Raw genomic sequence first — 116,415 nt, forward strand, 5'->3', positions numbered from 1 at the left:
ACTGAATGTGTCCTTACCTATGTGAGTCCCGCAAATGTCTGAACACACTAGAACAGAGATAGAAGAACAGCATTATCATCCTTATTATTTTCCCATCATGTTTGATGTTGGGTAGACTCATTCTCCATGATGTACAATGCTCAATCATGGTGCAAGTTCGCCAACTCTGGATCTAGAAAGGGCTCCTCATTCAGATTTCTGCAGAACTTTGGAAGTACCAGATAGCACTAACTCTATAAATGGTCAAACGTGGGCCTCCCTGGTGGTTCAAGGGGTTAAGTCTCAGCACTATCATGCTATCTGCAGCCATTGTAGCATGAGTACCATCCCCAGCCAGGGAGCTGATCCGCACGGCCCAGCAGACCTCTCCTGTCTGGCCTGCTGCTCTCCTCGGCAGTGTATTTCAGTAGATCTGTCTGTTTTGCTTCCCACTCTGTCTCCAGTGAATCCTCTAACTGTTCACCCGCACCTCTGGCCTACACCCCAGTTCTTGTATGCATAAATAAATAAAAATAAATCTTAAAAAAAATAAAACAAATGGTCAGACATTATGCGCATATATGTGTGATTCTGAGTGTTTGTGTATATTTGCACTTTTGATGAGTTCTATTTTTTTCTGATATGACCTCTAAATGGATCTTATATACTATGATATAATGTGGTAAAAGATATAGGATGTGAGTTCAAAATGATAACAAAACTAATAATACCACTAGTGATTACTATTTATTGAGTGCCAATTATGTGACTGGAGCAGTTCTAAGCTCTTGAAATCTAATCTTCATTACAATATTTTTGTAATGAAGTACTATGACTGAGGGGTTACACAGGGACCCCAAGCCGTTAAAGAGAAAAGCCCATTTTGCAAGTTCTAAGAGTTCAACCATCTGTACACACAAAATCAAAGAAAGTAGACTCTTAGCATGAAAGATATTTAATTGGTGGAGAGAGAGATGCGAGCAAGGGATTTAAAAATAAGATTTCCAACCAAACTCAGAAAATTACCCATCCTTTCAAGGGCAAACAAGCCTGCCCAAATAGGCTCAGCCCAAAGCCCAAATGCAGTTGAGATCCAAAAGTTTGCTGCAGAATTCCAGCAGGTAACCACCCAAAAAAGGGTTAGGTAGGTTCCAGAAAGCTGGGACAGGAGAGACCTGAAATATAAAATGTACCATTTGATCTACCACAAGACTGCCATTATCTCTGCCAAGGAACAGGAGCACCATCTCCATGTCTCCATCCATGTGACCCAAATGTCCCCTCTATACATATCCCCTCTTCTCCTTTGTTCCACCTCCCTTTATGTATCCACCTTGCTCCTTCCCATCTTGCTGCCCCCATTGAGGAAGTGTGGTTCCTGGCATGCTGGGACTTGTAGTCCAAGGCAGTTGCATGTAAATGAGAGCAGGGAAAATGGCACCCACTCTCTGTGTTGCAATGCTCCCTCCCCTTTCACGAAGATGCACTGTGTAACAGTGCTCTCATTCATAACATTTTGCAGACAAGAAACTAATAAATGGGGAAATTAAGTAATTTTCAAAGGTGATACAACTCAATCATTGAGATGAAATTTAAACCCACTATGTCAGTCTACAGATTTCTTGTTGTTAAGCTATAGTGCCTTGGACATTGAGTCTTTCTCTGCTGCATAATAATAGTGTGAATCTTTGTTAATCCTTGGACATATTTTTCTCCACTTGAAATTACAATTATTTTGTCAGACTTGTGAGAGGATTTGGTGATATGATTTTTGAATTTTTTTGGAAAATGCAAGATGATGTCAATTTATATACGTTGACAGAATAATTATTCAATTGAGTGTTTCTCAGTTCTATGTATTGGTCAGAAATTGCTGAATAAATACAAGTGTTTACTAGCAGTTGAACCAATAATAGCTAGAACTAAGGAAACTAAGTAAGTGGATATTACTAATTACTAATTAGGTATTTAGTGGGTGTTAAGTGGGTTAATAATCAAATAGGCAAATGCAGAAAACTTCATCTTATCACAAATTTTGAAAATAAATGATAAAATGAGTAAAATCTTAACCCTATTGAAAAGAGAAAGAATGTCCATAGAAAGCAAGTCAGAAATGTTTATGTATGTCTGAAAGATAGAAATCTGACAGGATGAAATTGAAGAAGGAACTTTGGTGAAAAACTAGTCACCAGATAAGATGGAGGATATGGGCAAAATTAGTTCTTAAGACTCTTCTAAGTCACAATTAATGAAAATAAAGAGGAAAATGGAGCCAGGACAATTATTAGGATGACAGCTTAGAGATGGAATGTAAAGCAGTCGAACAGGTTGGTCCTGCTTCCACAACTCCTATGCAAACACAAACACACACACACACACACACACCACAGACACATGAGTGTGCGCATGCGCACATGAACACTCACACATGCACTCACAAGTTTCAAACTCACACACTCACATACACACACATGCACACACACAAACATTCACACACTCTCACATACACACTCACACACTGACACACAGTCACAGACATTCATTCAGCAGTGCACATTTCAACATCTGCCTTCAGTCTGGAGAAGTTAGTATGAATAACTGGGTCACAGAGGCAATACAGTATTCCAGGTGGTCAATGACACCCAAGAGGATCGTGAAAGTCCTTACAGGAATGACTGTAAGATTCTGTACTAGTGGATTCCAAACCATCTTTACTCCAGCATTGGAGGACTCAGCAGTAAATATTAAACTTCTCACAATCAGGGAAAGAGGATTTCTCTTTCTGTCCAAGCCACACTAATAAAACACAAGGGGGAAGGATTTCATTAGAGAGAGCACCAAATATTAACAGAATAGCAATAAGAAAAAAATTAGGGCCTCCCTGGTGGTGCAAGGGGTTAAGATACAACGTATGAAGCTGTCCGCAGCCCCTGCAGCACGAGTTCAATCCCTGGACAGGGAGCAACCCACATGGTGCAGCAGACCTCTCCTGACTCGCCCGCTGCTCCCCTGAGCAGTGTGTTTTGGTCAATTCTCCTGTTTTGTTCCCCACTCTGTCTCTGGTGAATCTTCTCACCCCCCACACCTCTGGCCTGTACCCCAGTTCTTGTATGCATAAATAAATAAATCTAAAAGAAAAAGGAGAGAGGGGCCTCCCCAGTGGCGCAGCGGTTGAGCGCTGGGTTGCGAAGCTGCCCGCGGCCTCTGTGGCGCCGTCTGTGGCGCCGGTTTGATCCCCGGCTGCTCCCCGGCTACCAGAGGAGGGTCCCACATGGCGCGCAGACCTCTCCTGCCGCCCGCTGTTTCCCTCAGCAGTGTACTTCAGTCCTGCCTGCTCTGCTCCCCGCTCTGGCTCTGGTGAATTCTCTCACCCTCCCGTGCTTCTGACTGTACCCAGTGCATGTATAAACAAAACAAACAAACAAATAAATAAATAAATAAAACATGCCTCTAAAAAAAAAAAAAAATCAGTAAAGTCTAGGCAAACTTTGAAAAAAAAAAAAAAGAAAAAGGAGAGATAAACACGAAGCAAGCACTCAAGTTCACTAATGAAAACCTGGAGACTAATAGAAACCATGCCCTCTTCCCCACACATATGCTTCTGGAAGTCAAAAAGGCAAGTCTCTCATTGTCAGAGTGAACTGTAACAAACAAACAATTAAAAAAAAAAAAAAACTCCTCTCCTGGGAAAAGAGAACAAATTGATTATAGGTTTCAACCTTAGAAATGAGGGGCGGAGGTAGGGAAAATAATCTCTGCTGAGAATCCTAACCACAAACCCGCCTTCAAACGTGTTTGCAACATCTAATCCTCAAAACCTCGGCCTGAGTATTCGGCTTATAAAGCTACTGTCAGTTGCCTCTCTTAAAAAACAAAGTCCAGGGCCTGCCCTGCTGGCACAGGCAGTTGAGCGGCCTCGCTGTGAAGCTGTCCTCAGCCTCTGCAGCACCAGTTCGATCCCAGCCGGCTGGCGAGGGTCCCACATGGTGTGGCAGACCTCTCCTGTCTCACCTGCTGCTCCCCTCAGCACTGTATTTCATTGGTCTGCCTGTTCGTTCCCTGCTCTGTCTTTGGTGAATCCTCTCACCCTCCTGCGCATCTGGCCTGTACCCCTGTTCTTGTATAAATAAATAAATAAATCTTAAAAAAAAAGTCCAACTCCGTAAATTTAAAGATCTAATTAGCTTTATTAAAGAATTCATGAACACATCCCATCTAGCAAGTACAAAGGCACTGTAAGAAGTAGAACAAAATTAAAGTTTTCATAGTCAAAAAGGTGTGTCAAGGTCTTTAGCAAAAAAAAAAAAAAGATTATTTCAAGCCAAGTTACCTCCCCTCACAGGAAGGCAAGAGGGGGGTTCTCATCAAGCACAATATACCAGAGTGCTGATTAGGAAACTTCAGATGACTTTGCTTAAACTTTACTGTAAGAGGCTGAAAGTACACTTAGGGGAAGTATTGAGACTTGGTGGGATTTGACTTGAAGGATTTCATTTTGGCCCTGACATTTCTTCTTTCCACTTCTAAAATGCAAAACAGAAAATCCAGAGAAGAATTCCCCAAAATATCCATAGGTAAATTGCTTGGAACTAGAAATTATGAGAAAAACACACACACACACACACACACACGCACGCACTCAAATGAGGAAACAGGCTGTAAACATCAAAGTCAATGAAAAAAGGACAATAATTTGTAACTAATTAAATAAATCATGGTGTTTTCTGTTTCCTTGGAAAGATGCTATAGGGTAAGTGGATTGCTCAGGCTTTGGCACGGCTGGCCTCTGTGGCTATCACCTGCAGCCTTGAATGCAGGAGGCGCTTGGGAGGGTGGGCTTGGGGCATACATGCCTGATGGTGGACACTGGAGTATGGTGTGGGCATGTGTAAGTGTGTGCACCTGAGCAGGGAGGCTGAGACTATAAGAGCGGGGTCCCTCAGTGACAAAAATGGCTACTGCTGAGTGGCTGTGAGAGGCTGAGTGAGGAGTGATGGCTCCGAAAGGAAGAGACCATGAGACAATGCCAGAGAGAGCCTGAAGAGAAAGGGTAAAGATTCACCAGGGGCTGGGAGGCCTTCGAGCCTCCAGGCCTCCCAGGCCTCTGTCTTCCCACCCTCCACCTGGTTGCCAGCACTGCAGATACAAACATGATAGCAAAGGGAAATGAAAGTAGGAATGTCCCCAATGGGTCAAGAAATAAGTATTAATCATGTGTGTGTTAGCAATTCAAGTGGTCAAGACAATTAAGACATAGCCTCTGCTTTCAGAGGGATCACAGTCTAGTTATGAAATAACATGGATGTCGCAACAACTTACATCAGTGCTGTGAACCCCCAAATAGGTATATGAAACACTATGGCCTCAAAGTCTCAGAAGAAGTAGGTGGAACTTGGATTGATTCTGGAAGAAAGGATTTGCATACCATCAGATAGATGGAAGGACATTTCAGGAAGCAGAAATACACAAAGGTGGACATTCACAGAGGAGCGTCAGCAAGTAGGGACAGACTTTTTATCCTCCAATACTTCCACCAAACAATAATGACAAGGAAGTTGCTTAAAAAGAAGAAAATAGGGCCTCCCTGGTGGCGCAGCGGGTTAAGCACAGCACTGTGAAGCTGTCCACACGCTGCCTCTGCAGTGCCGTTTTGATTCCCGGCGGGCCAGGGAGATTCCCACATGGCACAGCAGACCTCTCCTGTCTTGCCCGCTGCTCCCCTCAGCAGTGTGTTTCAGTCAGTCTGCCTGTTCTGTTCCCCACTCTGTCTCTGGTGAATCCTCTTTACTCTCCACATCTCTGGCCTGTACCCCAGGCCAGACTATAAATTTATTTATATTTATTTAAATAAATAAATAAAACTTTTAAAACAAAAAAGAAGCATAACTTTAGATATTTAAAAAAAAAGAAGAAAATAGACACTAAACTAGAAAAGAGCAGGACTGTTATAGGGTATGATGAGGGGTGCCCCAGAACGCCCAAACCTGCCCCTTCTAAATAGGTTCTGCCATCTGCTATATCAAGACAAAAAACATGCTTTAGTGGGGGCCTCCCTGGTAGCACAAGAGATTAAGTCACAGCGTTATGAAATTTTTGGCAGCCACTACAGCATGAATTGGATCCCTGGCCAGGGAGCTAACCCACATGGCTCAGCAGGCCTCTCTTGTCTCACTCACTGCTCCCCTCAGCAGTGTATTTCAGTAGATTTGCCTGTTCTGTTCCCCACTATATCTCTGGTGAATCCTCTCGCCCCTCCCCTACACCCCAGCTCTTGTATGCATGAATACAAAAATCTTAAAAAAAAAAAATACTTTAGTGCATGAGACCTTTAATGGACAGTGACTTTCATACAATTCTTGTGCAATACAGAAAGGGGGAAGAATAAGGTTTCCAAATCAAGCACCCAAAATTTACCCATCAAATCCCCAGCCAAGCAGGATTGACCCAAAGCAGGCCACTGAGACCCAAAAGCCTGCCATAATCTAAGGCACCTCGTGGCGGGGACCTGTAGGAACAGGACAGAAGAGCCCAGACGAGTCTGGGACAGAAAGAACAAAATCAAAATCAAGGTAAAAGCTTTCCTTGTTAACCTCCCCACGTGTCTCTCACCCACATCTGTTTCAACCAGTCCAGGCAAGCACAGTTTCTTCACGTGTCTCTCTGCTCCATGTGCCTCCTCCAGGTCTGCCTCTTGCTCTCCATCCTGCTTCCTTCCTTCCTCAGCCTCCTCTGCAGCTTCCTCTCCTCCCTGCCCAGCAACACACTTCCTTGGCTTGGGCCAAGAACCCGGAACCTCCCATTTTCCCTCAGACCACCCTCTTACAGGACCACGTGTTACATTCTTTCCATATAACGACTGAGGCAAACTGATCAGCCAACCATTGCATAAAAAATAAATAATGAAAAACAATAACCATCTGCTAATTATAAATACAAGCATCAGTTATCCAATTGTGTAAGTGGGAGTATGTTGAATTGAAAGTTAAGAGACCTAAAATTCTCTTTCTAGATTTACTACTGGCCAGGCTTGCAGTTCACGGTATTTGGGATTCAGTTTTTATGTTTGAAAACTGGGGAAGAGGGAGGATTAGGGAGGACGCAGATTAATGAATGAGCTCATTCATGCAGGAAGCTGAGTGTGCTCATCCCGCCAATGCTCGATAGAGGGCGCTCGCGAGGGCAATTGAGAATCTCTACTGAGGCTGCCTGACTCCTTTACCCCTCAAATTTCTCTGACTTTCAATTACCCAAGAAATCCACAGGGTGGCAATAAGACTGAAAGTAAATTCAGAGTGGAATTCTACGAAAACAGGCTTCTTCCTGCCTTGGTGAGGTCACCGCGGACCAGAGAAACTGGAAGAACAAAGGCCTTATACAGGCAGGGAAGGTAACGCCTCCTTGGCCAGAGCCAGCTAGGATCTGGACTCTGCCGTCCTCGCCTACATCCTCATCCTCGTTTTACAGAGGAAACTGGAAAGAGAGGAAGTAAATTATCTAAGATCACAGAGATTGTAAGTGATCCAGCCAGAATTCAGACTTCAGTGTCTTGATGAAAACTCGGAAGAAAACACATTTGATTAACGCAGTGACCTTCCCTCCTGACCACTCTCCCTGTTGATATGCTGCTGCTATTGTTTTTGTAACTGAAGAAAAGCCTACAAGATTTGATTCATTTTGGGGGGCCTCCCTTGATGGTGCAGGGGGTTGAGTGCAGCGCTGTGAAGCTGTCCACAGCCTCTGACAGCAAGGGTTTGATTGCAGGCCGGTCAGGGAGATACCCACATGGCACAGCAGACCTCTCCTGTCTCACCCGCTGCTTCCCTCAGCAGTGTATTTCGTCAGTCTGCCTGTTCTGTTCCCCACTCTGTCTCTGGTGGATCCTCTCACCCTCCCACGCATCTGAATCTGGCCTGTCCCCTGGTTTTGTATGCATGAATAAATAAATCTTTTTTTTTTTTAAATCTGATTCATTTTTTTAGCACATCATTTCACCAGACACAAGTAGTGGTTTGATCACTACAGCAATTCCAAAGCCACACTTTTCTTTCCCTGCCACTTAAACGGGAACAAGACCATTTCCTCATGGACTATAATCTTAATCAAGGCATTTTGGATTAGAAATAACAGAATTTTATTCAAACGGGACCAAACAGGGAGGAAAGAGTCACCCCCTCCCCTCCATGGAATAGAAGTACATTTCAAAGAATGCAAAGACAAGACATTCCTTTAGGTGATACAGAAAATTAGAATCAAGAACCAGGAAACCATTAGGAATCATGGCAGTTGCTCATAGTTAGTCTCTCTCTCCACATTCTCTGTCCATGATTTTCTGGGCTTGTCTGGACTGTGAGCTCTTTCTAATATATTACTTGCTCTATTTCCCCAGCACCCATAACTCTGGAATTCACACATCCTCGCTCCTGGGGTAAGCAGAGACTGGCTTACATATTTGAATTTACATTCCTAACCTCTGAGAGAAAGACTCCAACATGGTCTGACCTTGGCTACAGAGTAACTTAGCACAAATAAAGGTGATGGTTATCAAAGAAGGGCATTCTAAGCAAGGCACACACCCCAAAAATGTATGTTGCTGCTGACCAAATATCTTTCTGGAAAAGTAGAATGTCAGGATGAAATTCTAAAACAACTTCTAAACCACATCTCCATCTATGCCACTAGTGATAACTCGAAAACCATAATTTGGGGCATAGTCCTTGATTTTCAGAATAAGTCAGGCCGAGATCAAAAAATTTGAATGTATACTTGTAGTTGCTACCCCTTGGCCTATATATGTTATTACAATGAATTGAAAAATATAAATGTGCCTTGATGGCAGATCAAGTAGGAGTACACTTAAAATCACAAAAGATTATTTTTGACATATACAGAAAGACTTCTGACTAAAATTGGAGTCACTGGAACAGATTGTCATTTTCTTTTTCTTTTTTTTTTTTTTTAAGATTTATTTATTTATTTATACAAGCACTGGGTACAGTCAGAAGCACGGGAGGGTGAGAGAATTCACCAGAACCAGAGCAGGGAGCAGAGCAGGCAGAAGGACCGAAGTACACTGCTGAGGGGAGCAGCGGGCGGCAGGAGAGGTCTGGGCACCATGTGGGACCCTCCTCCGGTGGCCGGGGAGCAGCCAGGATTCGAACCAGTGCTGCAGAGGCTGTGGGCAACTTTGCAACCCAGCGCTCAACCGCTGTGCCACCAGGGAGGCCCACAGATTGTCATTTTCAACAAACACTTCTTTCCTGGAAAATGGTCCTTAAATAATAAAGCAGATCTCACAAGAATGTTTAATGTCCTGGTTAGAATCAGGTCAGTGAATTTTTTTTTTAATGTGATAGTCTTAATTACCAACATTTATTATTCCATTTGGCAAAAGAGAAAAGTTATCAATACATTACAAATGTGAGCTACTATCAAAAACTAAATTGCCTCTGCTTATACGCTACATCAGAGATTTTGAAACTATGGTGCAATTGTATATTTAGGTGGAGTTTCTGATTCAGATTAATTAATTGTTCTCATCATTTGCATTTCTAACAAGTTCCCAGGTGACACTGATGCTGCTGATCTGGATACTATCGTACAGTAGGGGAGTTTTCATGTAAATAACTCAAATATCTTCTCACAAGTGACAGCCTTCTGTCTACAGGTCAGAGAGGAGGAAAGAGACTTCGAGGAAAGAGATGCCAGTGTTCCTGATGGTGCACCAGGGCACTGGGAGAGAGGGAGAGTGATGTAAAGGATCTGAGAAAGCACCACTGAGTCATTACATTTTTTCTTCCTCTTACCGTTGAGGTGAGCATGGGGAGCAACCTGAGCTAACCAGAGCAGTAGGGAAGCACCTTTCCGAGCTATTTGAGAGCCTACCTTTAGGTAGCTGTTCTGAAAGTATGTTTGGTTATTCATTTAATATTGTGATTGTTCCAGGGATTATGAACCCAAATAAATAATAACAGTAATTCACATCTTCACTGTCATAATGTCCACATAGAGTATTACATAAAGTTCTTTAAAAAAAAAAAAAAGATTTTTGGGCCTCCCTGGTGGTGAAGGGGTTAAAGACACAGCACTATCAAGCTATAGGCAGCCATTGCAACATGAGTTCTATCCCTGGCCAGGGAGTCAACCCACACATGGCACAGCAGAACTCTGCTGTCTCATCTGCTGCTCCCCTCAGTAGTGTATTTCAGTGGAAATGCACTTATACAACTGGGGTGCAGGCCAGGGTGTGGGGGGTGAAAAGATTCACCAGAGAAAGAAGTGGGGAGCAGAACAGGCAGATCTACTTAAATACACTGCTGAGGGGAGCAGAGGGCGAGAAAGGAGAGGTCTGCTGCGCCATATGGATCAGCTCCCTGGCTGGGGATCGAACTGGTGCTGCAGTGGCTGCGGATAGCTTCATAGTGCTGAGACTTAACTTCTTACACCACTAGGGAGGCCCCCAACAACAACTTTGATCACATTTCCCCCTCTGGCACACAGATGCAATCTAATACTGTGCTTAGTTGTTTATGCCTGTTGAGCCTATTTTAATCTGGACTATTTTCACAGCTTTTATTTCTCTTGTATAGCATTGGCATTTTTGAAGAATATAGGGGTCACTCTTTGTAATATTCCATTACTCATTTGGGGTTTGTCTCACAGTTCCTCACTATTCCATTCAAATGATGCTTTCCTGGCTAGGACACTACCAAGGTGATGCTGTGTCCTGCCCGGAATGGCTCATCCAGAGATGTACCAGCCAGGCGCCCTCATGGGCACTGTTAACCCTGGTTACGCCATCAAGGTGTTATTCATTTTCTCCCCTGTATCATCACTGTTTTTTTCTCTTCCAACTAGCAAATAATTGGGGGTGGGGGGCGATACTTAAATCCATGAAGATGTCTTGTCCCAGTGGACTGTAGTGGACTGAGACTCTCTTGGTGGTGGGTGTGGTGTGGTGACAACACCTGAAGGGGGAGATCCTATATTTCTAGAATACAATCAGTGGTGTTAACCAGCGTTACCCCAATTAGAAAAAAAAAGAAAACGTCTCATTTCTCACCCCATCCCCATGTAGTAACCACTGACGATTAGATTAGATTACCTGATCTAATCTGTGCCATGATGGATGCAAAGTGCTGATTCACAACTCAGGCAGAAGCACAGCAACCCCTACTCACCCCTCGGCATCTGGTGTTGAGGAGCCCTCCCTTCTCTCCATTTATTTTCATCAGTATGACTCATAAAGTCCTATATTTTCAAGGCCCTGTAATTCATCATTGTACTTAATTATGTAAACCAAACTCTTTAAGAGTGGTTATCTCCTGTGAGGGGGATTAGAGAGTTTAAAGGGGACGTTTTGTCTTTTATTGGTTATTGTTTACACTTTTCAACACACAAAAAAAAGTAAGTTGTAAGAGACAAAATTTCCCTAAGATACTCTGGAGGCAGCACAGCCTGGCCTTAGCCAGAGGGACATTTTTATTGCTCTGTTTCTTATTAAAAGAAGTATAAGAACTACCTGAAACTAACAGAAAAAGAGGCACATATTTGGAATTTCAATTCTGGTATTAATAATGAATTTGCATTGATGACTCATGAGCTATAATCTTGTGGCTGGGTATTCAAATTAACTAGTTAGAATTAGTTCTGCAGTGAGCTGCTTAAAAAGTGGTAGAGGCTAAATCAACTTTAACCAAGACATCTCAAACTATTACAGAACTTGCTGTGGCTTCAAGAAGGTATGGAGGAAGCAATGATGCAATACATGAATGTTCATAAACTCAGATATTGAAGAATTGTCTTAAAATAATTATTTTCCAGGCCTTCCTGGTGGTGCAGGAGTTAAAGTCTCAGCACTATGAAGCTATTCGCAGCCTCCACAGCACAGGTTCGATCCCTGGCCAGGGAGCTACCCATATGGTACAGCAGACCTCTCCTGTCTCTCCTGCTGCTCCCTTCAACAGTGTATTTCATTGAAATTTTTATAGGAATAGCATTGAATCTGTAAACTGTTTTGGGTAGGATGGCCATTTTAATAATGTTAATTCTTCCAATCCATGAGCAGGGAATGTCTTTCCATTTTTTTGTGTCTTCTTCTATTTCTTTTAACAGTGTTTTATAGTTTTCTTTGTATAGGTCCTTTACCTCTTTTGTTAGGTTTATTCCCAAGTATTTGATTTTTTTTGTTTCAATAATAAAAGGAATGGGTTTTTTTGATTTCTTCTTCAGATTTATTGTTTGTGTATAGGAAGGCTACTGATTTTTGCGTGTTGATTTTGTATCCTGCCACTCTACTAAACTGATTGATTAGTTTAATTAGTTTTTCTGTGGAGTTTTTGGGGTTCTCTATATCACATCTGCAAATAGTGATAGTTTAACTTCTTCCTTCCCTATTTGGATTCCTTGGATGTCTTTCTCTTGTCTTATTGCTCTGGCTAGGACTTCCAGTATTATATTGAAAAGCAGTGGTGAGAGTGGACATCCTCGTCTTGTTCCAGATCTTAAGGAAATGCTTTCAGCTTTTCACCATTGAGAATGATACTGACTATGGGCTTGTCATATATGGCCTTTATGATGTGGAGGTATGTTCCTTGTATCCCAAGAATTTCAAGGGCCTTTATCATAAATGGGTGTTGTACTTTGTCGAAAGCTCTTTCAGCATCTATTGATATTATCATATGGTTTTTATATTTCTTTTTGTTGATGTGTTTGATTACATTGATTGATTTTCAGATATTGAACCATCCTTGTGTCCCTGGAATAAATCCTACTTGGTCGTGGTGAATTATTACAATATATGGATACATCGTTGGATTCTGATAGCTAAAATTTTATTGAGGAATTTTGCATCTGTGTTCATTAGAGAGATTGGCCTGTAGTTTCCTTTTTTGTGTGTTGTCCTTGTTCAGTTTTGGTATTAGTATAATGCTGCCTTCATAGAACGTGTTTGGTATTATCCCTTCCTTTTCAATTTTTTGAAAGAGTTTGTGAAGGATAGGCACTAATTCATTTCTGAATGTTTGGTAGAATTCATTGGTAAGTCCATCTGGTCCTGAGCTTTTGTTTTGGGGGAGGTTTTTGATTACCATTTCAATTTCGCTTCAGCAGTGTATTTCAGTAAACCTGCCTGATATGCTCCCCACTCTGCCTCTGATGAATCCTCTCACCCCAAGCATCTCTGGCCTGCACCCCAACTCTTGTAGGCATAAATAAATACAACTTTTTTAAGAAAAGGGAAAAAAAGAAAAAGATTGTTCAGATTCTGTGTTAAGTCTCAGATAACTGGAGTCTCAGATAATGAAGCAGTTGTGTGGATTGTTGAAAGACCTATTGGGTCATGTTAAAATTTTTAAAAGTTTATTTGGGCAAGAATTAATTTGAATCAAGCAGTGCCAAACAGAAGAGGTTAGGAGGACTCCTCCCACAAGTCCATGCTGAAATAAGTATCCCAGAGATCCCAAGGCTGTCTCCTTTGTAACAGTCTTTAACCTTCCTGTGAATAGAGCCCACCTTCCCGTATGGTCTGGCAACACTTATGTTTCCCTACCATATTCTCTGGCTGTAAGTCCCTTCTCACTCTCCTTCAGGTTAACCTCCTCAGACATTCCATTCAATGTCTCCTATTTCCTCAGCTCAAGATGAAGCTTACTTAAGATAGAACTGTCTTTTCTCTTGGATAGAAATTGTATCTCTGGAGCCTCTCTGGTGGCTCAAGGGGTTAAGATGCAACCTATGAAGCAATCTGCAGCCACTGCAGCACGAGTTCAATCCCCGGTGAGGGAGCTACCCACATGGCACAGCAGACCTCTCCTGTCTTGTCTGCTGCTCCCCTTAGCAGTGCATTTCAGTCGGTCTGACTGTTCTGTTCCCCACTCTGTCTCTGGTGTATCCTCTCAACCCCCCCCCACACACACACCTCTGGTCTGTAACCCCAGTTCTTGTATGCATAAATAAATCTTTTTTTAAAAATCCTATCTCCTAAAAACACTGGCAGTTACTAGTAATCATTGTCAACACAAATAAACAATCTTCTCCTAACCCTATCATCTGTCACACCAATGGCACCATGGCATGTCCAGGCTTTGTTATGGGGGAGACTCGGGTGTAGGCCGGAGAGTAGGAATTCACCAGAGACAGTGGAGAACAGAACAGGTGGACTTATGGAAACACGCTGCTTAAGCAAAGAAGCAGGCAAGACAGGCAGGCCCTGTTGCACAGAGTGTGAGGGTCCCGAGGCTCTATTTGTATTCCAGGCATCCTTGATGGGTTAGGGTGACCAGTCTTGAGTGTGTCCTGACTGGACACAGAGGATAATCACAGAGGATAATCAGCTTTTTGGATCATCAGCTTAATGTCCAGGGTCCCTTGGCTGTCCCATCCACTCCCTTTATCCATTCAAGTCTCCCAAACTTGTCTGCAGGGCAAGGAGTGGGGGCTTAGTTTTTAAATTTAGAAATGATACCATGATAGATTTGGAGGATAATTCTCACCTTGTGTTTGGGAATCTGCCAAGACTCCTTTATCTTTAAGAAGTGATTTTTTTTTTTTCCCCAAAGATTTATTTATTGGGCCTCCCCGGTGGCGCAGCGGTTGAGCACTGGATTGCAAAGCTGCCCGCAGCCTCTGCAGCACTGGTTCGAATCCCGGCTGCTGCTCCCCGGCCACCAGAGGAGGGTCCCGCATGGCGCGCAGACCTTTCCTGCCGCCCGCTGCTCCCCACAGCAGTGTACTTCGTCAGTCTGCCTGCTCTGCTCTCCGCTCTGGCTCTGGTGAATTCTCTCACCCTCCCGCGCTTCTGACTGTACCCAGTGCTTGTATAAATAAACAAATCTTTAAAAAAAAAACAAAACAGGCATAACTCTACTTAAAAAAAAAAATTATTTATACAAGAACCGGGGTAGAGGCCAGATGTGCGGGAGGATGAGAGGATTCACTAGAGACAAAGTGGGGAACAAAACAGGCAGACTGAGGAAATACACTGCTGAGGGGAGCAGTGGGCGCGTCAGGAGAGGTCCGCCTGGCCCTGTGGGACCCTCACCTACCAGAAGGGTTCCAGCCGGCACTGCCGAGGCTGCAACAGCTTCACAGCACGGCGCTCAACCGCCTGCGCCACTATGGGAGGCCCAAAGTGATTAATTTTTTTTTAAAGATTTATTTATTTATTTATTTATTTATACAAGCACTGGGTACAGAAGCGAGGGAAGGTGAGAGAATTCACCAGAGCCAGAGCGGAGAGCAGAATAGGCAGAAGGACCGAAGTACACTGCTGAGGGGAGCAGCGGGCGGGGCAGGAGAGGTCTGCGCGCCATGTGGGACCCTCGCCTGGTGGCCGGGGATCAAACCAGCGCTGCAGAGGCTGCGGGCAGCTTCGCAACCCAGTGTTCAACCGCTGAGCCACCAGGAAGGCCCCAAAGTGATTAAATATTTAACAGTTCATTCTGAAATGAAGCTCTTATTGCCATGCCCCCTTTAAAAAATCTTCTTGAAGCAATTTTTGAGTAGTAGTGAATGCTTCCTTCCTTCCTCAGTCTCCTCTGCAGCTTCTTCTCTCTGCTCAGCTCCACCCTCCCTTAGGTGGGGCAGAAAGCCTGGAACCTCCCTCTTTCCTGGGGACCACCCTATTACAGATTTTCTCTGCTTTCCTTCATCATACTTCAGGACAATGGTGTAGAATTGTGCAGCAATTTTCAATCTCTGTCTCACGAAAATCCCCTGGACACAAATAGCTAAGGATTTCTGAGTACATACACCTGATTTTGGACCAGAGCCATAACTAGGTTTGTTATAGGGCAGCCCCGATACAAAACGGGGTGCCTGACTGTGGGTCCTCACCCGCACGCTTAAAAGGACTTATCAATGCTCTACTGCAGGCACACACGAAAGGTTAATAAAAGGTTTATTTACAAGGGAAGGGAAAATGAGGAAATGTACAGCTCAGGGAGAAAAGTGGGAGACAAAGTTTTAAATGTGTCCTACCTGATCCACTGATCTGGAATCCCAGATGGCGCTCTGAGAGCTGGCCGCGAGCCAGGAGCTGTGAAGCCAGGAGGCGAGGGAGAGACAGAGACCCCAAGGCCCACTTAACTCCACCCTCAGGTCCCAGCCACCTTCCCTTTGGTGATGACAGGATTTGTCTTTCCCAATGTCTTGATGGCTTTGGTCTGGAGTGGGGGTGGAGTCCACAAAGCCTGCATGGAATTAGCTCAGGACATCCTTTCCCCTAACAGGTTGATCAATTATCCTGTTTGCCTGGAACTGAGGCATTCAGTGCTACAAATCTCAGAATGATTTGGCTTCAGTGCTCTGTTATGGCCTACACAAAGAATTTTTGGCAATCTAAGGTACGAAAATGGCACATATAAGGACTATGAGTCTACACATGTAGGTGTGGGGGAGAAAGCTACATGATGAGTCAAAGTCCTGACAGGGAAAAAAAAAAAGATGGTATGATAGAAGATAACTAATTGATGAGGATTTTTTTTTCTTAAAGATTTATTTATTTATGCATACAAGAACCGAGGTGCAGGCCAGAGGTATGGGGGGTGAGAGGATTCACCAGAGGCAGAGTGGGGAACAGAACAGGCAGACTGACTGAAATACACTGCTGAGGGGAGTAGTGGGTGAGGCAGGAGAGGTCTGCTGTGCCAGCATGAGTGGCACGCTGCAGTGGTTGTGGATAGTTTCATAGATTGCATATTAACCCCTTGCGCCACCAGGGAGGCCCTAATTGATGAGGATTTAATCAAAGAAACTGAATCTTCTAGGAATAGCACAGTTTCTTCCTACCCTGCTGGCTAACAAAAGTGAGGAAACTTCTAAAGATCTTAGGTTCAAGGGGCCTCCCTGGTTGTGCAAGGGCTTAAGACTCAATCTATGAAGCTATCCACAGCCACTGCAGCACGAGTTTGATCCCTGGCCAGGGAGCTACTCACATGGCTCAGCAGACCTCTCCTGACTCACCCGCTGCTCCCCTAGGCAGTGTATTTCAGTCAGTCTGCCTGTTCTGTTCCCCACTCTGTCTCTGGTGAATCTTCTCACCCCCGCACCTCTGGTCTGTACCCCAGTTCTTGTATGCATAATTAAGATAAATCTTTAAAAAAAAAAATCTTAGATTTGTAAGCAGGAGAAAGAGTGGTTGCAGGACCCAACTCAGAACAAGATTAAGCCAAGGGTGACCAGGCAGCATCTACTACCATCATGGGAACAAAGCCAACCCAAAGAGAGACATGCCTACAAATAAACATCCCAATCCATTCTTCTCTCTTACTCTAACCTCTTGCCTTCCTCTGGCTGCACACATCTGGAAGTCAGCAAAAAGGTCATCCAGAAAGGTCAGTCCCTGGGGCACAGAACGGGGAGGAGAAAGGTGGAGAGTGGATCTAAGGGGCAAACAAAATGTTTAGCCAGGCTCCAGGGAGGTGAATCGGCAGGGATGGAACAGCCACGATGTGGCTGTTCAGGAGCCCAGCAGGAGCCCAGCAGGCCATGGCAGTGCCTTGCCTGCAGAATGAGGTGCATCCAGCACTACAGCAAGATCTTCAGGCTTTCGACAAGCCTAGGAATTTGATTCTCTGTGACTCTCGTGAGTTCAGGGAGATCAAGACAAGAACTCAAAAAAAAAAAAAAAAATCAAACTCAAAACAAAAGTGGTGGCCTGGTGCTACTTTGAGGGGAGAATCTGGCTCAGTGACATTGGCATTGGTGTTGTCCACTTGTTGGAACTGTTGGGGGTCTAGATACCAGCAGGGCTTCAGGCAGCTGAATTCTCCCTATTGTTGCACACCCCCAGGCTCCTATAGGACTTGCAGGGCCAGTCCGTGGAGTTGGTGGGCCACCCCAATGGTGATGACCCTGTAAGGAAGGCATACAAGTCCTCCCCAACCAATGGGCCAAAGGGCACCCTCTAGATATGATGGGCCCAACTCTAGGAATGAGGCCTCTCCTGGGTTGCCCAATGGGAATACATCCTGGATGAAAAATTCTGATAGAAATGCCCCCTCAGGATATGCAGCTCCATCCCCTGGGGATGAGAGGCCTTCCTTGACCCTCAGCCACATGGTTAAGGAATTAGCTCCAGAGAAGTGTGGGCCCCATTCCCCAGGGCCACCCCCAGGGCCACATCGCAATAGACCTGTTTGTTTTGCCTTTCTGCAGAGTCTCACCAGGTGGTCTGGTTTTCCTTACAGGGCCCCCTTCCTGGGAACTGCACCCACCCAAGCCCTAGACCCGTCTTTCTCTCCTCAGCTCCCTGTCTCTTTCCTGTAAGGCTGTACATAGCCCTTTTATTTCCTTGTGGCCTGCAAAACTAGTTTATAATAGAATTTTAAGAGAATATCTAAAAATTTTTTTTTCTTAGTCTACATTACTTTCCTTAGCTGAAAAGTAATCTAATTTGGGAAACTCAGGCTACCAAAGTCATAATCAATTTGGTCACTAACGGGACCGTACCTTCCCTCCCTTCCCGGCCCCACATACCTAAGACCTTATTACTTAGAGCAGACTTTCTTCTGCCTTATTTACCTTCCTGCTGCTGCTGCTAAGATTAACATTGTCCAAGCTTGCAAGCAAGGTCAAGTCCAGGGATCCTGGGGTGTCTTTACCAGAGCAGAGAACATCAAGGAACAGGATATCACTCAAAGGTGCCCAACATGCAAACAGTATGCATTATGAAGCCCTTCCAAGGGGCAGGAGGGCATCACCCATTATCCTTTCCTTAGGTTTGAAAGCTTCTTGCTTTGGCTTCTGCTTATCTCCTTTCCAAGACAATAACTGTCTTCTCCCCTTCCCCTGGAAGCACCCTACCTTATTATCTTCAGTTGGGTTTGGATATTCACAAGTTGAAAGCGATCTTCTTGAGTTAGTTTCTGCCTTCAGTCTTACAGATTACTATCTGCACAAGTCTTTTTTTTTTTTCAATATTTATTTATTTATGCATACAAGAGTTGGGGTACAGGCCAGAGGTGTGGGGGGGGGGTGTGCATGAAAGGATTCACTAGAGACAGAGCAGAGAACAGAACAGGCAGATCTACCGAAGTACACTGCTGAGGGGAGCAGTGGGAGAGGCAGGAGAGGTCTGCTGCGCCATGTGGGTTGCTCCCTGGCCAGGATCGAACTTGTGCTGCAGAGGGTGTGGACAGCTTCACTTGCTGCATCTTAACCCCCTGCACCACTAAGGAGGCTCCTAGCTGCACAAATCTTAACTTTGTTTTTGGAATAAGGGGGAATAAAACCCCGCAGAAACAAGTTCAGAATTTTCTGATTCTTTTACTGCTATGTAAATAACATGTAACTTAATTTACATAAATCAAATTGGAAATTCAGATGGCGTTGATATACTATAGCAGAAGGGGAAATTGAGATTAATCCTAGAATTTAAGGCAGGAATGAGGGGAAAAAATACCCAAAAAAGAAAATCAGTGTATAAAAAGACAAAAAAACAATCATAGCTTAGTTACTTATCTCACTCTGCATATGTCCCTTTCTCCTCTCTTTGCTTCCATGTGTCAGTCCTGGAGTTTGACAGATAGGAGAGAAGCAGTAGGATGAAGGTGATGGAAACTTAGAGCAGAAAAATTTAGGATGGAAGGTCTCACAAGGACAGACATGGGGGGGGAGGGGGGGTAAAGACAATTAATAAATCTTAGTTAGGGCCTCCCTGGTGGTGTAAGGGGTTGAGCACAGCACTGTGAAGCCTCTGCACCATGAGTTTGATCCCTGGCTGGCCAGGGAGCTACCCACATGAGGCAACAGACCTCTGCTGTCTCACCCATTGCTCTCCTCAGCAGTGTATTTCAGTCATTCTGCCTGTTCTGTTTCCCACTCTGTCTCTGGTGAATCCTCTCACCCTCCCACATCTCTGGTCTGTACCCCAGTTCTTGTATGCATAAATAAATAAATAAATATTTAAAAAAATAAAAATAAAAACTAAAACAGCTATGGGAGTTTCCAGGAGTCTAAGGTGGAATCAGAAAAGATTATCAGCAAAAGGCAGGGGCCAAGATGATCTTTGATCTTAGAATATCAACCCGATCTGACCCCAAGGCAATAATTTCCACAATAATTCCATCAAAGGACAATATAAAAGAACACCCTAACCCTGGCAAAATGCAGTTCTTGTGCTTTAAGAATGCCTGCCTGTGTCTATGCAGGCATCTTTCCTTCCTTGTTCACGTTTCCTCAATCAACCTGCCATGTGCTGATGAGTGGTAACCTCTGCTCTCAGAAGGACCCAGAACCCCACTTGTTACAGGGCAGCCCTGATATAAAATGGGCTGCCTGACTGTGGGTCCTCACCCAACCCCATCATCTGAACTGCATCATATAGTGATAATCATAATCATATAGTGGTAGTGCTTCATCAACAATTTTCAAACAAATTTAACCTTTCTGAATAAATGTTATTTTACTTTCTCTACACATAAAGGTGGGAGGAAACATCAGTGCAGTGTTGAAGATGATTCTGACTTTAGATGTTGAAAGACCTGTGTGAATCTCTGTTCTAGGATCTCTTAGCTCCTTGACATGTCATACAACCACTCGAGTTTGGGTTTCCTCCTCTGGAAAATTAGGATTACAATACTGACCTTGCAGAACTGGTGTCCGGATTAGAAATGATAAATAGGAAGTCCCTGTTTAGTGACTGGGTTGTGACAGTACGAAATAAATGCTGCTTCTGTAACAGGGTAATCCCTAGGGAAAGGGGAGTTTCCAGGTTCCCTGCCCCCACCCCAAGGAAGGGTGGAGCTGAGCAGGAAGGAGAAGCTAGAAAAGACTGGGAGAAAGGGGAGCAAGAAGACCTAGAGGCGCTAAGGAGCAAAGAGACATGTGAAGAAGCTGTGCTTGCACTGGGCCTTGGACTTGTACCAGGGACTTGGGGGGACATGGAGGGAGACACTTGAAACAGATGTGGGTGAGAGAGACCTGTGGGGAGGCTGACGATGGCAGCCTTTAATTATCTTAATTTTGAGTTTGCTCTTTTCCTTTCAGACTTGCCTGACCCCTTCCACCCCTTTTCTATGGGTCCCCATCAGAAAGTGCCTTAGATTTATACCAAGATTTTGACCTTCAGCAGTCCTGCTTTGGGATGACCCTGTTTGGCTGGGCATTTACCCAGGAGGGGATAGGTAACTTTGGGTGCTTGATTTGGAAACTACGTTCTTTTCCATCTCTTCTCTCTGTCATACACTAATTGTAGTAAAGTTCCTTTCCATTGAAGGTCTCATGTACTAGGGTATGTTTTGTCTTGATGCAGTGCATGGTAGAACCCATTTAGCAGGCAGGTTTGGGAGCTCCTGGGGTGCCCCTCCCCCTAACAGATTTGGCAAGACATGAGCCCCTGTTTAGTGCCTGGATTGTGACAGATATCACAAAAATGATGCCTCCTATTAGTACTCTAGCAATTGTACCACCCTCACTACCAGAGAAAGCAACAAATGAAAGATCTGAGAATTAGATCGACCCAAAAGGAACTGGATTAGAATTAAGGACAAATGAAATCTTAAGAACGGCAAATGGAAGGATCAACTGAAGAAAATAAAAATCTCTACCCTGGGAGATCTTTTGTCTCCTCTAATTTTGCTTTGAGATGGGGAGGGGAGTGATTATAAAATCTACTCTCAGAATGAGTGCCCATTTGGAGGGAAAAACATCAGTAATTCCAATCCAATATTTTCTTGACAATTTTCTGCTTCAAACAATACTGTGGGATAGTTCTCTAGGTATGTAGAGTTTAAGACTTTTAATCATAAAAGAGGTCAGAAAAGTGCCAACTGCTCTTGAGGGACCAGAATATATTGAGATCAGAAACAAGGACTAAGGTATGTCCAATTTTACCTGTTGAGCACCCACAGCACATTTTATTTCCTAAGCTATAAAGATGAGTGAAGTGATAGAGTGAAGTGTGTATCACCCTTGGGACCTGACTCTGTCCTCTCCAATCTGGGTAAGAAAATACCAATTCAGGGGCCTCCCAGGTGGCACAAGGGGTTAAGACACAACCTATGAAGATGTCCGCAGCCACTGCAGCACTAGTTCGATCCCCCAACAGGGAGCTACCCAATGGCGCAGCAGACCTCTCTTGACTCGCCCGTTGCTCCCCTCGGCAGTGTGTTTCTGTAGGTCTGTCTGTTCTGTTCCCCACTCTATCTCTGGTGAATCCTCTCACCCTCCCACACATCTGGCCTGTACCCCAGTTCTTGTATGCATAAATAAATAAATCTTTAAAAAAAATGAAAATACCAATTCAGCACATCCCTAAAGTATTTCCACAGAAATCTTTTTTTTTTTTTTAAAGATTTATTTATTTATGGGGAGGCCCACCATGACAGTTGATCTTGATGCTGAGCTTTATTGGAGGAAGAGAGCAACAGAATGCTCTGGGGAGACCTCAAGGGTGAATGTCTCTTCTTCTGTAACTTCTACCTGATGACCTGGGGTACAGGTCCTACTGTACCGTAGAGGAGGGGAAGTTTCTCTCAGCTTGAGATAGGGACAGGTGAGGCAGGAGTCAGACAAAGGCTGAACCACCAAACATTTGGCTTGTGTTCTCATGCAGGGAGAGAGAAGCCTGCACCTCCAGAAAGCCCCTTGTCTCATGGTTTCTACTTCATTTCATTCTAGTTATAGATTATGAACCTTGACTCTGAATAGAAACTTATGAAATGGAGATACAGGAAAATGGGATTAGCCAGAGTCGAACAGAATAATATATGTCATTATAGTAACATAATTCTTCACATTGTCCATCATGTAATCGTTGTGTTTTTAGCTTGGTGGGTTTTCTATACAATGGCAAAAAGAAAAAAAGAAAAAAGGTATCACCACCTAGCAATACCAAAAAAAAGAAAACCCCCTGAAAATGGACATAACCATTTCTGTTAATTCTTGTGATCTTGTTTATAAAAATTAGTCTATGTGAGCTTACATTTTCCATGTTGATATTTTATAACTTTTAATGTTTTCATTTCTGTGTGAGAGCTTGCTGTGGGGCTGCCTCATGTGGTATAGCTTTAATCTCTAAACGTTCTGCTTTCATCTTTAGAAAAACTCATAAAATTGGCCCATCTTTACCAATGGACTACTTTTATTTATTACTCCTTTTTACCTTAAATGTTATAAAAAACAAGAGAAGTCAGAGAAGAAAAAACTAGCTTCATAATCAAGATGTTGCTAATCACTAATTTGTGTAAACAGGAATACAAATAAAAAGAAAATTATTTTGCTAAAACTATTTTTAAGAACTTATTTTATGCCTCAAGGCATAGGTAGACATATTTTTTTAAGTTTTTTTTTTTTAATAGAGGCATGTTTTATTTATTTATTTGTTTGTTTGTTTTGTTTATACATGCACTGGGTACAGTCAGCAGCGCGGGAGGGTGAGCGAATTCACCAGAGCCAGAGCAGGGAGCAGAGCAGGCAGAAGGACCGAAGTACACTGCTGAGGGGAGCAGCGGGCAGCAGGAGAGGTCTGGGCGCCATGTGGGACCCTCCTCCGGTGGCCGGGGAGAAGCCGGGGTTCGAACCGGTGCCGCGGAGGTCGCGGGCAGCTTTGCAACCCAACGCTAAACCGCTGCGCCACCGTGGAGGCCCAAGGCATAGGTAGACATATTTCTGAAGATTTACAGTAAGCTGATCTGTAATTATAAACTGTAATAAAATCAAATCTAGTTAAGGACAGGTATCCTATAATACTTATTTTTGCTCAAACTCCGCTCCCCAACATCTTTTCCTTATTAAAAGATCAAGACCAATCATGATGGATGCAAGGAATTCAGGTAAAAGCACAATAAAAGAAAAAAAAATGGAAATAGTGCTCAGGGCAGTAAGATTTCTAGATATCTAAACACTCAGAAGAGGTAGATATTATTCTCTTTTGTTTATATTAAGTTAATAATATATTATTAACATATACATACAAAACAAATACAAATACATGCTCAGATCTACACTAGTAGATATTACTATTTTATGGTAACTTCATGAATATATGTTATATATTTTTTTTTCTTCAATATTGTGATCTTGACATATAGAAGTCAAAATTCTGATGGCACCTGGCTTATCTTCCTAACCTTATCAAAATTTTCTCATTCTCGATGTCTACTCCAAAGTTCCTATGTTGAAGGATTATCAAAATCTAATTAAAGAGGTAGCTCAAAAAAAGTGAATATTAAATTGGCCATTGGACTGAGCAGTCAAGGGTGCTAACAGAGATCAAGGAGAAGAATTCATACTAAAGAGGAGAAAAAAATTTGAAGAGCCAAAACTGAAGAAGAGATATAATGAATGCTTTTTTTTTTTCTTCTTTGACTTTTTTTCCCCTCTGAGAATGTATTTCCCAGAATTTTCATGTGAACCCTCTTCCCCCGCCCCAAATATTCAAGACAGGAATCTAGAATCCCACAATTTTCAATTCCTAAACAAGTGAGGACATATAGGTAAGTAATGAAAAAGATGAAAATGAACAGAGAAAGTGAGTTAAAACAGGAAACAAGAGGAGTCATCTGTGGATCAGTGTACAAAGAGACAGAAGAAAGCCTTCTCAGGAAGAAGAAAATATATTTTATTCCTTATTTCAGAGACTTGGTTCCAAACTGCTATAAAATAAAATAATTGCATACAGCTGTTTGGTTTCCTCTCCAGGGGTTCTAATGGGAAAGATATGAACATCTTTTTGTGGCCAGGAAGCCCTGCTCAGTGAGTCTCTCTCTGAAATGAATTTAGAGTGTTTATAAATTTCTCTGCATGTTTCTACATATTACCAAAAACTGATTATTATGTATTTAGTCAAAGGGGAAAGTTGGAACACCAGTACACCCAAAGCCAGGGCATGGGAATTTTTTTTCCAACTAGAATTACATGTTGGAAGGACCACTGGATTAAATGAGTATAAGGGGACTTGGGGTTTTGTTCTAGTTTTGCCATTAAATAGAAAAATTAGATTGAAAATGTTGGTTACGCTCTCTAATTCTCATTTGGAAAATGAGTGGGGTTGACATGGATAATTTCTAAAATTTTTCCAGTTCTTATTTATCATACCATCTTTTCAAATTTTTCAACCAAAGTGTTCCAACTTGCTCATCTAGAGATATTAAGAATGTGGCTCAGTAGTTCAGGGGAAAAAAAAACTAGAAACAAAAGAAGCATAAAAAGTCTTTCAGAAGTGGTAGTTTTTACATAAAATGAATGTATGCTGAAAAATCAGGGTTTTTTTTTTTTAAACTGCTTCTTTCACATCTCCGTAATTGCTTCTCCCCTTTCAATAATTTCAGATCCAGAGGGGCAGAATCTTTATCTATCCTAAATTTAGTTTCCAACAGAACTGGACTAAGTCACAATGCAAACAATCCCTCACACTATTTTTTTTTTTTTAGAAGAACTGGGGTGTAGGCCAGAGGCATAGGGTGTGAGAGGATTCACCAGAGACAATGTGGGAAGCAGAACAGGCAGATCTACTGAAAACACACTGCTGAGGGGAGCAGAAAGTAAGACAGAAGAGGTTTGATGAGCCATGTGGGTTAGCTCCCCATGTGAACTGGGGGTTGAACTCATGCTGCAGTGGCTGGTGATAGCTTGATAGTGCTGAGACTTTAACCCCTGTGCCACCAGGGAGGCCCAACCCATCACCCTATTCTTAATGAAAAGCAGTGAACCCACCGTATATTTTCACATTAGTATGGCAATATATATAAATATAAAAAGTTAAAGAAGACAGTGGATGTTGACTAAGGCAATGTTGTCAAAGGGTGCATCATGTAAATGTACTTACATGCCCCAGAACTTCTCAGTGACACCAAAAAACATTTATTCAGAATGAAGGTCTTTGATTCATGTAAATTCTTAGGTATTACATATCATGAGGAAGCTCAAGCAAGCCTATAGGCAGCATTATATTGATGGGTCACCGCAGATGGATATATGGTCCAGATTTCAGGGCCAAAATTTTTTTTCACAACGGGAGGGCTTGAATCAATTTTGTGGACTGCTGACTTACCAAGATGGTGGTTGAAGCAGGTAGGGATGGCTGTGGCAATTTCTTAAAAAGTAAGACAGCAATAAAGTTTGCGTCATCAAATACACACACACACACACACACGCACATATATATATTTTTTTCCACTTCTGGAGGATGATTCAAGCAAAATTTCCAGTTTTCTAGAAGACATGTACAACTCAATATGGTTGTTGCCAGTCATATTAGACACTTTATCCTAAGTCTAACTTGAGATGTGCTACAAGGTAAAATAAAATACATACCAGAATTTGAAGACATTACCAAAAGAAAAAAAAATGTAATATATATATCATGAATACTTTTTATATTGACTAAATGTTGAAGGTATATGTGGGTTAAGTAAAATGTATTCAGATGTATTATATCTCTTTCATTTTACTTTTTTTTGTTGTGGCTGCTGGAAAATTCAAAAATACACATATTTTTGGCTTATATTTTAGTTCATATTTGGGGCTTGAATTACATTCCAGTTGAACAGTGCTGGTTTAACCTATAAGCTCATTGAATTCAGGAGTCGTTACGGTCTGGATTCGCATGATATATTTGCACCTGATGGGAATAAGCAAAAATAAGTTTGTTGAATGCATTACTATTGAATGTCAAACAGCCTCACAATCAGGGTGTCTTCTCCCTTGAACACTGCTATAGAATGTTTGCTCTCTTATTTCTCTGTGTTTTACTCTAAACTGACCCCATCCCTTCTGTACTGTTTTAGCATGAGACTGTTGTGCATAAACCCTTCATTGATTTCCAGTTTCAGATCTGTTAATACATCAGTTTTTACCCTTTGGGTCTAGTTCCTCAATTGGTTTATACTCATCTTTTCAGTCAATTCATTGCATTATCTTCATTAGGATAGTCTCAGCACCATCCTCAGCCTTTTCAAGGGCAGGGACTACATTTCCCAGAATCTCCTTTGCTGTCTGTTTTCAGGATGGAATTGTCAAGAAGAGGCACTAGCCCAAGATTTAGAAAGTAGAGCAATTCTGTTTTCCAGAGTCAGTTACACGAAGCTGCAAGGATAGAAGGAAGTTCAAAGCTGCATTCAGATAAACTTGAAAAACAGCCATGTCTGTGTTGCTGATCATAGCAGCTGGTCTAGGTGCATACCCACTGAAGTCTATGAAGTTCAACTTCAGGATGCTTTTTCTTGCATGGACCCTTTTTTCCCTAAGACACCAGAGTGGCTTTAGTGATTTTGTGTCATAACATTTTTTCCTAAATTTTATAAGCTTGAAGGCTCACAAAACCTGGTACTAGTCCTGACTGGTCAAGAGCTACCCAGAGATCCTGTAACAGCTGTGGGAACCAACATTTGGAACTGGAGTCTGAGATCCTCAGTGGAGCCTTTGTGACCTTCTCTCCCTCAGACCTTCCTACAGTTGTAGAATCTCTAACTGCCTTCATGCAAGGAACACAGTGGCTTTTGTTTTCATGACCAAACCCGTCATTACTTAAAAATGATTGCTGTCAACAATTAGACTATGATTCTTTTTCTTTCTTTGTTCCACTTAACCTCAAATTTAAGAAATGACACCTTTTTTTACAATAGAAATAACAGTGAAAAAAATGAAAAAATTATTTCACATCACATGAAAAGTGCCACTTCGATCAACACTGGATACTCATAACATAGCACATCATCAGGCACATAGTATGTGCTTAGTCAATTTGTGCTAGTGAGTGTGTGCATGAATTAACGAGCAAGTGAAGGAGGCATCTGAGAGCATCTGTATCCAGGTTGCGCTTCAGTTATGATAATTGAAACGACATAGATCACGTTTGTTTTAAGTCTCTCCACTTATTTAGCATACTATCAAGAATTCCCAGCTGCTCACTGCTTTTTTTGGGTGAAATAGATGAGTGGTTTTGGGATCCATTCCAACACAAATTCTAGGCAATCCCAGGATGCATTTGTAATTATTCTAGGGTCTTCCAGAGGTTGGAGACCACTCCTGTTAGTTATGAGTTATTTTCCAGGGGTGAATATATATGGACTTGAATGTTAAATAGGAGTTTGGAGAGTTCAAGCTCTCATTTTTTTCCCTTGCAATCCAATTCTGCATGGTAAATAGCAATGACAATCATTTTGTGTGATAAGAAAGTTAATCACTACTCCTCACCATAGTAAATCATGCTTATAATTTAATTTAGTTAAAACTGTAATCTTTAAAATATCAAGAAATCATTTAATCATGCTTAGAATTAGGTCAGCATTTTAAGCATCTATCTACAGAAAGATAGATATATAAACAGTTTATATGCTCCATGTTGAAAACTAATATGAATCTAATATTCAGGAGTTTATAATTTTATAAATGAATTACATGGAAAAGTAAAAAAAAATCCACATTATGTTATTTTTCTAAGAACTTAATTTTTTAACTTTTATTTTTAATGCATGGAGTAAGAAATTAAATCAGGATAGTTTCCTAATTGTTGACAATGAATATATTAAATAACTGAGTTCAGAATTTTTGGTCTTTTGGTTTGTTTCCATTTTGCATGCATTCACTATTCTAGCTCTATTGATATGGTGCTGAGAAGTGGGGACACAATGATGAATTACACTTGATAGCTACCCTCCTGATGTGGGGCAGCCTGCCCAGAACATGGGAACAAGGGGAGAAAAAAGAGGAAAATAGTTTGGGGGAACTGGGAATGAAAAAAGAAACTTTATTGGGACCAGATACTGGAGTTAATAAGTAGGCTGATCTCATCGACTTTCCACACCCCCTTTGAGAAACTTTCATAAAGAAGAGAACCAGCTCAGGAACATTGCTTATCTAGCCCAACTCCCTTAACGACGATCAGCCAGTCTATACCCAAGTCTGTCTGGATCCTAGAGGTAAAGAACACTAAATAGTCTTCTATTCCACATGGTTCCTGGAATACACAGTCCCTCTGGCCATGTGTTTAGCATAATCCAGTCCATCCTCTGCAGGTCATGTGGGATCTCCTCAAACTGAGATTTATTGGGTGATCTGTTGCTCTATACCTTTCATCCCCGAGGCTAAGAGGACTCAGTTGCTTAAGCTCTCACCAGCTGGCAGAGGCAACTGGAGCAGAAGTTAGCATGGGAACTATCTAGTAAGGAGAGATCCTAAATACATATCCATGGCTCTTGGGGGTTGCCATTAAACTGCTGTAAACTCTGAGCCTTTCAATTCTCTGACTTTCGGACTTCAGCTTCCACACCCGTGGGTTACAGATGAAATCACCCCGAAAATATCCTTCAGGAGTCAGTTGCCAACTAACCTTAAGATTTCCTTATTTCAGTTCCCCACTGCCTTATCAGAAGCAGCTCCTGGTGCCTGCTAAGTGCTGCACGGCCCCCAGCAGGATTTCCAAACAAGTGTTCGGGAGAGTGGAGCGCAGGGCGACTGGCCCGCCGGTCCTCCCCACCTCCCCAAAGAGTGGTTCCAGGTGTTCAGGTGTGGAGAAGGAGCCGAGGCCCCGTGCTGCGCTCCGCCACGGGGCAGCAGCTCCCGCCCTTCTGCAAACGCGCCCTCTCGCCCACCTCCGCCCGGCGGGGCTCGGCTTTGTCCCGCAGCGCGGCCGGCGCGCGGGTCCGCGGATGGGCGCCTTGGAAAGGGCACCGGGCGCCTTTAAATGCTAATGAGCCGATGCCCAAGTCGGGAGCCAACTTTCCCCACCCTCTTCCCTCGCCCTTCCCTCCCGGGCCGGTGCGCCGCCTAGAAAAACTTGTGCGGGGCCATTTTTGGGGCAGTAAGATCCAGCGAGGAGCCCCCGAGCCAGCGCGCAGCCCGAGAGCTCGAGCGCCCGGGCCGCGAGACCCCACCCCGGCCTGCGCCGCCTGCGCCGCGCGATCCGCACCGGCCACCCCGAGAGCGAGCCCCGGCGCCGCGACCACCAGCCGCGCTAACCGCCGACCAACCGCCACCGAGGTGCCCGAGGGAGAGCGGAGCAGGCGGCATGAGCGAGGCGGGCGAGGCCACCAGCACCACCAGCACCACCACCCTCCCGCAGGCTCCCGCGGAGGCGGCCGCCGCAGCCCCCCAGGACCCCGCGCCCAAGAGCCCAGCGGGCGGCGGCGCGCCCCAGGCCGCGGCCCCCGCGCCCCCCGCCCTGGCGGCCGGAAACCCGGGGGGGGACGCGGCCCCTGCCGCCCCGGGCACCGCGGCCCCCGCCTCTTCGGCCCCCGCCGGCGGCGAAGACGCGGAGAAAAAAGTTCTCGGTGAGTCAATCCCGGGGGGGTCGGGGCGCCGGCGAGCGGGGCCCAGCACGTGCGCGCCCCTCGCTTTGCATTCCCCACGGGAGCGGGGGCGCGGAGCACCCCTGTCCCGGGGACTTGGGGGTTCCCAGCGCCGCCGGGTGCGCTCCGCGGGTCCTGCGGGCACTGCCAGGTGAGCGCGAGGTGCCCGGCGCTTCTCGCCCGGTGCGCGTCCCTCCCGGGCCCGGGCCAGCGTGTTGGGGTCCTGACTTCGGCCCCCGAGGCCGGCAGGGTCGCGCCTCCAGTCGTGGGGAGGGTGCCACGGTGCAAAGAGGAGGAGAGCGGCGGGGGGCTGGGGGACAGGACTGTGCTTGGGTGGAGGTGGATGGAGCCGAGGCGCAGACACGTGGGCCGGGCTTGGGAGTCCCGGCTTAGGATCTGGGCGAGCGAAGGACCCGCTTCGGGGGCGAGCCGGGCGCTGGAAGGCGACGGAGGGGAGAGTGGAAAGGCTTCTTGCCGGGGAGGCTCAGGTGTCTGTCCCCGACGCCCTTCCCACAGGGGCGCGGGAAATGCGCCATCGCGGTTGGCCACATGCTGGCAGGGAGGTGTTGCAATCCTCTCCGGGAAACTTGGGTCTTGGTCCCACGTCGCCCTCCCTGGCGGTGCCCACGGCGGCGGAGACTCTCTCGGTGTCTGCCAATCGCTGCCCGTTTTCTTCTTCCTGGACGGCGGGAACGCACTTGGCAGCAGCAGCTGAAAAAAAAAAACTGTTTGGGAAGTGTGGGTCTGACGTTTGTTCAAAACTTGTGTACCTTACTGGGTACTGGGAAGTTACAAAAGGAAACAGGATGATGAGACATTCGGGTTTGGGGGCTCCCGGGGCGGTTGTTGGTGGTGTCACACATTTCGGCATTCGCTGCTGAAGTTACACCCGTGTGAGGCCTTCCGCGGGCGCGCACAGCCAGTGGGTGGTGAGTAATCGCACCACGGGGCGCGTGTGTATCGCCTTTACTCTCTTTTTCTCCTCAATCAGAAAGTTAAAAATGGGGGAGACGTCATTGTTTTGGGTGCGGTGTGTTTAACTTCTGTCTGTGCCTCGCTTGCCCAGTTTTCGAGGAAGAAAAATTTGAGGGAATAACTGGAAGCTCGTATGACAGACTCAGTATTCTCCCCTTCGCGAGGCCTGTTTTTTTCCAGGATTTTTAGTCAGTTACTGCTGAACTACATGCCAAATGCAACTTGTGGAGCTTAAGAAATTAAATACCCCCTAGTTTGCTGAACTGGAGGCTGCCAAAGTTTAGTTAGTACTTTATTGTGGTAATGTTTCCAACAGGTGTTTCCCGAAAATTCCATGCAAAATGTCGGAGAGAGACAATCTTGGGTCATCCAAAGTTGCTTTAAGATACATTCTTAATGAGACCTTATTTTTATCTTTTTCAGTTTTTCACTGATCCTTTGTACCCATCTGGATCTTAACTAAACTTCAGAATTTTGAACTTAAAGGAAACAGATAAAGTCAATTTCCACAACCACTGACTGCTGTCAAGCCTCTACCACATCTCTGATGATGGGTCTTAATGTCTTCCGTCTTTCACTCCTAACTCCAACCCTCAAAATGAAGGGCAGCTTCTGCATGACATTTCCACACGGCTCTCCTCTGTCCAATGTGTTCTGCCATCTCCTTTCCTTTGCCAAGCAAACACATGGGTTCCTCACATGTGCCAGGCTCAGTGCTGACTGAAATGGAATTCTGTTTTTGGATTCTTCCATTCTAGCTTTTACAAATGGTCTTTTAACTTCAGTGTATAGCCATAAGCCGGGGGAAATAGTTGTACCTGAGTGAATCAAAACTTCACTTGCAGTGAGCACTGTGGTAGCCTTGGGTATGGTCTTCCTCCACCCCTCCCTCTGCCTTTGTGCATGTGAAGTGAGTTTATGATAATAAAGTGAGAAGTGTAAAGGAATGTGTTTGGCCTTACAAAGTCAATGGAAATATATTTGGAATTTTAGAAAATTAAAAAAAAAACCTCCACTGGGAAGTTATTATTATAACCTTCAGCCTGGATTAAAGTTAGACTTGAGAATCACTCTTTTACCTTTTGTTCCCAATAAAACTAGTGTTGCCTTTCTATTCAAGATGATTCCGTTGACATTGCGTCATATTAACTATGTGAAAATGAGTTGAAAACAGTTCCTGCCTTTATATTTTCTTAGGTCATTAATTTTAGGGCAAGTGAGAGGAGGTACAAAAACCTATGATTTGACATAATGTGTTTAAAAGCATATAATTTATCAAAAGTGAGCCTGTTCTGTGTAAATTTGGATCTTAAACATAATTTTTTCACCTTTGCTCTACTGTCTTAAACTGTGGATTCCAATGGGTGAATCTCTTCAGTGGAGAGATCTTCCTTACTTGGAATTAGAGCTGGAAATTATTCTGTTGGTGGTGGGCTGAATGACTTTGGAAGACATAAAGTGGTGTTTTTTTTTTTTAACAAAAAGTTAAAATACTTACCCTGAAGTATATCAGTCTAGCAAAACTCAGAACTAACTCTGCCCACAACAAAGCAAGTCCTCATTACTATTTTAGTCTTGAATCTAAAAGCCAAATCCTTATTGTTTATCCTTAGAAATTAAAAACTTTGTATCTCACTGAGAGGCAGCATGGCTTAATGTTAATTGTTACTTTCATTCGCTACTAAACTTTTTTTTAGGTACTCTATTGTCAGATTTCCTGTTACACTGAGTCTTGATAATTGCTTTATGCATTTCCTGAATTCAGACATAAGCATTTCCTAGAGGAGCTGAATTTGGCATTCACAATTGAATCAAAGGAGTCATCTTAAATCATACTTGATGGCTGACATCAATTTGAATCTAAAAGTGCGAGTTAGGTGACCATTCTCTTAGCTTAAAGTCCTCCTGGACATCTTGTTGAAATCTGGTGTTAAATGGAAATGGTTCTACTCATGATGGGAAGTGGTAACAATAATCAAGGAAAGGGGGGTTTATAGAAAATACCTTTGGTTTCCACTGACCGCAGTGAATAGGGTAAACAATGCAGCTGAACCCCAAATTTGGCACTGGTGTGAAAAGGTCTGTTCCTTGAGGGTGAGGGGGCTTAGGGTGATAGGTGCGGAACTAGATGCAGATAGTATCAGTTCTGTCCAAACTCTTGACCCCTCTGCTGGGTCCCCCATCTGGCAAATGCAGATAAGTTGTTTTGTTTTCTTTCAAAGCTAAGCTGCAAGGACCTATGAGGGTTTGCCTAATATTTCAGTGTTAAAATGATGGTAGGATCACTGGGACTTAATTTTTCTTCTGTCCACATTCTCTTTGATCACAGCCCCTCTTTTGCACTTGCACAGGTTTTTTTTCTGTGTTAACACTTTAATCTTAAAGAGCATTTTTTTTGGTTTGTTTTCCTTAAGCCATGCTTCTTAATGGAATTATTGCAGAATTGTATAGACTTATCAGCACTCCTTACGACTTTACTGAAAAGGTTAACAGGGAAGATTTAGTCTTTGGAGAAGGGTTTTCCTACGGTGTCTTGACTTGCTCCGCTTTCTTTTACTAATAGATTTTGGAATTAAGCTTTTAATGGTTTCCTCAGGTATGTTTAGGTTTTATATAATGCTATCAAGACCTGAGTGATGCCAACGTTATCTCTTTGTAGGTCAGATACTAATTTATCTGCTTAATCCTATTTTAGCCACCAAAGTCCTTGGCACTGTCAAATGGTTCAACGTCAGAAATGGATATGGATTTATAAATCGGTATGTGTGTCTGCGTCTCTCTACCTGTCTGAAATATGTGTTCATATTGTCGCACCAGCAGTTTTATATCCTTTGCTGTACTTTGTTATAGCTTATTTAAGTGTTAACCGTCCTACTCACTGTGAGTATGCTCATTTCTAAGAGATTGGCCATTAACTAATCATTAAAATCCATTTCCAGAATATTGGTAAATAACTTGTTTATAAATTCTAGTTATTAATGGGGAAAAACAGAGGGGGGAGGTCTTAGGAAGGGCCTTAGGATGGTTGAATCCATACCCATAACTTCACTGATGGAGGAGTGTAGTCTTTGACCTGTGAAACAACTTTTCTAAGGTCACACAAGCAGTGAGTAAGGAAGCTGGATCTGCTTGGGTCTGGTCCAAGTCCAGTGTAGTAACCGTCCTGTTTTCTTTAAACATTGGTAACTAATAACCATATAGGAATGAGAACTCATCTGCAAGCTGTTGCGAGCTGGATGATGTTTTTACATGATATCATCATTTTCTTTGCTCTCTCCTCCCACTCTTAAAAAACATTGCTTCCTTGTCTGCTTGGGGGGTGGGGGGTGGGAGCAGGCGAAGAGTTAGGGCAGGGTGGTGGAGGGGGGGTACTGTTTTAGGTTTCAGTGTAAGGAGAGCCTCGTTCACAGCTGTGCTCTGTCCTTCTAACTGTCTTGCTTTGCTTTTGCTGGGAGGGAAATCTGGGGCTCGGTTACATACCACGTGGTTGAGAGAGAGCTGAGAGGAAAGGAATGTCCCTGTATGTCAAATCTGTCCACTTGGATGTAAGCACTGTGATCATGTGCAGGGAGGTGGGAGTGGGTGTCTTGCAGGTTTAGAAGTTTGATTCTCAGCATCTGCCGGGGGTTTGGAGGATAAACAAAAACGCATGTTGTCTTGTGAGGTCTTGGGATCTGAACTCATTCATGAAACATCTGCTGTTTGAAGTTTTCCCCTATACTTAGTCCCTTTAATTGTGAACTTTTTGTCTCCAAACAGAAATGACACCAAAGAAGATGTATTTGTACATCAGGTAAGAGGTATAGTAAATGGTACATTTGTTGTGTGAGGAGAAGGGTGTCCAGTCTTCCTTTCCAAAAAATGAAGTCCTGTGAATTACTATCTCAAGACTTTCTGTGCTTTTGTGTTGGCAAGGGAACTCAATTCCACATTCTAAGGTGGACCAATAGACTCTTGTTATCCCATCATATTAACTGTTTTGAAATTATTTTATTCTTGTAGTTGAATGGAGTCAGTCATTCAGTTGGACCACTTTTAATTGGTAATGTCTTTGAAGCCTTAGCAAAAAATAAAACATTTGTTTCCACATTAGCATCCTTTTCTTTTCATCTAGACTTTGGGGCTCCTCCTTCGTGTTTGGCTGGGACTGTCTTGTTTTTGCCTGGCTGCGTGTTGGTTCAGCTCCTGTACCAGGGCAGCTCTCACTTGAACTAAGCAGGTGAATGGGGGTTTGTGTCTCCAAGGCAGGAGAAAACTCAATCCCCTTGATAGTCCTCAGACTGCTCCTCTGGGGCCTGGTTAGCCCATGTCCAGGGCAAAAGAACCACGTTCCTTCAGATGTGAAGGAAGTTCAGGAAATGGGTGAGACACCGAGAGAGCACGGTGTCCCTGCTAGAGGTCCCTTAGTTTTTTCCTTGACATTAGTAGCCTAGGATCTTGCTTATTGTATTATGATGTGTCCTGGACTTGCCTTTCAAAATAGGCCAAGAGGAGGAAAGGTACCTAAATGTTCTTTTGGCATGTTTAGTTTTCACTGAATTGTCTCAAATGCATGTGGAGTTCTTAAGTGCAAAACAACCAAGGAAGTGAAGTGGCAGCTGCTAATCCCAGCACGTTTACCTCTGGGCTCCACCAAGCATCTGGTTTTCTGTTTCTTTCTGTTTAGATTTGTTGTGTGCTGGGGGGTGGCGGGTGGAGACCGGGATAGCTGAGCATGAGCTCCCTAGTTGTGGTTTGGATCGTTTCTATTTCTGCTTGACTGGATGTAGTTCAGCTTTGTGCCTAGGTAACTTGACGAGATTTTTGGTTCAGAGACAATGACTTTTAAGGTCACAACACACTGAAAGGAAATATTGTTTATAAAACCTGGAGGATAATCGACCTTTTGGGGGTAGGAATGCTTAGGTTCGACGACGACTGAAGTAAAGGACTTCGGCAGTTTCTGTGCTGGTGGCGGCTTCGTAGCCTGTGAGAATATGACCTGATTCCAGCCCTCATGAGGTCGTGGTGAGTCACCTCGATGTGTTGAGGCCTGCCCAGTTTAACAGGAAAAAGGGAACGAGCCGGCCCAGGAGGGGCTGTTTTTGGAATGGCTGACTGTTCAGACTGCGTGCGCACAGATCCTGTCCTGAGCTGCCTTTTTTCCCTCTGTGGGTGAGGTCTCAGCCCTATTGGCTCACTCATTTTTGTGTTTTTTTTTTCCCTCCCTCCTACTCAGAGTAAGGGAAGGGCTGGATTACACATGCTTAATCGCTTTATAAAATAAGGTTGACCTAGTTCCACAGAAACTCAGAGCCCCTTTAACTGTTTAGAGAGACTGGCTCGAAGAAATGGGGATTCACTGCAGGAATTTCTCTCTTCCCCTGATTGAAAAAGGAGGTCTGTTAGTAAGCAGAGACTTGGGTGCAGACACTTCATGCGGAGGGGATCTTCATTAACCCTTTAATGTACTCTCTGTCCGTGGCTGTCGGAGCAAGTTGATGGGGATGGTGTGATGGCAAAGCTATTCATTCCATGAGTGTAGATTTAGTTCAGGGATGTGGGTGCCCCCTGCCTGCTCACCACCCCTCACCCCCTTCCCTTGGGTTGTATTTTGGTGATCTCAGCCTCATGCTTCCTCATCCACAAAATTGGGTGTGGGGATGTGGTGGAGAGACCAGATTATCAGTGACAGATTCCTCAGATATTTTGTATATTCTATGAGAACCATTTCTCTTCTTGGTATTTTTTTTATTTCCTTTTTCTAATATTCCTCATCTTTCCCTTTGCACAGTTTGAAATGCCACTGGAGGGGAGCAGTTTGTCTTATTGACAGAAACATCTCGCCTAATTTGTGTGCTTGTATATGTGTAAGGTAGTAGGAAGGCATTGCCCCCGGGGTCCCCTGGAGGACAGTGAAGGGTTTCAGGGACCTACTACATCCAGTATGGTGACTGAGGTGGGCAGACTGTAACAGAAGGGCATGGTAGCTCCACTTTCTGCTTAATGTAGCTCCCAAAATAAATTTTGAAGGTTAGCATGAATCCAGACTGTCATGTGTAATGTAGATTTATAGTGTTTTTCTGTTGGTTTTTGCAGATCCAGGTTAGTAGGAGAATGATACCTTTGAAAAGTAACAGTGAGTCAACAGTTTCTTGAGTATTCCCAGGAACCACGAGAGCAATGACACATGTGGCCAATGTTGACATTTTCTTCATTTAGAATTTTCTGTTCTCTTGATAGACTGCCATCAAGAAGAATAACCCACGGAAATATCTGCGCAGCGTAGGAGATGGAGAAACTGTAGAGTTTGATGTGGTTGAAGGAGAGAAGGTGAGAAAAACAATGACTGGGTACTAGAGTGTGTGGGCACGGAGTTTCCTCACAGTAAATGGTCTCTTAGCGCCTGATGAGTTAACATTACCTCAGATTGTTTTGCAGACCAGAAGAGACTTTAAGTAGAACTGTCTTTTGGTTATTCAATGTTATTACGAACATTCTTGGATATGAATGTATGAAAGGACATTTTAGTCCCTCGTTAAATAAACAATGGATACTAATAATAGAAGGAAAAAACAATTTCTCAAGATTTAAAGTGACTTTATTTTGGTACCAAATGTATATTCAAATGTAGATTAAAATTTGACTGCTTTATGGCATTAAAAGTTGGTAAGAGCTGCTTTGGAGAAAAAGTTCTTTTTAAAGAATATAACTTCTTAGGCTGTGATTTGTAAGCATTTATGCATAAATAATATACCACAGAGTGTTTTTATCTCAGCAAAAGAAGATTCACATTGAGTATAATCATTGTGTTATATCTCTTTGGCTTGAGTTTTGGAAAGCTGAAAGCATCTTAAGATTGGAGCGTTAACTATGTTAAGATGAATTCAACCCAGTGAGCTAATGGGTCATCTGCAGAATTTTTTTATGCTGTTACATATTTAATTCCAATATCACTGGTGTCCTTTATGCTCTGTTTTTAACAAATAGATGTGTTTACATATAAGCAATAAAATGATATAGAATATGATTAAAAACATTTTAAAACCATATATGCTAAGTTGCCATGGCAGCTAATTGTGGCAGCTGAATCATAAACTAACTGAATAAATGACTGGTTAACTCCATGCGTGTGCTCTGGCACGTGCATATGCACCATCCCGTGCTCTATATTCTTAGCAGTGCTCAAACTGTTCTGTTTTGACAGAAAAACAATTTATTTCATTTAATATACGTGAGTACTTTGCCAAGATGATCCCTAGGACATTTTGTGCAAATCTTGGCATTTCAAATCATCACCAGCAAATGCTGACTTCTACCGATTTCTAATGTGCCATCCCATCTGAAAATTGCAATTTTCCAGGTTAATTTTCCCTGTCTGTTTTCAGAACTTCAGGGTTTGAAATAGAGTATGAAGCATACTCTTCATACTCATACATGTTCACCTGTGATTGGCTTCAACCTGTCATTCATCTTTCTGTGCTGGCACTGTGACCTCTAAGAAAATCGGCATTTGGTTGGCAAGGAAGAGTGGGCATAGCTTGGGCAGAGGCAATAAACAGTGCTCCTTTGTTTGAATTTCCTATATTTTTGAAGCACTGTGCCCAAGGATAATAGGAAGGTGGTAACTATTACTAAGTCAAGGGCCCTTCCTTCCTGTTGCTGCCAATGTGGGTGAAGTGTAGCTCTCCCTCTGTCTGTCAGCAGCGGACAGAGCCATCAGCAGCGAGCCATCAGCAGCGGACAGAGCCCTCGGAGCCCAAGGAGAGGGATTCTCTTGGTACCTCTTAAAGTAACAGGTTCCAGCAATTTCTAGGAAGATAATATATTATTTCCATACTTTTCCATTGAGGAATGTTCTTCCCAGTCTAGCATTGCTAGCATTATATTTTCTAATTTTTTTTTTAAGAGGTGTATACTCCTCGTGAATATAACCAACCAAGAAGGCAAAGTTTAGCTGGCATGAGCAAACAAGCCTGAGCCGTTTAAATCAGGACATAAACTCCTCCCTCACCTTAACTAAAACTGGGTGTATTTTTGAGGTTACAGCTGAAATTGTTAGTACATCCTACCAGCTTTAGCCACTGATTGTTTTGGGAGGATTGTGTGGCTTGCCATAAATTCTGAGGCCATCTCTCTGCTGCCTTCCTCAGGGTGCGGAAGCAGCCAATGTGACCGGCCCGGATGGGGTTCCCGTGGAAGGGAGCCGCTACGCTGCTGATCGGCGCCGTTACAGACGTGGCTACTATGGCAGACGCCGTGGGCCTCCCCGTAATGTATGTCGCCTCTTCCTAATGAGTGATTGAAAAGGTTTGCACATCGAAAATTAAGTGTACATAGTGGGAGCAGATAATGGTGCATCTTCTCCCGGAGACACACAGTGATTTGGGGGAGGGCCGGGTGGGGACCTTTCCCTACTGAGAATTCAGCCATAGCCATAGGTCTTATTGAAACTGGCCATTCAGATGTTGTATCAATTTGTAGCTGTTTGGCTGCAAGTAGGAAACATTTAGTTATCTTGTAACCAGGCTTAATTAAGGTAGGCAGTGCCAGGGGTTCAGAAAGCCTCTTGGTTGGGTCTTGTATTCATTCTCCTGTGATTGGCTTCAACCTGTCATTCATCTTTCTGTGCCGGCACTGTGACCTCTAAGAAAAATCAGCATTTGGTTGGCAAGGAAGGATGGGCATAGCTTGGGCATAAGCAATAAGCAGTGCTGCCCACCAGCATTAAATAATCGGCCTCCATTGAATAGCCATTTAGCACACCTTTTTTCCCATGATGCGAAGGTAAAGAAGCAGTAAGTAGTTCTCCATATTTTTAGTTCTTTAGATTGGTAGCAGTCCAGGGGAAAGGGTTTACAACCACCTCTGGTTGGAGCTTCTTTGGTTCAATTTGGAGTATTCGAGACACCCAAGAGAATCCCATTCATTGGTGGTGGTGAAGATTTGGTTAATTTTTCTGCTGTTTCTAGAATGAGTAGCTGAGATCTATAATACCATAGAGAATAAAACCCAAGATGAGCACAGGATTGGTGTCTATGTATGTCATCCAAGGAAAACTTTTGAAAAGCCTTAACAGAATGCAGTATCTGCAGGTTGAGAAAGAAATACCTTTCTGCTTTGGTATTTGTATCCTGCTTACATAAATGCTCTTTTTCCTTTTCATCAGCTTCATCCCCTGCCCTAATTGATTTTTAACAGATTCCTAATGACATCTTGTTTTGCTATTTCTATATTTTTCTTACCCATGTTTGTTTATCCTGTTGATTTTTTTTTTGTATTGTTCAAAGTTGTTTTTTATTTGAAATGTACCACTCAGATATGATTTTTCACATTCTAAAATGTGTCAGTGTAGCTATACTTACCAGTGCAAATAATGATAATTGTGTTTTTACTCTAATAACTCCTCCCAATTTGGGTTCAATAGCTCAAGTTGAGGTTATTTTAATCCCGCATATTAATCCACAAGTAAAAGTGAAGGACACCATTAGTGAAAAGATTTTCTTGAAAGACTTTTTCTCCTCAATTGGAAATTCAGAAGGCACAGACATGTGGAAGATGTCTAGACATAAAATCATCAAAATTCTGATGGTAAACATATGTGAAGGTTTTCTGTTGTGATGTCTTCAAGTCCTGACAGCTTATTGAGTAGCTCTCAAGAGCATGTCTGGCCGTGGCGGAGCCATTTTGCTTACTCTATGAAAGACTTGACTGTATAAAACTCAAAAAGATACAAACAACCCTAAAAAGAAAAACAGCTTATGTGGTCTCACACTTAATGTTTTGGTGAACATTTTCTATGCTAATATGTCTTCACATAATCGAGGATCATAGCTAATAAAGGTTTTATGAAGTGTTAGCATAATTTTGTTTTTTTTTCTGAAATTAGACTAGTTGAGGCTTAGCATTTTTCTCTTTGGGAATTTAGTCGCCCCTGTGGACATACTCCAGGGGTTCTAAATTTTATATGCCCTCACCCTCAAAAGAAATGGTCTTGTTTTGTTTTAATATGTTCACTTTTAAAAATTATATTTATTTCCCTTCAGAGACTACCTTTGGTGCTTGTACATTCCCCGCCCCACCCCTTAAAGTAAGATTAGAAATAAAAAATTCTTTGAGGGATGTTTGGCTGTTTATTTATATTTTTACATAAAAATTGTTATTGTGGGATAGAGTATAAATACAGGAAAAATTGTGAAACTTACTATTATAAGTTTAACTTATAAACTTATAAAAATTGTGAAACTTATTGAAACTTATTAAGCCCTATTCTTAAACTTATGGAGAAAATCAGGATATACATGAGTGGGCTCAAACCTTTTGGGTTTTGGACATATTTACATGCTCCAATGTTATTGCAATCCCAGAGTTTTTGTTTATGTGCATTTATATGTATTCATATTTATCATATTAGAAATTAAAACAGCATTTGATTTAAAACAAGCTCACTCCATGTAAATAACATTATTTATGAAAACCGTGTTTTTTAAAATTGAGTGAGAAGAGTGGTGTTGCTTTAGATTTTTGCAAATCTCTGATGGCTGGCTCCACAGAAGACAGCTGGATTCTCACATCTCCTGCAGTTTGCTGGCAGAACACATGTCATTCTAACTTTTGGGAGCCCCCCCCAACTCCTGAGAGAGACAGATGGGGAAAGGCAGATAGCATCTAAGTAGTGTTATGAAGATGGTTTGACATGGGTTACCCCCAGGAAGGGTTTCAGAAACCCACCCGTGCTTTGAAAACTGCTGCAGGAAGTAGAATTGCTTTAAGACAACTGTCGGTGACACCACAGAATATGTTTTGTGACTTTGCCCTGACTGCCACCCCCCGCCCCCAATAAATGCTGGAAGAGATATATTTAGCAGAGCTAAATATTATAAACCTGGTCGATGTTCTTTGGGTGGTTGGTGAATTAATATTCCTCAATTTAATTAGATGGCTATAAATGCATTATATATTGCTCTTGCTTTCTGCTTCTTGGTATTTTATCTGCACAGATCTAAACTTTAATTGTAATGTAGTTTATCCCCGGTCATCACGCGATAACCTGGGCTAAATGCATTTTGTCTATAGAATTGAAGGGATTGTTTCTTCGGGGGAAGATTTTTTTCTCTTGGTGATATTCATTCTAATGGTATTCTCTGGCCCTTTCCTCGCTGAAACTCCTTCTGAATCTCTGTTTCTTTGCTTCGCTAGTACGCTGGGGAGGAGGAGGAGGAAGGGAGCGGCAGCAGCGAGGGGTTCGAGCCCCCCGCCGCCGACAGGCAGCTCCCCGGGGCCCGGAGCCAGCCGCGCCGCCCCCCGTACCGCCCTCAGTACCGGCCGCGGCGGTTCCCGCCCTACCACGTGGGACAGACCTTTGACCGCCGCTCGCGGGTCTTTCCCCATCCCAGCAGAATGCAGGTAACACGCACCTGGGACTTCTCTTGAGCGATCCTCACCCCTCATCCTTCCTCTGCCTCCTCTTCCTCCTCCTCCAGCCCCAGCCGCCGGGAGTAAGACTCGCTTGTGGCTTGTGGCTTCCTGACAGCCTCGCGGGCGCGCGGCCGAGGGGGCCCTGGAACGGGGCCTGGTGCCAGGGGGCAGTGCCTAGTCTCCTAGTCTCCGCAGATCGCAGTGCCTAGTCTCCGCAGAGCAGTTTCTAGTCTCCTAGTCTCTGCAGAGCGCAGTGCCTAGTCCCCGCAGAGCGCAGTGCAGAGCGCAGTGCAGAGCGCAGTGCAGAGCGCAGTGCAGAGCGCAGTGCAGAGCGCAGTGCAGAGCGCAGTGCCTAGTCTCCTAGTCTCTGCAGAGTGCAGTGCCTAGTCTCCACAGAGCAGTTTCTATCTAGTCTCCTAGTCTCTGCAGAGCGCAGTGCCTAGTCTCCTAGTCTCCACAGAGCACAGCTTCTAGACTGGGGAAGAACGAGAGAGGTGGAGTGGGAGACAGGGCAAGTGTGAGCACTTGGACTGCGAAGCCAGGTGGGCCTGGTTTGGAATCTGTCCTCTGCTCCGCTATGCAGTTATCTGTGAGCTTTTGAGAAAACCAGTTCAGCCAGCATGATTGGCTGCCCATTAAATTGGGAAATACTGTGCCCCCACCATGCAGTAGTGATGATGAAATCAAAAGCAGAGACTTTGGTGAGGTGGCTCTGGAGGGAGAACCTCGCTCCTTCAGATGAGAGGCTGTGCTTGAGAAGGCCCAGCCGAGTGAGGGCGGCCACGGGGTTACTGCCGGCTTCTCCTTTTTCACGGCAACATAGTGACACAACTATTGTTGTCGTGCCCACTTGGCAGTTCCCAGGAGGCTTGGAGAGCTCGGGTTAGGAGATCACTTTTGTTAACGTAAACGACGACGTCTTCCTCTGAGTGTCCTTGGTTTCTGTTTTTCCACTAAGTGTTTTGACTGAACATTATGTTCAGCCTGTTCCCTGCTCCCCTCCTCCGACCCCATCACGCATGACTGTTCTTTCTGCGTTGCTCCTTGTTTTCGCCTTCCCCTTTCAACAGCTGTCCCTGACAAATGTGCTAAAAATAACAAGTAGCCGCGCATATGTGGAGAGGTCGGGCCACGAGGCCTAGTGGGTTTCTTTAGGACAGCATCTGGGCTTCTAGGAAGCGAGGGCAGGGAGAGGCAGGCGGTGCATGGCGTGTTCAGAGCGTTAGTGGTGCTGAGAGGTTGGAACTACTTTTTGTACAGATGTGCTTGTTCTAATAACTGCGTTCAGTGGTGTTTTTTTTTTTTGTTAAAAAGATTTATTTATTTATGCATACAAGAGCTGGGGTACAGCCCGGAGATGCCGGGGGGTGAGAGCATTCACCAGAGACAGAGTGGGGAACAGAACAGGCAGACTGACTGAAAAACACTGCTGAAGGGAGCAGCAGGCGAGTCAGGAGAGGTCTGCTGTGCCATGTGCTGTGCCATATCCCTGGCTGGCCGGGGATAGAACTCATGCTGCAGAGGCTGTGGATTGCTCCGTAGTGCAGTGCTTAACCCCTTGCGCCACCAGGGAGGCCCTGTGTTCAGTTGTTTTTAACTCGACTTCATGTCTTACCCGTTCCGTATCTGAAATAAAAGCTGTCTTAGATTCCTTCATCGGTTTCCCTGAGAGTCTTTCCAATACAGCCCTTGTTTAGATGTGCAGTTACTAAGAGCCCTGATTAATATGATCATCAGCAGCAAATGAAAACGGTTTTCTGAAGAACTAGGTCACTCCAAGTTTGTCAGTATAGTGATTTAAAGGTATAAACAGATGCCTGGGGGGAAAAATTACTGAAGTGAAGAAGAAATATCCATGCCATTATTTTCTATTATATACAAAATTAGGAAATTATTGGACAGCAGTAGAAAAGGACCCTGTATATGCCAATGGTATCTCCCTGTCCAAGGACGTAGTGTAGTGTGATACATCAGTGACCAGACCACTGCCATTTTTTGAAGATAATAATTTCATGTAATTGAAAATTCAGTCAAATTGGTTCCTGAATTAATACCAACTCTTTGTAGCCTTTGAGAAAAGAAATATTGGATGGAGGAAAGAGTGACATTGTTTGGCGTCTACGAAGCACAGATGTTTGAAATCAGTTCATCTTCAGTCTTCCTTACAGCTTCCTAAAGTTGGCAATGGTTTCCATATGTGCTGTTACAAATAAAGAGATTTGAGTGTTTATAAGAATTAGAAGAAAGTTACATGGGCACAAAGTGACAGAGCTTGATTTCACTTCACTCTGTCTGCCCACACTCTTCCCATTCTGCCGTTCTAGAAAAAGCTCTCATCATTTATACATGTTAATTGAACTGCTGTTTTGTGAATCAGTGTTTGTGAGGCAGAAGCAGCTTAGTTTGTGGAGAACCAAAGAGAAGTTCTGGCTGGGATGGTGTCAGTGAAGAGAAGGGGGTAGAACCTGGGGTTAGCGTGAACAGGCCTTTTTTGATGAAACATTTACAGAGGTCATACTGTTTGTGGGGTCTGGCCCACAGAAGGCCGCCGGAGAAGGCAGCAGACTAGCTGCCGTGATTTCCCTGTGGCGAGGCGAAGCAGCACAGGCTACAGGAGGCTGCGCTGGGGTCAGAGAGGAAGTGTTTTAAGCATAGTAGTGGTTGTATTTAATGATGGACTGGATGTGTGGTGTGAACAGTGAAGGATATTTTTGTGGGTTTTGATTGCAATCTAGGAAGACTAAAGAAAGACCAGGTTTGAAGGGAGAGATGGAAATCAGTGGGAGGTCCTTTCCATGTGAAATTATACCTGGAGAGGTCCAGTAGGCAGGAAAAGAAAGTACAGCCCAGAGGTAGAAGGGGCTGGAGGGAGGAAGGTGTGGTTCAAGATCAGGTGGTTCGCAGAGTCTTGGGAGATGTCGTTGAGAAGAGACCTAAATGGGGCTCACAGGTGCGTGTCCTTTAGGTGCTGGGATGGGACTGGAATGGCAAAGGTTGAAGGGAGCTTGAAGGGGGAGATACAGGGCTCAGGACACACACACACACACACACACACACGCGTGTGGACTGTGTAAAACGCACATCACAAAAATCCACATGGTATTTAACAGCTTGGGGTAGGGTGTACTGCTCCTCGGAATGAGCTGGGGGCTCATCTTTGGTGAGAGATTAGGAAGGTGAGAGTCCAGCAAAGGACAGTAACAGGCAGGGAGAATGTGTTTCAGGAAGTGCCGTGGTAACAGCTGTTGATTAATAGAGGAAGTTGGACTGAGGATTGATGATTGGGTTTGGTAACTTAGTGTCTAGTGGTGTGGTGGGGACAGACCTCTAACTAGAGTGAATTCAAGAGAAAGCTGAGCTACGTGTGAGGAAGAGGAGCCATCTGTTCTCTTTGAGGCGGTTTCTGTGGTGGTGCTGGTGGTTTTCCTTTGGTAATTCTCTGTAAAGGAGCTTGAAGAAATAGAGCAGTAGCTGGAGGAGTATGGGATGAGGGCAAGCTGTGATTTGATTTTGGTTTTGCACTGAGAATGTTGTCTGCTGGTCTCCCTCATCCTTCCTTCACCAACCACTTACTCCCAAGGCCACAGATGGACAGATTGATGTATCCATGTCGTCGATAGACCACATTTATATACATGCAACTTTCAGTGTGTGTGTGTGTGTGTGTGTGTATACGTGCTTGTGTTCTTTAGTTCTTTTCACTTAAGGGGCCTGAATCACTGACCCCTTAATAGCATCGAGCATACATGGTCCTCAAGGTTTCATTTTTTAATCCATTCTCCAATAAAAAGATGCTCCTTTGGAGAAATGAAGGATTGTAGATCTGGGCCCAGAGAGAGTACAATATGAGCTTGGAACATCTTGTTGTGCCAGAGAGCAAGGAAGTACTCAAAGAATGTTGGAGGCTGGTCAGAAGCACATGAGCCAGCTGGAAAGGGTTCCCATTGGTCAGTAATGATAGTAACAGATTATAACTCATTGAATAAAATAGAACGCCGTGAGTCTATAGAGATATAAATAAATAAATGTATTGGGAAGTTGGTGAGGATTGGAATCTTTACAGACTCTGAAAGTGCCTTTTAACAATTAGTCACGCAGGGGGAAAGGGCAAACTCAGTGGAGACACCTTGGCAAGTAGCGCCTCAGCCACTTCTCTGAGTGGCCTTGTCAGTGATGGCACAGATGGGAATAGGAGTGTCTGAGCTCATGGCACCCAGAAGAATGCAGCTGCAGTTTGGGGCTCCCCAGCCACAGATGTATACACTGAAAAAAACCAAGCAAGCCAAATGGAGGGGCTGTTTTACAAAACAACTGGCTTGTAATCTTTAAAAAGTGCCAAGATTACCAAAGGCAAACAATGACCAAAGAAGACCTGACGTGGTCTCTTTGCGGTCAAGGAAAATTGCTAAAATCTGAGCAGGGGTCCGAGGATGAGGCTCTATATTCCAATTTCTCCGCAAGTTTGTGATTTTTTTAAACTGAAAAATGATGGGTGCTATTTCAGCATGTTTGTATGATTGGAATGCAGTGATGGAAAGGAAAAAATGTGCAGAGGAGAGGAGAGAGTTAAGTGCTCTGGGAGGTGACAGACGGGAGGTGAGTGTGGACCAAATAATGCAAGGACAGGTAGGTTGGCGGATTTGACAGTGAAAGAATAAGCAGACCATTTTCTACTTGCTTCTCTTCCCTTAGTGAAATATGGAGGAGGAAGGGACATTAGCTTTGAGGGCCAAGTGTGAGATGTGACTGTAGTGCCAAGAATCCAGAGATTGGTGGTGGTGTTTTGTTAGTTTTCAGCTGTTCTTTCTTCTCCTGGTGGTGATTCTACAAAAAGTTGATTTTATTCCCCAGCTTAAAATAAATTTATCATGAAGGAAGTAAATTTAATTTTTAAAAAATGTTATGCTGGAATAAATAACACAAGCAACTAACAGGAAAAATGAGAAAGTGTGGAATCAGGTGAGGATGCCATTAAGGTTTAGATGCAGCACACGGTAGAGTGAGGTGCGGGAGAGCTTTATGGAATATGAAAAGCATCGCCGGTGTTGAAGGTATACCGAGGAGGCCTGAGTTGGAAAAGATTGAAAAGATTCATGGCTCAGAGGTAGTATTTCACTCCTTTTCCTTTTATAAGGTGGATTTTCTTGCAAGGGCTGAGTGGAGCACTTCAGAATGTTAAAATTAATATTTTAGGTGCTCTGGGATAAAGCATAAGACTGCTCTAGTGGGAATGAGTTTCTCTTTCCTTTCTGTCATTCACAAAGCTCTATCAGGAGGTGGTTCACTATTACACCTGAGAGTCCCCACCTTTGTAATCAAGTATTTTCTTTTTTTACTTAAAAAAAATCGGGAATGCAGCTGTGTTCTTTGTCTCTCCTGTCCTGGAGTATGATACTCACTCTTGGGCTCATGGCCCTCTTCTAGGCTGGTGAGATTGGAGAGATGAAGGATGGAGCCCCAGAGGGAGCACAGCTTCAGGGGCCGGTCCACAGGAACCCGACTTACCGCCCAAGGTACCGCAGGTGGGTACAGGAGGACTTGGGAGCCATGAGGAGGAGGACTTGGGAGCCATGGCGGAGGGAGGCAGAGGCTGGGGTGGTGGGTCTGTGCTGTGGATTTATTGTGTAGCTAGAAGTGACTGCTTTGATGGCATGCCTGAATTGGGGGGGCCTGGCAGTGTAAGTTTTCAGGTGGCAGTATGCATATTTTCCCCTTAATAATTCCAATTTTTATTTAACCCCTGTACCAAAGCATTTTTTATATTTGCTTAATAAATACATTAACACGTATTTTTTTAATTATATTTGATGTCTAATTCAGTGGCAGTTTTACAAAGGGAGAGGGAATTGAGTGTTAGAGTATGTAAATGAGAGGGTCTAGGATAAGGGATTAAAGCAGGCTACCGAAAAATTGTCTGTGTTAAATTCCCACTCTGAGTTAGTAGTTGTATCTTCTTTCTTTCTTTTTTTTTTTTAAAGATTTATTTATTCATACAAGAACCGGGGTACAGGTCAGCGGCACGGGAGGGTGAGAGAATTCACCAGAGACAGAGCGGGGAGCAGAACAGGCAGATGGAACGAAGACACTGCTGAGGGGAGCAGGAGAGGTCTGCCGCGCCATGTGGGTAGCTCCCTGGCCGGCTGGGAATCGAACCCGCACTGCAGAGGCTGCGGACAGCTTCACAGGGCTGCGCTCAACCCACTGCACCACCGGGGAAGCCCCAGTAGCTGTATCTTCTAAGGCAAGGTTCTGGGCTCTGTAAAACATGGTCATCAGGTCAGTAAGATGAACAGTAAGGAATATTCTACAATTGTCGGTAGGGTTAAATGCATAGATGCATCCAAGATGCTTTATCTCTGAATTAGGCTAGATTCCCTAAGATGCTTTTTAAACCTTTTATAAGCCCTCCTGTTCCTTTGCCTTAGCTTGGAGGAAAGTGGAAAAGTTGAACATCATTCCTAGGTGATGCTTATACCACCTTGAAACCTGGTGTGTGGGTTTATTGAAAGGAGAGTGAATGTATTATTTTGGGGAAGGATTTGTCTCACTTGTCCTTTTTCTCACAAGATTAATTCCAGTTTTAGACATAATCATGCTAATGATTAGTTATTAAGGACTTTCTCTTTTTTTTTTTTTTTTAAAAAAAGATTTATTTATGCACACAAGAATAGTAGGGGTATAGGCCAGAGGTGCAGGGGGTGGGGGTGAGAGGATTCGCCAGAGAGAGAGCGGGGAGCAGAACAGGCAGATTGACCAAAATATACTGCTGAGGGGAGCAGCGGGTGAGACAGGAGAGGTCTGCTGTGCCATGTGGGTTAGCTCCCTGCTGGGGGTTGAACTCATGTCACAGTGGCTGGAGATAGCTTGATAGTGCTGTGTCTTTAACTCCTGTGCCACCAGGGAGGCCCACTAAGGACTTTCAGGATGAGAGGCTTTATAGAGATGGCCTAATGGAAACAAAGGAGGGAATAGTAGATGTGAACCCCAGCTCTTTGAGATCCTGCTGTGTGTGATCCTGGGAAGAAGCTACAGTTGACCTCTTGACCTATAGAAGCAGCAAGACCCAACCAAATACTTAGCCTCTCTAAATTGCTTGGTTTTCTAACTATAGTATATGTAACAGAATTAGCACCAAAATTAAATATTCAACATGAAAACTTAGCGCTGGCATGTAATAAGTGTAATGTTAGTTTTTTTGCCCTGTTTAGTCCCCTGCCCCCACTGAACTTGGTACAATGAGAGCGGAGGCTCTGCCCAACACTTTTCTTGTTGAATTTTCCCATCTGTGGGGCCTAGCAAAGTGCCTGGTAGGAACATAGTATGTGGTCAATGTTTGTTCACTGCAAATAGGGAGTCAGGTGAATGGTGAAAATAGAGGAAAAATAGGTTTTTGCACCAAACCTTTGTTCCATTTGCTGCATAATTTTAGCAGTTAGTAGTGATTACTGGACTTTTTTAATCTTTAAAAAAATAACTCTGTTCTGGAGGACCCCCGTCCCGCAGCACTTGTTCTTTTGTTTTGTGTTCTCTGCTTCAGGGGACCTCCTCGCCCACGGCCCGCCCCAGCTGTTGGAGAGGCAGAAGATAAAGAGAATCAACAAGCGGCCAATGGTCCAAACCAGCCATCTGCTCGCCGTGGATACCGGCGCCCCTACAACTATCGGCGCCGCCCCCGTCCTCTTAATGCTCTTACGCACGATGGCAAAGAGGTAAAGCAGCTGGCCAGGGTAGGGTCGCCGGTCACCCTTCATCAGGTCTGGCTGAGTAGTCTTAAGAGTGCTTTTGTCATCTCATGACTGACACTGCCACTTATATGCATTTTACATTGTGACATTTTATATGTAACAACATTGTGCTTGAGATATCTGCGTGTGTGGCGTAGAGAGCTGCACATGGTAAATAATGTTCTTTCCCTTGTTTAGTCTCTGTTTCCATGTAATTCTGTTTACGGAGGGCAGAGATCAGAACACTTTATTTTCTCATCCTCAGTGCCTGTCTTAAGCGCCTAGTAAAAACGTTCCATGTGTTCAATATATATGTATATGTAACTAGAGTAGTTTTTACTTCTCTTTTGCCTTTGATAACTAACATTTCTTTTGAGGCAGTGCTATAAGCAGTGTGAGAGCCAAGGGCTTTATACATATATGAATATTATAAATATTATAATATCTATTATTTTTATAATATATAATATATATTATTCTTATAATATATAATATCTAAATATTATATTTAGATATTATATATATATATAAAATATGGAGAGAACGAGAGACTGCCTTGCATGTAACATGCAAATCGGCTCGTTGGCATGCTCTGAAAAAAGTATCCATACTAATTGGGAAATCAGAACTAACACTTTTAGGGCTCTCCCAATAAATACAGAGAGGAAGGTGCCTCTAATGAAGCCTGTGTGGTATAGCTTCTGTTCTGGAGAGTGGGGGCCATTTGGAAGCCATTCTTCTGTAGTATTAATTTTGATTTGTACCTAAGAGTAGTTAAAATTTTGCAGAGATTTACCTTCACAGGCAAGACGATCCCAGATTGTGAGACCATTTCAGTCTTGACCTTTCCACTGTCATTGGAATTGATTATTTGTGGTTTGTGGTTCTGTTTTGTGTTTTAGACCAAGGCAGGTGAAGCACCATCTGAGAACCCTGCTCCAGCCACCGAGCAGAGCAGTGCTGAGTAACACCAGGCTCCCAGGCACCTTCACCATCAGCAGGTGAGAGCTCAGCCTGTAGCTGATGTTTTCTTTCCTGTGTCACTGATTCTCAACAATGGCACAAATCAATCTAAACTAGTTCTGTGAGTCATCCGTCATGACCTCATCACCGTTGGGATTCTGCAGTAGGAACTGTTTTGGTGGTTAAATGTCTCTGAGATTGATCTTTTGCAAGGCTTTGGGACCATAAACATTCAGAGTTCAGGATAGTGAAATTTTTTTTCTAGACAATTTCTAAACATAGAGACCTCTTCACACCACTTACTGAAATTTTTATTTTTGCGACACCTAGTGGCCAATCTGATCACTTGCTTCACAAAGGCCTTTTGGTGGCTGGAGATGGATCTGCAGAATAAACTGGAGTGGTTTTTACTCCTCTTTTCCCTTAGATAACGAACATTATTTCTTTGGCGGCAGTACAGTATGATGTGTGAGAGCCAAGGGGCTTGTGTATCCAGTGCAGGCTCTGCTGCTCATTTTCTGGGTGATCTTGAGCAATGGGATACTGACTGGACACCTCCCCCCACCACCCCCAGGCTGTTGCAAAGATATAGTGAGATAACATATGGTGCCTCAATAGGGCAAAGAGCGCCCAGTCACAAAGCAAGCTTGTCTTCATCGTTTCCTACTTCTGTGACTTGTTAAAGAACCTAGAGATTTTATTAATGTAAAAGCAGAGCTAGAAAGACTGAATAAATTATGGAGCCAGTCTTACTTTATAAGCCATATTTGGTTTCATTCTGGGTTTTCACCTAATACCTGCTTAACTTAAATTTTTTTTTTTAATTTCTTATTGCTGCCTTTTTCATTAAATAAGGAATTGGGTTTGTTTGTTTGTTTGGTTTTTTTTTGACTTGTTAAGATTGCATACATGTTTGAGATTATTGTAAGTTCCTACTTTTAATATGCCATCTGCTTTTATATAAAGAGGTTTGGGGTTTAAATTAGCCTCTCATTAGACAGACATTTGTTAGCTGAGAGTAGTCTAATTTATCTTGATGCTGCAAGGACCATTTATCATAGAAATAAATTCCTAGGCCTCTCTGGTAGCCTAGGGGTTAAGTCTCAGCACTGTCATCTCTAAGGTCTGAGTTCGATCCCCGGCCAGGGAGCTTAACCCACATGGCGCAGCAGACCTCTCCTGTCTCTCCTGCTGCTCCCCCAGCAGTGTATTTCAGTAGATCTGCCTGTTCTAGTCCCACCTCCACCCCCCTCACCTGCTCTGTCTCTGGTGAATCCTCTTACACCCCACACTTCTGGCCTGCATATATCCCAGTTCTTCCATGCAATACATAAAGAAATTCCTTATTCAGACTTGCTTGCATTAACTAACAAAATGATTTGGCCAAAACCTTTTCTTCAGTAACATTATTTCTAAGTATTTTTCCTGAGAAAATAATTCAAAATATAGGAAAACAGTTCCTCCTATTTACAGCCTGTCAAACATTGGGGATAGGAGAAAGCCATATACTTGTGGTTTGCCCATATTAGGGGATGTTGGGCCGCCTGCCCCTCAGATGAGCATGAAGAATTATTAACGCACTAGGGTTGTTTATTTGAAAGGACTTCACGATGGTATTTTTTTTGCAAAATTTTCACTATTATGTACCAACATTTCTAGTTTTTTAAAAATTTATTTTCAAAGATTTCATTAAATTATAGTTTACAAATCTATGGAAGATAATAGAAATTTTGTTTAGACCTTGAGCCAAATACTGTTTTTTGAATTATACCAAAACCTGAAGTTTTCTCTTTATTCTTTGACTTTTGATCATTTTGTCACTTTTCTGAGGTTGAGCTTTAAATTTTTCCAGGTGACCTAAAGAATGAATGACCATTCAAAAAATAAAGCAAAAAGCAGACCACGACCTTACCAACACCAAAGAAACATTCAAGCAATAAAGTGGAAGACTAATCAAGAAGTGGACATTAGAAATGAGTACTATTCTTTCTGAAACAAACAACTACAAAAGAAGAATGTCAGCCAATGTTCCAGCAAGCTGCGATCACAGGAATGCCTGCACAGGATACAGAGAGCACCCTCCCCAGTTTCAGCAACCACTAGGTTTATATTTTTTTCCTGGTTTTTACTGTTTTGGTAATATGAATTGAAAGATGAAATATTAATACCACAGGGGGAAGACCCCAACCAAAGAAATCTGAAATATATAGTAAATGCTTTTTTTCTTTTTTTGTTCATTTTGGATGCTGGTGCTAAACTTCCAAGTGTCGTGATTTAAAAAGAAATTTTATGCCCTTATTTATTTCTAGGATGAGGGGAGGATACCATTTTGCTTTCTTAGGTGATTCTCATTGGAAATGTGCAGCATGAACTTCCTCAGAAATAAATTTTTACCCTTGAAAGGAAAAGGAAAAAACCAGAGTTTGCATCTGTTGTGTCTCTCTCTCCCCCACTTCATTCAGTTGACATAATAGTAAACTCAACACCTAATGAAAGAGGAGAAGGGGAGCCATTTTGTAAATGGAGGCGTGTGAGTTCAGGAGTGTGGAAAGTGAGATTCCTTTGCGAATGAGCAGGTCCATCTGTGAGCTGAGCCATAGGTGTGCTTGTTTGGTGCTCTGAGACCCCCTGGAGGTGACTGACAGTTTGGGCTAACAGCGTTCTGTATTTATTTGTTTGTTTATTTATTTATTTATTAGAAAGATTCATTTATTTATTAGTACAAGCACTGGGTACAGTCAGAAGTGCGGGAGGGTGAGAGAATTCACCAGAGCCAGAGTGGGGAGCAGAACAGGCAGGCAGACGAAGTACACTGCTAACAGCGCCCTTTAGATGAGGAAGGAGCTCATAGTTCTAACATCCTTGAACTTCCAACCGTCTGAAACATCTCTTCCCGCAGGAAGCAGACAGTGCCCCCTAGCAGAGAAACACTATAATGTGTGTCAGTGCTGTGTTATTTCTTGGATCCACTTTACCTTTCAAATCAGTTATTCCTTAAATCAGGTACCTGTGAATTTAGGACTGTGCCAAGAACTCTTCTAATGGCTAAGAGGGGACCAGCCAACCTGGTCTTTATGTGCTCATATTTTAATGAGTATATAGAGAATAAATTGTAAATAAACATGAAATTTAATGTCAGGTGGTGATGAATGCTAAAAAAGAATAAAATATAGTAAAAGGAAATAAGTTGACATAATTGCAGGAGGTTTGCTTATTTTAAGTGGGGGGTTGGTTTATTCCTCCTGTGTAAGAAGAAGGTGGATATAAATGGAGTCTTGAGGTGGGAGATCAACACCATTTGACTCTCTGTAGGAAAGAATATTCCAGGTGTAGGGAGCAGATACAAAGACCCTGAGGGAAGAAGCTGACCTGACCTGTTTAAGAAATGGCAAATATAAAGAAATGGATGACTCAGTAGCCTTGTATTACCCTATAAGTTAAAAACAAAAAGGACATTGATAATATGCATAATGTGAAGATATTTAAAGGTATAAACATTTTATGAAAAAAGCCTCCCATTCCAGTCCAGATTCCCTCATAGCAACCAGTTAGTATTTAAGAAATACATCTAGGTATTTTATGTGTGTTGATTGGCAAGCTTGTGTAATTTGTGGAGGTGGGGGGGCGGGACTCTAGAATGTTACTCTAACAAAGGTAACAGCCACTGGCTGCAGCTGTTTGTAGGATTCTGTAAGAGACTGCCCAGAGGGAGTCTTTTCTTTCTACTCTTATTTTGAAGCAAATTTATTATGGAGGATTTCAAACATACTTTTAAAAATATGTCATACATTTTGGCACTGGGTTTTTTTCCCCCGATATCTTTACTGTTTTTCCATTACCAGTGTGTGTGTGTAGTTCTGTCATCCTTTGTACTGACCACATAACATCCTCAAATACAACCATTCCTAACTGTGCTGGTCATCAATGACTGGATTTTGGGGGGTTTTCCAAATTGCAGCTAAAAACATTTTATTTTATAAAATTCCAACACTTCAAAATACCATCATCTGTTTTATGTTGTTCCTAGTATTACAGCTACTTTATTTTTAGAAGGAAGAAAAATAACAATGACTGAAAAAACCTTAACTTTGGTGGCAGGTATAGATACACCCCTAAAACACACTGGCTGAAGGTTTAGGAGAAATATAAACTGGATGTGATGTGATGTGATGTGATGTGATGTGATTGTGATGTGGTGTGATGTGATGTGATGTGATGTGATGTGATGTGATGTGATGTGATGTGATGTGATTGGCCTGTGTAAGTTCCTTCACACCAGGGAATGCAGGATGCGTGATTTGTCTTGTTAAGGCACATAGGCTACCCGGATGAGAGCAACAGATTAATTAGAAGACTGTCATTCTGTGATCAAACGTTAGCTGTGATTGGTATTCATCTGAAACCCAGGAGTTTTGCATATTTGAGGCAACAGAACTTAAAGAGAAAATAACCTTGCACAACTAAAGTATTTGAGTGCCCGTTAAGAGCCAAGAGTGACACTGAGTGCTTCTCATATCACACAATCTCGGAGAGGATTGGAGGGCCCCACGCTGAGAGCAAAGACGCAATTCTTAAAGTATTATTGCTCTAGCTGGAGTGGAAAAATGTATGAAAACTATCACATTGAGATTTTGAAGTAATAAGATCCTATAGCTGATAGATTGAAGCTTCTGGGAACCTGCACTTGGTTTCAATTGAAAAGCGAAAAAATAAACATCTTGATTTCAGAGAAGTAATTCAGTATATTAAGGTAGAAATGCGTTGTTGAATAGGACAAATCTAGAAAGGAAACAAGTGTGGATACAAATCTCTGAGGAGTAGGTGATCTTGTTAGTGGCAGGGTGAGAATTCCTCAGATACTGCATCTTCTGTACATGATACATACGTGATGCTCTGACATACAGATTCAGGGAGTGTACTATTGTCACATAAAGAGTGACATAATTCGAGTTAAAAATACAAGCCAGTCTTTGTATTTCCCTCCCAATCTACACATACCATTATTAGTGAGCTAATGTCACCTAAGTACCAAAGATTATACTCTATTATTTTTTACCTTTACTGAAAAATAGGTTGCTTCTCTTTTACTGATATGGAGAACCGTGACTGGGAAATGAATATACCAGCATCCTCGGGCTAATGGATGCTAGCTGCTGTAACAAGCAATCTTAAATATCAGTGGCTTAATGTGTTTGGTTGGCTGACCCCCTGGGACAGTGGCTACTTTGGAATAAAGTCTCCTTCTGTGCTGTCTCTGTCATCTGTAGCATATGGCTTCTGCTTGATGTGCTGCCACCCAGTCAGTACACTGGGAAGTGTACTGGCCCCAGCAAGGGCCAGTTACATGATTGTAGAGTTAAATGGGAGGAGAAAGGAGTTTAATTGCCCCTGGAGAGAAGAAACGGTGGGGAAGCAGAAGCTACCACTGTCTGCCACTACTCCAAACATCACTCTAAGGAGGTGAAGCTGGGCATCTACCCTGGTCTATCACATCTATGCTTTTCTCTTTACACCACTGTAGTGCAGGACAAGAGGAAGGACCCACAAAAAGACCACCTGACACTCTGTAGGGGTGTAGTCATGAAACCAGGACATAGCCCCTAGCTTTGCTCATTTATAAATCTTCCTATTAGTTCACCAAGGGTTGTTTAACCCTATATTTACAAATATGATTTGTTAGAAATGACATTTTAATAATCTGAACTTAAAAAAACTTTACTGGATTTATTGATCTTTTTCTCCCGATTTTAGGATGACTTGCAATGATATATATCACAAAACATTAAAATAAGCAAAAAATTGCCAAGTAAATGAGGTACCGGGCAAATAAGGCTGGAGTCAATGTGTCAGCCATGAATTTCTGCTAGAGTGGCCAATTTGGTTCTAAAATGGAAGTGTAAATTGCTATAAGGCACAATGTGTCTCTAAGAAGAATCAAGCCATTTGCTTCAAAAACATGGACAACACACCTCATACTTAGACCAAAAGGAAACATAACCCGTGGATGATTGATTCATCCATTCATCTGCTTCCCAAATATTTATTGAGTGACCATTATGGGCTAGATTGTTTTAAGTTCTGGGTATACATCTGTAAACAAAATAAGATCCTGTCCTTATGTGGTTAGGGAAGAGAGATATAAATAAATAACTTTTTAGTATGTCTGTGGTGGGTAAGTGGGGGTGATAGATGCACCAAGATAAGTGAGTGGAGGGGTCAGGAAAGCCTGCACTGATAAGATGGATATTTGAGCCAAGAATGGAGAGAAGTGAGGGGGCTAGCTCTGCAGAAATCTGGAGTGTTCCAAGAGCAGTAAATGGCAAGGGCACTGGTCTGGGAATATGTTTAGAGTTTTTGAGACATTAAGGCCCCAGGACACTGTGGTCAGAGTTACTGGGACTCCTGCATAACCTAATAACACAGTCAAATCATCTGATCAAGGCATATTTTCCCTGGGTGATGTTGAATACTCTTGATAAATTTCACTGTTTATTTTTATTGGATGCTGTTCAGACCATTGCGTTGCTGCAATATAACATAAAGGGATCCTTAGCCAGATTTGGATTTCCTAATCTCAGTGCATTTCTTAACCACTTGAGAGAGAGAATAAATGTGCATTATGTGTATATATAGATATGTATAATATAATACATGTATGTATTCTTTCTCTGCAGATATATATATATATATATATACACACACAGAGAGATAATAAGTGTAGATACATCTGTATATCTACTTGAATTTTACTACCAATTTTTAGATACTTGGGTATAAACGTCATAAATAAAGCACTTTAACTGGAAAGAAATGATCTTGGTTCATGTCTTGACCCTGCAGTTCTTTTTTCTCTGTAACCATGGATAACCTACTGAATCTCAATTTCCCTACAGTACAGTAAAAAAATATATGTACCTCAAAATATCTGTCTCTTGGCCTCATAAATAGGCTATAGGGATTAAACAAGATGATGAATCTGAAGGTATTTTGAGACTTCATTTTAAGAGCATCTAACTTTTTTGGATCTTTCCATATTTGACAAACAGGTGCCAGGCACTTTGCTAGGATCTGCTACCATCATAAAATGGTAGACTTCTGCTCTCCATGAGGATGTAGCCTAAGAGAAGAGATAGACAAACTTTTATGAATGAAAACCATTCTGGGTGTTGAAAAGAGAGATTGGGGTTTGAAGTGAAAGTCAGGAAACACTTCTCAGAGGTGGGCTGAACTCTAAAGAACCAGGAGGAATTATTAGGTACACTTAGGAGGGGAAGGGCATTACTGGCATAGGGACTTTACAGATGCAACAAAGCTTATGAAGCTTTAGGATACGAAATTATTATCTTTTTTTTTTTTAGTGTGAGAAATTGTCCTGTGAACCCAAGCTAATAATCACATGAGTCCTTAAAAACAAATGTTTCCAGCTGTTGGGAAGAAAAAGAGAGAGAGGGAGAGAGAAAGGGAGGTCAATGGAAGAGGGGGCAAAGAAACAAGTATATGAAGCTGTCTGCAGCTACTGTAGCAGGAGTTCGATTCCTGGCCAGGGAGCTACCCACATGGTGCAGCAGACCTCTCCTGACTCACCCGCTGCTCCCCTCACCAGTGTATTTTAGTCAGTCTGCCTGTTCTGTTCCCACTCTGTCTCTGGTGAATCCTCTCACCCCACACCTCTGGCCTGTGCCCCAGTTCTTGTATACATAAATAAATAAATTTTTTAAAAAAGAAAAACTAGTAGAGAAGGACTAGACTGATCACTGCTGTCTTCAAAGCTTGAGAAAGACGCACATGAACCAAGGAATGTGGGAGATCTCTAGAAGCTGGAAAGGGTAAGGAAGCAGAGTCTTCTGAAAGCCTCTGAAAAAGCACAAACCCTGTGAATACCTTGATTGTAGCCAGAGAGACCTGGGCTGAACAGCTGACCTACAGAACTGTAAAATACACTCATATTGTTTAAACCATGAAGTAGGTGGTAATTTGTTATATCAGCGGCAGAAAAACCAAGACACAGTGGAAAAAGGAATAATTTAAGCATGGAAAGTCAAATACCCATAATCAACTTTCCCGAGGAACTAAGAACCTGGGTAAGCGTGAGGTCACACCTACAATAACAGCAAAAGTTCTTTGTTCTGCCTTTAGTTGGTTGCATAACCTCTGGTTTGTCTGCCTTTTCCTTAATTGTTTCTGGAAGTCCACAAGCAGTAGAATGCCTGATCTTCTCACCAGCGCAATGTGGAGTTCACCATTTTCCTTCTCTGGCTTAGATTCCCTCTGCTGATGTCCACTGTTTGCTCTGAGCTGGAGAAGGCCTTTTTAGGAGCCAGGCATTGCCTCAGTGAACAGGCATTGCCTCAGTACTTTCAGCTTCCTTCAAAATCCCTGCATCCCTGTATTGGGGCAATCCGGGGAGACCTTTGGGGCCCAAGCTGATGGTCCCCTAGGGTGAAGTTAAGCTACATTTTCCAATAAAATTGGAAAAATCCATCTGCCTTGAATTTGTGTTAATTTCTTTTGAAACATTTCCACAAAACAATGTCACCCATGGGGTGTGCGTTTGTGTGTATGTGTGTGTGTATGTATGTATGTATGTGCGTGTGAAAATACTGTGCCAGCTTGTAGAATAAGGAAAAAGTATCAGGCTTTTCTGCCCTCCCCCCATTAGGATAGATGAGGGAACCCTGTGGTCCTGAATGCATGCCTGATGGCGGGCACCTGAAGTGGGCATACCTGAGAGACTGAGTTTATAAGGGCGGCATCATGGGGACGTCAGCAGAAGCCAAGAACGAATGGAAGCCGAGAGAAGAAGAGAAGCAGAGAGAACGCCAGAGAGAGCCCAGATAGAGTGAGGAATTGCTGGGGGCTGAGAGGACTGCCAGCCTCCCGGCCCCCCAGCACCCCTGCCTGCCATAAGGCTGGTAAATCTAAATAAAAGACCTGCAAAAGCCACTGAGGACTGACTCCTCCTTTACCTGGTCTGCTGGATCAGAAAACCTGCACTGTGTCCATTCCTGACCCTTACACAGCTGTTCACACAATCTCCTTTCTTAGGACTCAGTTATGAGTCATGAGGTTTCAGCTGAAGGACTGAAACACTCTGCTGAACACTAAGCTATTTTTGTGATTATGCAACACGTTTGAAATTGAGCCTAAATGGTTAAACTGCTTTCAGATCCTAAGAGCATGAACGGAAAAAAAAAAAAAAAAAAAGATCAACTTGCTCTTTGAGGCTGGTCTTCACAGATGCAGTTTATCTGACAGCCTGAGCTAAGCAAATGTGACTAACCTTGAGCTGAGCTCCAAGGCTGACTAGAGCCAGGAGCAGGTGCTGCAAGAGGTCACCTAGAGGCAGGACCCACCAGCAGAATCCAAAATGCCACTTATCTGAAGAAAAGTCTCTTCACACCTTATGCATGAACTACCCTGTGTGTAGCCAATGAACTTCAACCAAACTCACATTTCTTTGCCCCTAACCTGCTTTTTAGTTGATAAAATTTAACTCCTTTGTTCTCATCCCTGTTCCCCAACCTATATACCTCATTTCCTCCCTTAATTGGGGCAGCAGATATAAATATTTATCTGACCTGCTGTAGTACCCTTTCCCTGCTTCAAACACTTGGCGTTTTCCTGATTGATATCTGCGGGCACGCTGAGCACATGAACCCTCCAATTTCTGGCAACACCTTCAAGCTCTGACTTTCCTTTTCCCTATAAGGAAAGCTTCCCCAGGGGCTTCTCCATGCCTCATGGATATAGATCCCAGGTGTGTTCGCTCTGCTGGATTTCAAACTGGGAACCCACCTCACCATTAAGGGTCACACAGAGAGCACTTCGAACACCTTGAAAAGGGGCCTGTACAGGAGTCTGGTAAAGGCTCGTGTGGAATAGACCGCAGAATGAGGAGCTGTCCAGTGTCTGTTTCAGTGTGACTTCCTAGCGGTTCAGTACTTGTCAAAGGCCAAACTGATCACAGGTACTCAAAAAATGCATGTTCCTGAATGAAGAGTGAGACAGCAGTGGCTGGCAGGGATGCTGGAACTGAAGCGATGATGAAAAGGAGTCAGAGGGCCAGGAATTTGAGACAGAAATAACACTTGAAATTATAAAGCATTGAAAGCTTGGAGAGAAAAGCTCTGGCTTATATCTCTGGCCACCTAATTCATGAATATTTGTATGTGCCCAGTCACACATATATATCTCCCCCCATATCTCCAGTTTAACTAGAACTCTCCATCTAGTATGTACTTAGGTGTTTCTGTATCTGAGCATTGCTATGTACAGGGTTTTCTCTTAGAAAAGTTTTAAAACTTATTATTTGTTAGAATTGCTTCTTAAAATTGGAGAGTAAATTTACACCTTTTACCTTTGCTATAGTTTTTTTTTTTTCAATCCTTAGGTTGTGGAGATTATAATTTCTATCACTATCATGACTCCTTGACAATAATTTAGATTTTTAAATGAAATTCTGTGTCTCAGAATGTCTATCTAGCAATATGCCAGGGTGCTTCAGGAATTACAAAAATAAGTAAGCCACAGTCTCTGCTATCAAGGAGATTAGGTGTTTGGGGAAGTGGGGAAGGAGTTTGTATAATAGGAAACTCAGAGTGGGAAGAGCAATTGACTGATGAGACATCATTTTTTTTAAAGATTTATTTATTTATACAAGAACTGGGTACAGGCCAGAAGCATGGAAGGGTGAGAGAATCCACCAGAGAACAGAATAGGCAGAGAGACCGAAGACACTGCTAAGGGGAGCAGCGGGTGAGACAGGAGAGGTCTGCCGCACCATGTGGGTATCTCTGCGGCCTGCAGGGATTGAACCCGAGCTGCAGAGGTTGCGGACAGCTTCACAGCACTGTGCTCAACCCGCTGCACCACTGGGGAGGCCTGAGACTTCATTCTTTTAAAAAAACAAAACAATATAGGGTAAAATTCCTATAACATTTAAAATAGTTACCATGATCATTTTAAAGATTTACAGTTCAGCGCTGTTCAGTTCAATTCTTCCTATTTGAAATATTACAAAGGAAATACAATTTTCAATAGAGGAGATTCTAGAGAACTAAAGTACTCCTATTTTGAAATACTCCACATTCCACTGTGCCAAATTCTTTCTGTTTTAATGGCTTCTGCTTGGTCTGCCACAAAGTGCTGACCAAATTGGTCACCTATTCAGGTCACCGATGACCTGTCTTTCCTTAATAGAACATAATAGAACTCGTGGTAGATTGTAAATTCTACGTGGGCAGGTGACATAACCCTTGTTCACTGCTGTGTGTCCCCCTGGAGGAGAGCCCAGCACCTAATGGGCATGTTAAAAGCGTATGCTAATAACTGCTTGGCTTCTCTTGGTCTGTTTATTTCCATGCGCGCCTTCTTAGTTCCCTGTTGTCATCGTTGTGGTCACTACTAGGGTGCACACTCGGCAGAGACCGGGAGTGCCAGTGTCCCTGGAGGGGACCGATGGAACCCACCATTTTGAGCCCCGCGGAAAGCAGCCGCTGTGGGGTCGGACGTGGGGTGGCGCTGTCTCCCTTTATTAGGATGTCCGTTTTCACACGGACAGGGACAGGCCTTTTCTGTCTACCTGGCCATTAAGCCATCACCGGAGAAGCGAAGGAAGAGGTGGCTCAGAAGCAAGTTCAGCTGCTGCAGTTTCAGCCGAGGATTCCTTCTGGCTGGTGTGTGGCGACCCCCGGAAACCTCAGCGCCCGCAGACTCCCCTTTGCGGGGAGCCCGCCCAAACTCCATCCTTTGCAAGCAGCCACGCCCCACTATGGGAAGGAGGGACTGAAAAACATTTCCTTGAGGCTGGCACACCTTACCCTACGCGAACTAACCTTTCTTTTGCCCTGGCTGGGCCAGTTCCAGCTGAAACCAGAGAGCTCAGCAGAGGGACACGGTAGTGCACGGGGTTTGCGGGCGTGCAGGGTGGGAGGGGTGGCAGTGATAAAAGGTGGGGGAGAAGGCAGGGGTTTGGGATGAGAGAAAGGGAGGAGGCCGGGAGTGGGCCGTTTGCGAGCAACAGTTTGTATTTGATATGAGCAAACAATCGCCAGGTGAATTGATCTGTATTTCTTTGGCTCGGGCATCTGGTGAGGCTTGGCTTCTGTTCCTATGGTAAGAGATCAAACCTGTCTCAGCGGTCTTGGCTGAGAGAACAGCAGCCAGAAACCCAGGGGTGAGGGACGATGTGTTTCCTAGGGGAGGGGGTGCTGGAACCGGGAGAGAGAAGGAAGCTGGGAGCAGGGATTTCTTGTCCCAGGGCGACATGTGGGCTCCTGCTGTCAGTGTCAGCTTCCTCATCTATAAAGCATAAATAAGAATGTAATTACCGCACACCAAGTGATATTTAAATGAGACACCTGTAATGCATGCTTAAAAACTGTAGAGTGTGATAAGCTGCTCCTTATTAATGGAAATTCTGTCTTTCTTAATCTGTCTTCTTTCATTCTGTGTCTCTTTCTTTTCTCACTCTCAATCCCTCACCCTAGTCCCCATTATGTCTCTTTTATTTCTGTGATTGTGGCCTCACCCTGATGGGAATCTTCTCATCTGAGGTTGGCAGACATTTCAGACCATCTCGCATTTAGCCCTCATGACCGAGAGGGCCTCGGCAGGTGTGCAGAGACAGGTGCTGAGCCTTATTGTAACGTGCCCTATGAGCAGCTTTGTGCTATCACATGGGCTCTCTCCTTGGTACACCGCCATCTCAGCCAGCTCCGGGTCATCCGGGTCTTCATGAGACACAAGGAAGTACTTGCGTTAGTGAAAGTGATGTCTTTGTCCTGTAGTGCCCTCACCACTGTGTTGGTATGCAAGGGCTGCCATCACAAAGAACCACAGGCTGGGTGGCTTCTACAACAAAAGGTGATGATCTCACAGTTCTGGAGCCTGGAAGTTCAAAACTGAGGTGTGGGTAGGTTTCTTCTGAGATTTGTGAGGGGAGGCTGTGTCCCAGCCTCCTTCTTTGGCTTGTGGGTGGCTCCCTTAGTCTTCATGGATGTCCTCTCTCACCTGCGTCTTCCTTCAGATTGCCCCTGTATAAGGATACTGGAAATATGGGCTCACTATTTACCCTAACGATCTTGTATGACTTTGATTACCTCTGTAAAGACCCACTTTCCTAATAAGGTCTTATTCTGAGGTACTAGAATATCAACATAAGGGTTTTGAACTTCAACATCTGGGTGTAGTATATGAAATTCAGGTGGCACAATTCAGCCCTTGCAATTAGTTGGTCTCTGCACTCGGAGTTGGTCGAGTGTCACATCTGTTTCAACTGTCTGCGGAAACTCTGCTTTCCCTCTGTCCAGTCCCTCACAATCATGTGCTTCAGACTTTTACCCCGAGTTATAGTTACGTGATTCTGCAGCTCGGTTTTGTTTTGACCTGAGATTGTTCATTTCCTATTGTTGTAACAAATCACCACAAACTTGGCTTAAGACAACACAAATGTTTAGCTCACAGTTCTAGAGGTCAGAAGTCCAAAATGGGTGGGCGGTTCTCTGTGCCTTCCAGAAACTCAAGAGGAAAATCATTTCTTTGCCCTTTCCAGTTTACAGAAATGGCTACATTTCTTGGCGCATGATTTTCTTCCTCCAGTTTCAGAACTACACTGAGTCTCTCACATCCCCTATGCCTTCCTCTTCTGCATTTCAGGATCCCTGTGATTACATTGGATTATTGGATAATCCAGGATAATCCCCCTATTTTCAGTCAGTTGATTAACTCCATCTGCTATTAATTTTGTCATTATTTAAAAACTAACATATTCATAGTTCTGGAGATTTGGATGTGGATATCTGTGGGGCCATTATCTGCCTGCCAGAGCCCTGACTGGGTTTTTTTTTTATTGGGTTTGTTATTCTGTTGCTACTCTGAGGGGCTGTTGTGTCACTTGTTATGTGTACCAAAAGAATCTTTTTTATAGAAAAAAGCATCTTGCCTAATTCTAGAACTAAAAGTGTCTCCCCACTGAGCAGAAACCTGGGTACCATGGTATTTCTGTTAAAAACAACTACCCACCGGACTGCAGATGCCGTGGTGGTGATTGCACTAGGATAACAACACCCGAAAGGTGGGGAATCCCCAATACAAACAATGATCTAAACCAACATTACCTTAATAAAAATATTAAAATAAAGACCAACATTCCTCCTCCTTCCCTGGCCTGTAATTTTAGCATGCTAGTTTAACCCTTTATATCCAATTAATTTTTTATAGGTTATCTTTCTATACAATTTTTTTTTTTTAAGATTTATTTATTTAGTTATACAAGCACTGGGTACAGTCAGAAGCCTGGGAAGGTGAGAGAATTCACCAGAGCCTGACGAAATACACTGCTGAGGGGAGCAGCGGGCGGCAGGAGAGCTCTGTGTGCCATGTGGGACCCTCGCTGGTGGCCAGGGATAGCTGCGGGCAGCTTGGCAACCCAGCGCTCAACCCCTGCGCCACCGGAGGCCCTATCTTTCTATACAGTTTCTTGGACACAGTTTCTTTCTTTCTTTCTTTTTTTTAAAATTAATTATTTATTTATTTATACAAGCACTGGGTACAGTCAGAAGCGCAGGAGGGTGAGAGAACTCACCAGAGTCAGAGCTGGGAGCAGAGCAGGCAGACTGATGAAGTACACTGCTGAGGGGAGCAGCAGGCGGCAGGAAAGGTCTGAGAGCCATGTGGGACCCTCGCCAGTAGGCTGGGGATCGAACTAGCGCCGCAGAGGCTGCGGGGCAGCTTCGCAACCTAGCGCTCAACCGCTGTGTCACCGGGGAGGCCCTCTTTGACACAGTTTCTAACTGGGGAAAATGAAAGTGGAAGGGAATGAATGTCCATGAAGAAAAAGCAGAGAGTTGCACAGACCTCAGTGTAAAGTGGGGAGTCTTTTCCTGCGATCAGAGATCTTGTCCGGGATCCCTTTTAAGCTCTGGTATTCTTGTAAGTGAGAAACAAGGTACTTATATCAGTGTTTTACCATTTTCCTTTTATAGAACATGTAAGGGGAGCCTTCCAAGTTTAAAAACATGTTCCTTTTATTTCTGAACTTCTCTGACTGGTAATGAGGTTAGAGTTGAATTGGGGTAACAATCACCTGTGAAGAAGGGAAGGAAAATGAAGATAGCCTGGAAGCCTTCCTGTCCATCCCATGGCTTTTCCAGAACTTACTCTGACCTACTCAGCTCACATGACCTTCTCCAAAAATTTTCCCTCCACTGAATTGGACCTATACCTTCCAGCCATATCATATTGTGAAGATCACTTTCCGGTGTGAGTCTTCAGAAACAGAAGCGTTTCCTGATGCTCATGATTGCTTTTGCCCTCATCCATCTAACTTGTGTCCCAATTTCAGAGCATTATCTGATCACCAATTCAATCTGTCTTCTAATTTTTAAAAATGAGCTTTCCAGGCATCATGCTAGTGAGACATGTCAACTGTCCATTCTAATTGCCATGATTAAAGCAACTTGAAGACAGTGGTTGCATTTTTTGGAGCTTTTATGGAACTTCCCCCCACCAACATTTTACTTTTTTTTTCAGATAGCATTTTATTTTTTAAATTAATTATTATTTTAAAAAATTTATACATTTTTTACATAATTTTTCATTTTTCCACAATGTATGCATTTTAATCTTGGTTATTATAGGCCCCATACAATTCCCATCCCCCTTGTTTTGATCCTATTCCCTCCTCCCCCCCTTGTAGTGTGTCTCTGGTTTATAGCTGCTTGTTGATTTTGATCTTTACTTTATTATAATTAGTAGGACAGGTTTATTAGGAAAAGGAGAAAGAAAAAGAGAGGCACCTGCATAGTCACAGGTAGACAGGAGAATCGCTGCTGCTGTTTTGCAAAGGGAAATGTTTCGTGAAAAGAAACACCTGCATAGTCACAGGTGGGCAGGAAAGCTGCTTCTTGCCAGTGCAGTACTGATCCCTTTCATGGAACTTTTGTGTATACCTTTATGGACTAACTTGCTGGCCAGAATTATAAAATGAAAAGGAAATCTGTTTTGATTTTCTTTCTACAGCTATTAGCATCTTTTAGCCTTAGCCATAGCAAACTACCTCATGTGCTTTATATATTTAACAGTGGTTTTTGAAATTATCAGGCTCCAAAATATATAGGAATATAGTGCTTTTTCTAGAACATGGATCTAAATTGATGTTATTACATATATAATTCTAGGCTATGTTAGAATTCTAAGAACAAATAGTAGCAGGTGCTAAAGGTTAAGAGAAAATGTGTTTTAAATAAAATATACCTTGTTATCAATGGGAAATCTTAGTAATACTTATGTTTGAGGTAGGTAGCTTTCTGGAGAAAGCTCAAAATTTATTAGTTTTCATCCTCCAATCAGTTGCTGAATGGTCTAATATGTTGTTGGATAAATGCAGGGGTCTGTGTTAAGATACTTTAGTTTATACTCATGTTATCAACTGAATGATGAAAAATATTTACTAAAGATGATAGTTTGGAGTTTAGAAAGGATGATTCTAAGCCCTTTTTTCCTGGCAATAATCATCTGTCAGGATAAATTGTATGTCAAATTTACCCCTAGTTTGTGGCATTATGATCAAATTCTCCAAAGTTCCTTTTAAGTAGGATGGGGTTGGCTTGGTCTCAATAGGCTCCTGTTTGATCTTTGCCTCAGTGCCCCTTTACCCTGGGTCCAGATTTTTTTTTTAAAGATTTATTTATTTATGCATACAAGAACTGGGGTAAAGGCCAAAGGTGTGGAGGGTGAGGATTCACCAGAGAGAGAGTGGGGAACAGAACAGGCATATTGGTGAAATACACTGCTAAGGGGAACAGTGGGTGAGTCAGGAGAGGTCTGTTGCACCATGTGGGTAGCTCCCTAGAGGGGGATGGAACTCGTGCAGCAGTGGCTACAGATAGCTTCATAGGTTGCGTCTTAACACCTTGCGCCACCAGGAAGGCCCTCCCTGGGTCCAAATTCAATATTGAAAAAGACTCAGCAGAAAAGGACTTGTGTATCTGAGGAGTGGAAGTGACAGGCTTGGCTTGCGGTTCAAGGAAGGCAGAGGGAGGCTAAGGGAATGCTGACTTCTACAGTGACTGCCTTGTTTTACATCAGCTTTCTAGGCAGATCCCCCACAGCCAGCGAGTCTGGTCTGAAGCTGTTCTGGCTTTGTTCTGTGTTCTTTCCCTGTGGGCCTCAATGCTTTAACTCCTTACCATTCCTTGGGGCTGACATGTTAGTGTGAGTCAAAGTGAGTTGTTGGGCCTCCCCGGTGGCGCAGCGGTTGAGGGCTGGGTTGCGAAGCTGCCCGCAGCCTCTGCAGTGCCGGTTTGATTCCCCGCTGCGCCCCGGCCACCAGAGGAGGGTCCCACATGGCGTGCAGACCTCTCCTGCCGCCCGCTGCTCCCCTCAGCAGTGTACTTGGGTCCTTCTGCCTGCTCTGCTCCCTGCTCTGGCTCTGGTGAATTCTCTCACCCTCCCGCGCTTCTGACTGTACCCAGTGCTTGTATAAATAAATAAAAATAAATCTTAAAAAAAAAGCAAAGATAGAGTGCATGAGCTGCACCTGAACTTTAAAAAAACAAAAACAAAAACAAAAAAAAAAACACAAGAAAAACCAAAGTGAGTTGTTGTGAAGAAGAAACAAAATATTCATTAGAATCATCTTAAAGTCCTGAAGTGCCAGAAATCAAAACACAGTGGAATATAAAGTCTCTAGTCTTCAACCTTGACATGCATGGGGTAGAGATTTCCAGAGACTACTCCAGACTTACACAAAGGTCTGGAAGGCAGAAGAAACGACAAAAGTATATGCACATGAAATCCAACCATAAGGATCTTCCCCTGAACCCTCATCCCTGCAATACTTGAGTAAGACCAAATAGCCAGTCGTCTTCTGAATAGCGGAAAGTTGCAGTGGGAAAGCACCAGCTGGAGGTTCTAGACACTCTCTGCTAGTCTTATTTTCTGCCACTTACAGTTTAGTGCTAATTAGTCATGGGAAGACACTTAAATTCTGTGCCTCAGTTTCCTCTTCAGTAAATTATGGGAGTTAGGTTTCTTTCGTTACTTTCAAAGGACTCTTCTGCTTGTACACATTTAGAGTGCTAAGGCTTTTGCTGAGTACATGTTGCATTTGATACTGTGTTTGTCAGGGAGAATAAGTAACAGCAGAGTTACTGTTTTTGTTTTTGTTTCTTTGGGAAGAGGGTGGTACAGTGGCATAGAAGATAAGAAGGTGGTTACTTCATTTTTTGGTGGGGGAATGGAGTTCCCTTTTGATATTTGCAGTTTAATCTGCTATGTTTGTATTACTTGTTGAATTCCAAGCATCTCCCATGATGCCAAGGGACCTCAATTTTATGCCACATCTTTCTTGTCCTGAACCCCATGATCTACTCTTAGTGTAGTATAATAGTGTCTTCATGAGCAGAAGGGCCCACATCCTATTCAATCTCTGCTTTATTTCCTGACTCTTGGCAAGCCACCTTTCACATAGACCTTAATTTCCACATACAATTTAAAGTTGGTATTCCGAAGTGGATTTTTATTTAAAAAAAAAGATAACTTTGAAGAATACCCTAATTTTACAGCGCAGGGGAAAATGCAGAAAAACCAAATATGACTTATAATTACCTAATCACCACCTTCTTTTTACCAACTGCTCTTGTTGGGCTGCTATTAAAGTCAATGATATTTTAATTCATGGGGTTGATCTTGGCTAGGAAACAGGTGGGCTGACCTCTGTTAAATATAGAAGTGTGCGCTTGAGGTAGCTACAAATAGATGGGCAATAAAGGTTTGATAGTATCGGCAAGGACGTAACTGGTGACAGGTTGCCTTTACAGATAGTCAGATAGTGTGTGTGATGAATCATTCATAAAAGGAAGTTCACTGAACCCTGGGGTAGAACTCTCTGTGCTAGATGGAAATCCAGATACCTTTGTACCTGAATTACGGGCAGTGCCTTTGTGGCATTTATTTAAACCTCAATGAAACATATTTTGGGTGACCAGCAAGAAAAATTTATGTTGATAGGAATTTAGAGATGTGATTATTTGGATATCCTCTCTTGTTTCACCAATTCATGACATGTCAATCTGAAAATTTAGTCCAAATGAGGGCAGTCAAAGAATATAAATTGGATTTTTTCCCCCACACTTTTTTTTTTAAAGATTTATTTATTTGTTTATACAAGCACTGGGTACAGTCAGAAGCCTGGGAGGGTGAGAGAATTCACCAGAGCGGGAAGCAGAACAGGCAGACTGATGAAATATACTGCTGAGGAGAGCAGCGAGTGCGATGGGAGAGGTGTGCGTGCCATGTGGGGCCGGGGATCGAACCAATGCCGCAGAGGCTGCGGGCAGCTTTGTAGCCCAGCGCTCAACCGCTGTGCCACCGGGGAGGCCCTAAATTGGATTTTGACACTGAGAGCTATAGAATGTAGTGTTGTTTATCCTGTGTACCTACCCAGATATTTGAAGGATTGGTAGAGGCTTATATCATGTTATGGTACTTGATAGAAAAGCATGCTTTGATCAGCCTCTGGGAGGCACACATTATCCAACCTGTGTGATTGATTTTCTCAGAGACAGAGCATGATGTGGTGTCACCAAATCATACACAAATTCTGGCTTAACCTTGAAAGGCATGGAACTATAAATTCATCATAAATAATAAATGAGATTAGAGACTAAAATTGCAAAACTTCATTGAAAGAAATTAAAGAAGATCTAAATAAATGGAAAGACATCCTATGTTCTTAGATTGGGAGACTTAATATTGTTAGGATGGCAGTATTCCCCAAATTGATCTCTATATTCAATTTCAGAAATGGTCAAGTTGATTCTAAAATTCATGTAGGAACACAAGAGACCCAGCATACTCAGAACAATAAACTTCAAACAGAGAACTAAGTTGGAGACCTCACACTTTATAATTTTAAAACTTCCTATAAAGCAGTAGTAATCAAACTGTTATTGGAATAAGGATAGATATACAGACCAGTGGAATTGAAATAAGAATTCTGAAACATCCCCATACACCTATGCCCATTTGATTTTTGACAGAGTGCATAAACAATTCATTCAAGAAAGAAGTCTTTTTTAACAATTTGTGCCAGACAACTGGATATTCACATGCAAAAAATGAAATCGAACTATATGCAGAAGTTAACTGAAAATGGATCAAAGACTTAAGTATAAGAACTAAAGAATTAAATTCTTAGGAAAAAATTAGGTATAAATCTTTGTGATCTTGGGTTAGGCAATGGTTTTTAAGATATGACAACAGAGACACAAGCAACCATTAGAAATAGATAAATTGGACTTGATCAAAATTAGACATTATTGTGCTTCAAAGGGCACTATCAAAAGTGAAAATATAACACTAAGAGGAAGGAAATACTGCAAATCATCTTATACAGATTATATATCGATTAAATATTGCAAACTTTGTATACAGATTATGCAATTTGACAATAAAAAGACAAATAGGGCCTCCCTGGTGGTGCAAGGGGTTAAGCACCGCACTATGAAGCAATCCGCAGCCTCTGCAGCACAAGTTCGATCCCGGGCTGGCCAGGGAGCAACCCACATGGCACAGCAGACCTATCCTGTCTCGCCCGCTGCTCCCCTTAGCAGTGTGTTTCAGTCCGTCTGTCTGTTCTGCTCCCCGCTTTGTCTCTGGTGAATCATCTTATCCCAGCCCCCCTCCATCTATGGCCTGTACCCCTGCTCTTGTGTGCATAAATAAAAAAATCTTTAAAAAAAAAAGACAAATAACCCAGTTAAAAAATGGGCAAAGGATTCAAATGGACATATCTCCAAAGAAGATATATAAATGGCCAATGAGTACATGAAAAGATATTCAGTATTATTAATCATTAGGGAGATGTAAATCAAAACCACAAGAGACACAATTTCATATTGGTTAAGTTTGGCAATAAAAAAACAAAACAAAAACAGAAATCACTGTAAGAATCAGTAGTGAATGTGGTCAAATTGGACTCCTTGCAAACTGCCTTTGGGAAGGGAAAATAGTGCCATCACTTTAGAAAGTAGTTGACAGTTCCTCAAAATTCAAAGTTACTATATGAACTTAACAATTCTAATCCTAGGTATATACCTAGGAATAGAAATAGAAATAGAAAGCATACATCCACATAAAAATCTGTTAAATTAATGTTCATAACAGTGTTATTCATATTAGTGAAAAAATGGTTACTCTCCAAATGTCTATTAATGGATAATGAACAATAGTGATATATTTATACAGTAAAATATTATTCAGCAAAAAAGAAATGAAGTACTCATTTACACTACACTGGGGATATGATGGATAATTTTATATGTCAGCTTGATCACACTTAGAGATAGTACTTAGCTGATAGTATGACATAGCTGGTAAAACATTATATCTGGGTGTGCCCATGAAGGTGTTTCTAGAAGAGAATGGCATATCAATAGACCAAGTGGAGAAGATCAGCTGTCATCATTGCAATGGGCATCATCCAACGAGTTGAGAGCCAGAATAGAACAAAAAGGGGGAGGAAGTGAAGAATGGATTCTGTCTCTTCTGGAGCAGGTATGTCCATATTTTCTTTTACTTGGACATCGGGCTCCTATGATTTACACAAGACCCTGCCCTTCCCTGCTACAAGCCAGTTCTCAAATCTTCAGCCTTATACTGAAATTATACCATAGTTACACCGGCAGTTGCCTGGTTCTTTGTTTTGTAGATGGTAAGACTTTTGGACATCTCTATACCTTGTGAACTTATTCTTATAACTGCCTGTGCCAATAGCAATCACTCCTCAATGCCCAGTCTCCCCAGTCCTAGCAATTGATCAACAATCTATTTTCTGTCTTTATGGATTTGCCTATTATGGACATTTCATATAAATTTAATCATATAATCTGTGGCCTTTTGTGCCTGACTTTGGTTAACTTAATTTTTCATATCAGTCAGGATTCTCCAGGAAACAGAAGCAAAGTATATATGTATACATACATATACATACATAGTAACAGCTGCTGTCTACTATGTATTAGGTATTGTTCTGAATATTATTGAATTCTTACTGTGACTCTTTGAGTTAGAAAATATTGTAAAGCCAGTTTAAGAGATGAGAAACCTGAGCTTTAGGAGAGATTTAGTCATTTACTGAAAGCGCACAGCTAATTAGTGCAGAGAAGGATATGCGGATTTGAGAAATGGTTTGGTCATGTTTCTGACACTTACAATAAAAAGTGAGAGTTGACATCTAGGAATTTGCCCTTTTGGTCTTTATCTTGGAAGACATAAAAGTCCATAAAGAAGAAGCATCTGAAACAGCACATGTCTCATGCACACGAGGACAGAGCAGGGAAGGAATTGGCAAAGGCAGGTGGTTGAGTGGGGCTGGTTGCTGGGCAGCCAGTTATATTAAGATAACAAGCCAGCTATGGTAGAATTGCAAACTCTACTTAAGAAAACACAAACCCACACCCAGTCCACACACACCCACTATTTTTGCACTTTTTGCTCGTTAAATTTGTCCTTTAATCATTTTCTTAGCATTTAGCAAGTCTCCAATGTTGCACCTGTGTTAAGAGGAAAGGGATTTTGGCAACAGTGCTTTGAAGGAAAGCCACAATTTCTTTAGATCATTGCGATGGGATAGTCCTATCCCAATTTAAAGAAACTCAAGACAAATGTGATAATCAGGGGCACTATATTGGGCTTTAATTACTGTATAATAAGAAATTGGAAAGGATGAAAGACTGAAAAGCAGAAAAACTTCGAAGCAGAGATATCAAAAGAAGATGATTGAGGGTGACAGAATAGACAGAAGAGGAAAAAAATCTTCCTCAACAACTAATGATTTGAATTAAAGTTGAAATAAATCACTAAACCAAGATTTATCACTGAAAAGTAATCAGGTTACACACATGAATTCTTGCTTGTAGAGGAGGAAACTGTACCTACTACCACAGAAGAGCACCGGTACATTTTCATCAGTCCTCACCAGAATCATTTGACCTAAGTGGAGGATGATTCTCTCAGTTGACTAGATTAGGAAACCAAAGCTCTGATAAATCCATAGTTCAGATAAATCCATCCTTCACTTTTGACTCCGGTCCCTAAGTTCTTTTTACTAAACCACAATTTGATGGGGATGATATATTAACTTTGTTCTGGAAAATTCCGACTTTGCTCTCTTCCAGATAGAAAGATAACACATCCAGTAAGCAATATGCGTCCAGTAAGCAATAAGGAAGCACTTGTTAAACCTCCGGTCTTTACTTTGACTATAGGTCAAGAGACCTGTCTTTGCGGTAAAGGAAGAGGAATGCCCAGGTGGCACACCTCCCATGTTCCATGTATCACTTAGAGAACCAGAACTAAAATTTCAAACCTCTGATTGTTACTCAGCACCAGAGCTGTGCTGATCCCACTTCCCTCTACTTCCCTCTATTCCTAGACCCCTCCCTTCTGAGGCTGGAAGGAGAAAGCAGCAGCCACACTTCCAAGGAGGAGCAAGTGCTGCTTGCCCTGCCTGCAGCTGAGGGGCGGTGTGTCCCTGGAAGGGGCTCATTCCTCAAGCCAGCAGTTTGCTGTTGTGTACCTGGGGTCTCACTCTGTGGATAGCATCTTTACAGGGGCACACCCAGTTGGCATGACACAGCACTGAGGTGAGCACAACAGCACTGGTTTCCTGATTGTGAAATCTCCAAGTATTCCTCTCTGCTTGCTTAGGTTTGGGATTCATTTATGAGAGAGAGAGAGAGAGAGAGAGAGAGAGAGAGAGAGAGAGAGAGAATAATTTTTAGACTGTCTTCCTTCTCCTCAGCTGGGGCCCTCCTTTTTTGCCAGAGGGCAATGTTCTAGAAATAGAAATAGGCTGGAGGAGTGGCCAGAAACCAAAACTGATCTCACTTAAGGTGGAAATTGCCAAAAGAATTTTCAAGTACCAGAATCCACCCCTCAGAAGGGGAAGCTACACGGGATGAATAGCAAAGAGGGGACTGAGCCCTGGGAATGCAGTGTGACTGACACCCCTAAGAGCAAGGTGTGTGACAGAACCCCAAGCAGTTGGAGTGTCTCTGGCCTGGTGATCAGGTAGGAGGAGACATAGAGGGTGAGAGGCCATTCTGTGTTCAGAGGGGGTGCTGGTGGTTTTGCTTGGCTTTTCCTTATTAAAAGTCCTTTATCCTGGGCTGGGGAAGTAGCTGTTGGTTAGTAATCCCAGCAAGAGAAAATAATTAGTGAGAGAATATATCATTTATCAGTGAGATATATTGTTTCTGGACTTAGAGGTTTGAATGTGGTAGATGGGAGATTGGGGAATTGGGAAAATGAAAAATAATTTTAATAAGATAAAATGTCTTGAATTTGTATACACCTCAAAGGAAAAAAAAATGTGTTCATTGATATAATCACATTTAAAATCTGGTGCTGCCTGTGGTGTTTGTGAGCCTCACTACTTACCTAAATGCTATGGGGCCTGTCTGTCTTGTAATCACTCTGCTCCTCAGGGCAAATTTTAAGGGAGGTGCCAGGATACAAATCAGGTTTCTTATTACTACTGTATTTTCATGTATATTTCAGGAATTTCTGCAGATAGGTAAAAACAAGAAGCAAGACAAGTGTTATCAGCTTTTTCAGTGCTGTCAGAAAATCTTTGAACAGGGTCAGGACTCCCAGCACTGTGGCCTTTTCAACCATTGCAAAGTACATTTCCAGTCCTGGGTTTCTAGGAAGGTCAGGGAGGGTGAAGGTCAGAAAACTCACTATCTCTCAGCACTTGACAATGGGAGGATGAGGGAGGGATTCTCTTGGGTCACCTTCTGTCACATAAGGAGTTATCAGTGGCCTGAGGCATACTGTCTACACAGGTCTGAGTCTCTGCATTCAAAGAGGGTCACCTTCTCAAAGTGCCCTTCCATTCACTCTGTCCTCTCACACTTTTGCTTCAGTTGGAAGGTGAAGCCTGGGGTGTGAGAGGAGGGGCATGGTCATCTATTTCTCAGGCATTGATGCTTTCTCCTGGGAGCCCTCGCCTCTTCCTGACCCTCAGGCTCACCCTGAAAGATTGCTAGTCCTGGACAGTAGGGCCTGACCCGCAAGAAGCAGCAGATAGAAATAGGATGAGCAAACAAAGAAAATGATCCAAGATTCCACAATGTGGTGAGTACAGGAAAACATTTCTGATTGGACCTTTATGTTTAGAATACATCTTGAAGACAGACATGCAGACACTGTTGCTGCCTCTGTAGGAATGTAGAGAACACACAAGTAGATTCTACTTTCCTGTTTCCAAATGTTGGTGTATTTGTTGGTGAGATTTGGTTTCTATAATTCTTTTGGATTCTGACTGAATTACCTTTCCACATTTGTGTTTCAACGATATACTTGTAAAATTGTCTAAGGCACACTGGGTTGCTAATTATAAGAATAGGTATGAAACTTGGCTTTGCTATATATTTGCTTTAAACACATTTTTTTTAATACCAGCTAATTCAGAACTTCATCTTTCTGAACCTAGTTTCCTCCTTTGTGTGAAAGTAACTAGTTTAACAACCTGACACAATGTAGTTGCTTAATGTATGTTTATTGAATGTGAGCTAGGAAGGATAGCTTGGTATTTAGAATAGTGGAAATAAGTAATCCTGGAATTCTCTAGGTGTGGGCAATTCTTTTCTGTTTTGCTTGCAGTGTAACATGTCTACTCCATTAACTGAGTTTTTTTCTCGCTCCCCCCCCCCCCCCCCCCCCCCCGCCCCCTAAAGGATGAAAAAGTTGGGGAAGAAAAGGGACCCAGCAAGAAGGCAGCCTGCCTCACTCTTGGGCTGCTGCCTCTGTATAGCTTACCCTCCTCACTTTAACCCTTTGATTTCCCCCATAGCCCATAGGGATTAACAACTCCCTTAACCCAGCTGGGGTGGTGTCTGTCTGGCCAGTAGGTCACTTCACTTTCTAAAAAGAATGTGGCTCGCAGGTTCACTTGTGACTGGCATAATAAGGGCTGGCATAATAGATGTAATCACACTTTACTGGACTGGGACTGGTTGTTATTGAGAGGTCAATAGGGGAATTTTTCACAACACAGGATGAGTACAGGAGAGTGGATTTAATTTTTAAGTTTTACATGTAGATGTAGTTTGCTAAAGAGTTTCTTCTGGGCATTCATGGATAAATTGCTGATCATGTCTGAAAGACTACTGTGCTAAGTGAACCGAAGTGACATCAGAGAGAGCTGTGTGATAGTTGCACGTAGAACTGACTCTGTACATAATGAAAGGAGATGCATTATGCTTGCATTGTGAGGATGTAGAAGATGTGGGGAGTTAGTATTTAGTTCGGTTCTGGTTATAATCATTAACTTGAATGGTCTTCAGACTATAGTCTTACAAAGATTTGGGGAAGACTTTTCTCCCTATTTCATGCTCCTTTTCTTCTCATTTCCCTTTCATTGTGCAATTTCTCAATTCTCAATTCAAGAGGTGAGCTAAACTTTTTTAAATGTAAGAGAAGCAATTGAGAATTAAGGGACAATAGCCACAAGTAGGTGATAATATTGTTTTAGTAGGAGCCCTGCCTGGGGAGGTTCCGCTCTGCAGAGGAAGGTTTGTGTCAGCCACAGGCAAGTCAGGTGTTTATTTTACAACTGTCAATACAGTGACGGCTAAACAACTTCACTGGATCCTTGATTTCAGTGCCCTGCATTTAGTGACATGTGCCGTGAAAGAGAATTATGGAGCAAGTGTTTTATATGCTTAAGAATTTTATAGTTCAGGCAAGAGAATACACAGTAGCCAATACCCACACGTTTTTTTTTTTTTTTTTTTTTTTTTTTAGCACATGAGAAAACTGCATACATATAACGAAGGAACAGAGTATTTGGTTATATTATGCAGGAATATTCTTTTTTTTTTTTTTTTTAAAGATTTATTTATTTATTTATACAAGCACTGGGTACAGTCAGGAGCACGGGAGGGTGAGAGAATTCACCAGAGCCAGAGTGGGGAACCGAACAGGCAGAGTGACGAAACACACTGCTGAGGGGAGCAGCGGGTGTGGCAGTAGGGGTCTGCGCGCCATGTGGGACCCTCGCCGGTGGCCGGGGATCGAACCAGTGCTGCAGAGGCTGCGACAGCTTCGCAGCCCAGCGCTCAACCGCTGCACCACCAGGGGAGGCCCAGGAATATTCTTCTAATGATCAGGTGGGTTAGAGTATAACTCATGGGAGAAGTCAACCTAGAAAGTTTTGCCAACATGACATTGCTTTCCTCAGCTTGATGCAGAGTGGGCAGGCAAAGTCATGTGGTAACTGAATAATAATTATATAGAGAAAGTGATGTGAAGAGGCATGTTGTTGCTGCAAGCAGATGCCAGTGGCGTCTGAGATGAGCGCTTCATTGGGCTCTCTGTTGTCAGGTTTCCCGTGTTGCCCTTCATGCGGGAATACCTGGGGGATATGCCTGGAGAATTCTAGACTCATTCTATTCCATGACCCTCTAGCCCAAGTGTAAGCAAAGGAAAGGGCTTTAGGTAGGAACATCTGGACACCAATTTATTGAGTAGGCCTCACCACGCTATCTACATTTATCTCCTTGCTCAAGCATCTGGGTACATGTTAATAAGTCTCTTTAAACTATTTCTGCATAAATAGAACTATGCACAAGTAAACCTTGCTCAGGAAGTGCAGTAGAAGGCCCTTGCAGCTAGGGTGGGAGCTCTGCAATAGCGTGACTCCAGGTCCTGTCCCTGTTAACGTAATCAGGGTTGGAGTCACCAGGTAGGTGTGTTTGGCCACTTGTGGCCACCCCAGGCAGTAGTAGGTGGAGACACAGCTACAGACAGGGCTTTCAATTTCTCCCTTTAGGATCACACTCAGTGAAATAAGGCAGAAAGAAAAAGAAAAATACCAGATGGTCTCACTCATAGCAGGGATTTAGAAAACCTAAATAAGGGACAAGGAAAAAGATTAATTATAATAAAGTAAAATTCAAAATCAACAAGCAAGTATGAATCAGAGACACACTGGGGACGGGGGGTAGGAAGGAGTGGGATCAAAGCAAGGGGGTGGGAATTGTCTGGGGGCTATGGCCAAGATGAAAATGCACACATTGTCAAAAATGAAAAATGATGTAAAAAATATATAAAATAAATAAATATGCAAACAACAAAAAAATAAAGTTCCCCCTTCAATCTGTATTAGTGGGCATACAGTTTGGCTTCTGGGCAGAGCTCACAAGTTTGAACTATCAGCTGCCTGAGCCTTTCTTCCACTTGTGCGATGGTAGAGCCTGTGCTCACCCAGCCTGCTCCTTCCCCAGAGAGCCAAACTGGCTAAACTGGCTGCTGCCTGAGTGAAAAGAATTACACCTGGGAAGGCCCTAGAAGGAAGTAAGAGGAAAGGAAAATAAGGATAAGAATGGCAGTGAGAAATTTTCAAAAACTGCTGGATTCTCCTTACCGAGCTAATGTTTTACTTTTTAAGGCCTTCATTCCTCTACCCTCTCCAGTTCTCTGTTCCTTGCCTTATTACTTACTAGTGCATTTCTTTCCATGTGGTCCTGTGGAATTGTGGAAATTTTCTCAACTACCTTTCACCTTGCCTTTTGGTCTTACAAACTGGATGAGGTGAACTTTGCTGTCTTACTAGTCATTGACTTCACAGATCCCTGGCTGGGTATAAATCCACAGATAAGAATCCTCCCCAACCCTCCTGCAATTTCACTCTTTCTGATTACTCCTTTGTTTACTTGGACTTCTGTCAAGTGACCACACCCTATCTCTCTTCTGAGTCGCAAAAGAATTGTTTCACTATCACCCCCAGAGAGTCTCATGCAGTTCCAGCAATAGTGAAAAGAGGATAGGTTGGGACCAGGAAGCTTCTGTACATATTTCAGGCACTAAGAGACTTTCTTCAATGAGTAACATTGTGGTTATTAGTATCAACAGTGAAACACAATGAGTAATATAAGATAGCACCATAGGGCTAATGTAACACATACCTGCAATTCTGATTTTACCTTTTTATCAAATCAGTATGCAACCAGATCACAGACAGTAATTAGGATTAACTAAATGGTGGATGATAGTGATATTTGTTTCAGATCAATTAGAATTAAAGGAGAATTAAAGAAGTAGGCTTTGATGACCAAAGAATCAGGGTAAAGAAATATTGTAGATATATGGAAGAGTGGTAACCACCAGTTTTCTGCAGGAAGAAAGAATCAAGTGTTTGGAGGTGTCATTTCCAACACATGCTGATTATATAGAATTAAAAGTGATGCACATAACGAATTCTTGGCCAAACAAAGTAGTAATTATAGTCTACTTGGAGAACTGGGAACCTGATAAATGGAGAAGGCTGGGGTGGTTGAGGGTTTTAGGGGATATCATTTTACATTTTTATTTTTGAACTACATGAATATGTTTCCTTTTTGTTTAAAGGAGTGAGAGAAAGAGAAGACAACTTGGTACTGGCACTCCCTTGAATCTATAGACTGGTGAGAATGAGTGTCTGTATTTTCTATATAGTGGGTAGGGGAAGCGCCTTAGAATGCTGAGCTGCAGCATTAAATTAAATAGCTTTTACTGATAAATGCTGTCTGTTCATTGGCTGTGAAGCTGCAGTGGGGATGTTTCAGAGAAAGAAAACAAATGTTTAATTCATTTTTCTACCAGCTATATATTAAATTGTCTGAACTGTGTATAAAAGTGAAATTCCGTGTTTTGTTTAAAGAATAAGTGATGCACATCAACAGAAAACTAGGCCTGTTTAGGAACTATTTAACAGAACCCATGTACCACAGTTGCTCAGACAGTGCTGTGAGCAGGAGAATTGAGTAGGAGAAAATTCTTTTTTTTTTTTTAAAGATTTATTTTTTATTTATACAATAGCTGGGGTACAGGCCAGAGGTGCGGGAGGGTGAGAGGATTCACCAGAGACAGAGTGGGGAGCAGAACAAGCAGACAGACTGAAAACACTGCTGAGGGGAGCAGCAGGCAAAACAAGAGAGATCTGCCACACTGTGTGGGAATCTCCCTGGCTGGCCAGGAATCAAACCCATGCTGCAGAGGCTGCGGACAGCTTCACAGCACTGTGCTTAACCCCTGTGCCACTGGGGAGGCCCAATTCTTGAAAAAATAATTTTAAAAACAATGGCAAGCAAGGGGAAGAGAAGATCACACTAGACCTGCTGTGTGTTCAGAAAGGAAAAATGCCAGGAAGAAGTTCTTCCAGCCTGAAGACCAAGCAGATGAAAGAGATGGATGGATGGCTCTGAGAATTCCAGAGAGCCATGTGACTAATAACCAATCACTGTGTAGGTGTTTCAAAATTCTGTGTATGCTTCCTTATATTTTTTTAGAACAACTTAATCCTTGGGAATTTTTCTCACCTGTGCCCTGCATTCCCGTGGATCAAGCACAGCGTGGACAGCTGCGTGGTGATGGCAGATGGGAGGGGCATGGGACGAGAGCTCCTGGGATGCAGCCTCAGTGACAAGTTGTGTGGTAGGTACAAAACCACAGATGTCTAGCTTGATTTTAGGATGAGGGAGGCTGTAGGGTAAGGTAAAAGTTATCAGGCTTTTCTGCCCTCCCCTCCCGCCATCAGGATAGATGATGGATCCCTGCGGTCCTGAATGCATGCCTGGTGGTAGGCACCTGGAGTAGGGTGTGGGCATAGGTAGATGGGATTCACCTGGGCACAGTCTTAACTGTGCTTTAAAGGGCAGCGTCATGGGGACGCCAGTAGAAGCTGAAAGAGAAGCCAAAGAGAAGTCGAGAAAGAAGCAGCAGAAGCTGAGGAGAAGCGAGAGAAGCAGAAGCCGAGAGAATGCCAAAGAGCCCAGAGTGAAGATCTGCTGGGGGCTGGGAGGCCTGCCAGCCCCCCAGCCCCCCAGCACCCCTGCCTGCCGTATACCTGGAAAATCATAATAAAAAACCTTCAAAAACCACTGAACTCTGACTCCTCCTTTACCTGGTCTGCTGGATCATAGAAAACCTGCACTGTGTCCATTCCTGCCACTACAGAGGCCAAGAGTGGAAGAGATTCTAGAAGGAAGATGACTGGATTTCTAATAGAAATGAAATAGTGGTGATAAAAGAAAGGGTACTAGAGGCCATGATCTTTGAAGAAGGGGAGGGCAAGTGCCAATCAGAATTTCAGATGTGCAGCCCATGCCAGGAGTGCACATGTGAGGGGCTAAGAAAATGCCAGGAGAGCACATGTGAGGGGCTAAGAAAAAGGGACACTGGGGTTTCTGAGTAGAGAGATGCTCCCAGGAGTGGTTCCATTGAATGTAAGTAAAGGGGAAGAAAGAAGAGATGATTATTTCGCATAGGACAAGCTGGGAACTAGGGGGTATGGAAGGTTGTGTGGCTCTCATTTTAGGTTTCTTATTCATTCTCTTCTTGCTTGATTTTCTACCCAGTTATCCAGAATCAACAGTATGAAATCATTATCATCCCAACCCTGCTGGTTGGCATCTTCTTCATCCTTCTTGGGGTCATCCTGTGGCTTTTTATCAGAGGACAAAGAGCCCAACAGCAGTCTTCTGGATTCCCAGGTAAAGTTGGAACCTGGGCTGGGCAGAGGCTCGGGGAAGATAGGCATTGTGGAAAATAAGTTGTAAATTTTAATGGTCCTAAGTCAAGAGGTCTGTGTCCTTGCAATGGGAGAGGTATGGAATCGAGAGGGGATGCGGTCTTCACTAGGAAGCCATGAATAGAAACTTGATGTATGCTTGTTAGCTGAAAGAAGAGTAAGGAAGAGAAGTCTCATGTGACTTGTTTCTGACACATGTCCAATTTGCATTATCAAATCTTTGGTCAAGTGAATAAGGAGTGTGGAAGAAGATCTAGTGGGCGAAGCTGAAGGTTTTGTTACCAGCCTTGAAGAAAGACAATTTATTCATAATACATTCCAGTTCTAATCAGTATTCCTAGAATGTATGACAAAAAGGTATAGTCTTCATAATAGTCTTTGAAGGGTAAGGAGGAGGTAACAACATGCTGTTCTGGACTACTACTGAGCATATAATGAAAGAGAATAAGGTCTTACATGAAACTAAGGGTAAGAAGAAAGAAAACAATCCTGGCAGTGATATGAAACTGTGATGGTGAAAGAATAGCTTTAGCTCAGGGTAGTTATCCATACCTCCCCTCTACCTTTGGAAACAATTTGGTTGATTAAATGATGATTCCCACGAGCAGTTACCAGCACCTTTAAGTATTTGTGGTTTAGGTACCTATTCAGGAACTTCCTAATTATCTCCTTATTATACACATACTTAACTATAATACTGAAGGAGATAGAAAGGAAATGTCATTACCACTTTCCAGAAGCCCATCTTGACTTTTCTTAGACTTGGTGGGGTATTAAAATAGCTCTATGAGGTTGGTGTCGACAGTGTTTCATAGAGAAACATCAGAAAGAACTCACACATTGGTCAGAAAGGAAACTGCTAAAGGAACTTGCTTGCCAGTTTATTCCAGATTCTGCTTTCCCAGAATCCCTAGAATAGGGTAAACAGCTTGGTATCATCTCTTGTTCTAGGCATTGCCCCCACACCTCCATCGATTGGCCTAAGATGTGAAGCAGCAGGACCTGGAGGAAATGTGTTTGTGCCACTTAAGGAGAGGTCAGTGGAAAGCCTTCTACAGGCTTCCACACGTACTCTGGCTAAGCTACAGGTGCCCCGGGAGCAACTCTCTGAAGAGCTGGAACAGATCCAGAACGGTAGTTTTGGGGTTATCTATCGAACCAAGATGAACACCGGTGATGCTGCTAAGCCCAAGAGTGTTGTCCTCAAGACTTTAAAAGGTAAATGCTGTGTTAGACTTTCGACATTGAATCTCTAAAAGTGGATGCTAACAGGCTTTGCAGACACTAAGATGTTTTTAACAGATGTGATCACAATTGTGTATAGGATAAGAAAGGGACAGAAAGTGAAAGGCTTGAAACAGAACTGTTCTTTTTGGGGCCTTTTCCCAGCTTTATCTTGACTATTGAGATTGTTAGGACTGATTTTTCCAAACAGAATATCCCTTGCACTAGGGTTTTGAGGTTGTCTTTCATTCTTCTTCATTATTTGATAGCTTTCTCTGGGACTGTAGTTCTCTTTTTTCTGATACTCAAGACTTGAGCCAGTAATGGTGGATACATAAAGAGAACAAGGATAAGCAAGAATATTAATCAAAAGGCCTAATATTATAATGTAAATAGAACACTAGTTTTTTTTTTTTTTTTTTTTTTTTGCATATGGGAGCCTATAATACCATTCTAAGATCTATGTTACTTTGGATAAAAGATCATGGACATGGAGGTCCCCTTTCCATTTACTTTTTGTCTATTTTCACTCCGCTGTGGGCCTTGAGACTTATAATCTGAGGGTGCTTCCTGTCTCATGCCTCCCATTTTATTGGTGATGCTCTGACTACTCATGGCTTTTCTGTCCTCTACAGAACCAGCTGGGCTCCCCGAGGTGCAGGATTTCCTAGGGCGAATTCACTTCCATCAGTACCTGGGGAAGCATAAGAATGTGGTTCAGCTGGAAGGCTGCTGCACAGAAAGGCTGCCGCTCTACATGGTGTTGGAGGATGTGGCCCAGGGGGATCTGCTTAGCTTTCTCTGGACCTGTCGCAAGGTGAGCTCCCAGGGAGAGATGTTACCCACTGATTAGCTGTTCACATGTCAATTAACCTGACAAATGATGAGGTAGACAGACTTTCCAATAGTATAACAGAGTGATTGAGCATCAATATCAAATAGAAATTAAAAAAAAAAATTTAAGTTTATTTATGCATACAAGAACTGGGTTATAGGCCAGAGATGTGGGGGGTGATAGAATTCACCAGAGACAGAGTGGGGAATAGAACAGGCAGATTCACTGAAATACACTGCTGAGGGGAGTAACAGGTAAGTCAGGAGAGGTCTGCTGTGCCATGTGGGTAGCTGCCTGGCCAGGGATCAAACTCATGCTGCAGTGGCTACAAATAGCTTCATAGGTTGCATCTTAACTCCTTGTGCCACCAGGGAGGCCCCTCAAATAGAAATTTTTTTGATGATAAAATATTTGATACCTGCTCCATCCAGTATGGCAGCCACTAATTATGTGGAGCTATGGTGCCCCTGAGCTGTGGTGGAGAAATTGTATTTAATGCATGTAATACATACTTAAATAGCCACATGTGATTAAGGGTTACCCTACTGGGCAGTGCAAATTTAGTACACAGACTTTAGGCAAGAACTACTAGTTTTGTGAATTTGGGTAACTCGTCTCTTTGAGCCTGAGGTTTCTGTATCTGTAAAATAGGAGTAACAGTGATTATTAAAATTAAAAGATATTACATTTATAAAACATAGCAGTGATTGGTACATGGCAAACCCTCAAAATAGTACCTGTTTTCTTGTAGCTGTGGTATTTACATAGCAACATAACCTCTATTAGTAATGCCTATAATTTGGTTGCTGTGGAGTGTCAGGTGTATCTTAGATTCTGTAACATCACTTTAGTATGTGAGGGCTGACCAGAGGAGAAATTCAACTTGCAGGATTTGCACCTCAAATTCATATTAAAAAAAATAGTTAGAAATTTCCTAACCAACATGCAAGTCATTTTCCATGCAATGTCCCTACTTTTCTCTTTATTTCTCTGCTCCCTGAGGGTAGCTACATGTTTCCCTAGTTAGTTCTTCACCTGCCAATGAGCAAGTTCAGAATGAAGTGAGCTATTGAGCTTCCTTAACATGCTGATTATTGTATAACTACATGTATATGAAAATGTGTATGTTAATGTTTCCCATTCACTGATGCAAATAGGACAATACACAAGTCTTTAGGTATTTTAAACCTTTTAAATAGGTTACCCAACCATAGCTTGTTCTGTACTCTGACCTCAATAATGTCTCTTTTCGGGGGCCCCCCCTTTCGGTGGCGCAGGCGGTTGATCGCCCCACCGTGAAGCTGTCCGCAGCCTTTGGAGCACCGGTTCGATCCCTGCCGGTGGTGAGGGTCCCACAAAGTGCGGCAGACCTCTCCTGTCTCGCCCGCTGCTCCCCTCAGCAGTTTATTTTGTCAGTCTGCCTGTTCTGTCACTGCTCTGTCTCTGATGAATTCTCTTGCCCTCCCATGCATCTGGCCTGTACCCCGGTTCTTGTATAAATAAATAAATCTTTAAAAAAAAGTCTCTTTTCAATTTTCAAAGCTATCATACTTCTCGGTTTCAGATGATCTTCACACTGATTTCCTGTTACACTGAACTTCTCCTTTTGCTTCTTCACACAGCCAATGCCCAATCCTCCTTTAGATCATATCAAAAGTTTTCCTTGTTTTTTCAACTGAATCAGCTCCCTTTTCTCCAACTTTGGATGCTTTTACATTTCTTTCAGGGCCATATATGTGGCCATATACTCATGTGTGATTATTTCATCCTGATTCATGTGTTTGAGACACTTTAAGCTCCAGAAGACAGCAGAAATGTTTATTTTGCTCATTCTTGTACTCAAAGAGTTCTGATGATAGACTCTGACACATAGTATGCATTCAATAAAGATGCGTTGTTTAATTTGCTTAATAACACACACACACACACACATCCCACCTCCAGGAGAAATGCTGTTGTACCCAGTGGATACTTGTAGATGAGGCAGCAGTAGGGCGGAGCAAGTAAAGGAGAGTCCTGGAGCCCTCAGTGGCTTTTTCAGGCTTTTAATGACCTTTCTACACCATTCGTAGAGAGGCAGGTGCAGGGCAGGCAGGGGGCTTGCCAGCCTCCCCATCCCTGGCAAATCTTAATCTTCTCGGGCTTTCTCTGGGATTCTTCCATGGTCTCTCCACTGCTGTCCATGGCTCTCCGTCCCCTGTGACGTTGCCCTTATATGGTCAGCCTGTCAGCTCAGGTGTGCCCACTTAGGCATGCCCACACCATACTCCAGGTGTCTACCATTAGGCTTGTGTACCCTAAGCCCATGGTCTAAGCACCTCCTGCATTCAAGGCACAAGTGATAGCCACAGAGGCCAGCGGTGCAAAGGCCTGAGCAATCTTCATTTACCCTGCAATAGTCTTACCTATGCTTGCTTTTCTTACCTGCTATTCTGCTCTGTCTTCATCTGCTATTCAACTACATTATTTACTGCTTTTCTTGTTCAATAAATCATATCTGAGAATCTCATATCAGTCTCTCCATGACTTTTAGTCCCTATGTTTTTATCTTTTCCTTAGTTATGATATCTGCATTTAAGATTATCTCTACCAGACAGTTTCACTCATATGTGGACTATGGAGAAAAAAGCAAAGGGTCAGACAAAACCAAACCAAAACAAACCCTAGATATCTGATTGTAAAACTGAGGCTATCTGATGGTAAAACTGAGGGTGGAGAGCAAAGTGTGGGAGGGAGCCCAACTGGACTATGGTGGAGGACTATGGGTACTCTGGTGGGTATGGTATGATAACATACATCTGAAGAAGTATGAACATATACCTCTAAATCATAATAAAAAAAATTAAGAATAGGGCCTCCCTGGTGGCTCAGGGGTTAAAGTCTCAGTGCTATCAAGCTATCTATCACCAGTCACTGCAGCATGAGTTTGGTCCCCGGCCAGGGAGCTAACCCACATGGCACAGCAGACCTCTCCTGTCTCACCTGCTGCTCCCCTCAGCAGTGTATTTCAGTAGATCTGCCTGTTCTGCTCCCCACTCTTGTCTCTGGTGAATCCTCTCACCCCAGCACCTTTGGCCTACACTCCAGTTCTGCTATGCATAAGTGAATAAAAAATAAATCTTTAAAAAATAAATAGAATATTAGGACTATCTCTGCCTCCTCTTTTTAAAAAAGTAAGCTGCTCATGTTACTTTGATATAATGCTTTTTTTCTCTGTCACTTTAGGATGTGATGACGATGGATGGCCTTCTTTATGATCTCACAGAAAAACAAATATATCACATTGGGAAGCAGGTCCTTTTGGCTCTGGTAAGAGTGGGCAAATGACAAAAGATAAAGGGATTTTTCTTGTTAGCCTGATGTTTGATATCATATTTCTCATATTTATATTTTCAAATGGTGTATATATTGTAAAAGAAATCAGATGTTAGTTAGGAGGTAGAAATTCATGCATTAATAAATTGTTTTAAGTTCCTTCTTAATGAAATTATTTAGATGATGGTAGTTGTATACCAAAAATGGTCAACCTAGGGTTTTTAGAAGGAACAGGAAGGATTCTAAAGTTTCTCTGTCTTGGGCCTCCCCTGGTAGGAGGTTGAGCCTGGGCTGCGAAGCTGCCCCCAGCCTCTGCAGCACTGGTTCGATCCCCAGCCACTGGCGAGGGTCCCACATGGCACACAGACCTCTCCTGCTGCCCGCTGCTCCCCTCAGCAGTGTTTTCCGTCCTTCTGACTGTTCTGCTCCCTGCCCTGGCTCTGGTGAATTCTCTCACCCTCCCGCAGTTCTGACTGTACCCAGAGCTTGTATAAATAAATAAATAAATAAATAAATCTTTAAAAAAAAAAAGTTTCTCTGTCTTAAAGATCAAACACCAAGAGCTATATGTCCATTTCCTTGATACTGTTACTTTCTCATAAATACTAACAGATGTAAAAGGGGCAAATTGGGAAGCAAGTTGAGAGAAGTTATGGGAAGAGAAACTGAATGGGTGAAAGGTAACAAGCCAGACAGTATACAATTTTATGTCTGAGATAACAAGAAAAACTAGTTCAGAACATATTTGGTTAGAGTTTTGCTTTGATACTGAATGTGACAGGAAACATGTAAACTTTAAAAAGAATAAAGAGCAAGCAGGAGGAATAAGAAGGGACCACACAAGTTGGTTTATTTTATACCAACTTAAATAGAGGATTAAAAGAAAGAACTTAGAGGTTAAGAAAAAAGTTTACCTCTACCAGAATTACTAAGGAAATTTAAAGGAGTATTCTATGAAATTATTTAGATAATTGTGTTTTACATAAGTATATGCTATAGAAGAATCTGGGCTCTGTGAAGATACTATTTTAAGTATTTCATATATATTTTTTTAATTGAGGTAACATTGGTTTTCAAAGCTGTATATAATTTAGAGATAAAAGATTACCTCTTTCATATGTTGTTACCACATCACACCCACCAACAAAACATCCCTAGTCCTCTACCACAGGCCACCGTGCTCCCTCCCTGCTTTTTTCTCTCCTTCTACTCTGGTAGCCTCAGTATTTGATTTATCTTGCCACCTCAAGATGTGAAATTTACCAGGTTCTAAATGAAATCAGGGGATTTAGGGAAAAGACCTTGTAGGGGGATGAGAGGAGGCCAGTAGGTACAGGCGAAATTCTGTGGGGTGAATGTGAGCACCATACATGAGCGAGTGCAATCTGTGGGGTTGGAGGCGTCATTATATGCTCATCTGATAAAGTTAGGGTGTCAGGATGCAGCCTCCCCTGCATTCTGAAACATAACAGCAGAAGTGCCCCAAAGGGGTGCAGCATCATGTGGATGCCTTCATCAGGGTCTTTGGTTACCAGTTTCAAGGCAATAGAATACTATTTTCTTCCCTGACTTTTAACAATTTCAAAGTCAGATCCTTTAAAATTCTGATGACAGTATACTTTTTTGTTCTAAAGTCTCACTGTTTCCTTTCTCCCCATGGATTGGAAATTCTACCATAACCTTTTATTATTTTTTTTAAAGCATTCATTCTTGTTTGGTAATCTCCAGCTCTTTAGCCACACATATCTTTTCCAGCTTTTTCATATGCCTTGCATGGCTTGGTGTTGGTGGGAATCACTCTGGCAGCTCAGTGTCCTCCGTTGTTGGCCAGTGCCTGTTGACTGTGCTAGGATCATTTTGCTATTTCTTACAAATATAGATTACTAGGTCCCTCTTCCTAGATTTTGGTTAGATAAATCTGGGGTGAAAAATCTTGTGTTTTTTAAAAGCTCTGGCTTGAGAATAATTAGCAGAATTTGTAGTAGTTCTTATAAATTAGAATATCTGGTACCACATAATAACTGGGTGGCCTTATTGATAATCATTTCTGTTTATCTAAAAGTTACTCCTTAATTCACCTCATCTACTTATTTTAGGGATAAAATGAGATGATAGAAAATCTTTATATAAATTCATTACTGTGACACTCAATTTTGCTATGCATATTTCACCTTGTTCTGGGGACAGTTGCTTGAAACTTAAAATTTATCCCCTTTTCCAGAGTTCAGCTGGCTCCTATATGGGAGGAGTGTAAAATCAGGCAGGAGTGAGGGATTAACACAGAGTAGGTGATTATACATTCCAAACACAGAATTAATCTTATTTGGATTATTTGCTCAGTTTGATAGTCCTGAACACAGTGCAAACATGTCTGACTCATCATCATGACTTGGAGATGATATGTCATTATTAATGAGACTTGTTCAGGGTAGGAAAAGTCCCTGTCTTTTCAGTATTGCTAAGACTGCTTCTTCTGGTTGGTGACCCAAACTGTCACTTCAGACAGCTGATCCATCTTTGATCTTATGTTGATAGGAATTTCTCCAGGATAAGCACCTGTTCCATGGGGATGTGGCAGCCAGGAACATCCTGATCCAGTGTGATCTTACTGCTAAGCTCTGTGGATTGGGCCTGGCTTATGAAGTTCATGCCCGTGGAGCCATCTCCTCTGCTCGCACCATACCACTCAAGTGGCTCTCCCCAGAACGGCTTATGCTGAGACCAGCTGGCATCAAAGCAGACATGTGGGTTTGTTCATGCCCTGTATATTTTTAGGGGTCCTCCAGTCCCTGAACATGATGGGATCTGTTGTCCATCATGTCTACAAGTGAAACCTCTACTTAGAAAGTCAGACAGACTCACAAGCGGAACTGTGTGCTGTGTGACAAAGTTCATATCTGCCTTCTGGCTGTAATACTTTTTAGTGTATTTTGAAGTATTCCTTCTGTATTAGATTAACAATCTTAGTAGAGAAAAACAAGAAAAAGATTATTCAACCCATTATCTGATGACTTAAAATGGTAGGGTCCCTTTTGTATCTCTTGGATAAACAGTATCATGATGAATTATTTTGAGATTCAGTTTGGGATGATTCTAGGTAGAGTGAAACTTGAAAGTAATTGTGATGCTTCAGTTTGCCTGCAGATTTTTGTTTTTATTTTTTCCAATTTTCTACAGTTGTCTCACCCAGAAAATTTCACAACACTTTCTTTGTGGTGGTTTATTTTTATGTTTTCAGAGCATTCAACCTAGTTTTCAGGGAGTTAACACCTTTTTGTGTGTTTATTAATCAGCTAACATAATATTTAACTGATTACATAGTGACAGTCACACAATGATTGGCATAAAAAGGATTGTAAAGCATTGCAATTGACTTTTGGTAGCCATAAAACTCAGCTGTTTGGAGAGGAACATTGATACAACATGGAATTTCTCGCTATCCATAGAAGTCATGAGCAGCAGAGAAAGTTTAGAAAGCCGGTTAATATGCTGAGTCAATTAAGAGACTTCCATAACTTATCAATGGAGATCTGGGAGTAAAAGGTTTAACTGGGAAATAGTGCTCATTTAATGATGACACTTTAGAAGTGAAATATCTCTCTCTCAAATTATATTATTTAGGAAAATACTGGTTCCAATTAGGTATAACGCATGCTATTTTAACACTGTCCTGGATTTGGTCAATAAGATCAATGGAGGGAACATAAGATACATAACAAACTTCCCTTGGCCTTGTGCTAAAAATATAGACTGGAATTTCAGCAGGAAGGAATGAATAGAAATGATGAGAAAGATGCAGAGGGGCATTTTTTTTTTTTTTGGTTTGGGTGAATGTGTTTGCACAAACACACACACAATTTCACAAATAACAGAAAAATCTATTCATGTGAGATATATAAGATAGGAGATTGAAATCCATTCCTCAACAGAAATAGACACTTTGAAAAGGGGTTTGGAGAGAAGTCCTTTCTAATGGTATTATTATTTTGCTCATTTTATCAGACACCTTCAGATCCCCTTCCCTGCCTTCTCGTGGGCCTCTTATATTAAAGTGAGCTTTCTTTAGGAAAGGCAGAAAAAAGAATTCAGTAAATGGCTTTGTTTCTTTTATAGCTGGTCATTTGGGATACTGCTGTATGAGATGGTGACTCTAGGTAAGAGAAATCCCCATGTAGAGTGTATCTATATGTAAATAAGCAAGTGTGTTTATCTGGGTGGTGAATGACATGTTATCAAAAGGGGTCTCAAGTGCAATCTTAAAAGTACTGGATTGACATAGAATCCAAACCTGATTTCCAAAAAAGTTTTGTAATGTGATTTCCTTCCATCCCTGTACCCTTCTTCTCTCTCCTCCTTCATCTTTTTCCCTTCCATCCTTCTTGGGATGTTTTAAGAGTCCAAAGGATAGTTTCAAGAGTGACCTTGAATAAACAAAAATGTTATCTTTAGACTTACTGGTCCACTTGGCTGACTAACTGCATCACTTTCCTATTTGGAGAGTGGAGGGCAGGTATTATTTATCACTTTGCTTATTTTGTTATTTTACTAAAGACTCAGCACTCTCCTCAGTGATCAGTTTTTTTCTAAATAGTCATCTCTTTGCCAAAATTCTCTACTTGACCACCAGGGAGCAACTACACTGCATCTAGACATCTTTCCTGGGCTAGCTCCTCTGCAGGCTGTCAGCCCAGGAGGATGGAGAGTAGCGTTAGTTCCAGTTCAGGTTCCAGAGTTTCCCTAAAACTCTCTTGCTACTCTCCTTTTTTCCATATGAACAGGGGCACCACCATATCCGGAAGTTCCTCCTACCAGCATCTTACAGCATCTCCAAAGAAGGAAAATCATGAAGAGACCCAGTAGTTGCACACACAACATGTAAGTGGCTTCTAAAGACCTACTCTTCTCTCATTCCAAATTTTTTTTGCTCCCCACCAATTATGCCCTTTTCGAAGTGCCATATATCTGTGCTGGTATACAGATATGGACCAAACAAACCTATATATATGTGTGTGTGTGTATGTACAGACATATATCTCTCTCACACACACACATATATAGGTATGTGTATATCTGTGTTCACACCCATCTAATAAAAACTACATTAGGAATCTAAGTTTGATAAATTTAGCTATCTGGGAGACTCTGAAGTAGGTAAGAAGCAAACCAAATCCAGTGCAAGTGCAGTAGTGTTTTTTCTAAATGTCAGTCTTCTGGCTTCAGTTCTAATATAGCTGCCATAAAATCCATTGCACTGGAGTTACTTACTGTCTGTTATTAATATTTAACTTAAAAAAAATATTGACTGTTGCCCAGCTCTGCACATTTTAGAAGTCAACCAGAAGAAAAAGGGTAAGAAGAAATTAGGAAGACAGAATACCTAATATTGCCAGCACATAGAGACAGTTGTAAACCAATGTTGTAGTAAAATGGAACAATTAAAAATTATACACAGAATTTCATAATCAATAAAGTACAAAAAGTATTGCTATAGAACATAAGAAAAGGTTAGAGTATAAGAAAGCAGGAGAGAAAATACGAACATATATTTCTATTAAAATTATTGTGGTATTCTAAAATAAAAATAAAGGGCCTCCCCGGTGGCGCAGCGGTTGAGCGCTGGGTTGCGAAGCTGCCTGCAGCCTCTGCAGCGCCTGTTCCATCCCTGGCTGCTCCCCGGCCACCAGAGGAGGGTCCCACATGGCGCACATACCTCTCCTGCCACCCGCTGCTCCCCTCAGCAGTGTACCTCGGTCCTTCTGCCTGCTCTGCTCCCCGCTCTGGCTCTGGTGAATTCTCTCACCCTCCCGCACTTCTGACTGTACCCTGTGCTTGTAAAATAAATAAAATAAATCTTTAAAAAAAATAAAATAAAAATAAAAACTATAAAGTGAAAGAAAATTATTGTGGTGGTATAAATTTTTCAGCATTGAAAGGGTAAATTTCTGTACAATAAACAATTGTATCAAGCAAATTATGTTAAATTATATATATTATTTATTTTACTAGTAGATAAATTATAGCAATGGTCTGGAATGTTATAAGTTAGTAACATCCAGAAGTGAGGACACTTAACTTCTGAAAGAGTGTCTGGCAATAGAAGAAAAAGAAAAAACTGTTCTGACATAATGGTTGTGGTTTGAGAAATATTCAGTCATTCCTATTACACAAGGCACCCTGTGGAAAAGATGACCATAAAAGACTTAGTATTAAGAAAATGAGAAAGAATATCATTCTCTGGAAATAACATGGGAGAGGGCAAGTGAGAAGTAGATGAGAGAAGTGCAGGGTTTTTGCTGAAGCTCCCCATACATTTGCCTGGCCAAGGAATTCATTTTCTTTGGTTTACTTTCAGGTATGGCCTTATGAAATCCTGCTGGCGCTGGAGTGAGGACAGCCGCCCTTCACTGAAGGAGCTATGTATGCGCCTAGAAACCGTTGCTCGAACAGCAAATGACAAGGCTGTGCTGCAAGTCCCAGAGCTGGTGGTGCCAGAAGTATACGCGGCTGTGGCAGGTGTCAGCATGGAGAACCTCTCCTACAGCTGCAGTGCCCTCTGAACATCTGGGCTAGACACATTTGTGGGAAATCATCTACTGCTGGAACCAATTCCTCCAAGAATGGAGAATAGACTTTCTAGTGAGACATAAAGGGAGAAATGGGACACAGATCCTGATCCTCTACCGCACATTTCCCTAGAAACCTGTAATGATGCCACGCACCAGATATCCTCAAGCTGAGGAAGAGTTTCATTTCTGCTGTCCCAACCCTAAAGGCTTCGGGTGGGAGTTGTGGACAGTGTCACTTCCGAGGATTTTAGAATTCTGCAGTGTTTGTCAGGGCATGGCATAGATAAGCTGGACCCTCTACACTGTAGGCTAGTTTCCTCCTGAAATACGCTTTCATCTAGGCTATTGCTAGGTTCAGAGGAATTAGAATCAAATGAAGGAATAGAAAGCCAACAAAAGGGTTGAAGAGAAAGAAAATTAAAAGCCCTAATCTCAGGAGTGCAGATGTGACTGAGGTCATCCTTCAGAGAAAAGGGAGAGGAAAGATGTGAAGTTCTGTAGTCCTGGCCCCTGCATACAGGGCTGGAGGAGAACAGTGAGGGAAAAGGATAGGGTTCCCCTAGGAACAGGTAATCTTTTATCAAATTCCGAGACAGGTAAACTATGCTGGCACTACTTTCAACTAGAAGCTGTGCTGGTCATTTCATGATGGGAAATACTCAACATGTACTGTCCGTCAGGCTAGCTCCCCGCTCTGTAAGACTAAGGACTCTGAACCTGGATGGTTGGTTAGATTGGTGATGAAACTGTGTGTATCTTATAAATAGGAAACGTGGAGTGCAAGCGAGAAGAGACCAAGTCTTTAAAAAGGTCCAGAAAAGATAGAATCTAAGCTGAAAGGATGGTAGTTTCCAGTTTCCAGCTATCCATCGATGTACTGTGAAACTTATTTCATTGAGTTAAAGCAGGCATTTCTGGTAACAGTTGCCAAGATAAAATACAGAGAGTAAAAGTAAATAAATGGAAGTTACCACCAGTAGAAAAACTCAAGAGATAATCTGCTTTGTCAGAAAAAGGGATTCCTTGCGTGTAAAATAGGGTTAGGCCCCACCTAACAGGCTCGTTGTGAGGACTGAATGAGAGGGTATTTGTATAGGATCCTGCACACCATATGTGCCCATCCTACCCTAGAATCTTTCCTATCTTTTTTATTTAATATCTACCGTGCCAAGAAGAGAACTTCTGCTGTCAGTCACAATACAGAGCAGGATATGCCCGATATGATGGTGCGGTTCAAGTGTCATGTGACTAACATGATGAAGTCGCTATTTTTGTGTGAGCTTCTGGATGACAATAGTAACCCCCTACTATTTCAAAACATTAAAGCATATCACAGTGATAATTCAGTTAAATGTGGTGACTGATTTTTAAGAACACTCACTCTGGCTACTCTGTATAAGGCTGCTGCAGGCAAGTTGACTTGTGGTAGAAAATTCTGTAGAAGTTAGAATTCTGATGAAGTGATGATGCATCATCCAACAGAAGAATGATTCTTGCACCTGTGGAAATACCATGAGGACTAGTTAGGATTTAAATGGATGGTAGGTGGCAGTAGGAAGGGAGGCAAAGCAACTTGGCACAAAGTGATAAAAGTCCTAAGGATTCCATTGTTGCTTCTCAGCTGTTTAAGTCAAATTTAGAAAATATTGTTTATTCAGGGGCCTGCCTGGTGGCATAGGCGTTAAAGTCTTAGTGCTATCAAGTTATCACTGCAGCATAAGTTCGATCCCCGGCCAGGGAGCTGACTCACATGGCATAGCATATGTCTCCCCTTTTTTCCCCTCAGCAGTGTATTTCAGTAGATCCACCTGTTCTGCTCCCCACACTGTCTCTGGTGAATCTTCTCAATCCCTGCACCTCTGGCCTACACCCCAGTTCTTATATGCATAAATAAATCTGAAAAAAAAAAGAACTGAAAATATATATTGTTTATTCAAATATTTTGAAGAATTGACTGGTAACATCTGCTGTGCCAGATAGTGTGCTAGATATCAGATAAAAGCAACAGCTTTTGATTAAGTCTAGAAATTGACACTATATACAGATATGTGTGAGAATTTGTTAACTACAAATTGTGGTAGGTGATATGAAGAAACATCATAGTAGTGGTTTTAGTTGAAGGGAACATAAAATGAGCACATCCATGAAGAGATGACATTTAAACTGAGACCTTAGGGATGGTCAGGTCAAAGATATAGTGAGTGGAGTCTTCCTGGATGACTATGTAAAAACTCAGAAGCAAGACAAAAGTATGGTTGTCTGAACAACTGCAAGGAGGCAACGCAGTGGAAGCACAATGAAATGGGAGGCACATATGAAATGGAGCATTTTTCCTTCATATAGTATTTTAAGATATGTTTCAGTAGGAGGGAAAGAAGCAGACAATTGCTATTTTCAACATCTACACATATTTTGTTGTATTTCTGTATATAGTTATGTTTAAGGAAACTGGGTTGGGGGAAGGGCAAAAACAAAGTTAGGAGGTGCACAATGGACTCTGGTGGAGGACTATAGGTGTTTGGTGGTGGGTGTGGTGTGGTAACAACACCTGAAGGAGGAGATTCTATATCTCTAGAGCACTAACAATAATGTAAAGTAGTGTTACCTCTTCTCTCTCTTCACTATTTTCCACCCTAAGCAAAAGTGTATGAAATGGCTCTCAAATAAATAGCTTTACTGTACAACATGGTAGCCTACAGCTAATGTAACTATTTAAATATTCATCTAAATTCATGCAAATTAGATAATATTTACACATAAAACATTCAGAATATTTCCACATCTCTTGAAGAGTACAAAGCACCACTACTTCATCCCTTTGCCATTCTTACTGTGATACAAGACATAGACATTTTGGTATTTTTGGGAGTCTAAATTTATGAAGGATTAAGTAAATATATTTTCATATTTCATCTTAAAAATATGGTAGGGAGGATTAGCCTTAAGCTTAGAAGTCTCTTTAGGGGATAAAGACAGCAATTGGCTTACAGATAAAGATCTGAACATTGTGCATCCAAAGTTTTGTTGACACTGTCACAGTTGTGGTATCTTTAGCTTTGCTTAGGTAGGCATGAAGATGAGCAATGGTGAATGTGCCAAGATCTGAAGGAAATGCATTAGGACTCTAAAGATTTTGAATGAGGCTTCATACAAAAACTAAACCAAACCAAACAGATTACTGCTTGTATTTTTAAAGGTATGAAATACTGTGGCCAAGTTATTGTGAGTTATTTTTGAAGTACAGTAATCAACTTAACCCAGTTTGTGTGGAACTCTGCAGGTTTTAAACCTGACAGTCCCACATCCTGGGAAACTTTTCAATCCTGGGCAAACTGGAATAGCTAGTTACCCCAGTGGTAGACTTCTTACGTGTTTTTATAATGGCAGCATAGAGCAAGGGCTGAATAATTTTTATATCAATAGTTATGCATGTAACTGTTCATTTAGATTTCTGTACCGATAGATACACAGTTGCTAATGTAGACTCAACATAACCTAGCCCAGTCTACCAAAGTCCCTGTCATTTCACTTCTATGAACTTTATGTTCTACCTACTCTGAATTTGACTTGCCCAAATCATACATTTTCACACTGCCTTTGCTCGGGCTATTTTTTGCTTGAAATGCTTTTCCATCCATCCCAACACATGCTTAACTTATCCACAAGGTCCAATTCAAACAGCACATCTTATTACAAGCCTCCTCTGAAATTCCTTTTAATCAACATTGTCTATTCTCCAGTAAAGTAATTGCTTCCTTTTCTATACTATCAACACTAAAATAAATTCTTTCTTACAGGAATTGAGCCCTTGTATTAATATTTGTGTATATGTTTGCTATCTTTGCAAACTTGAGCCAAAGCAAAGAGTTCCATCTTTTTATTACTGGTGTCAACCATTTCTGGAATACAGAAAGTGCTTGTTAAAACACAAATTTCATAAATAACAAAGCTTATTTTACACACATTTTCTCATTTGATCTCAACAATTCTGCGAGCTTGGCAAAGTTCATGATAGTATATTCATTTGGTTGATACACAAGCTTAGAGAGAGTGATTCGACTAAGGTTAAGCAGAGAGAAGCATTGGGAATGAATCCCAGGTTTTCTGACTGCCACTCTTTCTACTAAATTCCATAGGTTTAAGGCCATTCAATAGACAGGATTGCTCTGTGTTAGTTAAAAAAAAGATGATCAATATTATTTGAAAAACAGACTGTGTAAAAGTTCACCTTATCCTCCTCATACTTGGTAACCGTCCCACACTGGAACATTCATTCATTGCCCTAATTTAATTTTATCTGATAAGAAGTATGGGGTAAACATTTAAGGCAAATTTCCAAAATTCTATAGGCCACTAAAGGTTAACCCTTACTGAATGAATGAAGCATCTTACAAGTTTTTTTTTTTTTTTTTTTTTAAAGGAATTCATTCATACCATGACTGTCAGGGATTTTCAGTTTCAAAATGCCATGCAAACTTGACCTCTTGTTTGATGTATTCTTTCTACTTCGACTCCTTTGCTATACGTTTCCAGCCTCTGCCTAACTCACAATCACGGGCCAAAGAAGAAAACCACATGTTAGGAATCTAGCTGGAAAGAAGGGTGGTATTCCAGTTCTATCCCTAATGCAGCGCTTCATTGTAACTCAACCACCAGTTACAGTGTTAAAAAAAAAAAAAACAAAAAAAACAAACCCACAAAAAACCAAAAAAAAAAAAAATCACACCCACTCCTTAGATATCGCGAGACTTAAAATCGCGATAGTAATAGCTACGGGCCAATCTTAGTTCTAAGCCCATAAACACGCTACTAGATTTCATTTTGCTGTGCTTTGCTACTATTGCATAATCCACTTAACTTTAAAAGTAATCGTTCCCGACCCTAGTAAAGTGAAGTTGGAGGGCCCCGCGACGCCATCTACTGGCTTCCCCCCCGCGCCCAGAGGCGACAGGGCGCGCGGCCAGTGACGCACTTACCCGGGCGACTGACGTCACTGCCGAGCGCCGGCGGCACGTTGGCCGGGCCTCCGCGGGCTTTTCCTGCGGTAAATATGGCTATGGCCAGTGATTTCTACCTGCGCTACTACGTAGGGCACAAGGGCAAGTTTGGACACGAGTTTCTGGAGTTCGAGTTTCGGCCAGACGGTGAGCGGAGCTGGAGCCACCTGCGCGCTGCTGGGGAAGGGGCGTGAGGCCGAGAGGCCGCTGAGGAGGCGGGGTGGGCTTGCAAGTGTATCGTGGTCCTGAGGCCCCTGCTTGAGCCGAAGTTACTAGAGGCCTAAGAATGTAGGAGTCGTAAATTGGTCTTATGAACCAAAGAGAATAAATCGGTGTAAATTAGTTCAGAAAAGCGAATCCTGCCAAGTACTGAAAAGTTAACCTGTAGTAAGCAGAATTCTAGAATTAGCGCACCAGAAGGGCCTTCCAGACCCTCCAGTTTATTGGTCAAATAGGTGAATATTTTAAAGAGCATCCCTACCAAGTTGTGGTCCAGTGAATGCTTAAAATCTCCCGGTCCATTATATTTATTCAGGGTATGCATATGAGGCAGCAGGTCTAAAAACTGTGAGCCTGTTTTGAAAGGGGAGGGGGCGGGTCTTCGACGTTTTGTAAAGTCAACAAAGTGATGTATTTTGGGTGCTTAAGTAAAGTTCAACTAAGGTGCATCAGCACAAAAGAGGGGTGTGGTTAGTTCTACACGGAGTCGTGGAGAACTTCCTAGAGAAGGTGACAGATGAATCTTGAAATGAAAGTCGTATTTTCGTGGCTTCTGAAGGAAAAAAGCAAACTGCTGAGAGTAGCATGGACAGAGTGTGACGTGACAGTGCCTCCTGTCCATGTGGTGTGGCAAATTCTGTCTTTTGACAGATTTGATACACTTTAGAGAGTCCTATTATATATTGAGCTCTTCCTGAAACTAGGACAGTCCAACTACGTTGACCTTTTCTGAATGCTAATTACATGCTAGGCAGCATGGAAATACAAAAATTTGAGGGCACAGTTATGAGTATGACTTTAAATTTACCACAAGGGACTGTCTCTCTCTCTCTCTCTCTCACTTTTTTTTTTTTTTTTTTTTTTTTTTTGTGGGACCCTCACTGGTGTCCGGGGATCGAACTAGCGCTGGAGAAGCTGCGGGCAGCCTCGCAACCCAGCACTCAACCGCTGCGCCACCAGGGGAGGCCCAAAGCACTTCTCTCTTTTTTTTTGTAAGGGGCTATGTTTTGATAGGCAACGGAGATGTGAAATTAAACATAGAGCTCTAGGGATATTAAATGCTGTGTCCATGCTGTAGGCAAAGTTTTGTGAGATCATGAAAGAAAAAGTAGGGGAGGGTCATATATTAGAAAAGAGATAGTGTCAGATATTTCAGGCAGAACACAAGGTAATTGTGATCCAGCACTTTTCAAAATCCTTAATCACCTTATTCTCCCTCATTTCCCCCAGGTCTCTTCTAAATTTAAGGAACCAGTTTACTTGACGTCTTCATCTGTTCTTTCCTATGTGGCATTGTTCCTCAGTGTCTTTGCAGTGAACAACTTTCTGCTTGCCCATCACCTTTGGTTTGTCACATAAATGAAGTAGTCTCATATTATGAGGGCAATTTCCTGCTGGAACACATTCTTAGCCTTTTATCTGCCATTACATCATTCCACATCCTTTTATCAATGACAGTGATTCCTAAGGGATTCCCCTCATTAGGGTAACCTGTCATTTTAGAGGATCAGGACCACATGACACCTGTACCTGAGCAACTGACTAGCCATGAAGAAAAGCATCAGGAAGTACAAAAGTCATGATGGATGAAAATTAAATATAGATTAGCTAACAAGGTGGCCAGTGTTTATTCAGAAGCAGTACATAGTTGGTGTGCTTTCTAGTCACAGTTCTAAAATATTACCATTGCTACGTTGTATACCTATATTCATTTGGAGGAAAATAATTAAAGGAACATTTGGGAGCAATGGGAAAGCATGAATGTTGGAAGAAGGTAGTTCTAGATCTGAATCTGCAACCCTAGACAAGTTACTTTTCTCATCTGTGAATAGGTGAAAGAATAAAAACTACGTTTCTGGTTGTTTTACAGATTAGATTAAATACTCTGGGTGAATCACTTTGTACCAATACGAACATATAACTTAAACTTTAAAAGAAATGTTCTGTTTTTGTATTCCCTGTTTACTTTATGATACAGTGTAAGAAAATGGGCTTTAAAAATGAACTTTCCAAGCCTCCCCGGTGGTGCAGCGGTTGAGCGCTGAGTTGCAAAGTTGCCCGCAGCCTCTGCAGCGCTGGTTCGATCCCCGGCTGTTCCCTGGCCACCAGAGGAGGGTCCCACATGGCGCGCAGAACTTCTGACTGTACCCAGTACTTGCATAAATAAATAAATAAATAAATAAATCATCAAATCCTTTAAAAAAATGACCTTCCCATTATATTGATTTATTGATGTATTGAAGGCGTGAAGTATTTACAAATTATATCACATTTAAAAATTACAGTGAAGGCACAGAATGTTAAAAAATTTGACTACAACTTACCAGCAAATATTTGAGTGTCCACATATCTAGCATTGATTGTATATTAAGTAGGAGGAAATACTAATAAAAGCATTAATATAAATTGGTCTTTACCTTCAACATTGCTTATGATGCCATTTCTTTTTTTCTTTTTAGTAGTTTTTGCTGTTATAGACTGAATTTTTTTCAATCTATATTTCAGAATAATTGATGTTTCTCACTCCACAGGAAAGCTTAGATATGCCAACAACAGCAATTATAAAAATGATGTCATGATCAGAAAAGAGGTAAGTTTTTCTGAATGTCTTAAGTTTTCACATTTAGCTCATTTTAGATATATGAAAGTATATCTAAGGCTGTTTTGCAAAGAAGCCAATTTATGATTGGAAAGGGATTCTAAGTTAGATTAGATATAATTGTAGCCTTTGAAATGTCAAAAGAAGAAATCTGAATACATTAAATTGTCCCTCATATGATCATATAATTTAATTCATTTTGTAACTTTGTCATTTTACACTGTTCACTAAAGCTAATTGATAATCATGATTTTAACACAATAAGTATTTTAAGTGAAAAGCTCAAAAGTTAAAAGAGAAAGTCCAGTGCACTGTGACATCTATGTATATTGGTCTCTGTTCTCTTAGACTTTGTGTTGTCCCTTTAACCTCTTGGAGATATTTGCGTTTATGTTACAAAGGCAGAATAAAGGATTTTAGAAGGGGGTAGTGATGTGAAGAGGGAAAATATATTTTAAAGGAAAGGTAAGACTGAAGAAAAATCATAAGGAGGAATGACTCCCACCTAAAAGTTTTGGAATCAGAATTAAATTTTTCTGTGATACTCTGTTTGAATATTCAAAGTTTGTTAACTATGTTTCATCATTACCTTCTGATTAGTGGGACAAAAAAGAGACTGAAATTTTTGTTGTAACTCTTTTTAGGCTTATGTACACAAGAGTGTAATGGAAGAACTGAAGAGAATTATTGATGACAGTGAAATTACAAAAGAAGATGATGCTTTATGGCCTCCCCCTGACAGGGTTGGCCGACAGGTTTCGTACTTAAAGATTCTTTGAAAGCATAAATATAATTGTTATACCTCTCCTTATTTATTTGGAATAAATCCTTAGGTTTTCCATTTACTAGGCACCTGGTAAATGTTATTTTATTTTAATCACCCTTTTGCCACTTCCTAGTAGTAAAGAAGTCAAGGTAGTTCTAAACTTAGACATCTTTCTGAGCAGCCTTCTTTGTAGCCTTCCCAGCAAAGTTAGGATGTTTTCATATGGTTATGAGTAGTTTGAATACTATGTTAACCATTTTATTTTATTTTATTATTTTTTTATTTTTTATTTTTTAAAAAAGATTTATTTATTTATACAAGCACTGGGTACAGTCAGTAGCGCGGGAGGGTGAGAGAATTCACCAAAGCCAGAGCGGGGAGCAGAGCAGGCAGAAGGACCGAAGTACACTGCTGAGGGGAGCAGAAGGCAGCAGGAGAGGTCTGCGTGCCATGTGGGACCCTCCTCTGGTGGCCAGGGAGCAGCCGGGGATTGAACCGGCTCTGCAGAAGCTGCGGGCAGCTTCTCAACCTAGCGCTCAACCACTGTGCACCAGGGAGGCCCTATGTTAACCATTTTAATGAGAAATAAGTACAAATATTTGTTAAATTTGCAGCAGGATTCTCATTGACTGTAAAATATAATTTCTCCAAATTTATAACTTCGAAAAGTCTTACTTTTATTTTTATTCCATACAGAGCATTTAATTGGTTTCTTTGTTCAAACTGATCATTGCCTTTGCTTTTCATATCCCCTTCAGAATATTGATGTTTCTCAAAGGGCTTCTGAAGAACTAATGAAGCCTAAGTAGACCTAATTCACTCTAAAGCCACTTTGACTTCCTAATTGAATTTTCAACTCTTGGAGAAATGAGATACGACCCCTGGTGGAAGAAACATTTAATTTCACTTTTGTGTGTTTCTGAGGACTGTACTTTTTTTTTTTATCACCTTTGATTAGAAGAAAATGTGGAGAAATCTAACATGCTGACACTATGTAGTAGTAACTTAACCTATTTAAAGAACCAGTATGTAGGAAACATTATTTAGCAAAGCAAAGGTAATAGTTAACAGTATTTTATACATTGTAAACACTTAACTTATATATTTTTATGCATATATAAATACTAAAAAACAAAAAATAGCAGCAAACTTATGCTTTCTTTTAGATTCAGAGGCCCCAGTATTTTTATCTACCCACTTGATGATGCTTTTGTATGTTTTGGTTAATTGGGGGGGATTAGGTGTGTTCCAGAAATTGTCTGTTGGATCTTTAAATCAAAGATTTTATGATTTTTTCAGAACCGTAATTAATTCTCCTTTATGTGTACATCATAAACTACTTAATAGGTCTTCTGATCAGAATTATTGCTAAGACTGTTTAATGGCCTCTGTTAATGTAATCTGAAAAAGAAATTACTGCAGACATAGCCTCTTCAGTATTGGTTTTAGATTTGCAGGTAAAGATCAAGAACGTTTATGCACTAACTGGGCACAGGAGGAACATTATGCTATGTTGTATTTGTTTTACTAATTGTTAATCTTAATCGTTTTGTGAAGTCAAAGAATAGTAGTCTTTCAGTCGTACAGTCCGGAATTCAAATGTCAGTACCATCATTTATTAGTGGTTATAAATACCAAAAAGTTTTTTAAACTATGTTTTATGATTCTTGGATTTCACACTTTTAAAATCAGGCTGATGTGTCTAGATGATAAGGGTACTTTTGGGATTTCAGAGAAAGTTTGTAAAAAACTCCTTGACAGCAAAACCTGACACACAGTAGATACCAAAGTGATGCTATTATTATGCATTTCATTTGTTTGTAAGCTTACTTATTTACAAGTCTGCAGAAAAGGGTAAATGTGTTTATTATATTAAAAATAGGTTTGTACCTACATTATTTGTACATTGTGCTTCAAAGTGATACCTTTAGTTTTTATAAACATTGTAAGAAGCATTTGTGTATAAATCTCAAGTATATCATTCATTTCATAATATCATCTTTAGAGATTGGTCTTAATACTGGGGGCTCTTGAGCAGTTGATGAGATTTTTATTTTGCAGACAGTTTATAGTCTAACATCAAATTTTTTTCATTTTACCCTCCTCTATAACTGCTATAATTTGTGGCTACAATTGACATCTTTTGGTAGCAAGAATACAGCTATCTCTGGGATGCATTTTTGTATTAACTACATTTCTCTTACCTTTTTTTCAGGAGCTTGAAATTGTAATTGGAGACGAACACATTTCTTTTACCACATCAAAAATAGGGTCTCTTATTGATGTAAATCAGTCAAAGTGAGTATGTTAAAGTGTTTTGACTAAATTGACCTATTAGAAAGGTTCATTTTGGAATATTGCCAATTTGATAGCATGTTTTCAATGGTATATCAATTTATTATATAGAAGTAATTCCAATTTTTTGTGCCATTAAATATTTGCTATCAAAGAAGTTAGCTGTACATTTTACTGATTGCCAAAAAAATTCTTAATCTGACAACTATGTAGAATGCTCAAATTTTATTATCTTTTTTTTTTTTTTTAAAGAGACCAGGATACTGTCACAAAATTTAAATAAAATCCACATTGGATTATATTAATTGGATTATATAGTGCTATATCCCATTATTCTTATCCTTGAGAAAGAAATGGAAAAAATACGCATGAGAGTTTTAAGTATGGTTTTAGCTACCAATATCTTAGTTCTATGACTATAACACTTCCCATTTGTCTTTGAAAAATCTGCTTCAGTATTTTCTTTGCAATTTGTTCTTTCAGAATGTCCTCATAGTGCTCTTTTTCCTATCACCCTAAATTGTAATAACTTACTTGTTTGCTTTATTGATTTGAATGTAAACTGCATGAGAACCTTGCTCAGTGCCTGGTACAGGTACTTTATATATTAGAGGAAAGAAGAAAGGAATGAATGTGTAATAACTATTAGACACAAAAGACTATGTTCATAAAGACAGAACAGATATTTTTAAACTAATTTATTTTCCCATAGTGAGGATATGGCATTCATACCTCACTGGCTTTGTAAATTGATGGTTTCTGGAAAGCAATTTGATAACATGCATCTAAAACTGTTAATATTTTTCATTCATCTTGGCCCTAGTTATTTCATTGATAAACATTTGTTCTGGGGAAATATTCTCAAATAATGAGAGGGCTTTATTATTCATGAGGATGTTCATTGAAGCCTTTTTTATAATTGGGGAAAAATTCAGTTTAATTTAACAAGGGGAAATTGTTAAAATAATTAAAAATTATTTGTGAATGTATTTTCAATATAATGGAAAAATTAATGTTAAAAAAGAAACAGGGAATGATTTTAATTGTGGAAAAAAATAGAGGCACACCAAAATATTCATAGTTATTCCATGGGCAGTGATGTTGTATTTATGAGTATTATCTTTTTCTTTAAATAGTTCAAATCTGAAATGAATGTTGAAAAAAATTCATATTATTTTCCCTATAGAAAAGATAGAGTTTGTAATTGAGTATGTCCATTTTAGTTATCAGCAGATCCTTCCTTTCTCCTGAATTCCTTTAACTTCATTGTTTTAGGAACTAGCTTGTGACCTTCTGTTGTTTAATTCTTGAACACAAAAATAATTTTTACCTTTTTAATTTTAGGGATCCTGAAGGCCTTCGAGTATTTTACTATTTGGTACAGGACCTGAAGTGTTTAGTTTTTAGCCTTATTGGATTACATTTCAAGATTAAACCCATCTAAATTATGTGTTTTTTGAAGTTGTTTTTATATTTAATTTTGGGATAGGTAAGGGAGGGCTTGTCATTTACAAGTATTGGGGTTTTTATCAATGTGAACACTTTTGTATGCAAACTGAAAATACATAAAAAGGCTTAATGGTTAACTTCACTTGGGTCCAAGTGGGTTGGAGAGTCCCCACATGCATTAAAGTCTGTAAATAAAAGCTGTCTTTTACTGAAATAAAAGATATTGAAGTCTGGTTGGAGAGTGTTTTATTTTACAGTAGGCTATGTTTTCGATTCACTTTAAAGGTAAAAAATTGTTCTAGTAGATACATTCTATGGCATAAACTCTTTCAGGTAGAAATATTGAATATATAGCCCACTTTCTGTTCATGAAAGTCAATTGTAGATCTTCCTTTATTTTTTCCAGAACTTAATGGGATTTAATGTTTTGGTGCTTATAGAAGGTATTTATAGAAGGCTTCGAAGTTTTTACATTTGTCAAACCCCACAGAGATTGTTTACATTTAAGTATTTTGGTATAAGCAGTGACATCCTAAAAGCTCACTAGTAAAGTCAGTATCCTAAGTTGGATTATCTGTTACTATGTCCTTATTTCACAATATATTTATTTTTTGTGTCTGTGAGAACTAAACAGGTTTTCAGCTTTACAAATTGTTTAAAATTTAGACTTAAATATATACATATATATGGTGTGCGTATTGTATATACTGCATAGATGTTATTTTTTTTAACTTCTAATGAACACAGGTCCCATCCTTCTTTCCCAGTTCCCAGTTTTCTTTTCTTTTTTTTTTTTTTAAAGATTTCTTTTTATTTATTTATACAAGCACTGGGTACAGTCAGAAGCGCAGGAGGGTGAGAGAATTCACCAGAGCCAGAGCAGGGAGCAGAGCAGGCAGACTGAAGTACACTGCTGAGGGGAGCAGCGGGCGGCAGAAGAGGTCTGCACGCCATGTGGGACCCTCCTCCAGTGGCTGGGGAGCAGCCGGGGATCGAACTGGCACTGCAGAGGCTGCGGGCAGCTTCGCAACCCAGCACTCAACCACTGCGCCACTGGGGAGACCCCCCAGTTCCCAGTTTTCTTATGAAAAATTTCAAACATAGAAAACTGTCGAAAGAATTGTAAAATGAACACCCATAGTCTATCTAGGGGCTATAATGTTTTTTTTAAACTGTAATAAGCCTGTTGTAATAAATCATGTCCTATTGATTTTTCTCACTTAAGAATAGAATAATGTAATTGGTGCCAACTGGCCACCTTTTTTAAGTGCTGTTTAACTTTGATTAAATTTAGATAGCCACATGTGGCTTGGACTATCCTGTGGACAGTGTCACTCTAGAGCGTGGCTTGGTAGCCTATGTGCCCTGAGTGCTTGCTGGTCCTTTATGCTGCTTAAAGATGCATGGTCCTTTATGCTGCTTAAAGATGCAAGGTTTGCGGTGGAAAGCCATCTCATCGCCATGGTGCAAGAGTATACTGTCATCGCCTTCAGGTCTGTTAATATAAAATAGTCTTTTCAGGATGTAGACTGGGATATAGAGTAGAAACTCAAGTTCTAAGTCTCTTGGCCTTAGATGTCACCTTTTAGGAGAAAGGGAGAAACAATTGCTCTTTGAACTTTCTGTTGCCTATAATTTTTGGTTGCTCCTGAAAATAATCTTTATTCTTTGGCCCCCATGGAAAAAGGTGATTCATTCAAGACTGAGCAAGTTTGGGAAAAAGAGTTACAGGTTAAGAAGTCTTTAATAACTTTTTGTTCCCATTCTTGAACTGCTCTCAAGTGTTGATTTACTTATGTGCTGTCCCTACTATCTAGTTTTCTTACATTCAAATCAAGGTTGGAAAGTAGGCTATTGGGATAAATATTTTACATTGCCCCTGGTTTTCATATAACTTGTTTGAATTGGCTCTTAACTTGATTGTAAGCTACTGGTGGACAGTGATCATTAAAAGTTAAAGTTCAGGGCCTCCCTGGTGGTGCAAGTGGTTAAGTACCGCATTATGAAGCAGTCCATAGCCTCTGCAGCACAAGTTCGATCCCAGGCCGGCCAGGAAGCGCCCCACATGGCGCAGAAGACCAGACCTCTCTTGTCTCGCCCGCTGCTCCCTTCAACAGTGCATTTCTGTCAATCTGCCTGTTCTGTTCCCCACTCTGTCTTTGGTGAGTCCTCTCAACTCCCATATCTCTGGCCTGTACCCCAGCTCTTATATGCATAAATAAATAAATCTTAAAAAAGTTCCTCCCCAGTGGCGCAGCTGTTGAGCGCTGGGTTGCGAAGCTGCCCGCAGCCTCTGCGGCGCCGGTTCGATCCCCGGCTGCTCCCCGGCCACCAGCGGAGGGTCCCACATGGCGCGCAGACCTCTCCTGCCGCCCGCTGCTCCCCTCAGCAGTGTACTTCGGTCCTTCTGCTTGCTCTGCTCCCCACTCTGGCTCTGGTGAATTCTCTCACCTTCTGACTGTACCCAGTGCTTGTATGTATGTATGTATAAATCAATCAATCAATCAATAAATAAATCTTTAAAAAAAAAAAAAGTTCAGCTCTAGTTTTATGTGAAAATAGATTTTTATAGCACTTAGGTCAGCAAATATACATTCCCCACTGCTTCCCCATTACAACAAAGAGTTCTCTTGGCATTAATCAAATTCACTTTTCAGGTGTTGGTTGTGTGCACTTTCTTCTTTCCCCTTCATGGAATATATTACTTTTCAACCCCCATCAATCTTCCTTGTGTAGTGGGTGCTTTGTAAATTTGTTTTTTTTAAAAAAAGATTTATTTATGCATGCAAGAACTGGGGTACAGGCCAGAGGTGGGGGGGGGCATGAGAGGATTCACCAGAGACAGAGCAGGGAATAGAACAGGGGGGTTGACTGAAATACACTGCTGAGGGGAGCAGTGGGTGAGAAAGGAGAGGTCTGCTGCACCGTGTGGGTCACCTCCTTGGCTGGGGATCCAACTCGTGCTGCAGTGGCTGCAGGTTGCTTCATAGTGCATGTCTTAACCCCATGTCTTAACCCCTTGGCACAACCTGGGAGGCCTGCTTTGTAAATTTGTTGAACTGGTTGTCTTTGTATTTACTGCCTTCAGAAGATTTGTTTTTCTAACTTAGTCTGAGGTAGAAGAGATTTCTTTCTTTCCCTTTGGAAATCTTTCAGTAATCATGAATTTTGCATATGCACATACTCTTACCATAGCATCACATACTTGAACACAGTGGGGAAGAATGTTTTTTGGGTGTGGCCCATCTGTGGTCCTATTTCTCCTGTACAGTCTGAGTGGAGCACTTTGATTTTGTTCAATCAAAATGACAAATACAACATGGTAAAGAGGGCTTGTGAGAATGGGGTTGATGTGCTAGGCTCTACCATTCTGTTTTATTTATGTTTTTATTTTGGGTTTTTAGGTTTTACACCTTTGCTGCTTGTAGTTAAGAGTGCAGGCAGATATTTCATTAGTATCAGACTGAATATTTATATGGACATTTTTGATATGAATATGAATGATAGCTGAGATTATTTTGTATAACTTACATTACCTTTTTTTTTTTTAAAGATTTATTTTCATTTATTTATGCATAAAAGAACTGGGGTCTAGGTCAGAGGTGTGGGGCGTGAGAGAATTCACCAGAGACAGTGGGGAGCAGAACAGGTAGATAGACTGATAAATACTGCTGAGGGGCGCAGTGGGCGAAACAGGAGAGGTTTGCTGGGCCATGTGGGTTAGCTCCCTGGCTGGAGATCGAACTAGTGTTATAATGGCTGGTGATAGCTTGATAGCATTGAGATTTAACCCCTGCTCCACCAGGGAGGCCCCTACATTACTTTTGATTTGAAATGTGTGAGACCTGTAAATGTGAGTTGTGTACTGAGTTCTACCCCTGATCTGTATGATTTTTTTTTAAAAGACTACTTTTAGAGCAGTTTTAGGTTCATAGCAAAATTGAGAGGAAGGTACAATTTTCCCATATAGGCCCCGACCCTCACATGTGCATGGCCTCCCCCATTGTCAACATTTCCTAGCAAGTGGTTACATTTATTACATCCATGTTTACATAAGCATTCACTCTTGAAGTTGTCCCTATGCGTTTGGTGCTTGTATAATATCTTCTTTCCCTCACATAGTATCCTACAGAATTCACTACTCTAAAAATCCTCTGTGTTCATAACTCATTTTTTCTATCTCTAACCCTGGCAACCACTGATCTTGTTAAAACTATCCATAGTTTCCTCTGTTCCATAATGTTCACATAGTTTAATTCATACCTATATGATGATCATGCATACATCAGATTCCATATGTGGAATCACATAGCCTTTTCAGGTTTTCTTTTACTTAGTAACATACATGTAAGTTTCCTCCTTTTTATGACTCAATAGCTCATTTCTTCTTATTTTTTTAAGATTTATTTATGCATACGAGAGCTGGGGTATAGGCCAGAGGTATGGGGTAGGGGGTGTGACAGGATTCACCAGAGACAGAGTGGGGAGCAGAACAGGCAGATCTACTGAAATACACTGCTAAGGGGAGCAGCAGCGGGTGAGACAGGAGAGGTCTGCTGTACCATGTGGGTTAGTTCCTTGGCCAGGACCAAACTTATGCAGCTTCTTAGTGCTGAGACTTAACCCTTTGCACCACCAGGGATGCCCAATAGTTCATTTCTTTTTAAAGCTGAATAATATTCCATTGGATGTACCACAGTTTATTTAGCTATTAAAGCATATCTGTTGCTTTCAAATTTTGGCAATCATGAATAAAGTGCTATAAACACCCATGTGCATATTTTGGGGTGGATATTGTTCATTACTTAATAACTGGATTCCTAACATTTTTGTGAAATCATTTTAAAAAAAGGTAGGGCCTCCCCTGGTGGCGCAGTGGTTGAGCAGAGCGCAGCGCTGTGAAGCTGCCCTCAGCCTCTGCAGTGCTGGTTCGATCCCCGGCCACTGGCGAGGGTCTCACATGGCCCGCAGACCTCTCCTGCCGCCCGCTGTTCCCCTCAGCAGTGTACTTCGGTCCTTCTGTCTGTTCTGCTCCCTGTGCTGGCTCTGGTGAATTCTCTCACCCTCCTGTGCTTCTGACTATACCCAGTGCTTGTATAAATAAATAAATAAATAAATCTTTAAAAAAAAAATTAAAAAAAGGTAAATGAAATGAGGGTGAGCTTAAAGTCTTGTAATTTAGTAGAGACAACAATGATTGAAGAATCAAAATTCTTTTTTTTAAAGATTTATTTATTTATACAAGAACCTGGGTACAAGCCAGATGTGTGGGAGGGTGAGAGGATTCACCAAAGACAGAGTGGGGAACAGAACAGGCAGACTGACGAAATACACTGCTGAGGGGAGCAGTGGGTGCGACAGGAGAGGTCTGCAGTGCCATGTGGGACCCTCGCCTGCCTGCCGGGATTGAACCAGTGCTGCAGAGGCTGCGGACAGCTTCACAGCACGGCGCTACCCACCTTCGCCACCAGGGGAGGCCCTGAAGAATCAAAATTCTTAATACATGGCACTACAACACAGAATGACCCTTTCAGCCTGTGAATAGACTCTTCTTAGTGGCACTGAGCCCAGATAGTCGTCTGAAGTGGTATTTTTGTTTTTTTTATGCTTGCTTATTTATTTCCTAAGGTCACTCAGTTACTGAGAAATTGGAGGGAGGATAGATACTGTTTGAGTGATTGCTAGATACCAACCATCTGGGACGATCTGGAGGATTTAAACCACAGCATTAAAATAGCCTTTATTATAATTTAATGAAAAGAAGGACAAATGAATTAGTTAATTAGGGCAACAGGAAACCTCAAACCAGGTCTTCTGAGTTTTTACTGTAAGAGCCAGGAAATTTAGTATTGCTCATTGGCTTTTTGGTTAGGCATTAGGACATGTGACCATGTGCATGGGAACCTGGTCAGGTGAAATTATTCTTCCCAGTGGAGACATGCAGACCACCTCTTCTGGGATTTCGTGTTGTTACAGAATTACTTCACTTAAGCCTAGGACAGGAAGGACAGTAGACTTGTACAATAAGACATTGAGGTTTAAAGGTGTGACTGGAAAGCTTGAAGGTATGACTAGAAGCTGCGTGTTAAGCTCTAACTGACCAAGTTAATAATGTCAGGAAGGAATGGGTAAAGGGTGTGATTTCCCAAGTGAAACAAGACTTTGTAGCAAAGCAGCCAGGAAGTAAACAAATGAATGTTCTATATATTCATATTGTGTTTTGTGTTACGTGTATTTTGTACAAAAATGAATTCAGCAAAGTACAAGAACCAAAAATATTCTTTAAATTTCTCTCCTTTTTCTTAACCAGTTGTGATAGATGAAGTTTGTTGGTTCCAATCTTGTGATTTGATTTAGGACCCATGCTAGGTTTTCTGTTAGTCGCATCTGAAACTACTGCTGTTACCTGCTGATGTTGGTAGTCTTCACTTAGGAAGAAATTTACCTTGTCTATAAGTTTAGAGCTTTGTTAAAAAAAAAAAAGACCAAAAAAAAAAAAAACCAAAACACAAAAAACCAACAATAAAGAAAACCACCCTACAATTCAGATGAAGCAGTTGCACAGTTTGGTTTCTCAATCTCATCTTTTTCTTTAAATCTGAAAAAAAGTAATTTTTTTTTTTTTTTGTGGCCAGGTTCTCATGATTACATTGTTTATTGAGTGCACAAACAAGACAGACCTACCCTTTAGAATCTATATAGCGGAGACAGACTGCTATATAAGTATAAAAATGTCTAGGCCCTTCTGAAACCATTGTCCACTTGTGCTTTTCCTGTTCAGGCAGATCGGATTTATTAAAAAATATATACTATTCAACCATTTAAATGATCCAATTCAGTGTTTTTTAGTATTTCTTAGCATTGGGCAGCTATTAACAATTTTAGAGCATTTTTGGAGCCCCCTTTCAAAAAAATTAAGAAAACCTGTATCCATTAGCTGCTGCTCCACAATCTGTTGGGTCTTATGGTAAGTCTATAACATTTTGAAGAGCCTTCTTCAAATTGTTTCCAAATTGATGCACCAATTTACATTCCCACCAGTTACATGAAACTTCTAGTTTCTCCTTATCTTTACCAATACTTGTTATTGTCTTCTCCCCTCTCATCCCCAGTCTGCCTGCTGTGTTTGAAGTAGTATATCATCTGTGGATTTGATTTACATTTTCCTCCTTAATGATTAAGCATCTTTTCATTCATTCATTGGCCATTTATATACTTCCTTTGGCAAAATTTCCATTTATTTTAATTAATTTTTTGTTGCTGTTTGCCAATCTCTAAAATAGCAATAAAACTGGTAACTTCCTAAGAGTTAATTATGAGGATTAAAAGAATTATATACAAAAGGTTTTGAGAAGCAATTGACACATTGTTAATCCTCCTTTAACACTAGTTATTATTGTTATCACAAGAATTTATTAATGTACTTACTGCCTCCTAGTCAGGCCATTATAAACATGGGTCAAGAATTAGCGATAATGTTTCCTTTGGCAAGTCAATAAAGCTTTTAACATTAGTTTCTTTATTTGTAAAATGGGAAAAATAAAAAATAGTTGTCAGCACTGGGAAATTTCAGTGTGGTTACTTCTCTTAATGATAGTGTCTCTGCCCCCTTCCCAGCAACCGTTACTACTTTTCCCATCCTGCTGCCTTTCTCCCAGCAGAGCTTCTTTTATTTACTTTTGCCATTGGAATAGAAGACTAAGGATCTTTCTCTGTTTTGAGGATGACAAAACCACTCCAGGATTAGGGTGAAGAGAGACGAGAATGCCTAATAGTAAGTATTCCTGAAGTGTCTAGACTCCCCCCATGAAATTGCTGAAATGTTACTGAATTAAATTAGTCTCTGAGAAGTATTATAACTGCCTGCACATGATGACAAGACCTCAGTGGTGATTCAGAGATTAAGGATTACATTTGGGGACAGCGTAGGCAACTTGAGGCCTAAACAGTCTAGGTTGAGGCCCAACCTAGATTGGTTTCTGGTGGCCAGATGTTCTGTAGACTATTTTTTTAAAGTAATTTGGAGGAGAAGTGAGAGATGTGAATAAGGTGAATAATGGGCAAGTTGTCTACAGTATGATTTAGTGATGATAAGAAAAGAATAGGCAAGGAATTTGGTCAGAGCCTGGTGAAATAGGAGTGAGTTGTCTTTATTATCAATTGCCCCTTCAGTTCCTTACCTCACTCTTTCCCCATACATCATATTAACCACTAGTACCTAACTGGGTGAACAATTTAAATTATGTCATAGAACTGTATGTCAGAAGATTGGCTAGGCCTGAGTCAAGTGAAAGTAAACTTGCAATGAGAGGTACAGGTGTATTCTGACAGGATCTGGTTCATAGAAACCAGTTTTAGAAAAGATTTATTTTAGCTGATAGGTTGTAGATCTTATGAAGTATGATTCATGAACAAACTCAGAGAATAATTCAGTATTCTTTAAAAATCAGTTTTTCACATTTGTTGGAGTATAAATGGGAAAAACCTTTATGGAGGCTATTTGGTTCTTTAATTTCTCTCGTAAGTCTATACTGGGAAGTTTTTCCTAAGAAAACATTCAGAAGTACAGGCCATATGATTTTTATGCTAGCAGAATATTGGAAACAAATGTCCAACATACTATAAAATAATGGTATAATCCATGTGGGTAGTAACTCTAGTTTGTTTTTTTTTTAAAGATTTATTTATTTATTTATACAAGCACTGGGTAGTCAGAAGTGCGGGAGGGTGAGAGAATTCACCAGAGCCAGAGGGGAGAGTAGAGCAGGCAGATTGATGAGGCACACTGCTGAGGGAGCAGTGGGCGGCAGGAGAGGTCTGTGTGCCATGTGGGACCCTAATCTGGCAGCTGAAGATTGAACTGGCGCTGCAGAGGCTGCGGGCAGCTTTGCAGCCCAGTGCTCAACTGCTGCGCCACCAGGGGAGGCCCAGTAACTCTAGTTTTTAAAATCACTTTTTTGATGAATATTTTTTTAAATGAGGAAACATTTATTAGAAAATAATAAATCAAAATCACGGTGTATGAATGATGTCAACTTTGATGGTGAACATAATGTATAGATAAGAAATTTCTAGAAGAGTATATACCATGGTTTTAATAGTGGAATTCTGGATGTTGTAAATAATTTCTAAAATATACTTATCTTCAGTAAACAAAATTAGAAAAAAATTTAAATAGTAACATATAAAAGAGTTTCTAATAAATTACTTAAAGAACTTAGTCAAGTTCTTTCTTTGTATATATGCAGATATATATATGTGTGTATATATATGTATATATATATATATATATATAAACATTTTGGT

General features: G+C 41.7%; 3 protein-coding genes across 3 annotated transcripts; all 3 read left to right on the forward strand.

The window, feature by feature from the left end:
* Nucleotides 1–29,926: 29,926 nt before the first annotated feature.
* YBX3 (Y-box binding protein 3) lies at nucleotides 29,927–53,658 on the forward strand (the record flags this gene model as incomplete). Its single annotated transcript, XM_084255658.1, has 10 exons — nucleotides 29,927–30,188; nucleotides 33,877–33,940; nucleotides 34,941–34,974; nucleotides 37,404–37,493; nucleotides 39,314–39,436; nucleotides 42,360–42,566; nucleotides 48,003–48,100; nucleotides 50,116–50,287; nucleotides 51,205–51,303; nucleotides 53,118–53,658. 9 exons carry the CDS (start codon nucleotides 29,927–29,929, stop codon nucleotides 51,268–51,270), a joined length of 1,116 nt encoding a protein of 371 aa, XP_084111784.1. The 3' UTR covers nucleotides 51,271–51,303; nucleotides 53,118–53,658.
* A 28,026-nt stretch (nucleotides 53,659–81,684) lies between these two features.
* Nucleotides 81,685–94,775, forward strand: STYK1 (serine/threonine/tyrosine kinase 1; the record flags this gene model as incomplete). Its single annotated transcript, XM_084256472.1, has 9 exons — nucleotides 81,685–81,748; nucleotides 82,672–82,806; nucleotides 83,796–84,062; nucleotides 84,704–84,885; nucleotides 88,129–88,212; nucleotides 90,754–90,962; nucleotides 92,332–92,372; nucleotides 92,997–93,093; nucleotides 94,571–94,775. The coding sequence occupies 9 exons, from the start codon at nucleotides 81,685–81,687 to the stop codon at nucleotides 94,773–94,775; spliced, it is 1,284 nt and encodes a 427-aa protein (XP_084112598.1).
* A 4,460-nt stretch (nucleotides 94,776–99,235) lies between these two features.
* On the forward strand, nucleotides 99,236–107,104 carry MAGOHB (mago homolog B, exon junction complex subunit; the record flags this gene model as incomplete). The annotated part of the gene is made up of 5 exons (XM_084255504.1): nucleotides 99,236–99,928; nucleotides 102,532–102,590; nucleotides 103,244–103,354; nucleotides 105,581–105,663; nucleotides 107,005–107,104. The coding sequence occupies exons 1-5, from the start codon at nucleotides 99,835–99,837 to the stop codon at nucleotides 107,102–107,104; spliced, it is 447 nt and encodes a 148-aa protein (XP_084111630.1). The 5' UTR covers nucleotides 99,236–99,834.
* Between the last annotated feature and the right edge of the window lie 9,311 nt (nucleotides 107,105–116,415).

The sequence above is a fragment of the Talpa europaea genome (assembly GCF_964194135.1).
Source record: "Talpa europaea genome assembly, chromosome: 15".
Lineage (NCBI taxonomy): Eukaryota > Metazoa > Chordata > Mammalia > Eulipotyphla > Talpidae > Talpa > Talpa europaea.